This window comes from Capra hircus, chromosome 3 (assembly GCF_001704415.2).
Source record: "Capra hircus breed San Clemente chromosome 3, ASM170441v1, whole genome shotgun sequence".
NCBI lineage: Eukaryota > Metazoa > Chordata > Mammalia > Artiodactyla > Bovidae > Capra > Capra hircus.
The window spans coordinates 111,150,496-111,294,674 of record NC_030810.1 but is presented as its reverse complement, the minus strand read 5'-3'; the positions used below and the strand labels follow the sequence as shown (position 1 = coordinate 111,294,674).

At 42.1% G+C, this 144,179-nt stretch overlaps 3 protein-coding genes across 3 annotated transcripts; 1 reads left to right on the top strand and 2 right to left on the bottom strand.

The window, feature by feature from the left end:
* Nucleotides 20,168-29,605, bottom strand: LOC102178869 (SLAM family member 9). The gene is made up of 6 exons (XM_005677205.3): nucleotides 29,504-29,605; nucleotides 25,273-25,614; nucleotides 22,868-23,140; nucleotides 22,244-22,588; nucleotides 21,876-22,142; nucleotides 20,168-20,593 (listed from the first exon to the last, which is right to left on the bottom strand). Exons 1-6 carry the CDS (start codon nucleotides 29,550-29,552, stop codon nucleotides 20,520-20,522), a joined length of 1,350 nt encoding a protein of 449 aa, XP_005677262.2. The 5' UTR covers nucleotides 29,553-29,605; the 3' UTR covers nucleotides 20,168-20,519.
* LY9 (lymphocyte antigen 9) lies at nucleotides 51,004-79,057 on the top strand. Its single transcript, XM_018046541.1, is given in 10 exon segments — nucleotides 51,004-51,157; nucleotides 60,844-61,167; nucleotides 67,041-67,316; nucleotides 67,811-68,149; nucleotides 69,306-69,575; nucleotides 70,645-70,752; nucleotides 71,731-71,784; nucleotides 75,361-75,641; nucleotides 76,015-76,089; nucleotides 78,581-79,057. Coding segments are annotated over 10 exon segments (1,950 nt in total). The 3' UTR covers nucleotides 78,650-79,057.
* CD244 (CD244 molecule) lies at nucleotides 92,420-129,967 on the bottom strand. The gene is given in 10 exon segments (XM_005677204.3): nucleotides 92,420-94,595; nucleotides 96,143-96,199; nucleotides 98,024-98,089; nucleotides 99,755-99,808; nucleotides 102,103-102,167; nucleotides 102,614-102,721; nucleotides 104,187-104,211; nucleotides 104,213-104,463; nucleotides 104,553-104,891; nucleotides 129,648-129,967. Coding segments are annotated over 10 exon segments (1,107 nt in total). The 5' UTR covers nucleotides 129,709-129,967; the 3' UTR covers nucleotides 92,420-94,514.

Below are 144,179 nucleotides of genomic sequence, written 5' to 3'. Positions count from 1 at the left end.
GGGCTTACAAATAATTCTGCTCTGGACATTCTTTTAAAATGAAACATGCTATTGTTCATCTTTTCCAGTTATTAAATCTTTTATTCTTGCAACTAATATCTATTATGCATCATCAATGTGCTCACCACACTTTCAGTTGCTGACAATAAACATGAGAGACAAAGGTATAAACACTAAGAAAAGAGATGGCAGGTAAGAACTGAAAGGTGTGTACCAAGGGCTAAGAATTGTTTCCTCTTTGCCAAAGTAGTTCTTCATATGAGGTTGGCACAGCCTCAATGGATCAGCTTCCAAAAGGAATGATCCTGGAGCTGAGTCAGTCTGGGAAGGATGCAATTGACCAAAGTCCAGGTTAAGAAATGAAGATGAGTTCAAAGGAGAGCAGAAGTTAACAGCTGAGGTTTACCCTTCAGAGATTGTGGACAGCAAGGTGAGTGATGGGACAGTGGAAGGAGACCAAAGACCAGGAAATTAAAAGACAGCGTGTTGTACTGCAGAAACCAACACAACACTGTAAGCAATTATCCTACAATTAAAAATAATAACAGTATAAAAAAGAAGACAGTTGTGGGGACCAGAATTTCCCAGAGCTAGGAAAACACAGTTTTTGCTCTTGCTTTTCCACACCATCTCCACCCCAAACTAGTGAAAATGGAGTTGGTATTGCTAAGAGAGCTCTTTAAAATGGAGCCAAGAAACCATTAACAAAATGTGACTTACACATGTCTCAGGCAGGAGGGAATCTGTCCATTTGAGCACTTATTGTCCTAATGAAGTCATCCAGAACATCCACCAGGAACTCAGGATACTTACTGGGAGAACTCAAGATTATACTTACTAGACTCTTACCCTGCAATAATTCATGAGAGTCTATTTATTTCTCCCCTACCCTAAATAGCTTCAGAGTCAATCACAATTTTTCAATAGGCAATGTTTAACATCATCGTGCTTTTTGTCTTTATAAGCCTCTGACTCTTTCTCTTCCTCAGAACATTCTTTATACCCTTTGAGGGTTACCCAAATCAAAGTCTCCTAAATTAAAATTCTTTTTTTTTTATTGGAGTATAGTTGTCTTGCTTTTGTCACCAAACTTATTTAACTTACATGCAGAGTAGATCATGCAAAATGCTGGCCGGATGAATCAAAAAATGGAATCAAGATTTCTGGGAGAAATATCAATAACCTCAGATATATAGATGATACCACCCTAACCAGGTGGCATTAGTGGTAAAGAACCCACCTGCTTCATTCAAAAGACTTAAAAGATGCAGATTTGATCCCTAGGTGGGGAAGAGCCCCTGGAGAAGGAAATGGAAACACACTTCAGTAGTCTTGCCTGGAGAATCCCACAGAGAGAAGAGCCTGGCAGGGTTGCAAAGAGTCAGATATGATGGAAGCAATGTAGTGGAACTAGTGTGAAATGCCAGAAAGCAAAGAGGAACTAAAGAGCCTCTTTATGAAAGTGAAAGAAGAGAGTGAAAAAGCTGGCTTAAAACTCAACATTCAAAAAATGAAGATTATGGCATCTGGTCCCATCACTTCATGGCTAATAGATGGGGAAAAAATGGAAACTGTGACAGACTTTATTTTCTTGGACCCCTAAAGCACTGCAGAGGGTGACTGCAGCCTTGAAATTAAAAGACACTTGCTCCTTGGAGGAAAAGTTATGACCAACCTAGACAGCATATTAAAAAGCAGAAATATCGCTTTGCCTACAAAGGTGCACATAGTTAAAGCTATGGCTTTTCCAGAAGTCATGTATGGATGTGAGAGTTGGACCATAAAGAAAGCTGAGCACCGAAGAATTAACTGTGGTGATGGAGAGGACTCTTGAGAGGCCTTTGGACAGCAAGGGAATCAAATACATCAATCCTAAAGGAAATCAAGCCTCAATACTCATTGGAAGAACTGCTGCTGAAGTTGAAGCTCCAACACTTTGGCTACCTGATGCAAAGAGCCAACTCACTGGAAAAGACCCTGATGCTGGGAAAGATTGAAGGCAAGAGGAGAAGGGGATAATGGTAAGATGGCATCACAAACTCAGTGGACTTGAGTTTGAGCAAACTCTGGGAAATGAAGAAGGACAGGGCAGCCTGGTGTGCTGCAGTCCATGGGATTACAAAGACTCAAACATGACTTAGCAACTGAACTACAACAACGAATAGTTGCTTTACAATGTTATATTAATTTCTGCTGTACTACAAAGTGAATCAGCTATAAGGACATATATACTCCTCCCTCTAAACCTCCCTCCCACCCCACTCCATCCCACCACTCTAAGTCATCACAGACCACTGAGCTCCATTGCTATAGAGTCACTTCCCACTCGCTATCTGTTTTACACATGGCAGTGTATATATGCCAATGCTACTCTCCCAGTTCATCCCACCCTCCCACTCCCTTCCTGTGTTCACATGTGCATTCTCTGTATGTGTGTCTCTCTTCCTGCCCTGAAAATAGGGCAATCTGTACCATTTTTCTAGATTTCATACATATATAGTAATATACAATATGTTTTTCTCTTCCTGACTTACTTCACTTAGTATGACAGATTCTAGGTCCATCTACTTCATTACAAATGTCCTGATTTCATTCCTTTTTATGGTTGAGTAATATACCGTTGTATTATGTACTACATCTTCTTTATCCATTCATCTGTAAACTGACATTTAGGCTGTTTCCATGTCCTGGCTGTTGTAAATAGTGCTGCAATGACCAGACAACTATGGGTAAAAGAATGAAATTAGAACACTTCCTAACATCATACACAAATTCAAATAGATTAAAAACCTAACTGTGTCAGGCCAGACACTATAAAACTCTTAGAGGAAAACATAGGCAGAACACTCATTGACATAAATTGCAGCAAGATCCTTTTTGACCCGCCTCTTACAGTAATGAAGATAAAAACAAAAATAAACAAATGGGACCTAATTAAACTTAAAAACTTTTGCACAGTGAAGAAAACCATAAATAAGACAAAAAGACAGCCCTCAGAATGGGACAAAATATTTGCAAATGAATCAACTGACAAAGGATTAATCTCCAAAATATACAAGCAGCTCATGCAACTTAACATCAAAAAAAAAAAAACAACCAAACAACCCAATCAAAAAATAGGCAGAACACCTAAACAGACATTTCTCCAAAGAAGACATATAGATGGTGAACGAGCACATGAAAAGATGCTCAATTTTGCTCGTTATTAGAGAAATGCAAATCAAAACTACAATAAGATATCATTTCACACCAGTCAAAATGGCCACATCAAAAAATCTACAAACAATAAATCCTGGAGAGGATGTGAAGAAAAGGGAACCCTCTTGCTCTGTTGGTGAGAATGTAAATTAATACAGCCACTATGGAGAAGAGTATGGAGGTAAAAAACTAAAAACAGGACTGCTATATGATCCAATAATCCCGCTACTGTGTGTATACCTTGAGAAAACCACAATGATAATTAAGACCCTACACAAACTTTTTTTCTGTCCACACTGCCCACCATGCATGATCTTAGTTCTCTGACCGGGGATTAAACCTGTACCTCCTGCAGTGGAAGTGCAGAGTCTCAACCTCTGGACCACCAGAGAAATCTCCTAAGCTCTTTTCTTATTTGCAGGTCCCTGCATTATTTTTTGGTTGACATTAGGCAAAACAAAAACCAAGGGGTACACTGACTTGGAGCACCAGGGAACAAAAGTATATAAAAGAATTCTTAATTAAAAATGGGAAAGATAAAGAAATGTCCATGTTTCCAATGGTAGTTAATCACTAACCTGAATTACTCTTGCCACCCTGAAAACAGATGAGAGAAAAGAGGGAACAACTCTGGGTATTATATATCTCCTCCTGATCCTCTAACCATGATCCTATAACCGGTAGGCTTCTCTGAATCTCAGTTTCCTTATCTAGAAAATATAGATAATAATTTCTACTTCATAGGTGCATAGTGGGATTAAAGATTAAAGCTACTCATACATGAAAAGGGTTTAGCAGAGAATTTATTACATGATAATCATTCAACAAAAGTTACCTAGGAGGCCATGCCTAATCATACCCATTTCATTCGGAACTGAGCCTTTAGGCCTTTAAGTGTGGTGGTGGTGGTGTAGTCCCTAAGTCGTGTCTGACTCTCGCGACCCCATGGACTGGAGCCTGCCAGGCTTCTCTGACCATGGGATTCTCCAAGCAAGAATACTGGAGTGGGTGGCCGTTTCCTTCTCCAGACCTTTAAGTATAAAGAGTAGTTGAAAACCTGGGAATAGCTGTTAATCGGACAATTAAAATAGTGAAGCATGTGACAAGAAGTGGTAGACCAGTGCTCACAGATAAAGTGAAGTACTTAACACTCCCCTCTGTTTCATTTATTTGTTCATTCACACAGCCCAGATCAGAGCCATCCTTCTCCTGTTTAAACCTGATACACATGATTTTGGAGCTGAAAGAGACTCTAAGGGTAACTCAATGTAACCTCACGTTTCACAGATGGGAAACCAAAACAGACAGAAAGCAAGGAACCCTGGTCTGAAGTTCTAGGTGCAAGTCTTTTGCACACAAGCACAATCTGAGCAAGACTAAGCACAAAGGAAAAGAAAAAACTCCTCTTGAGGTGACAATTTCACTTAGCAAAGTAGAGCTTAGTGTGGTCAAACCTCTATTTTTCACATGTACAGCAAATACTAGTGAAAGTATAGACTAGTATAATCCTCAAGGAAAGAAGGTAATTTCAAACAGAAGGTAGTCATACAAAAGGAAGATATTAGGTCACAATGAACCATCTACATTGCAAATACAGAAGATGCACAGATGTATCTTGTCAAGTAACAAATGCCAAAGGACAGACACAAGAAGCTATTGTTCTTTTGGAAATTCACCAAAAACTCTCTTTCAGAGAAGTAGTTCAAACAGGAGAAAATGCCAAAGTGGTTTGCCGAGATGGCAATACATTTGCACCTGTTGTCAGCTGGTTGTATCATGATGAGGAAGTCACTACTATTCCCCCACTAATTCCAGGGTGAAATGAAGCTGGAACTCCATTATAGTATTCCTTTCCTTGGTCCTGAAGCTTTGAACAACCTTTCTAACTGCTCTGTGCCTAATTGAGATTCTTCATCTGCAAACAATAAATTATTATATACATTTACCAAAAAATCACTTCACTTGTGACTGACTCTTTGCAATTCCATGGACTGTAGCCCACCAGGCTCCTCAGTCCATGAGATTTCCAAGGCAAGGATACTAAAGTGGGTTGCAACGTCCTTCTCTAGGGTATCTTCCCCATCCAAGGATCGAACCCAGGTCTCCTGCTTTGCAGGTAGATTCTTTACCACTGAGACAGCAGGGAAGCACATATTTTTAAAAAAATGAGAAAATTATGAAAACAAAATCACAATGCAAACTAGTGACTTCGGGGTTTTCCAACAAAACATAAAGCAAGTGGATGTGAGAGTTGGACCATAAAGAAGGCTGGGCACCAAAGAATTGATGCTTTTGAACTATGGTGTTGGAGAGGACTCTTGAGAGGCCCCTGGACTGCAAGGAGATCAAATCAATCATTTTTAAAGGAAATCAACCCTAAATATTCACTGGAAGTACTGGTACTGAATTGGAGCTGAAGTTCCAATACTTTGGCCACCTGATGTGAAAAACTGACTTATTGGAAAAATTATCCCAATGCTGGGAAAGATTGAGGGCAGAAGAAGTTGGGGCAGACAATGAGATGGTTGGATGGCATTGCCGACTCAAAGGATTTGAGTTTGAGCAAACTGCAGAGACAGTGAAGGAAGCCTGGTGTGCTGCAGCCCTTGTGGTGAGGACCAATGAACAAAATAAAAAAAGCTCTGGGGTACATGTGTCTCTTTCAATTCTGGTTTCCTCGGTGCGTATGCAATGTATGGCAAAACCAATACAATACTGTAAAGTAATTAGCCTCCAATTAAAATAAATAAATTTATATTTTAAAAAATGTCCTGGGTCAGCTTGCTGCTGTCCCCTCATGGTGTTAGCTGGAAAACCATGAGCAAATTCATCCAATGTACTAGTCCAGTTTAAGCTTTTGTTTGTTTTTTTTTTTTTTTTTACAATTTATAACTTCTATTTAGGAAAAGTGTCTTACTGAATGCTGTCTCTCAGACGTGTTGAACTCTGTAACCCCATAGACTGTAGCCCACCAGGCTCATCTGTCTATGGAATTTCCCAGGCAAGGGAAATTGGAGTGGGTTGCCAGTTCCTGCTCCAAAGAATCTTCCCCACCCAGGGATCAAACCCAGCTCTCTTGTGTCTCCTATACTGGCAGGCAAATTCCTTACCATTGCACCACCTGGGAAGCCCCATCTCTTATTTAAAAACACAATAAAAAGAAATTGAAATATTTAGATACTAGGATTGTAAGCTCAACATTCAGAGAACTAAGATCATGGCATCTGGTCCCATCACTTCATGGCAAATAGATGGGGTAACAGTGGAAACAGTGGCTGACTTTATTTTTGGGGGTCCAAAATCACTGCAGATGGTGATTGCAGCCATGAAATTAAAAGGTTACTCCTTAGAAGGAAAGTTATGACCAACCTAGTTAGTATATTAAAAAGGAAAGACATTACTTTACCAACAAAGGTCTGTCTAGTCAAGGCTATGGTTTTTCCAGCGGTCATATATGGAAGTGAGAGTTGGACCGTAAAGAAAGCTGAGCACCAAAAAATTGATGCTTTTGAACTATGGTGTTGGAGAAGACTCGAGCATCCCTTGGACTGCAAGGAGATCCAACGAGTTCATCCTAAGGGGTATCAGTCCTGGGTGTTCATTGGAAGGACTGATGTTGAAGCTGAAACTCCAATACTTTGGCCACCTGATGCAAAGAGCTGACTCATTTGAAAAGGCCCTGATGCTGGGAAAGATTGAGGGCAGGAGAAGGAGACGACAGAGGATGAGATGGCTGGATGGCATCACTAACTCAATGGACATGGGTTTGGGTGAACTCCAGGAGTTGGTGATGGACAGGGAGGCCTGGTGTGCTGCGATTCATGGGGTCATAAAGAGTCGGACACAACTGAGCAACTGAACTGAACAGAATTGAACTGAGAATCGTATTTATCTGAACTACGAACATATTAATAGATTGCTGATCATAGATTCTCATTATAGTCCATTGTTTTTATATTTGCTCTTTGAATGAAATATAAAACCATATGAAAAATATCTGTACATTAAGCTTCATGAGAACTGGAAAAACACATACAGTATTTTCATGGAGTAAAGCTGCCAAATTGTATCTACTTAATCCTTCTGAGGGAAGAATATTGAGGTACCATAATTAGGAAAGAAGTCTAAAAAGAGCATAGAGAAAAGAAGGCAGAATGCAATTGTTATAGAAGACACATAATTGCCCTAGAAGACTGATAGGAATTGTGGGACAGAGGATTTAGATACTCTGGAATTTCATGTCTATTTCTGGACTTTCTTATTGCTTTAAAATTTAAAATAGGTAGAAATAAATGAATCAGAGAGGAAACAAGAACAACAAATTAAAAGAAATGAGGACAATCTCAGAGACCTCCAGGACAATATGAAACGCTCCAACATTCGAATTATAGGAGTCCCAGAAGAAGAAGACAGAAAGAAAGATCATGAGAAAATCCTTGAGGAGATAATAGTTGAAAACTTCCCTAAAATGGGGAAGGAAATAATCACCCAAGTCCAAGAAACACAGAGAGTTCCAAATAGGATAAACCCAAGGTGAAACACCCCAAGACACATATTAATCAAATTAACAAAGATCAAACACAAAGAACAAATATTAAAAGCAGCAAGGGAAAAACAACAAATAACACACAAGGGGATTCCCATTAGGATAACAGCTGATCTTTCAATAGAAACTCTTCAGGCCAGGAGGGAATGGCAAGACATACTTAAAGTGATGAAAGACAATAACCTACAGCCCAGAATACTGTACCCAGCAAGGATCTCATTCAAATATGAAGGAGAAATCAAAAGCTTTACAGACAAGCAAAAGCTGAGAGAATTCAGCACCACCAAACCAGCTCTCCAACAAATTCTAAAGGATATTCTCTAGACAGGAAACACGAAAAGGGTGTATAAACTCGAACCCAAAACAATAAAGTAAATGGTAACGGGATCATACTTATCAATAATTACCTTAAACGTAAATGGGTTGAACGCCCCAACCAAAAGACAAGACTGGCCGAATGGATACAAAAACAAGACCCCTCTATATGCTGCTTACAAGAGACCCACCTCAAAACAAGGGACACATACAGACTGAAAGTGAAGGGCTGGAAAAAGATATACCACGCAAATAGAGACCAAAAGAAAGCAGGAATGGCAATACTCATATCCGATAAAATAGACTTTAAAACAAAGGCTGTGAAAAGAGACAAAGAAGGCCACTACATAATGATCAAAGGAACAATCCAAGAAGAAGATATAACAATTATAAACATATATGCCCCCAATATAGGAGCCCCGCAATATGTAAGAGAAATGCTAACAAGTATGAAAGGGGAAATCAACAATAACACAATAATAGTGGGAGACTTTAATACCCCACTCACACCTATGGACAGATCAACTAAACAGAAAATTAACAAAGAAACGCAAACTTTAAATGATACATTAGATCAGTTAGACCTAATTGATATCTATAGGACATTTCACCCCAAAACAATGAAGTTCACTTTTTTTTCAAGTGCTCATGGAACCTTCTCCAGGATAGATCACATCCTGGGCCATAAATCTAAACTGGATAAATTCAAAAAAATCGAAATCATTCCAAGCATCTTTTCTGACCATAATGCATTAAGATTAGATCTCAATTACAGGAGAAAAACTATTAAAAATTCCAACATATGGAGGTTGAACAACACACTTCTGAATAACCAACAAATCACAGAAGAAATCAAAAAAGAAATCAAAATATGCATAGAAACTAATGAAAATGAAAACACAACAACCCAAAACCTGTGGGACACTATAAAAGCAGTGCTAAGAGGAAAGTTCATAGCAATACAGGCATACCTCAAGAAACAAGAAAAAAGTCAAATAAATAACCTAACTCTGCAACTAAAGCAACTAGAAAAGGAAGAGTTGGAGAACCCCAGAGTTAGTAGAAGGAAAGAAATCTTAAAAATTAGGGCAGAAATAAATGCAAAAGAGACAAAAGAGACCATAGCAAAAATCAACAAAGCCAAAAGCTGGTTCTTTGAAAGGATAAATAAAATTGACAAACCATTAGCCAGACTCATCAAGAAGCAAAGAGAGAAAAATCAAATCAATAAAATTAGAAATGAAAATGGAGAGATCACAACAGACAACACAGAAATACAAAGGATCATAAGAGACTACTATCAGCAGTTGTATGCCAATAAAATGGACAACGTGGAAGAAATGGACAAATTCTTAGAAAAGTACAATTTTCCAAAACTGAACCAGGAAGAAATAGAAAATCGTAACAGACCCATCACAAGCACGGAAATTGAAACGGTAATCAGAAATCTTCCAGCAAACAAAAGCCCAGGTCCAGACGGCTTCACAGCTGAATTCTACCAAAAATTTCGAGAAGAGCTAACACCTATCCTCCTCAAACTCTTCCAGAAAATTGCAGAGGAAGGTAAACTTCCAAACTCATTCTATGAGGCCACCATCACCCTAATACCAAAACCTGACAAAGATGTCACAAAAAAGGAAAACTACAGGCCAATATCACTGATGAACATAGATGCAAAAATCCTCAACAAAATTCTAGCAATCAGAATCCAACAACACATTAAAAAGATCATACACCATGACCAAGTGGGCTTTATCCCAGGGATGCAAGGATTCTTCAATATCCGCAAATCAATCAATGTAATTCACCACATTAACAAATTGAAAAATAAAAACCATATGATTATCTCAATAGATGCAGAGAAGGCCTTTGACAAAATTCAACATCCATTTATGATAAAAACTCTCCAGAAAGCAGGAATAGAAGGAACATACCTCAACATAATAAAAGCTATATATGACAAACCCACAGCAAACATTATCCTCAATGGTGAAAAATTGAAAGCATTTCCCCTAAAGTCAGGAACAAGACAAGGGTGTCCACTTTCACCGCTACTATTCAACATAGTTCTGGAAGTTTTGGCCATAGCAATCAGAGCAGAAAAAGAAATAAAAGGAATCCAAATTGGAAAAGAAGAAGTAAAACTCTCACTGTTTGCAGATGACATGATCCTCTACATGGAAAACCCTAAAGACTCCACCAGAAAATTACTAGAGCTCATCAATGAATATAGTAAAGTTGCAGGATATAAAATCAACACACAGAAATCCCTTGCATTCCTATACACGAATAATGAGAAAGTAGAAAAAGAAATTAAGGAAACAATTCCATTCACCATTGCAACGAAAAGAATAAAATACTTAGGAATATATCTACCTAAAGAAACTAAAGACCTATATATAGAAAACTATAAAACACTGATGAAAGAAATCAAAGAGGACACTAATAGATGGAGAAATATACCATGTTCATGGATTGGAAGAATCAATATAGTGAAAATGAGTATACTACCCAAAGCAATTTACAAATTCAATGCAATCCCTGTCAAGCTACCAGCCACATTTTTCACAGAACTAGAACAAATAATTTCAAGATTTGTATGGAAATACAAAAAACCTCGAATAGCCAAAGCAATCTTGAGAAAGAAGAATGGAACTGGAGGAATCAACTTGCCTGACTTCAGGCTCTACTACAAAGCCATAGTCATCAAGACAGTATGGTACTGGCACAAAGACAGACATATAGATCAATGGAACAAAATAGAAAGCCCAGAGATAAATCCACACACATATGGACACCTTATCTTTGACAAAGGAGGCAAGAATATACAATGGAGTAAAGACAATCTCTTTAACAAGTGGTGCTGGGAAAACTGGTCAACCACTTGTAAAAGAATGAAACTAGATCACTTTCTATCACCGTACACAAAAATAAACTCAAAATGGATTAAAGATCTAAATGTAAGATCAGAAACTATAAAACTCCTAGAGGAGAACATAGGCAAAACACTCTCAGACATAAATCACAGCAGGATCCTCTATGATCCACCTCCCAGAATTCTGGAAATAAAAGCAAAAATAAACAAATGGGATCTAATTAAAATTAAAAGCTTCTGTACAACAAAGGAAAATATAAGCAAGGTGAAAAGACAGCCTTCTGAATGGGAGAAAATAATAGCAAATGAAACAACTGACAAACAACTAATCTCAAAAATATACAAGCAACTTCTGCAGCTCAATTCCAGAAAAATAAACGACCCAATCAAAAAATGGGCCAAAGAACTAAATAGACATTTCTCCAAAGAAGACATACGGATGGCTAACAAACACATGAAAAGATGCTCAACATCACTCATTATTAGAGAAATGCAAATCAAAACCACAATGAGGTACCCCTGTGGGACACTATAAAAGCAGTGCTAAGAGGAAAGTTCATAGCAATACAGGCATACCTCAAGAAACAAGAAAAAAGTCAAATAAATAACCTAACTCTGCAACTAAAGCAACTAGAAAAGGAAGAGTTGGAGAACCCCAGAGTTAGTAGAAGGAAAGAAATCTTAAAAATTAGGGCAGAAATAAATGCAAAAGAGACAAAAGAGACCATAGCAAAAATCAACAAAGCCAAAAGCTGGTTCTTTGAAAGGATAAATAAAATTGACAAACCATTAGCCAGACTCATCAAGAAGCAAAGAGAGAAAAATCAAATCAATAAAATTAGAAATGAAAATGGAGAGATCACAACAGACAACACAGAAATACAAAGGATCATAAGAGACTACTATCAGCAGTTGTATGCCAATAAAATGGACAACGTGGAAGAAATGGACAAATTCTTAGAAAAGTACAATTTTCCAAAACTGAACCAGGAAGAAATAGAAAATCGTAACAGACCCATCACAAGCACGGAAATTGAAACGGTAATCAGAAATCTTCCAGCAAACAAAAGCCCAGGTCCAGACGGCTTCACAGCTGAATTCTACCAAAAATTTCGAGAAGAGCTAACACCTATCCTCCTCAAACTCTTCCAGAAAATTGCAGAGGAAGGTAAACTTCCAAACTCATTCTATGAGGCCACCATCACCCTAATACCAAAACCTGACAAAGATGTCACAAAAAAGGAAAACTACAGGCCAATATCACTGATGAACATAGATGCAAAAATCCTCAACAAAATTCTAGCAATCAGAATCCAACAACACATTAAAAAGATCATACACCATGACCAAGTGGGCTTTATCCCAGGGATGCAAGGATTCTTCAATATCCGCAAATCAATCAATGTAATTCACCACATTAACAAATTGAAAAATAAAAACCATATGATTATCTCAATAGATGCAGAGAAGGCCTTTGACAAAATTCAACATCCATTTATGATAAAAACTCTCCAGAAAGCAGGAATAGAAGGAACATACCTCAACATAATAAAAGCTATATATGACAAACCCACAGCAAACATTATCCTCAATGGTGAAAAATTGAAAGCATTTCCCCTAAAGTCAGGAACAAGACAAGGGTGTCCACTTTCACCGCTACTATTCAACATAGTTCTGGAAGTTTTGGCCATAGCAATCAGAGCAGAAAAAGAAATAAAAGGAATCCAAATTGGAAAAGAAGAAGTAAAACTCTCACTGTTTGCAGATGACATGATCCTCTACATGGAAAACCCTAAAGACTCCACCAGAAAATTACTAGAGCTCATCAATGAATATAGTAAAGTTGCAGGATATAAAATCAACACACAGAAATCCCTTGCATTCCTATACACGAATAATGAGAAAGTAGAAAAAGAAATTAAGGAAACAATTCCATTCACCATTGCAACGAAAAGAATAAAATACTTAGGAATATATCTACCTAAAGAAACTAAAGACCTATATATAGAAAACTATAAAACACTGATGAAAGAAATCAAAGAGGACACTAATAGATGGAGAAATATACCATGTTCATGGATTGGAAGAATCAATATAGTGAAAATGAGTATACTACCCAAAGCAATTTACAAATTCAATGCAATCCCTGTCAAGCTACCAGCCACATTTTTCACAGAACTAGAACAAATAATTTCAAGATTTGTATGGAAATACAAAAAACCTCGAATAGCCAAAGCAATCTTGAGAAAGAAGAATGGAACTGGAGGAATCAACTTGCCTGACTTCAGGCTCTACTACAAAGCCATAGTCATCAAGACAGTATGGTACTGGCACAAAGACAGACATATAGATCAATGGAACAAAATAGAAAGCCCAGAGATAAATCCACACACATATGGACACCTTATCTTTGACAAAGGAGGCAAGAATATACAATGGAGTAAAGACAATCTCTTTAACAAGTGGTGCTGGGAAAACTGGTCAACCACTTGTAAAAGAATGAAACTAGATCACTTTCTATCACCGTACACAAAAATAAACTCAAAATGGATTAAAGATCTAAATGTAAGATCAGAAACTATAAAACTCCTAGAGGAGAACATAGGCAAAACACTCTCAGACATAAATCACAGCAGGATCCTCTATGATCCACCTCCCAGAATTCTGGAAATAAAAGCAAAAATAAACAAATGGGATCTAATTAAAATTAAAAGCTTCTGTACAACAAAGGAAAATATAAGCAAGGTGAAAAGACAGCCTTCTGAATGGGAGAAAATAATAGCAAATGAAACAACTGACAAACAACTAATCTCAAAAATATACAAGCAACTTCTGCAGCTCAATTCCAGAAAAATAAACGACCCAATCAAAAAATGGGCCAAAGAACTAAATAGACATTTCTCCAAAGAAGACATACGGATGGCTAACAAACACATGAAAAGATGCTCAACATCACTCATTATTAGAGAAATGCAAATCAAAACCACAATGAGGTACCACTTCACACCAGTCAGAATGGCTGCGATCCAAAAATCTGCAAGCAATAAATGCTGGAGAGGGTGTGGAGAAAAGGGAACCCTCCTACACTGTTGGTGGGAATGCAAACTAGTACAGCCACTATGGAGAACAGTGTGGAGATTCCTTAAAAAATTGCAAATAGAACTACCTTATGACCCAGCAATCCCACTGCTGGGCATACACACCGAGGAAACCAGAATTGAAAGAGACACATGTACCCCAATGTTCATCGCAGCACTGTTTATAATAGCCAGGACATGGAAACAACCTAGATGTCCATCAGCAGATGAATGGATAAGAAAGCTGTGGTACATATACACAATGGAGTATTACTCAGCCGTTAAAAAGAATTCATTTGAATCAGTTCTGATGAGATGGATGAAACTGGAGCCAATTATACAGAGTGAAGTAAGCCAGAAAGAAAAACACCAATACAGTATACTAACACATATATATGGAATTTAGGAAGATGGCAATTACGACCCTGTATGCAAGACAGGAAAAAAGACACAGATGTGTATACCGGACTTTTGGACTCAGAGGGAGAGGGAGAGGGTGGGATGATTTGGGAGAATGGGAATTCTAACATGTATACTGTCATGTAAGAATTGAATCTCCAGTCCATGTCTGACGTAGGGTGCAGCTTGCTTGGGGCTGGTGCATGGGGATGACACAGAGAGATGTTGTGGGGAGGGAGGTGGGAGGGGGGTTCATGTTTGGGAACGCATGTAAGAATTAAAGATGTTAAAATTTTAAAAAAATAAAAAATTTAAAAAAAACTTTAAAAAAAATAAAATAAAATAAAATTTAAAATAAACAATTGTAAAGTTGCGGATACTGCCCAACTAGGCTCTACCCACTGTAGTGTAGACAAACAGAAATGATTGTGCTCCATCTTCCACAGAGATTTTATTAATAATTCACTCATTCATTTTTTTTAATTCACTCACTCAAGAAGCATTTAATGGCCACCTATTGTGTTCTATGGGCTTCCCTGGTGGCTCAGTGGTAAAGAATCTGCCTGTCAATGTAAGGGACGTGGGTTCAATCCCTGGGTTGGGAAAATCCCCTGGAGATGGAAATAGCAACCCACTCCAATGTTCTTGAGTAGGAAATCACATGCACAGCGAAGCCTGCTGGGCTACAGCCTATGGGATCACAAAAGGGTCAGACATGACTTAACAACTAAAGAACAACAGCACTGAGTGCTATGGTCAAGAAACAGAGATAAATAAGGCGTGACTCCTAACCTCAAAAAGCTCTGATCTGATGAGAAAAATAAATGAATCAAGAAGCAGCTGGACAGATTTGAGTTTGGATAAAGAATTATGGGAACAGAGAAGAGAGAGCCAGCCAGATGGAGCAAGGGCAATCAGCCCTCTGGCCAAGGGGAGAAGCAGGTATGATAGCACAGAGGCTCCATAGCAGCCACGGGGCATTAATGGCTGTACTTTGGAGTGCAGAGAGAGAACAGGCGGGGAAATAAGCCACATTGTAGAAATCTGTTTACTTTTCAATGGAGAAAAGCTAAGGGGGCTTTCCCAACAATTTGTTGCTCCATAGTCTAGACTGCCAATTTACTTTTTCATACCAATCATGGAACAATGGACCAGTTCAAAAATGGGAAAGGATTATGTCAAAGCTGTATATCATCAACTTGCTTATTTAACTTATATGCAGAGTGTATCATGAGAAATGCCAGGCTGGATGAAACACAAGCTGGAATCAAGATTGCTGGAAGAAATATCAATAACCTCAGGTATGCAGATGACACCACCATTATAGCAGAAAATGAAGAGGAACTAAAGAGTCTCTTGAGGAAGATGAATGAAGAGAGTGAAAAAGCTGGCCTAAAACTCAACATTCAGAAAAACTAACATCATGGCATATGGTCCCCATCACTTCATAGCAAATAGATGGGGGGTGGGGAATGGAAATAGTGACAGGCTTTATTTTCTTGGGTTCCAAAATCAATGCAGATGGTGACTGCAGCCATGAAATTAAGACACTCGCTCCTTGGAAGAAAAGCTATGGCCAAACTAGACAGTGTATTAAAAAGCAGAGAGATCACTTCGCCTACAAAGGTCCATATAGTCAAAGCTATGATTTTTCCAGTAGTCACATATGGGTGTGAGAGTTGGACCATAAAGATAACTGAGCACCGAAGAATTGATGCTTTTAAACTGTGGTGTTGGAGAAGATTCTTGAGAGTCACTTGGACAGCAAGGAGATCAAATCAGCCAATCCTAAAGGAGATCAATCCTGAATATTCATTGGAAGGACCGATACTGAATTGGAGCTGAAGCTCCAACACTTTGGCCACCTGATGCAAAGAGCCAACTCATTGGAAAAGACCCTGATACTGGAAAAGGTTGAAGGCAGGAGGAGAAGGGGACAAAAAGGACAAGATGGTTGGATGGCATCACCAACTCAATAGACATGAGTTTGAGCAAGCTCCAGAAGTTGGTGATGGACAGGGAAGCCTGGTGTGCTGCAGTCCATGGAGTCACAAGGAGTCAGACCCGACTGGGCAATTGAACAACAACAATAATACAACTGTAACTAATTTACTTCTGAGAGTCAGTCATTCCTTCGTGTTCTCACCTCTTTTTGCAACACCCAAGTGCTTCCGGCCGTGCCTAACACTTAGACAACACTCAGGTCACACTTCACACACAAAATAGCGTGTAATAAACACCCACTTTCCTCAGCTTTTTATGGGTAAAGACCAGGGTTTGAGCCTCTTCTCACCTAGATTTCTGAGGGCTACAATAACTCAGGATCTTTATATATATATATATATATATATATATATATATATATATATATATATATATATATATATATATATATATATGTATACACGATCTGTGCTGAGTCTTTTGCCACCTGCAGGCTTTGTCTAGTTGCAGAGAGTGGGGGTTACTCTTTGTTGCGGTGTGCAGGCTTCTCTGCTGTGGCTTCTCGTTGCAGAGCACAGGCTCTAGGTGCAAAAGCTTCAGTAGCTGCAGCACAGGCTCAGTAATTGTGGCTGGGGGGGTCCTACAGCACCTGGGCTCCAGTAGGTGTGACGCATGCTCTGTGACATGTGTGCACTCATAGGCAGGCTGTTTCCCATCTACTGCACAAGGGAAGTCCCTCAGGATCGTTTCTATCAGGAATAAGCCTCCCATGTTGCTACCCAGCTGAGGTTAGTGATAAAGTACTCCGCTCCCACAAACACTGGTGACTTCTGCACGGTCTCTAAAACAAACCCTGAACAAATTCTTCCTTCTCCCCCATATCCCAGTGCCAGCCTACAGCCCATGAGTGAAGGGTGCTGATTCTCTTCAGATGCAGAGAGTGGCACAGGTTCACATTCTAAGTCTGTGCCGTCAATCACTATGTATGTCCTGCCGCAGAGCATGCTGTGTGTGAGCAGTACACAAGATCACTGACAGCCCCAGAATGACTTCCTCAGTTAGGGCATTTCGTTATCTTTTCAGTAAGCATAAATATTAACTCATTAATAATGTTGAATTATGCTGAATGCATAATTGAAGCTGGATTTACTGAAAAGATATCCAACAGTGATTAAGTTTATTTGTTTCAACTAAAGCTTCACTGGCTATCCCTGCACCTTTGTTTAAACTGTTCTGAGGAACTCCCATCTCCTATCTAAGTCTTCCCAACCCCAGTCAGTTTCCTAGAACTTTCAATTATCTTGTTGTCACTGTTGTTCCTTAACTCTTTATGTTTTTTAGTATTTTAATTTTTTAAATATTACATATATACACACATATGGCCTTTAAAGTTCAACTTAGTAACATAAAATATAACAAAAATTAGTCAACCTCTGCCGCAGGACGGAACTTCTCTCCCACATAGGTAACTATCATCAATTCTTTGTTTCTCATATTCCCTTGATATATAGAAATAATATATCTGGTTCTGCTATTTCTTGAGTTCAGGCACTATTTATTGACTTCATGCTATGGGAATGGGTATTTGGCTGTTTTATACCCTACGCTTCTTCGCCTTGCTCACTGCCACCCCACATTCCCCCTTAACAACACAAAAACTTTCCACAAAGTCTACCAGGAGAGTGGTGACATACTTTTTGGTAAACTAATATTCAATATTAAAGATAATATATACTCACATTTGAGTCACATAGAGCATTACGGCTGCATTTCCTTTTTAACAGCTCTTGGTTTTTCCTCAAGCCAATCATTTCTTTCTTCCACTTGTAAAACTTAGCTTAATGTGGTCAAATACAGGCATCAAGTAATCTAGCAATTCCACCTTTTCTGTGCCTTCAGAACTCTGAATCCTACCAGTAGGGCTTCATAATATGTGACCTCAAAAAATGTCACTTTAGGATTTATCCTCTTAACTACTTTTACATGTAACATACATCAATTTTGATTATGTTTATCATGCTGTATATTACATCCCTGTATTTATTTATCTTATAACTGAAAGTTTGCACTTTTTAAACACCAGTTCATCCAATTCTCCCTTCTCCTACCTTACTGCTTCTGATAACCACAAATCTTATTTACAAAACAGAAGCAGATTCACAGACATAGAAAACAAACTTTTGGTTACCAAAGGAGAAGGTGGAGGGGGTGATAAATCAGTTTGCTGTATGTCTGAAATTAACACAGTGTTATAACTGACTATATTTCAATAAAAATTAATAAATAAAATTTAAAAAAATTTTAAAGAGTGGAGTCTCTATTCCCCACAGCTCTCTGGCTCTCCCACAAGTAAGCCCCAGTGATTTTCAAAGTCAAACATTCTGGGGGCTCATCTTCCCCCAGTGCAGGGCCTCTGCTCTGGGGATCTCAACATGGGGCTCAGACCACTCACTCCCTGGGGAGAACGTTTGTAATTGCAGTTGTCCTCTTATTTGTGGATGGTCTACCTGAGGATACTGGTCTTGACTATACCATGTCTCACTCTGGCTACTTCCTTGTCTCTTTAGTTGTAGAAAATCTTTTCTGCTAGTCTTCCAGCTTTTCTCATTGATTGATAGTTCTCTGTAAATAGTTATAATTTGTGTGCCCATGGGCTTCCCCGGTGGCTCAGAGGTTAAAGTGTCTGCCTGCAATGCGGGAGACCTGGGGTCGAGACCTGGGGTCGATCCCTGGGTCAGGAAGATCCCCTGGAGAAGGAAACGGCAACCCACTCCAGTATGCTTGCCTGGAGACTCCCATGGATGGAGGAGCCTGGTGGGCCACAGTCCACAGGGTAGCAAAGAGTCGGACACGACTGAGCAACTTCACTTTCTTTCTTTCTTTGTGGGAGGAAGACAGTTCAGGGTCTTCCTACTCCATCATGGGCCATTCTATTCCTTTTTAAAAATGTAATATCTTCTCATGTTTCTAAGAATATTAAATACAGATTTGGGGGGGTATTTTTTTTTCTCTTGCTCCCTGCATGCTCTCTCTTTCAAGTTTTTTTCTTTTTTCTTTTTTTAACTGATTCTGTTTGTTTGGAGACTCTCATTCACAGTTTTCCTCAAATATCTTGTGATCTTGGCTGCCTATTTATATTTCAGGATATACTTTACTAGAATCTTTGTAATGGATGGAGTGTCAATTTTCATTGTAAGCGAAGTAGAAACTAAAGTAATCGAGAGTGAAAAAGAGATGTTCAAGGTCATTCTCTCACCTAAATTATACTTTTGGCTCCATTGTTTGCACATGGTTCTAACTCTAGAGCAATCTATTTAGCACGTCAAAGCAGCTTGCTGTCAAAACCTCCAGTTTCTTTCTTTTGCTAGCTATTGAACACTCAAGGAAATTTTAGGCTAAAGATTCCATTTTCTTCTTCCTTTTACAAAAGCAGAAAGGAAAAAAAAATGCGCAATCATATAGGACTCCAATTTTTATGAAACTTCCTAATAGTCCTCAAATCTTAAACAGAATGTTCTCAACTCTGATCCATCTAGTCATTCATGTGTTAAAATATATATATTGAGATATCTACCATAAGCCAAGAACCCTCAGTGGCTGAATGTCTTGTGGGGGAGATAGACAAAAAACAAGTAAACTAACAAATTAATGTATACTTACAAATTATGATAATTTGACAAAACCATCTGGGTACAATGACCCAGGAAGATTTGCTTAAATAAGGTGGTGAAAGAATGCTCCAAGGAGACAAAATTTAAGTTGAATCTAGGCCCTCTCAGCCCACTTACATAAATTTTAACAAAAAATAATATCTATGCACAATATTTAACAATTTTATTATCATTATATATTATATTTCAAACCATTCAATTTTTCTTAAATTGAATAAGCCTCTTTTCTTTCTGAACACGTTAAAACACAATTAAAACATAAGCAGATGGTTTTAAACAGAAAAATACATAGCTGTTTCTTCATTGTTTTGAACTCAGTTTGCAAACAGTCAGTTTCATGCTTTAATCAGTACAAGTGTTTCTCACACCTGGAGATTTGGGTATCAGGCCACATTCCTCTTTCTTTCTCTGTGTAGACTTCCTTATCTGTGTTTCACAGAGTGAGCTTCTTTTCACATTCCTACTCTTGGCTTTTCCGCATGTCAAGTTCCAATCTATTTAATCTGCAAAGCTCCCAGGATCAAAAAGAGAATGAACTCTTTCCTCAGGCAGCAGGGTAGGAAGGAACCTGAATTAACAATGATCACAGGTTAGGATTACAGTTTAAACATCTATTCCAAGCTGGGTATTGGAGGTGCAGAGAAAGGTAAGCATGGGCTTTGTCATGATTCAATTGAGGAGACAGACACGTGCACAAAGGCCATCTTACAGCATGCTTGGGGTTCTTCTAAAGTCATTTACTAGAGTTAGCTGGAGGTGGTGACGATTGTGAGTTCCCCAAGGGGTGGGAATTTATCCAGACCTCTTCTTTGCCATATCTTCAATGACTAGAACAACATAGGCCTTAAAAAGGCTCTGTAAATGTGTGTTGCTTATGAATAAAGAGGTGCTAAAATATTTATACTTTAGATACTGGGCAGACACAGAAGTGTTTTAAGCAGAAAAGAAACACAAGCACTTCTTTCACTTAGAAGTCCTAGCAGCACCATCAGGAGGGTGACTGGGAGGGGAGAGAAGTTAGGAGACCAGGTGAAGAATATGTGAAGCAAGGAAGGTGTGAGCATAGGCAGGTAGCATGGGGAAGATAAGTGTTCTAAATAACACCTGACTCTCTGCCTTTGGCAACAGGAAGAAAGGAAGAGGTGTGGGGAGAGGCTGGGCAAAGGACAGCAGCATTCCTGAAGAGGACGGTGGCTGGAGAGAAAAAGTCCAGGAGAGAGCTGCCCAGGTGGCTGAGGAAAGCAGGTCAGGGATAACAATTGAGGAGTAACCCATGAGCTTAGCCATCAGGACGCCACTGGGACAAACCAGCCATGAGGGGTTGAAGAGTGGATGGTTGGTGCGGAACCAGAGGCAGGAAGCAGAGACAACCGCTTCAGAAGTCAGTGGAGAAGACGAGAGGGACAGGTGTGTTGGGACTGAGGTGGTTCCCTGCCGTGGCCTGTGAAAGCCAGGAGAAGCTACCCTTGCCTACCAGAGGAACACAGTCCCATTGCCCTCTCAGAGCAGCTACAGGCAAGGAAAAGGGCAGAAGCTTCACAGGCAAGGAGGTCTGGGGCCCCTCCTCCAGGGGCTCTGCAGGGCTGAATGGGGTGAGTGAACCAGCTTTCCTCAGGGAGCCCCAGGAACGAGCCATTACCCAGCTGAGCCTGCCACACGTCTAGGCACGGGGCCGACGGAAGGTGAGCAGAGCTCCCAAGTTCTCATCTCCAGCCAGCCCAGAGACACTCCCTGTTGCAAACTAATCCAGCCCTCCTTTTCTTCAGTCATTCCCAGAACCCCAAGGAAGGCAGGCAGGCATGCTGAGAATCTGGACTGGGAGAGAAGGGTTCTCAGAAGGAAGCAGTTACCTGAGCAGAGGGGCTTGACGGAGATGGAGCTGGAGCTCTGGCTGACAGGGTTCTTGACTGTACAGTGATAGCTGTCGCTGACCCCAGATCTCCAGGAGATGCTGAGAGTGGTGCCCCCATGTGACACAACCGCCCCCTGGCCTCGGGGGTCCCAGCTGTACTGAACATCCTCTCCAGCCTGGTCCAGCAAACAGGCCAGGGTGATGAAGCAAGTCCCATCCTTCATGATCTGAGAGCTGGCTGTGATTTTGGGCTCCTGCGGTTTCTCTGTGCCAAGAAAGGAAGGTTCAAGCTATGAGAAGGCTCCAGCCTGGCCAAGCAGAGGAGAGGGAAGGTCAAGTCCAAACGTAAGCCCTCTAACCCCTCACCATAGACATGCAGGATGAAATCCTTGGTGATGTTGATTGGGGGACTATGCAGAGTTATCCAGGCTCTGTAGGGGCCAGAGTCCTGCAGCCTCAGGGAGCTGATCTGAAGAGAGTAGCTGTGGCAGGGGATGCTCAGCCGCTGGCTGTAGGGTCCCTGATTCCCAGCAACCAGGATTGGCTCACCTGCTGGTCCTGGTTGCAAAATAGCAACAAGGCCTCGAGAGCTCCAGGTAACCTTTTCTACCTCCTGCCCCACTGGGATCTCCAGGGGCAGAGTGGCTGACTTCCCAAGGGTGCCGATCACTGTCTCCCCTACTGATTCCTCGCTGCCCAGGATTCCTGGCCCTGCAGATGGAGAGAGAAAAACCACAGCTTCTGCGTCAGGGCCTCCCTGCCCACTCAGCGCAGCCACAGGTCTCAGCCATCCCCTCCTGCCCAGACCCCTCCAGGCTCCCCCTTGACTCCAGTGGGTCTCCCTCTCCCCGACCACTCGGACACACCCTGGCCCACCCACGCTCTCTCGAGTGTTTGCCTTTCTCCTCGGGGCCTGAAGGAGACAGGACTCCTTCCTCCACCTTCCATTTCAGAGCTGTCAAGCAGGGTACATGCTCGGATTCCAGGTACCTGAGCATGAAGGCAGCACCAAGATGGGAAGGGAGCTACTGTTACTGACTGGGTTCTTGACTGTGCAGGTAAAGTTCAGCGCGCTGTCCCCAGGCTGCAAGGTGACACTCAGGATAGACCCTCCATGGGACAGAGTGGTCTGGGGTCCCAGGGGTGTCCAGCTGTAGGTCACAGTGCCTCCTCTGCTTTCTGCCACGCATGTCAGGATGATGAGGCAGTGTCCATTCCCACTAATTCTGGTGCTCATTGTGACATGGGGCTGGGTCAGCTTCTCTGTGTGTCAAGAAAAGAACCAGTTGAGGACTGGGAAACTGCTCTGGGCCTTCCCTTCATGGGGCAGAAGTAGGAAGTGCTGCCACCAAGCCCCTGCATCACACTGAATACACATAAGAAACAACAGAGATAGAATTCTGCCCACATCTATTCTAGAGCTTTGGACTTTATAAGACATGTCACTTAATATCTCCTCTGATTCTTGGAACAATAGTATGAAATAGTAGCTTCATTGATGGGATTAATCTCCTTACAGCCCAAAGGACCCTCAAGGGTCTTCAACACCACAATTCTTTGGTGCTCAGCTTTCTTTTATGGTCCAACTCTCACATCCATACATGACTACTATAAAAACCATAGCTTTGACTAGAGGCACTTTTATCGGCAAAGTAACGTCTCTGATTTTTAATATGCTGTCTATCTCCTGAGCCTAGAAATAAAAACCCTTTTTCCTACCTGGGTTTCCCTTGTGGCTCAGCTGGTAAAGAATCTGCCTGTAATGCAAGACCTGGGTTCAATCCCTGGGTTGGGAGGATCCCCTGAAGAAGGGAAAGGCTACCCACTCCAGTATTCTGGCCTGGAGAATTCCATGTACTGTATAGTCCATGGAGTCATAAAGAGTTGGACACCACTGAGTGACCTGCACTTTCCTACCTGCCTGCAAAGCTGTCATGGGACAACTGTGACTTGGGAAATGCCCTGCGAAGCATGAAAATCTGGCCTTTTATCATAACTGTTGCCCCAGAAACCGTCTCTGGAAGACCCCAACTCTGATCAGTTAGCACAGCCTTATATCCTGTTCAGAATCCACACTGAGCTTGTCCTACCAGAACAGCCATCAGCACAGTGAGAGGGCCTCTCCCACCACCTCTGGGTGAACAGCCCTGCCCCAGGTCCCAACAGCCCTCCAGCCAGTGTTCCCTTGCTCTGTCTGAGGAATGGGCCACAATCATTCCAAGCCAATTTATGACAGAAATGCTTTCACCCCAACCATGTGAACCTGACCAGGGCAATTCTGTCAACCCAAGTTTAAAAAAAAAAAAAAAAAAAACCCTTCATCTATTAATAATAGGAATATTCCCTGTTCCATAATCCAGGAAATTGTATGAGAAGGTTCTCCACTTTCCTGCACTCACTCATCTTCCTGTGTTCATCCTCATGATTCATTGATACCTTCCAGCCACAGCATCCTGGTGACCTTGCCTGGTGAACTTGCCATCCACGGCAACATTGTCCCTCAGGCAAAGACTGGAATCACAGCTAATCCAAGTCTTGCAAAGGCCTTGTGATCCTCCCAGAACATGAGAAGTGGGTGGCATGTGAGGCATTTCCTTGAAGCCATCTCCTACGGGCCTCCCACTGGTCCCTCCTGTCATGAGCTGTTTTTGTCTTGAGGTCCCAGACTTCCTGCTCCATCCCCACAGAACAGAGCTGCTGACTATGAAATTTCTCTGCAGTCTAGAATTGGCTTCTCAGCAACTCCCATTATGGTCATCTGGCCCCTTTAGCCTCAGTGTCACCCTTTCTGGGCTGTGGGATGGGGACCCCGGGATCTAAGCCCTTCGGCCCCTCTCCCTCTCTACGTAAGTAATAAATAGGCTAAATCTAAAAGTGCCTGACTGTGTCTCCACTGGTCAACATTGCTGCTGTGTGTGCCTGGCACCCCCGCCCCACTGTATTCTTTATAGTTTCCCCTGCTAAAACAATCACTGACATTTCCTTGAGGAATGTGATAGTAGTGTTCTCCTACATCTGTACAGAGCTTTACAAAGCTCTTTCTCGTGAACTTTATTCTCACAAAAGGTAATGTTCTATTTTAGCAAGGAGGATGCTTCAGACTTCACAAGTCGGTTGTGGCAGAAGCTGGTTCTCAGGGCCCAAAATCCCATTCTCTGCCCAAACGTAGGGATTCTACTGCAATTGGTCTGGGACACATCCCAGCCATCAACATTTTTTAGGATATTCTCCCAGGCAACTCTACTTTCCATGTTTTTCTCAGTTAAACACATGTTAGTCTCATAATTAGAAAGAAAACTATAATTGTTTCTAAAAGGTAAGTGGAAAAGTCTATAAAAGTAACTGAAAGTCAGGCTCCGCACACACCCACCTGTTGCCATACCCCAGACACTCACCGTAGACGTGCAGGCTGTACTCCCTGGTGTGGGTGAGGCGGGAGCTCCGAAGATTAACATGGGCTCGGTAGGACCCCGCATCTGCCCAACTCAGGTGGCTGATCTTCAGGGAGCGGTCTGGGCCCACCACACTCAGACGACCCCAGTACCGTGAGTCTGCCTGGTGAAAGGTGTCTGGTCCTCCAGCTTCTACCAAGGTTACCGTGGCTATTGCCCCAGGGACCGAGCGACATACCCAGGAGATGCTCTCCACCTGCTGTCCATCCTGCAGCTGCAGGGGCAGAGTGACAGAGCCCCCCAGGGTCCCAGTTACCACCGTGGGGGCTCTGGAAGCCCCTGGTCCTGCAGACAGAGAACAGCCTGTTACATTGAAGGCTCACAGCAGGCCTGAGGGAGAGTCAGGGCCATGATTCAGTTCAGTTCAGTTCAGTTCAGTCGCTCAGTGTGTCCACTCTTTGTGACCCCATGAATCGCAGCACGCCAGGCCTCCCTGTCCATCACCGTCTCCCAGAGTTCACTCAGACTCACATCCATCGAGTCCGTGATGCCATCCAGCCATCTCATCCTCTGTCGTCCCCTTCTCCTCCTGCCCCCAGTCCCTCCCGGCATCAGAGTCTTTTCCAATGAGTCAACTCTTCGCATGAGGTGGGAAAATAGAGACACACAGAATTTAGGTGCCTTGCTCAAGACAACATTGCTAGTAATAGACAGAACTAGAACTCAAGAGGGATTGATGCAGAAGCTGATGCTCCAATACTTTGGCCACCTGATGCAAAGAGCCAGCTCACTGGAAAATACCCTGATGGTGGGAAAGATTGGGGGCAAATGGTGAAGGGGATGTAAGAGGATGAGAGAGTCCATCACTGACTCAGTGGACATGAGTTCAGCAAAATCTGGGAGGTAGTAGAAGACAGGGAAGCCTGGTGTGCTGCAGTCCTTGGGGTCACAAAGAGTCAGACATGACAGTGACTGAAAACGACAACCTCCATGCCACAATGGTTTCTTCCACATTTATATTAATTAATTAACATATAAGGAAATAATCAATGAAGGCTGTCCTAAAGCTTGCAGGTGCTAAGTACCCTGGAGAGTAAGCAAAATCCTTGGGAGGGGCCCTGGTGTGGGGGAAAAGAGGTGGATAATCTCTAATGTTTCTGTGAGTCCATCTCTTGCCAATTCAGGGAAAAGGAACAGAAATCATCCAGCCCAGTCGCATCCACACAAGAATTGCCTTGCAGCATCCCCCATGATTGCTTATTTGGCCACTTCTGAGACAAAAGCCAGCTCCTCTCAGGCACAGCCAGAATCTGGGAACATATCTTTCTAGAGCAGGGGGGCTAGTGTTGTGCTGGCCAGGTCACATTAAACATGGTGAGAGGGACAAGCATTTGGATACCAGCCTATAATGCACTTGAAAGAAGAGTGTAACTCCAGGGCGCTAGTCAGTTCAAGCCCTTGCTCTACCAAGTGCTAGCTGTGTGATCTTGGGCAAGTTACTTAACCTTTGTGAGTCCAAGTGTTCTAACCTGTGAAACAGGGTTGCCATCTTCCAGGATTTTGTGTTAAATTAGACAATCACGTAAATACTTCACTATGGTATTATTCAAGATACTTAATGTCACTGAGGGTTTCCTTGGTGCCTCAGATGGTAAAGAATCTGCCTGCAGTGCAGGAGTCCTGAGTTCGATCTCTGGGTCAGGAAGATCCCCTGGAGAAGGGAATGGCAACCCACTCCAGTACTCTCGCCTGGAAAACCCCAAGGACAGAGGAGCCTGGTAGGCTGCAGTCCATGGGGTCGCTAAGAGTTGGACACGACTGAGCAACTTTACTCTCACCTTTCACTTTCATGCATTGGAGAAAGAAATGGCAACCCACTCCAGTGTTCTTGCTTGGAGAATCCCAGGGATGGCAGAGCCTGGTGGGCTGCTGTCTATGGGGTCGCACAAAGTCGGACACGACTGAAACGACTTAGCAGCAGCAGCAGAGTACATCATGTGAAATGCCAGGCTGCATGAAGCACATGCTGGAATCAAGATTGCCGGGAGAAATATCAATAACCCCAGATACGCAGATGACACCAGCCTTATGGCAGAAAGCAAAGAAGAACTAAAGAGCCTCTTGTTGAAAGTGAAGAGGAGAGTGGAAAAACTGGCTAAAAACTCAACATTCAAAAAATTAAGATCATAGCATCCAGTACCATCACTTCATGGCAAATAGATGGGGGGAAAATGGAAACAGTGACAGACTTTATTTTCTTGGGCTCCAAAAGCACTGCAGATGGTGACTGAAGCCATGGAATTAAAAGACACTTGCTCCTTGGAAGAAAAGCTATGACAAACCTAGACAGCATAGACATTACTTTGCTGACAGAAGTCCATCTAGTCAAAGCTATGGTTTTTTCAGTAGACATGTATGGAAGTGAGAGTTGGACTATAAAGAAAGCTGAGCGCAGAAGAGTTGATGCTTTTGAAGTGTGGTGTTGGAGAAGACTCTTGAGAGTCCTTTGGACTGCAAGGAGATCAAACCAGTCCATCCTAAAGGAGATCAGTCCTGAATATTCATTGGAAGCACTGATGCTGAAGCTGAAGCACCAATACTTAGGCCACCTGATGTGAAGAACAGACTCATTGGAAAAGACCCTGACGCTGAGAAAGATTGAAGGTGGGAGGAGAAGGGGACAACAAAGGATGAGATGGTTGGATGGCATCACGACTCAATGGACATGAGTTTGAGTAGGCTCCAGGAGTTGGTGATGGACAGGGAAGCCTAGCGTGCTGCCGTCCATGGGATCGCAAAGAGTCAGACACAACTGAGAGACTGAACTGAACTAAACTGTGCTTTTTGTTGGCTTGTTTGTTGGCTTACTTCATTCTGCTTCATACAAATAGCTGTGTTGTTTGTCCTTCCCCATAGCTCAGGAGTTCCCCAAGGAGAGAAGATAGAAGGGAATTAGTTAAGCAATAAAGTAGAGTAAGACTGACGGTTTAGCCGAGTGGCTAGGTGCAGTGGGATGTGTGCAGAGCTTCCTTTTCTGAATCCTGTTTCTGGATTTAAGTGGGGGAAAGAGACAGAAAAGGATCAGCTCAGGACATGAATCCTTGGTGCCAGACACTGGGCCAAGTGCATTACACACATTATTTTATTTAACCTTCACAGCAATCTAGTAATGTCCATGTTCTTATTCCCACTTCACAGATGAAGACCATGACACTCAAAGAGCTTAAAAAGCCTACTTGCCCAGAGTCACTGGCTATTGGAAGCAGCAGAGTCCACATGAAACCCAAGTTCGCCTGCCCCCAAAGCTGACGTTCTGTTGACTACCCTGCGCTGCCAACAGCAGGACTGTACCCCACCTCATTCCTCCCTGTGTACCACTCACCTCTACCCCCTCACACACAGCACAGCACCAGCACACCAGAGGCCTCAATAGATATTTCTGGAACTGAACCCAAGAAATATGAACATTTTTTTAAGGCAAGATCTGTCTCACCCATTTCTTCATGTGCCCAAAGGATGCCCCCATGGACAATGATCTCCAAGGGCATGACCTGAACACCACGGAAGAAGGGAAGCTGACTGATTCATTTACTCTGTGGGAGGACAGGAACGTGGCGGCAAGGGGAACCTGAGAGGAATCCGTTCTCTGAGTTTCAGTTCTGTGAATTTGGTTGGAGACAGTCTGGTTCTGAGTTTCCTTGTTGCTTCTGCATTCCCACAGCTGTGCTGACTTCCATTCTCACAGATCACCAGCTGTGCGCCAGAAGGTGTCACCTTCTGTCTTAGTTCATCTTCGGTAAAGTGGGCTTAATACTCTCTGCCTTATCTATACCACAAGATTGTTGGAGGAATCAGACTATTTTAAATTTGAGTAAAAGTTCTTTATAACCTGCCAAGTTTTAAACACCTCTAGGGGATTCTATGGCAGGCTTAGGGCACACCCTAAAGGCTAGAGTGGGGGCCACCAGGAAGTCAGGTAACATCCTGGTAAGGACGTCCAGGCTCCTTGTGACTCACTAGCAGTGTGAGAGTGACAAGACACAATCAGGGTTTGCATGATCTGAGATGACAGTACACACACCTCACACACACTACTTCCGTCCCTGCCTCAAACACATATACAAGCACTTACACACAGTCTGGCTCCCAGTGAAGCAACACCTCCAGTGAAAATGACCACCCAACGTGTAAGGAGGTAGAGATGCCTGGGAGGTAGTGGCAGGGACAGACTCACCAGGGAGAAGACCAAGGAGGAGCAAGGACCACGGGAGAGAAAACGCCATTCTATACAGCAGACTGGCCCGCCTCAGGATGGCCAACGGACCATATGTGTATAAATGTCAGCCCACAGACATTCATTTCCCTCTTTCAGAGCTCAGTTTAACCACATGTAGCTTTGAGTCACAGGGTGTAAAAATAAAGGAACATGAAAGAAAGAAGCATGAGAAGCAGCAGAGTGAGCTATAAGCCAAAGCTAACAATGTCTCAGCCTCACTTTAAACACTCCCAAGGTCCCCCATCACTTATAAGCTAGTCTAACTAAGGTCACAGTCTTGGAGGACAAAATCCTTCAGGCTCTGCTGGCTTCCCGTCTTGAGCTTGGTCTCATGTTCTGTCACTAAGTCTCCCATCCAGGACTCCCCACACACGATTTCTTACTGCTGGAAATGGTTGCTGCAACCTGGTTTACCCTAGTCCCTGCCACCTAGTTCACCTTTCTCCACCACCCTCCCATTCTCCCATTAAAGTTGTGACCACCTGGGGAAAGACTTCCTTGAAACCCCAGGCCAGAACAGGTGCCCTCTTCTGGGCCTCTCAGTTTCCTCCTATTCACCTCTATGGTTATATCCACCTTGCTTACTATAAAAGTCTGCTTACTCTCATATTCTTTCCCCAGTATACTCTCAGCTCCTTGACGGTAGGGTCTACCTTTTTCAGCTTTTAGTTCCTAGTGACTAACTCAGTATCAGCATATGATATGAATTTAGTTCTTACATACTGTACTTTCTTTAGCATAGAAACAAGGCTGGAAAGACCCAGGAGAAAAGACTTTTGGGCCCACATCTACCTCCAACCACAAAGGACTACCAGATATTATTTTGCTCTCTTGGCCTGTTGGTGGTATGGTTGAGGGAGTTGTCTTAAAAGTCCTGATCCATGGGTGGATGGAGGGAAAAGGTAGAGCTGGGGCAGGTATAGAGATCCCTCCCTTCTTCTCCACACCTAAGAGTCCTGATGGCTTTGCAGGGCTATGCAAACTCCGCTGACATCTCTGTAGGATGTGATTTGACTAGTGTCCCCCGTTGGCTCCCTTACTTCTCAAATTTTGACAAGCATCTCCCTAGTCATTAGTGTATGGTGGCTATACATCCTGACAAAACTTGAAGAGAATCCATGCTGCTTTTAAGAAGGTCACAAGTGGCCTCCCATTGGTCACATGCTATAGACTCTTTGGCCCTTATCTTATGTGACTGCTTGGTGGAATTTGATATTGCAACCCTCCCTGCTTGAAACCTTCTCTTGGGGGTGCTCCAGGATGCTATTCTCACTGGGTTCTCCTCACTCATTTATTCAAGGCATTGCGCTGAGACTGCTGATTCAAAGATGAAAAGAAGTCTCTGCAAGCATGTTGCTCTTAGGCCAGTGGGAAAGAAAACCATATAAATAGAAAAATACAGTGATGTGGATGACTTAGCCTGGGGATTGGATGCAGTGGGATAGGTGGGAAACTTTTCGATCTGAATCCTTCCTCTGCTGCTTCCTAGCCTTGTGATCTTAGCAAACTACTTTCCAATCAATAAAACTCCCCCATTACCATTTATTTACCTAAAGATGGTTTTAGTGCATAGAAAATCATTCATAGGCTATATTTTTAAGAATTCATATTCAGTTTATTAAAAAATAAATTAAAAACCTTGGTCAGCCTTAAGGCCAGTTCAGCTTACAAATCATGATGGTCTATTTACTAATCAAGAAACTTTTAACAAACCTTTTTAGGGACTTTTGATAATATTTGACTGATTTTACAAATGTATAAATTGATTCTCTTAAGGACTTCAACCTATTCACAGATCACTGCCTTGTCATGGCAAAGGGGCTTGCATAACTCAATGAAGCTATGAGCCATGCCATGCAGGGCCACCCTAGATGGATGGGTCATAGTGGAGAATTCTGACAAAACATGATCCACTGGAGGAGGGAATGGCCAACCACTCCAGTATACTTGCCATGAGAACTTCATGAACTATATAAAAAGACAAAAGGATATTGAAAGGTTGTTGTTGAATTACGACGCCAGGATTCTTGGCCCCCAGAGGAGAAGAATTCAATCGGGCCAGAGATGAGGCTTGATTGCTCAGAGCTCTTGTGTAACAAAGTTTTATTAAAGTATAAAGGAGATAGAGAAAGCTTCTGACATAGGCATCAGAAGGGGGCAGAAAGAGTACCCCCCTGCTAGTCTTTAGCTGGATGTTATATAGTCACCAGCAGTCTGTTAATGAAAGAAAGAAATGTCTCAAAACTTAGAATGGCACCAGGCCCCTCACCCATAGGATGTATTTTGGGATAATCTTGGCTCCAAATGGTTCATCTTGGGCCATAAAAGGATTAACTTGAATCTTGAAGAAGGGCAGAGCACCATACAAATAGTGTTATTTACATAGATTAGAGGAACGATATCGGAGTATAACATACTGGTTTATCAAGTAGGTTCTGAGCCCAAAAGGCAGAACCGACTTGAAGACAGAGTTTGGGGTAAATGCATAGTACATTAGCATAGCTTAAGATAAACATTTCCATAAGAAAAAGGCAATGGTTAACTTCAAGTGAAACCAGGTGTCATTATGGCAACACAGAATTTTAAGAGAAACCTCCTTTTAAATTTGTATAGAGAAGAAAAAAAAATATCGCTAGTTTGTTTCTTCCTGCCGCTTAAGGGAGATAATAATGTCTGACACTTGCAGGCTATTTTCTCCATTTGGAGACCCCTGGCCTTCCTGCCTGTTACCCTCTCAATATGACACCAAAAGATGAGTCTCCCAGGTCTGAAGGTGTCCGATATGCTAAAGGGGAAGAGCATAGGACAGCTACTAAGCCCCAGAAAGAGTGAAGCAGCTGGGGCAAAGCAGAAATAATGCTCAATTGCAGATGTATCTGATGATGAAATAAAATCCAGTGTTGCAAGGAACAGTATTGCATAGGAACCTGGAATGCTAGGTTCATGAGTCAAGTAAATTGGATGTGGTCAAACAGGAGATGATAAGAATAAACATCAACATCTTAGGAATCAGTGATCTAAAATGGACAGGAATGGGCAATTTTAATTCAGATGATCATTATATCTACTACTGGGGCAAGAAGCACAGAGAAAAAATGGAGTAGCCCTCATAATCAACAAATGAATCTGAAATGCAGTACTAGGGTGCAGCCTCAAAAAAAAAAAAAAAAAGAATGATCTTGGTTTCTTTCCAACACAAGCCATTCAACATCACAGTAATTCAAGTCTATGCCCCTAACACCAATGCTGAAGAAGCTAAAGTTGATCAGATCTATGAAGACCTAGAAGACCACCTAAAACTAACATCAAATAAAGATGTTCTATCCATAATTGGGGATTGGAATGCAAAAGTAGGAAGTCAAGAGATACCTGGAGTAACAAGCAAGTTTGACGTTGGAGTACAAAAGGAAGCAGAGCAAAAGCTAACAAAATTGTGCCAAGAGAATTCACTGGTCATAGCAAACACCTTTTTTCAACAACACAAGAGACGACTTTATGTATGGACATCACCAAATGATCAATACTGAAATCAAATTGATTACACTTTTTGTAGCCAAAGATGGAGGAGCTGTATATAGTCAACAAATACGAGACCTGGAACTGACTGTGGCTCAGACCATCAGCTTCTCATAGGAAAATTTCAGGTTTAAACAAAGTGGGGGAAACCGCTAGGCTAGCCAGGTAAAACCTAAATCAAATCCCCTATGAATATGCAGTGGAGGTATAGGATAGATTCAAGGAATTAGACCTAGTAACCAGTGTGCCTGAAGAACTATGGGTGGAGATCTATAATATTGTACAGAAGACAGTGACCAATCCATCCCAAAGAAAAAGAAATACAAGAAGGCAAAGTGGTTATCTGAGGAGGCTTTACAAATAGCTGAGGAAAGAAGAGAAACAAAAAGCAAGGGAGAAACGGAAAGGTACATCCAACTAAACACAGGCTTCCAGAGAATGGCAAAGAGAGACAAGAAGGGCTTCTTCAATGAACAATGCAAAGAAACGGAGGAAAACAACAGAAGGGGAAAGACTAGAGTTCTCCTCAATAAAACTATATATATCAAGGGAACATTTCACCCAAAGATGGGCACAATTAAGGACAGTAATGGTAGAGACCTAGAAGAAGCAGAGAGATCAAGAAGAGACAGAAAGAATACACAAAAGAACTGTACAAAAAAATATCTCAATGACTCCAGTAACCATCACAGTGTGGTCAGTCACCCAGAGACAGTCATTCTAGTGCATGAAGTAAATTAGGCTTTAGGAAGCACTGCTGTCAATAAAGCTAGTGGAATTGCTTTAAAGTTATTTAAAACCCTAAAAGACAATACTATCAAAATGCTTCACTTAATATGTCAGCAGATCTGGAAGACCCAGTAGTGGCCACAGGACTGGAAAAAGTCAGTCTTCATTCCAGTTCCCAAGAAGGGCAGCACTAAATAAGGTTCAAATCGTGGGACAATTGCACTCATTTCCCATGCTAGTAAGCTCATGCTCAAAATCTTACAAGCTAGGCTTCAGGATTACATGAACCAAGAACTTCCAGATGTCTAAGCTGGGTTTAAAAAAGAAAGAATTAGAGAAAAAATTGCCAACATTTGCTAGATTATAGAGAAAGCAAGGGAATTCCAGAAAAACATCTACCTCTGTTTCATTGACTACGCTAAGGCCTTTGATTGTGTGGCTCATAACAAACTGTGGAACCCTCTTGAAGAGATGGGAATACCAGACCATCTTACCTATATCCTGAGAAACCTGTATGCAGGTCAAGAAGTAAGTTAGAACCCTGTGGAACGACTGACTGGTTCAGGATTGAGAAAGGAGTACAAGGCTTTTTTTGGTCGCCCTGTTTATTAAACTTACAAGCTGAGCACATCATGAGAAATGCTGGGCTGGAATCAAGATAGACGGGAGAAACATCAGCAACCTTGTATATGCAAATGATACCCCTCTAATGATTGGGGGCTGGAGGAGAAGGGGTCAACAGAGGAAGACATGATTGGGGTCCAATAAAATTCCAAGACAAGGAATTTGCACCATCTACGTTGGGCCACCGGCGCCACTTGAATATCGAAAGGTGCCCCTTCTTGGGCTCCTTCTCGTGTGGAACTTAAAAGCCGGGGCAAGTAAGTAGACGTGGCGGGTACCCACGCTCCAGATGGGAATTCAGCCAGAAAACCAGAGAGCAAGAAAGAAACGACATGGAAGAATCAGTCTTTTCAGAAACTGATCCCATTTCTTTATTTTTTAGGTTTGCTTATATACCTTTTGTTACACATAGAGACAAATGGAAATTTTAAAGTCACGTGGGGGTCAGCAGTCCTGACCTTTATCAAAATCAGGTGCTTCACATAAATGTATTTTAGAAAGGTCTTTAGGGGTTTTACATCATCTTTTGGCCATGAGGCCTGCTGACATTTTATGATCCTTTCTTTCTGATAACCAAGAAACTTATTTCTTCCAAGGGTGTTTTTTCTTAAACCAGGCACCACCCTCTGAAGGTACCACATAAAGTTGCATTCCTATAGGGTGAGGGTGTAGTGGGTTACAACTAAGAGAGGAATTTATTTAACCTAAGGTTAACATGATTATTCTTAAAGGTTAACACTTATTTCTCCTATATGCTAGTTATATTCATTATAAGGGCAGGGAATATGGAGATTTAGTAGCAAACATCAGCCCAACAAATGAAAACCCTTCACCAATGTTCCCCTTAAGATCTGTTTAGTCTTAAGATAGTGATAAAGTTACATTTTTACATAGCAAGAACACAGTGATTTATAACAAAGTACAGTGATCTATAACAAAAGAGAAAATTCATTAACTCAAAAAGTCTAGTATTGCTAACATCAAAAACTACTATATTTCCTTTTCTATATTCCAAATACATTAATATATTCCCAGGTGCCTAAGGATATGGAGGCCTGGTGGCAATCATTGACTCAACAATGAGAAAAGCCCTATGCTAATTAAGATTTTCAAAATACTCCAAACTCTCTATGCTGTTTATGGTTGAGAGGCAGTAAGCAATCATGTGCATAGTGGCAGGAGTATGGATAATCCTGTCACACAAACTAGTCTGCCAGCAGAGAGGTTTGACCTGAGACACCCTTGTCACACCCAGGACAGGAAATATGGAGACTTAGCAATTATTGGCACCACAAATGAAAAACCCTTTACCAATATAATTCCTAACCAATCCGCTATACTAATAATTTCTAATTTCCCAAAAGAATCTGCCTTTAGTAAGTCTAAAACATCTCATGCCTCTCACAGTTGGGAGGCTGTAAACAATCACATGTGGCCGGACAAACCTGTACAGGCAGGCTAGAGGACCTTCAGAGGAGTTCGTAAGTTGAAACACTCTTGTTACACCCAGGAATTTTTATTGACTTGGAGCTGTAACTTAACTCCTTCTCTGAGAGAGGTAATGGGGGTCAGCCCCCCATAAAGTCAGAGGTGTAGGTGAGAGCATGAAACAGTAAAGTAGGTAGACTCTGGTTTGGGGGGTAGATGCTCGGGAACAGGGGGTTTCCTGAGGCTCGATCCCACCTTTGCATAATGCCAAGCCTCCTTCCTCATGACCTTTGCCATGGGTGGAGTTCCTCACGCTGGCTCCCGGCAGATGGCATTGCTGACTCAATGGTTATGAGTTTGAGTAAGCTCTGGGAGTTGGTAATGGACAGGGAGGCCTGGTGTGCTGCAGTCCTTGGGGTTGCAAAAAGTCGGACACTATTGAGCAACTGAACTGAACTGAATGGAAGAAAGCAAAGAGGAACTAAACCTCTTGATGAGGGTGAAGGAGAGTGAAAAACCCAGCTTAAAATTAAATATTAAAAAAACTAAGATCATGGCATCCAGCTCCATCATATCATGGCAAATAGAAGGGGAAAATGTGGAAGCAGTGACAGATTTCCTCTTCTTGGGCTCTAAAATCACTGTGGATAGTGACTGCAGCCATGAAATCAGAAGATGGTTGTTTCTTGGCAGGAAAGCTATGACAAACCTAGACAGTATATTGAAAAGCAAAGACATCACTTTGCCAACAAAGTCTGTATAGTCAAGGCTATCGTCTCTTCAGTGGTCACATATAGTTATGAGAGCTGGACTATAAAGAAGGAAAAGCACCAAAGAATTGATGCCTTTGAAGTGTGGTGCTAGAGAAGATTCTTGAGAGTTCCTTGGAGAACAAAGAGATCAAATCAGTCAATCTTAAAGGAAATCAACCCTGAATTCTCATTGGAAGGACTAATGCTGAGACTGAAGTTCTAATATTTTTGTCACATGATGTGGACAGCTGACTCAATGGAAACACTTGAGGGCAGAAGGAGAAGAGGGAGTCAGAGGATGAGATGGCTGGATGACATTGCTGATGCAATAGACATGAAGTTGGGCAAACTCCAGGAGAAGATGAAGGACAGGGAGGCCTGGTGTGCTACAATCCACAGGGTAGCAAAGAGTAGGACAAGACCAGGCAATTGAACAACAAGAACTTCAAATCTCACTATCAAGTGTTATATATTTAATTTCCTTTTAAAGGTTTGATCAACAAATAAGCCCTCACAAATACTTATAGAAGGCTTGTAAATCTAACCCATTAAAGTTTTAATTATGGTAATTCTTAATTTGTTTTAAAATATTCAATACCTCATATATACTTGATAAGATTTCCAACTAAAATCCTAAATATAAATCAATTACTCAACTACATAGTTCAGATCAGAACCACAAAGTTAACTATAACTTTAATAAGCTAAATTTCTCTAACAATACATATACTTAAACAAATGTATTAATTAATATCTTGAACATGTCTATTCTGAATTCTTTGTCTTTCCAGGACTGAAAGATTCATAACTACAAAGGAAATAATAGTCTCAAGACCAGTTATTCCTTGGGGAACCTTCTCAGCCAAGTAGTTTAGTCACTCAATCACATCCCACTCTTTGGAGTGGGACTGTGGCCTACTAAACTTGTCTGTCCTTGGGATTCTCCAGGCAAGAATACTGGAGTAGGTTGCCATTTTATTCTCCAGGGAATCTTCTTGACCCAGGGATCACAGCTGCATCTCCTGCACTGCAGGCAAATTCTTTTACCACTGAGCTATCAAGGAAGTCCTCTCAGCCAAAAGCAGTTGCTTAATGACCAAGCATCACTGAGACGTTAGCTGAGGTTCTATTTACTTGCTTTGCTGATGCCCTCTAAAACGCTGGTCTCATAGCTTGTGTCCTCTAGACTCAATTTGCTCACTGTGGTGTTATCTAATTCATCCCGTCCCTGCAATTACAGAACTTGATTTTTCTTTTGCATTTCTTTTGTTCTAAGATATTTAACTCTCTTTCCATTTAGGTGTAAAGGGTTTTGAACTTGTCAAAATTCTATACTCTTTTCATATTCTTCCAATCTTTAGGAGTTTATACATATTAAAACCCCACACAACATTAAAAGTAAAGTCCAAAAAAGTGCAGTTTTGTAAAATGCAGGGTCAGCTTAATTGCAGAATTCATGAAGAACTTACTAAGGGCTTATGGTGAGTCTATGCAACTAAATTTAGGACTGTGGCTTCAGGATCCAAATCATAGCCCAGGCTGGGGTTTGATGCTCTCTGAGGGCAATGCGCAGTAGATAAAAGCCTATGACTGGCTGGATTCCAGGACAGCAGCAGGGATTCAAGACATTTTCCAGGCATTTTTACCCTTTGCTGGTTTGGTTCAAGGACACTGAGAAACTGGAGATGCTGGGACCAACCTCCCTCCTCTCTGCCTCCCAGCACTAGGTGCCTTTGCATTAACAGCCAAATGAGAACATTAGCCTTCCTGTATGTGCACAGGGGCTAGGAAAATACAAGACACCATTTGCTGACTACATTATATCAAAATTCACATTACTTTAGATTTTTACTGTACTTAATTACTATACTTAAATGATACTTCATTTGGAGTCTGTGTATCACAAGACTCATCTATGTTCATACTTCAAAGAAGGTCCTCCCAATAACATTTCCCTCAATAAGCCTCAGGTGGCTTCCCTGGTGGCTCAGATGGTAAAGCGTCTTCCTGCAATGCAGGAGACCTAGGTTTGATCCCTGGGTCAGGAAGATCCCCTGGAGAAGGAAATGGCGACCCACTCCAGTATTCTTGCCTGGGAAATTCCATGGATGGAGAAGCCCTGTAGGCCATAACCCATGGGATCGCAGAGTCGGACACGACTGAGCGACCTCACTTTCACTTTTCCTCATCTCTAAAATGGGGATAACAGGAGCATCAATGAAGTAGGGTTGATTTGAGAATTGAAAGAGAAAACATATTAAATTTTTGAGAGAAATTAAAGATAAAAAGAGAATTGAAAGAGAAAAGTGGAAAAAGCTCCAAGCACAAAGCCTTACCTATAGTAATTACTCAACAGATATTAGTGATTATTTTTATTATTATCAATACCTTTGTTCTCTCCTCCCACACAGGCTGTCATGCTCTTACCTGGGCTCCCTAAAAGCCCCTTACCTGTCTTCTCATACTGCAGTCTCATTCCTCCATACACCTTTCACTACTGCTGTTGGAGTAAGCTTTCTACAAGTCCTTGAATCATGCCATTCCTCTGCTTAAAAACACATGCTAGGGCATTCTCTGCTGACTCAGTGGTAAGGAATCCATCTGCCAATGCAGGAGACATGGGTTTGATTTCTGATCCAGGAAGATGCCAGGTGCTGCGGAGCAACGAAGCCCACGCACCACACCTACTGAACCCACATGCTGCGACTACTAAAGATCAAGCACTGTAGAACCTGTGCTCCACAACAAGAGAAGCCAATGCAATAAGAAGTTTATGCACCACAACTAGAGTAGCCTCCACTTGCCACACTGAGACAAAAAGTCCAAGGAACAATGAAGACCCAGCAGAGCCATAAATAAATTAAGTTGTCTTTTTTTTAAAAAAAGAAAAACACCTGCTGGATCACCACTGCCTTTAACCTGTTGTCTTAGTCCATTTGGGCCTCTAAAACAAAAATACCATAGACTGGGTTCCTTATAAACAAGAAATTTACTTCTCACAGTTCTGGAAGCTAGGAAGTCAAGGTTTAAGTCACCAGCAGATGTGGTGTCTGGTGAGAGTCTACTTCCTGATTCATAGACAATCATCTTCTCATTGTGTCCTCACATGGCACAAACTCTGGGATCTCCTGTATAAGGATGCTAATCCCATTCTTGAGGGCTCCACTCTCTTGACCTCATCATCTCCCACTTCCTAATACCATCATATTTGGAGTTATATTTCAACACGTAAATGTTAAGGAGACCCAAACATTCAGTCCCTAGCTCCTAGGTTGTAAGACCCTTTATATGGGCTTGGCAACCATTCTTGGCCCCACATCCTGCAGCTCCTCTCTAGACAGCTATGTTCTAGCCACAGGGCCAGTAGTAGAGTGAAGTGATGGAGGCACCTAGAGCAGGGGTTCCCCACCCCTGGGCCATGGACCAGTACCAGTCCATGGCCTGCTAGGAACTGGGCCATACAGCAGGAGGTGAGCAGTGGGCAAGTAAGCAAAGCTTCATCCGAATTTGCAGCAGCTCCCCATCGCTCTCATTAACACCTGAGCTCCACCCCCTGTCAGTCAGCAGTGGCATTAGATTCTCAAAGGAGTGCAAACCCTACTGCACTTGAATCACCCCAAAACCATCCCCCAACCCCCGCTTTGCAGAAAAATTGTCTTTCACAAAAAAGATTGGGGACAACTGATCCCCAAATTTAAGGAGACACAAATTTAAGGAGACATTCTCTCTCTCTGGATTGCACATCATCAGCATGACCAGCCTCTGGAGAAGCTCTCCATGGGCAGAGGCTGCTCTTCTAATTGTCCTCCCCTTCCTCTCCGTCCTCTTAGACTTCCTAGGTTCAAATTCTCATTGACTACAAAACTCAGAGCGAGCTACTTAATCTCTTTGTACTTCAGTTTCCTGTTCTATTCAAGCTAAGTCACTTCAGTTGTGTGACTCTTTGCTACCCTATGGACTGTAGCCCACCAGGCTTCTCTGGCCATGGGACTTAGAGTGTTGACTCTGTCTATAGAGTAGAAATTATTTTTTAAAATAGCCATCTCATAAAGCTGTTGTGAGGACTAATGAATTAATACATGTCAAATATTGGAAGAGAACTTAGCACCCAAAAAGCACTCACTGAATGTTAACTAAAACTACACACTCCACCATCCTGAAGTTTTCAAGTCCTCTAATGTTCCAGCCTAAGTAAATATATGAATCTCAAGGTACACGAAGTTACAGTTATTACACTGTCAGTTCAAAAGAAGCCAGCATCCCAAGGTAAGATAAAAGGAATTATGTCACCCCCAACCACCAGGACCCAGTGACTCCACAGAGACTGAGCCAGACCTGACTTTGAGTGTTTGAGTGTTTCCTGTGGAGGCACAGGTCAGCAGTGGCCTGCCACAGGGACAGGGGCTCTGGCTGCAGCAGACCTGGGACATGAAGCATGTGGCATAAGCCCTCTTGGAGGAGGTCACCATTAGTCCCACCATAAAGCTGCCAAGCAGACGATGCACAAACTGCAGAACAATTTTATCAAAGAAATTCTCGCACTGTTAAGAAAGTTCTTAAGGACTCACAACAGATTTCCCATCCTGGGAATCTGGCAAAGGGACTGAGAAATCTCAGGGAATTTGACCTTGGAGGCCAGTGAGATTTGATTACAGAACTCCCACAGGAATGGAGATACAGACTGTTGGAGAGCACAAGCAAAAGCTTGTGTGTACCAGGAGCCAGGAGAAAGAAGCAGTGTCCCTATAAGAGACTGAGCCAGACTTGCCTGTGAGTGTCCAGGAGTCTCTAGCGAAGGCACGGGTTGACAGTGGCCTGCTGTGGGGTCAGGGGCACTGAATACAGCAGTACAGGAGTAAGTCCTTTTGAAAGAGGTCGCCATTACCTCCACCATAGTTTGGCCTCAGGCTAAACAACAGGGAGGGAACACAGACCAACCCATCAACAGAAAATTGATTAAAGGTTTACTGAACCCAGCCCATTAAAATAAGACACAGATTCTCCCACAGTCAGTCTCTCCAATCAGGAAGCTTCCATAAGCCTCTTATCCTTATCCATCAGAGGGCAGACAGAATGAAAACCACAATCACAGAAAACTAACCAAACTGATCACATGGATCACAGCCTTGTCTAACTCAATGAAACTGTGAGCCATGCTGTGTAGGATCACTCAAGATGAACAGGTCATGGCAGAGACTTCTGACAAAACGTGATCTAGTGGAGAAGGGAATAGCAAGCCATTTCAATATTCTTGCCTTGAGAACCCCATGAACAGTATGAAAAGGCAAAAAGATATGACACTGAAAGATGAACTCCCCAGGTTGGTAGGTGCCCAATATGCTACTGGAGAGCAGTGGAAAAATAACTCCAGAAAGAATGAAGAGATGGAGCCAAAGTGAAAACAACACCCAGTTGTGGATGTGACTGGTAATGAAAATAAAGTCTGATGCTGTAAAGGAAAATGATGCAGAGGCATCTGGAATGTCAGGTCCATGAATCAAGGCAAATTGGAAGTGGTCAAATAGGAGATGGCAAGAGTGAACATCGACATTTTAGGAATCAGTGAACTAAAATGGACTGGAACGGGCAAATTTAATTCAGATGACCATTGTGTATACTACTGTGGGAAAGAATCCCTCAGAAGAAATGGAGTAGCCCTCATAGTCAGCAAGAGTCTGAAATGCAGTACTTGGGTGCAGTCTCAAAAATGGCAAAATGACCTCTGTTCGTTTCCATTGTAAACCATTCAATATCACAGTAATCCAACTCTATGCCCCAACCACTAATGCTGAAGAGGCTGAAGCTGAACGGTCCTATGAAGACCTACAAGACCTTCTAGAACTAACACCAAAAAAATATGTCCTTTTCATCATAGGGGCCTGGAATGCAAAAGTAGTAAGTCAAGAGATACCTGGAGTTACAGGCACGTTTGGCCTTGGAGTACAAAATGAAGCAGCACAAAGGCTAACAGAGTTTTGCCAAGAGAATGCACTGGTCATAGCAAATGCCCTCTTCCAAATACACAAGAAATGACTCTACACATGGACATCACAAGATGGTCAACACTGAAATCAGATTGATTATATTCTTTGCAACCGAAAATGGAGAAGCTTTATATAATCAGCAAAAAGAAGACCAGGAGCTGACTGTGGCTCAGATCATGAACTCCTTACTGCAAAATTCAGACTTAAATTGAAGAAAGTAAGGATAACCTCTAGATCATTCGGGTATGACCTAAATCAAATCCCTTTACGATTATACAATGGAAGAGACAAATGAATTCAAGGATTAGATCTGACAAACAGAGTACCTGAAGAACTATGGATGTAGGTTTGTGACATTGTACAGGAGGCAACTGTACATAGTCAACAAAGTGATCAAAACCATCCATCCCCAAGAAAAAGAAATGAAAAAGGCAAAATGATTGCCTGAGGAGGCCTTACAAATAGTTGAGAAAAGAAGAGAAGCTAAAAGCAAAGGCAAAAGGAAAAGATATACCCATCTGAATATAAAGTTCCAAAGAATAGCAAAGAGAGATAAAAAAGCCTCCTAATGTGATCAATGCAAGGAAATAGAGGAAAATAATGGAATGGAAGACTAGAGATCTCTTCAAGAAAGTAGAGATTCCAGGGGAATATTTCATGCAAAGATGGGCACAATAAAGGACAAAAATGGTATGGACCTAATAGAAGCAGAAAATATTAAGAGATGGCAAGAATACACAGAAGAACTATACAAAAAAAAAAAAAAATCCTAATGACTCAGATAACCATGATGGTGTGATCACTCACCTATAGCCAGACATCCTGGAACTCAAAGTCAACTGGGCCTTAGGAAGCATCACTATGAACAAAGATAGTGGAGGTGATGGAATTCCAGGTGAGCTCTTTCAAATCCTGAAAGATTATGCTATAAAGTGCTGTTGTAGCCACACCTTCCGGGAAACAAACTCACTCAGAAGGACGATGCAGATAGTGAAGAGCAGTTTATTACACCAGCGGGCCCAAGACAGAGTCTCCTCTTAGCCAAGGACCCTGACCAGCTTCTGTGAAAATCTTTTATACCCTTTGTGTAGGTGTTCAAACCCATCTCCCCAAATTACTTGAAACCTGCACAATCAAAGAGAGGTAGATCCAATCACAATAGCCCCATCACTCATGTGTCATGTGCTTAAACAGTTAAACAACTGGTCATTAATCGATAAGCCCAAGGTTGCTGCTAAGTCACTTCAGTCGTGTCCGACTCTGTGCGACCTAATGGATGGCAGCCCACCAGGCTCCCCCGTCCCTGGAATTCTCCAGGCAAGAACACTGGAGTGGGTTGCCATTTTCCTTCTCCAATGCATGAAAGTGAAATGTGAAAGTGAAGTCGCTCAGTTGTGTCTGATTCCTTGTGACCCCATGGACTGCAGCCTACCAGGCTCCTCCATCCATGGGTTTTTCCAGGGAAGAGTACTGGAGTGGGGTGCCATTGCCTTCTCCAGGGAGAACATTATACGGAGCCATCAAGTCCCTCAGATACTCTTAAAATCCCCTGTTAGTAGTTTAGCCAAGTCTACTTAAATCACACAGCAATGAGCCCTTTACTTTTTCCTAATAGTAGGATCACAAAGCACTGAAGAAAAAATTACTGTGATCAACACAAAGCAATGCAAAATGACTGAAGACAAATGTGTTCAGTTACTCTTTTAAAATCTAACAGTTGTTAATATTGTTTTAAAAACATCAGGTTTTAGATTTAAATCTCTTACACAAAATTGATGATTCTATTATGTCAGAGATGGATTAGAAAAATGCAAGAATTTAGTGCCTACATCCACTCTCATAGTCCTGTCTGGGAAACGATTCCCCTCCACCTTTTTTTTTTTTTTTTTTTTTTGGCCCTGCAGTAAGTTGTCCTGAGATTAATGATGAAACATTAGGTAAAATTAGCAAGCCTTTTTCTTCAATTATATAAAATCACCATTTAAAATATTCTTTAAAAATATTAACAGCTGTTTTCTATCTTGTGCTTGATTCAGAAACAGGTATAAATTTGCTCCTTATAGATCAGAAAAATCCAATGTTACACTCTGATAAGTACAGAAAAAAAAATTATGACCTGTCTGGAGACAGGGATGATTCGTAGATGTTTTCTCTTAGGTAACGAGTAATCTAGGTATGACTCTCAGGGTTCCTTTGTCCGGAGTGGGTCTTATCCTTCTGCTGGTGTGTCATTTCCATAGGCACTAAGCACAGAGTTCAGAGTCCACGGAAAAGGCAGCCGCACATGGCCAGCACTGAACAGGCCTAGGACAGAATCCAGGCCCTATGGTCTCCTCCTTCAGTGCTGCACTCAATATGCCAGCAAATCTGAAAAACTCAGCAGTGGCCACAGGACTGGAAAAGGTCAGTTTTCATTCCAATCCCAAAGAAGGTCGATGCCAAAGAATGTTCAAACTACCACACAACTGCACTCATCTCACACGCTAGCAAAGTAATGCTCAAAATTCTCCAAGCCATGCTTCAACAGTACATGAACTGAGAACTTCCAGATGTTCAAGTTGGATTTAGAAAAGGCAGAGGAACCAGAGATCGTATTGTCAACATCCATTGAATCTTAAAAAAAAAAAAAAAAAAGGCTGAGAGCTCCAGAAAAAATCTACTTCTGCTTTATTGACTATGTCAAAGCCTTTGACTGTGTGTATCACAACAAACTATCGAAAATTCTTCAAGAGATGGGAATACCAGACCACCTGACCTGCCTCCTGAGAAATCTGTATGCAGGTCAAGAAGCACCAGTTAGCACTGGACATGGAACAACAGACTGGTTCCAAATTGGGAAAGGAGTATGTCAAGGCTGTATATTGTCACCCTGCTTATTTAACTTATATAAGTCCATCTTGCAGAGTCCATCATGAGACATGCTGGACTGGATGAAGCACAAGCTGAAATCAAGATTGCCAGAAGAAATATCAATAATCTCAGATATGCAAATGACACCACTCTTATGGCAGAAACCAAAGAGGAACTAAAAAGCCTCCTGATAAAAGTGAAAGAGGAGAATGAAAAAGTTGGCTTAAAACTCAATAGTCAAAAAACTAAGATCATGGCATCTGATCCCTTGACTTCATAGCAAATAGATGGGTAAATAATGGAAACAGTGACAGACTTTATTTTCTTGGGCTCCAAAAGCACTGCAGATGGTGACTGCAGCCATGAAATTAAAAGAAGCTAGCACCTTGGACGTAAAGCTATGACCAACCTAGACAGCATATTAAAAAGCAGAGAGACATCACTTTTCTGACAGAGGTCTGTCTAGTCAAAGCTATGGCTTTTCCAGTAGTCATGTTTGGATGGATGTGAGAGTTGGACCATAAAGAAAGCTGAGCACTGAAGACTTGATGCTTTTGAACTGTGCTGTTGGAGAAGACTCTTGAGAGTCTTTTGGACTGCAAGGAGATTAAACCAGTCAATCCTAAAGGAAATCAGTCCTGAATGTTCAGGGGAGGGACTGATGCTGAAGCTGAAACTCCAATCCTCTGGCCACCTGATGTGAAGAACTGACATCACTGACAGTATTGGAAAAGACCCTGATGCTGGGAAAGATTGAAGGCAGGAGAAGGGAAAAGCAGAGGATGAGATAGTTGGATGGCATCACAGACTCGATGGACATTAGTTTGAGCAAGCTCTGGGAGTTGGTGATGGATGTGGCCATGGGGGTCACGAAACGCTGGACACGACTGAGTGATTGAACTTACAACCTACCTTCTCAACTCAATTATACAACTGTCACTTACAATATCCATCCTCAGTGCAGTTTCCCTGGTGCTTTTTCCAGATTAGTTAAGTCTTTCAGTTGCATTGCCAGAAATTCAACACAAACTGGCTTAAGTAAAGTAGGGAATTTGTTGGGTCATAGTATTATTTATCCATTGCTAGGTAACCAGTTATTACCGGGGACCAGCCCCAGTTGGATCCAGGGTATCCGAAGCGTGGACGACGTTGGTGATGAGAGAATTATTTATTTAGAGATATAGAAGGAGATAAGGAAAGAATGTTGCAGTTAAGAAAATAGAGGAGAGAAAGAGGCTGATATTCCTTGGTTTACACAGAAAGCAAATAAAGTCCCAAGACAAGGGACTTACACCGTTCACGTAGGCTACAGGGGCCCGCTTGAATAGCGGAGGGTGCCCCGCCTTGGGCTCCCTCTCGCATGGGTCTTAGAAGCCTGGGCAGAGAAGTGAACACAGCGAGCCGCTGCACTCCAAGGGATCAGCCTGAAAAAGAGAGTAAAAGAGAGAAAGAAAGAAAAAGAGAATTGACACGGGGAGCCAAGCAATGATGAGGCGAGGCCCAAAATTTTATTTTTTCCAGGGAGCTTATATACCTTAAGCTGTACATAGAGAATAATGGAAAATACAAAGTCATGCAGGGTCAGCAGTCCTGACCCTTATCGAGACCAGGCTTTCTCTCTGCATACCTATCTGTATACACAGGTCTTGGGTGATTTACATCATCTTCTGGCCAGGAGGCCTATTAGCATTTTATGACCCTTTTCTGATAAGGGTCCGTCAACCAGAAAACTTATTTGCCCTAAAAGTGTTGTTCTTTCCAAAGTCTGGTGCCACTCTCAGAGCACTAAATAAAATTACATTCTTACATAGCAAGGATACAATGATTTATAACAAAGAAAGAGGAGTACAGTGATTTATAACAAAGAGAAAATCCATTAACTCAAAAGTCTAGTATTGCCAACATCAAAACTACTATATTCCTATTTCTGCATCCCAATTACATTGATTAATATCCTCCCAGGTGCCTAAAAGATAAAGGATATGGAGGCCTGGCAGCAATCATTAACTCAACAATGAAACCCTTCACCAATATAATTCTTAGCTCTTTAAAAGACTCTATATCTTTAAGACGTTTTAAGCTTCTGTGCCTCTCATGGTTGGGAGGCTGTAAACAATCACATGCATAGTTGTAAAAGTCCGGGGAAACCTGTCAGGCAAGTTAGAGAGCTATCAAAGGGGTTTGAGCTGAGACATCCTTTTATTTGTAAGGCTCCCCCAGACAGCCATTTTGCTTTTTTGCATTTCATTTCTATGGGTATGGTCTTGATCCCTGTCTCCTGTACAATGTCACGAACCTCATTCCATAGTTCATCAGGCACTCTACCTATCAGATATAGGCCCTTAAGTCTATTTCTCACTGCCACTGTATAATCATAAGGGATTTGATTTAGGTCATACCTGAATGGTCTAGTGGTTTTCCCTACTTTCTTCAATTTAAGTCTGAATTTGGTAATAAGGAGTTCATGATCTGAGCCACAGTCAGCTCCTGGTCTTGTTTTTGTTGACTGTATAGAGCTTCTCCATCTTTGGCTACAAAGAATATAATCTGTCTGATTTCGGTGTTCACCATCTGGTGATGTCCATGTGTAGAGTCTTCTCTTGTGTTGTTGAAAGAGGGTGTTTGCTATGACCAGTGCATTTTCTTGGCAAAACTCTACTAGTCTTTGCCCTGCTTCATTCCGCATTCCAAGGCCAAATTTGCCTGTTACTCCAGGTGTTTCTTGACTTCCTACTTTTGCATAAGAAGAGAAGCAAAAAAGCCAAGGAGAAAAGGAAAGATATAAGCATCTGAATTCAGAATTTCAAAGAATAGCAAGAAGAGATAAGAAAGCCTGCCTCAGCGATCTATGCAAAGAAATAGAGGAAAACAACAGAATGGGAAAGACTAGAGATCTCTTCAAGAAAATTAGAGATAACAAGGCAACATTTCATGCAAAGATGGGCTCGATAAAGGACAGAAATGGTATGGACCTAACAGAAGAAGAAGATATTAAGAAGAGATGGCAAGAATACACAGAAGAACTGTACAAAAAAGATCTTCACAAAGCAGATAATCATGGTGGTGTGATCACTCACCTAGAGCCAGAAATCCTGGAATGTGAAGTCAAGTGGGCCTTAGAAAGCATCACTACGAACAAAGCTAGTGGAGGTGATGGAATTCCAGCTGAGCTGTTTCAAATCCTGAGAGATGATGCTGTGAAAGTGCTGCACTCAATATGCCAGCAAATTTGGAAAACTCAGCAGTGGCCACAGGACTGGAAAAGGTCAGTTTTCATTCCAATCCCAAAGAAAGGCAATGCCAAAGAATGCTCAAACTACAACACAATTGCACTCATCTCACATGCTAGTAAAGTAATGCTCAAAATTCTCCAAGCCAGGCTTCAGCAATACGTGAACCGTGAACTTCCTGATGTTCAAGATGACTTTAGAAAAGGCAGAGGAACCAGAGATCAAATTTCCAACATCCACTGGATCATGGAAAAAGCAAGAGTGCTCCAAAAAAATATTTATTTCTGCTTTATTGACTACGTCAGAGCTTTTGACTGTGTGGATCACAATAAACTGTGGAAAATTCTGAATGAGATGGGAATACCAGACCACCTGACCTGCCTCTTGAGAAATCTGTATGCAGTCCAGGAAACAACAGTTAGGACAGGACATGGAACAACAGACTGGTTCCAAATAGGAAAAGGAGAATGTCAAGGCTGTATATTGTCACCCTGCTTATTTAACTTCTATGCAGATTACATCATGAGAAACGCTGGGCTGGAAGAAACACAAGCTGGAATCAAGATTGCTGGGAGAAATATCAATAACCTCAGATATGCAAATGACACCACCCTTATGGCAGAAAGTGAAGAGAAACTAAAAAGCCTCTTGATGAAAGTGAAAGTGGAGAGTGAAAAAGTTGGTTTAAAGCTCAACATTCAGAAAACGAAGATCATGGCATCTGGTCCCATCACTTCATGGGAAATAGATGGGGAAACAGTGGAAACAGTGTCAGACTTTATTTTTTGGGGCTCCAAAATCACTGCAGATGGTGATTGCAGCCATGAAATTAAAATACACTTACTCCTTGGAAGAAAAGTTATGACCAATCTAGATAGTATATTCAAAAGCAGAGACATTACTTTGCCGACTAAGGTCCATCTAGTCAAGGCTATGGTTTTTCCAGTAGTCATGTATGGATGTGAGAGCTGGACTGTAAAGAAGGCTGAGCGCCAAAGAATTGATGCTTTTGAACTGTGGTGTTGGAGAAAACTCTTGAGAGTCCCTTGGACTGCGAGGAGATCCAACCAGTCCATTCTGAAGATCAACCCTGGGATTTCTTTGGAAAGAATGATGCTAAAGCTGAAACTCCAGTACTTTGGCCACCTCATGCGAAGAGTTGACTCATTGGAAAAGTCTTTGATGCTGGGAGGGATTGGGGGTAGGAGAAGAAGGGGACGACAGAGGATGAGATGGCTGGATAACATCACTGACTCGATGGACGTGAGTCTGAGTGAACTCCAGGAGTTGGTGATGGACAGGGAGGCCTGGCGTGCTGTGATTCATGGGGTCACAAAGAGTCAGACACGACTCAGCGACTGAACTGAACTGAACTCCTTTTATACGCAGGAGACTATTAACTGGAGTGCTAAGTTAACTTTTTCCGGAGAAAGGTGGTCGGGGATAGCCCCTGTTAATGTCAGAAGACTGTAGTATAGCAGACAGTAAACAGACAGATTTTGGTTTCGGGGTAGATGCTCGAGCAGAGGACCCCTTGAGATCTGACTCGTCTTTGCCTTTCAGGCCTCTTCCTCATGACCTTTGTCATTGGTGGGATCTCCCGTGCTGGCTCCCGGCAAATTATGAAACTTGGTAGCTTAAAACTGTAAACATTTATTATCTCACAGTTTCTATGGATCAAGAATTTAGGCACAGCTTAGCTGGGCACCTCTGGCTCACAGTCCCTCACTAAGCTACAGTCAAGGTGTCAGCCAGGACTACAGTCATTTCAAGGCCCTCCCAGGGGAGGATTCACTTCCAGTTTCACCTCCATGACTCTTGGAAGGCCTCAAGTTCTCATCAACTATTGACATTAGTTTCTTGCTGGCTGGAGGCCATCCTTACAATGTAATAACCTATCTCCTTGCATGAGGTCAGGGAAGGATGGAGGTGTGAAGGGAGGGTAGAGAGGGTCAGCCCAAAATAGAAGCCACATCCCATCCCTTCTGACACATTCTACTTACTAGAACCAAGTCACGAAATCCATCTCATACTCAAGAATAGTTCATTACACCAGGGCATGTATTAGTTATCTCTATCAGGAGGTAGAGATTTTTAAGGGGCATCTTCAGAGCCAAGTTTAGAACCTAATCCTCCTGAGACTGAAGCAAGTTATGCCAGTTATAGGTTTGCAAGTACCGTGAAGGTTAGTAATAGATTTGGGAGCTCTGCCCCAGCCTGAGCATATGGGAGGAGTCTGTGGTGCTTGGTATAAATAGCCCTCGCTGGGACACACACACACACACAGTTGCAGAAGCTGTGGTAAATGCTTCTTCCTTCAGCCCATGATCTGAAAGTAGATCATCATGGCGAGCCCAAGGAGACACACAGATGACTGGGCTCTGCAACCTTTCTCCAAAAAGCCACCGAAGAGTCAACCACACACATTCTCTCCCTACCGAAGTCAACCACACATATTCTCTCCCTATCTATGGACCCCTCTCCTCTTCTTGCTCATGGGTAAGTCCACACTGGGGCCACTGGTATTCCCGTGAGGCTGGTCACATTTTTGCTGGGGATTCTAGTTATTTAAGGACTTCCCAGGTGGCACAGTGGTAAAGAATCTGCCTGCAAATGCAGGAGCTGCAGGAGCTGCGGGTTCCATTCCAGGGCTGGGAAGAGCTCCTAGAGGAGGATATGGCATCCCACTCCAACATTCTTGCCTGAAAACCTCTGTGGACAGAGGAACCTGGTGGGCTACTGTCCTTGGGGTCTCAAAGATTCAGACATGACTGAGCAACTGAGCATGGCACACAGCACTAGTTGTTAAAAGCAGGAAACTGTCTTCTTTTGGTAATTTTTCTGTGGGTTCCACCTTACTGTGAGCTCTGTGTGTGTGTGTGTGTGTGTGTGTGTGTGTGTGAGAGAGAGAGAGAGAGAGAGAGAGTATACATAGTTACACACCATGAGTAGGTAAATTTCTAGCCCCAGACTCAAATAACCCCAGGTTCAGAGTCTATTCCTCTTGCTCTCACATTTTCAAGATAGGAAATGCTGCACGATGAGTTTGTTCCCTATGCAATGTGGGTAAGACCTGCAGAGGGATACAGGAAAGTTGTCCTGATAACAAATCACCTACCAGTTTCCAAGGGAGGGATAGGACTGCTGCTGCTGCTGCTGCTGCTGCTGCTGCTGCTGTTGCTCAGTCACTTCAGTCGTGTCCAATTCTGTGCGACCCCATAGATGGCAACCCACTAGGCTCCTCTGTCCCTGGGATTCTTCGGGCAAGAACACTGGAGTGGGTTGCCATTTCCTTCTCCAATGCATGAAAGTGAAAAGTGAAAGTGAAGTCTCTCAGTCGTGCCCAACTCAGCAACTCCATGGACTGCAGCCTACAGGCTCCGCAGTCCATGGGATTTTCCAGGCAAAAGTACTGGTGTGAGGTGCCATTGCCTTCTCCGGATAGGACTGCTGGAGCTTCTTTTTATATCCTGCCTTGTTTATCACATGTTTGGAGGCTTCACTGGGGATCTGGAGATGGTCTGGTGGCCCTCAGCTAATTGGCTTCTATCTGAATATCCTTTCTTCCCAACATTCTAGCTCCCCCTGAAGGCCCAATTTCTGCTAGTTTCTGGGAACTTTTCTCAGGAACATGGCCTGAGCCACCTCTCTCCAGTGGGCAGAACTGACCCAGTACCTAGAAAGGGTCTCAACCACTGACACAGTGGCAGCTACTGTCCCTCTGGAATTCTGCTTCCTCATCAGGGATTTAGGGAGGATAATGCAGGACAGGGACCTGACAGCAGTAAGGATGAAGTTAGTGGCCGACCAGTGAGGAGAACTCTAGAAAACTCTCAGATGCATATATAGGGTAGAGGGACCCTAGACCTCAAGCTGCATTTCAGTCTAACCTCTCTTCACTTTCTATTTCATCTTTGTTCACCATAAGAACACAGGTAGCAGCAAGGCTATTTATATTCACACAACTCTTGGGGTGCTTCCTGGTTGTGTTGGATAAACCTGGAATTAGCCACATTCAACGGCATCCAGATGGTCAACACAGTGAATTTCAAACAGTTTGGGGCAGAGAGACATCTCCCTCTGTCTGACATCACCAGTTAGGGTGACCTCAAACCTCACTGTTTTGGTCTAGAAGGCAGTTTTCTTGATGCTTCTGTGTTTCCAAGGAGTGATTTCAGGAACTTAGGAGGCAGTAGGGTGAACAAGTCCAAACCCCTGCCCCCAGCTTTAATATAAGGAATATTCAAAATTAAGTCCTTGTTTCATCATTTATCAGGTGTGTGAGATTCTATTTCTTAAGTGTAGAATACAAACAATAAAATGTACTATGCAGGACTGTTTTATAGATTAAGGATGCATGTGTAAATGCTTGGCATACAGTTGGTGGAAGCTATGTTTGTTATCATAATAATCACTGTTATAAGTACATTATTCAGAAAATATTAAAGGATGGGCAAGTCAAATTCAGTTATCACAATCTTTAAACCCTCCCTTTAATAATTTGTCAAACGATGTAGTTTAAGATAAGATGGATGATACCTGCAACTCCTGTATGGGACCTATGTAGCACTGCTTGCTGCTATAGGATCTGACCTGTGGGAACCACATCCTGCTCCTCCCACTGACATGTGTGTTTTTGTTTACCATTGTTGTGAGGAGAGACAAGGTCAAGACACATTCATATGCTCCCAGCCAAGACCTACCACCTTCTGGGCTCCCAGGATGGGGTGTCAGTGCTCCCAGCCTCTATACCCCAGGGTATCATCTACCCAGAATCTGGGTTCTGCCACTAATCAACCCTGTAATCTCAGGCAAGTGGCTTAAACTCTCTAAATTTCAGCTCCTTGTCAGAAAAAAGGGCTGCTTACGAGATTAATTTTGAGAATTCAAATAAATGATTTCTACAAAGTGCCTAACACACATAGCAATCATAAGCAGGGTCTTCCAGATGACAAGAGCTCTTTTCAGTTCAGTTCAGTTCAGTCGCTCAGTCGTGTCAGACTCATTGCGACCCCATGAATCGCAGCACACCAGGCCTCCCTGTTCATCACCAAATCCCAGAGTTCACTCAGACTCAAGTCCATCGAGTCCGTGATGCCATCCAGCCATCTCATCCTTGGTCATCCCCTTCTCCTCCTGCCCCCAATCTTTCCCAGCATCAGAGTCTTTTCTAATGAGTCAACTCTTCACATGAGGTGGCCAAAGTACTGGAGTTTCAGCTTTAGCATCATTCCTTCCAAAGAAATCCCAGGGTTGATCTCCTTCAGAATGGACTGGTTGGATCTCCTCCCAGTCCAAGGGACCCTCAAGAGTCTTCTCCAACACCACAGTTCAAACGCATCAATTCTTCAGTGCTCAGCCTTCTTCACAGTCCAACTCTCACATCCATACATGACCACAGGAAAAACCATAGCCTTGACTAGACGGACCTTAGTTGGCAAAGTAATGTCTCTGCTTTTGAATATGCTATCTAGGTTGGTCATAACTTTGCTTCCAAGGAGTAAGCATCTTTTAGTTTCATGGCTGCAATCCCCATGTGCAGTGATTTTGGAGCCCCCAAAAATAAAGCCTGACACTGTTTCCACTGTTTCCCCATCTATTTCCCATGAAGTGATGGGACCAGATGCCATGATCTTCATTTTCTGAATGTTGAGCTTTAAGCCAACTTTTTCGCTCTCCTCTTTCACTTTCATCAAGAGGCTTTTTAGCTCCTCTTCACTTTCGGCCATAATGGTGGTGTCATCTGCATATCTGAGGTGATTGATATTTCTCCCGGCAATCTTGATTGCAGCTTGTGTTTCTTCCAGTCCAGCATTTCTCATGATGTAATCTGCATAGAAGTTAAATAAGCAGGGTGACAATATACAGCCTTGACGTTCTCCTTTTCCTGTTTGGAACCAGTCTGTTGTTCCATGTCCAGTTCTAACTGTTGCTTCCTCACCTGCATACAGATTTCTCAAGAGGCAGGTTAGGTGGTCTGGTATTCCCATCTCATTCAGAATTTTCCAGTTTATTGTGATCCACACAGTCAAAGGCTTTGATATAGTCAAGAAAGCAGAAATAGATGTTTTTCTGGAACTCTCTTGCTTTTTCCATGATCCAGCGGATGTTGGCAATTTGATCTCTGGTTCCTCTGCCTTTTCTAAAACCAGCTTGAACATCAGGGAGTTCACGGTTCATGTATTGCTGAAACCTGGCTTGGAGAATTTTGAGCATTACTTTACTAGCATGTGAGATGAGTGCAATTGTGTTGTAGTTTGAGCATTCTTTGGCATTGCCTTTCTTTGGGATTGGAATGAAAACTGACCTTTTCCAGTCCTGTGGCCACTGCTGAGTTTTCCAAATTTGCTGGCATATTGAGTGCAGCACTTTCACAGCATCATCTTTCAGGATTTGAAATAGCTCAACTGGAATTCCATCACCTCCACTAGCTTTATTTGTAGTGATGCTTTCTAAGGCCCACTTGACTTCACATTCCAAGATGTCTGGCTCTAGATTAGTGATCACATCATCATGATTATCTCTTTTAGGCAACTTCAAATCACCATCACATCAGCTGAGCTTCTGTCTTCTGAATCTTCCCCAGAGTCTACCTGAACAGACCCTCTCACATCTAGGGTGTCTAGTCCTGTGTCCTCCCTGGCAGCCTCTCCAGAAGGTCCAAGTGCTCAGCTGATGGGGGTCTAGGCAGAGACCACTCCCCTGGCCTGCACCAGGCTCTACTCTGCATCTGTGTTTTCTGTGACCTTTAGGCTTTAAGAACACACTTCAAATTTTTCCCATCCTTCCCAGCTATTTTTTGGCCTCTCCACTCTCTCCAACATTCTCTACATATTTTTCTTTTTTTCTTTCTTTCTTTCGAATATAAATTTTATTTATTTTAATTGGAGGCCAAATACTTTACAATATTGTATTTGTTTGCCGTACATCAACATGAATCCGCCACGGTGTACAGGTGTTCCCCATCCTGAACCCACCTCCCACCTCCCTCCCCATACCATCCCTAAGGGTCATCCCAGTGTACCAGCCCTGAGCATCCTGTATCATGCATCAAACCTGGACTGGCGATATGTTTCACATATGATATACATTTTTCAATGCCAGTCTCCCAAATTATCCCACCCTTGCCCTCTCCCACAGAATTCAAAAGACTGTTCTATACATCTGTGTCTTTTTTGCCGTCTCACACACAGGGCTATTGTTACCATCTTTCAAAATTTCATATATATGCATTAGTATACTGTATTGGTGTTTTTCTTTCTGGCTTACTTCACTCCTTATAATAGCCTCCAGTTTCATTCACCTCATTAGAACTGATTCAAATGCATTCTTTTTAATGGCTGAGTAACATTCCATTCTGTATATGTACCACAGCTTTCTTATCCATTCGTCTGCCAATGGACATCTAGGCTGCTTCCATGTCTTGGCTATTATAAACGTGCTGCAATGAACACTGGGGTATATGAGTCTCTTTCAATTCTGGTTTCCCCAGTGTGTCTGCCCAGAAGTGGGATTGCTGGGTCATATGGCAGTTATATTTCCAGTTTTCTAAGGAATATCCACACTGTTCTCCATAGTGGCTGTACTAGTTTGCCTTCCCACCAACAGTGTAAGAGGGTTCCCTTTTCTCCACACCCTATCCAGCATTTATTGCATGTAGACTTTTGGATAGCAGCCATTCTGACTGGTGTGAAATGGTGCCTCATTGTGGTTTAGATTTGCATTTCTCTGATAATGAGTGATGTTGAGCATCTTTTCATGTGTTTATTAGCCATCTGTATGTCTTCTTTGGAGAAATGTCTGTTTAAGTCTTTGGGCCATTTTTTGATTGGGTCATTTATTTTTCTGGAGTTGAACTGCAGGAGTTGTTTGTATATTTTTGAGATTAATTCTTTGTCAGTTGCTTCATTTGCTATTATTTTCTCCCATTCCGAAGGCTGTCTTTTCACCTTGCTTAGAGTTTCCTTTGTTGTGCAGAAGCTTTTAATTTTAATTAGGTCCCATTTGTTTATTTTTGCTTTGAGTTCCAATATTCTGGGAGGTGGGTCATGCTGTGATTTATGTCAGAGAATGTTTTGCCTATGTTCTCCTCTGTGAGTTTTATGGTTTTTGGTCAGATCCTTAATCCATTTGGAGTTTCTTTTTGTGTATGGTGTTAGAAAGTGTTCTAGTTTCATTCTTTTACCTGTGATTCCGTTTTATGTTCAAGATTTTGGATCATTTTCACTATCATTATTCGGAATTCTTTATAATTTAGATTCCGTATCTCTTCCTCTTTTGTTTGGTTTGGTGGGCATTTCTCCTGTTCCTTTACCTGCTGGGTAGTCCTCTGTCTCTTCATCTTGTTTATATTGCTGTGTTTGGGGTGTCCTCTCTGTACTCTGGCAGTTTGTGGAGTTCTCTTTATTGTGGAGTTTCCTCACTGTGGGTGGGGTTGTACAGGTGGCTTGTGAAGGTTTCCTGGTTAGGGAAGCTTGTTTTGGTGTTCTGGTGGGTGGAGCTGGATTTCTTCTCTCTGGAGTGCAATGAAGTGTCCAGTAATGAGTTATGAGATGTCAGTGGGTTTGGAGAGATTTTGGGTAGCCTGTATATTGAAGCTCAGGGCTATGTTCCTGAGTTGCTGGAGAATTTGCGTGATATGTCTTGCTCTGGAACTTGTTGGCCCTTGGGTGGTGCTTGGTTTCAGTGTAGGTATGGAGGCGTTTGATGAGCTCCTGTTGATTAGTGTTCTCTGGAGTCAGGAGTTTTTTGGTGTTCTCAGGATTTGGACTTAAGCCTCCTGCTTCTGGTTTTCAGTCTTATTTTTACTGTAACCTCAAGACTTCTCCATCTATACAGCACTGCTGATAAAACATCTAGGTTGAAGATGAAAAGTTTCTCCACAGTGAGGGACATTCAGAGAGGTTCACAGAGTTATATGGAGAAGAGAAGAGGGAGGAGGGAGATAGAGGTGACCAGGATGAGATGAGGTAGAATCAAAAGAGGAGAGAGCAAGCTAGCCAGTAATCACTTCCTAATGTGCACTCTACAGTCTGGACTGCTCAGAGATGTTCACAAAGTTACACAGAGAAAAGAAGAGGGAGGAAGGAGACAGAGGTGACCAGGAGGATAAAGATGGGAATCAAAAGGAAAGAGACAGATCTAGCTAGTAACCAGTTACCTAAGTGTTCTCCACACCCCAGAACACACAAAGAGATTCACAGATTGGGGTAGAGAAGAGAAGGAGGAGGGAGGAGATAGAGACAACCTGGTGGAGAAAAAGGAGAGTCCAAAGGAGGAGAGAGCAGTCAAGCCAATAATCTTGCTCCCAAGTAAGAATGGGTACTGAAGATTGGGTTCTTAAAGGTACAAAATTGATAACAAAATTTATAACAAATACCAAGCAAGATTAAAAATCTAGAGAAGAGGTTGGATTTTCAAAAATACAATATTAGAGAAAAAAAGTCACAAAAATTATTTTAAAATATATATGTGAAGTTTACTTTTAAAAATAGGGCCTCTCTCTTTTTTTTTTTTTTGCAAAGTAATAGTAGGTTATAAAAATGAAAATTAAAGCAATAATAAAGTGAAAGAAAGTGAAGTTTCTCAGTCGTGTCTGACTCTTTGCGACCCCATGGACTGCAGCCTACCGGGTTCCTCCATGGGATTCTCCAGGCAAGAGTATTGGAGTGGGTTGCCATTATAGAGGACTTAAAATTTAAAAATATAAAAAATTAAAGAATGATAGTAAAAATATATCTAGACCTTTGTCTGGTGTTGTTGTGGGCAGTGTGGGGTCAGTTTATTTTTGGATAGTACCTTGAACTGGCTTATATTTCTCAAGATCTATAGGGCCCTTCCTATGTAGTTGGTACTAACTACAGGGTGTTTTTTAGTTTGTTTGTTTGTTTGTTTTAACTACAGAGTTTTAATCTATTGCACCTGTCACTTCCAAGGTGGTTCCCTCTGTTTTAGCTGCTTCTGTTTGCTGGTCTCTTCAGTGTCTAATTTCCACCCTGATACAAGGGGGCGGTGGTGGACACTTTTTTTAGGCTCATTTGTTCAGTCTTGCTGTGGGGAGGGAGGGACACTTCAAACAAATAACACTGGCATGTGCTTGCAGTGTCTTGGCCACACTGGGTTTGCCCCCGCTCACCGCTTAGGCTTAGGCTCTAGGTTGCTCTGCCGGGAGCTGTCTAAAGCCAGCCCTGGGCTGCATGCACCTCCCAGGTCTAAGCCGCTCAGTTTCAGGTACTGGGGTAGTCCTCAGAGGCGCAGACTCGGCTGGGCCTGCGTTTTGTGCCCTTTCCAAGTCCGAGCAGCTCAGGTGACCAGGTGTTTGGCGAGCGCAGTTGCTGCAACTTATCGCCTCCTCCATCCCTGCCACTCAGTTTTCTGGGTGTTCATCCGGCGCACCTTCTCAGGCGGATGTTGACCATCCAAAATCCCAAGAAATCTTGGTTAGCAAAGAAGCCTGCTTGCAGTTTGGTAGATAATGCCTCTCCGGGGCCGCGATTGCCCGCTTCTGGCTCTGGCTGCCTGTCACCGGAGGGGGATGGTCTGCAGCCGGCTATCTCTGTTCAGTCTTTTGTTCTGTGAGCGGGCCTGGCGGTGTCTTAGGTTAGGGCTTTTCCCATCGTAGCTATCCCACAGTCTGGTTTGCTAGCCCAAGTTTGTTCGCTCTGATTACCCTCAGGGCATTCGGGCACGATCCTTACTCTAAGCAATGCAGCCCCCTCTTGCTAATGGCGGGTGCAGGAGTCTGTGCTGCTTCTCTGCTGGGGGAGTTACCATTGGGCACATAATCTGTGGGTTTTAATTTTTTATTTATTTTTCCTCCCGGTTGTGTTGCCCTCTGTGGTTCCAAGGCTCGTCACAGGCTTGGCAGTGAGAGTGTTTCCTGGTGTTTGGAAATGTCTCTCTTTTTTAAGACTCCCTTCCCGGGATGGAGCTCCATCCCTACCTCTTTTGTTTCTCTTTTTATCTTTTATATTTTTTACTGCCTCCTTACAAAGACAACGAGCTTCTTTTCTGGGTCCCTGATGTCTTCTTCCAGCATTCAGGAGTTGTTTTGTAGAATTTACTCAGCATTCAAATGTTCTTTTGATGAATTTGTGGGGGAGAAAGTGGTCTCCCCGTCCTCTTCCTCCGCCATCTAAGGACCGCCCCCTATCTACATATTTTTCTACCCAAAATTCCTGGTGGGAACAGCCTGAGTCCTGAACCCATCTGGTTTAGTCTAGGGTTTGCAGAGCACTCTTGAGAGCCGTAGAAGCCTGGAATCTGAGAATCCAAGCTGGAGTCACCCAGCAGAATGCGCAAGGCCTCTCCAAGGAAATAAGCTGCTGTAGCCAAGCGTCAGGCCTCTGGAAGCCTTGGAAACAATGGTTATCCGTGACCTGAGTCTTTCCTGAGAAGAGGAAATCAGGTGCTTAATCAATGCTACCTACTATTCCCAACCCCAAGTCTTTTTCCTAAGGATAGACCAGATTTTCCTGGCCTTGCCAAAGTTAAGTAGAGATTCCCTGGACACTGAGGAAAAGGTAAGATGAAAGGTGAGAAGATGCTTTTTTGTTCCCAATATTTTATTATGAAAACTCTCAAACATATAGAAAACTGGAAAGAATTTCGCAGTGAACACTCAGATACCTCCCATCTCAGTTCTCCCATTGGGGTTTTACTCTTCTTGCTATATCACACGCCTATTCATCTATCCACTGGTTTAGTCATCCATCAATATATCTTGTTTTTTTAAAGGTGCTGCTTTTTTACTTCTTTAGTCCTTTATGATTTACAGCAACCTGGTTTTATTTCATCTCTAACACATTTCTGGAAGAAGATGGTACAGGTGGGACATTTCTAGCTTATAGATGAGTAAACTCATTCTCAGGGAAATTCAGAAATTCATCCAAAGTCACTATTCTCATTTCCTTGTGGAATGGAAGACTATAAAGTCTTTTGTACTGATTATTATAGATACATTCATGATAGAAAATGTCAGGTGAGTGAATGAATAACTTTGCTAAGCAATGGACCTAGAGGGAGGATGGCCAAAATATCATTTCATTTCTCAACATCTAGCATTTATTATCAATATGTGTTTTTACAATGAATGAATGACTGCATGCATGAATAAACAAACAAATGAATGAATGCTGGATAGAGGATCCCAGCTGCTTCTCCAAGTCCCTCTTTTGTCTCTGCAGGGCAAGGAGCCTCTGAAAAGGACTCAGCCTCAACAGTGGTCAAAGGCTTTGTAGGGGGTTCAGTGATTCTCTCCCTGAACATTTCAGTGGATGCAGAAATTGAGCACATCACCTGGAGTGGTCCCAAAGAAGCTTTTGCTTTAGCACTCCCAAGTGGAAAGATTTTTTGGTTAGACAAAAGCTACCAAGGGCGAATAAACATCCCAGAAAGCAACTATTTGTCTATTAACAATCTGACTCTGAAAGATGCTGGTTCATACAAAGCCCGGATAAACCAAAAGGGATCTAAAGACATCGATGAGAGATTCATCTTATATATCTATGGTGAGTTCTAAAGAGCATGTGTGAGCTTTGACCTTTTATTTTTAAAAGCAGTCTTTTTTCCTCTCCAGGAATTTATCTAAGATGAAGAGAGCAATGATGTTGGCCATTTTCACCCAATTCCATAAATACAGATGTCAAGAGCGAAAAACAACCAAAATATGGTTAAGAGCCATTTAGAGTCCCTCTCTGTTAATATACTTTATCCATCTTGTTAGAGTTGCCATAACAAAATATCACAGACTGGGTCACTTAAACAACTGGAATTCATTTTTCTCACAGTTCTGGAGGGTTGAAGCCCGAGATCAAGGTGTCAGCAAGCTTGATTTCTTCTGAGCCTCACTGCTTGGCTTGCAGATGGCCAGCACTTCAGCATGTCCTCACATGGTGGTCCCTCTGTCCGCACTGTCTTAGTCTCCTCTCTTTACAAGGACACTAGTCACACTGGATTAAGGCCCACATTACAACCCCACTTTAACTTAATTATCTCTTTAAAGGCTCTGTCTCCAAATACAGCCACATTCTGAGGCACTAGGGATTATGACTTCAACATAGGAATTTTTATTCAGCCCACTGAATAAAAATAAAGATAGCACTGTGGTCTCTGGTCCCCCAAAACTCTTGTCTTTGTCACAAAATACATTCACCTAATCTCAACAGCCCCCAAAGTCTTAACTCATTCCATCATCAAATTCAAAATCTTATCTAGGTATTATCTAAATCATATGTATGTGAGATGTGAGGCAAAATTCCTCTCCAGTTATGGACCTGTGAAACCAGACAAGTTACCTGCTTTCATGTTGGCACAGGGACATGATAGACATTTACATTCCAAAAGGGAGAAATTGGAAAGAAGAAAGGGGTCACAGGTCCCAAAGAAGTCTAACCCTATTAAGGCAAATTCCATTAGGTTTTTAAAATTTTTTTATTGAGGTATAGTTGATTTACAATGTAGTGTTAGTTTCAGATGTACCGCATAGTAAATCTGTTACACATGTGTGTATACCCACTCTTTCTTAGATTCTTTTCCCATATAGGCCATTACAGAATATTGAGTAGAGTCCCTGTGCTATGCACAGGGACCTATACAGTAGTTCCCTGTGCTATACAGTAGGTCCCTATTAGTTAATCTGTTTTATATGTAGTACTGTGTATATGTCAATACCAATCTCCTAATTTCTCCTTCTCCTTCTCTGGTAACCAGTTTATTTTTTACATATGTAACTCTATTTCTGTTTTACAGATGTTTATTTTTAAGATTCCATGTATAAGCAATATCATATGATGTCTTTCTCTGTTTGACTTACTTCACTCAGTTCGACAATCTCTAGGCCCATTCATGTTGCTATAAACAGAATTCTTTCTTTTTTTATGACTGAGTACTGCATCTTTTTAAGGTTCAAGAACCACCCCCACCAACACACCCTGGGCCTACATCCTTTAGGCCCATGATGCCAGTGGCAGACCCATTAACCTCTGAACTTCCCATGGGGTCATTCTTCCCTTTTCCTGAAGGATAAGGGATGATCTCAGCTGGAAGTCTCTACTGGCTCATTCTTGAAAATCCCCCAAATCAGATAGCCTTCCTTCATTTAGTGCCATCTGTGTCTGTTTAGTCCAAGCTGGCAGAATTTCTATGTAGATAGTTGATTGGATCCATGCATCACACCATTGTCTATCCATACTCTCAGTGTTTTCTCCAGACACAAATTCTCATTTTTTGCAATATAGACAGAGACTTTTCCAAATCTTCAAATTCTGGTTTCTTCTTGCTTAACAATTCCTTCCTCAATTTATCTTTCCTTTCTGACATTTTACTAGTAGTAAAAGGAGAAAACAGGCTTCCGGGGTAGTTCAGTTGGTAAAGAATCCACCTGCAATGCAGGAGACCTGGGTTCAGTCCCTGGGTTGGGAACATCCCCTGGAGGAGGGCATGGCAACCCACTCCAGTATTCTTGCCTGAAGAATTCCACAAACAGAGGAGCCTGGCAGCCTATGATCCATGGGGTCACAAAGAATTGGGCTCAACTGAGCGACTAAGCACAGCACAAAAGGAGAAAACAAGTAGTGCCCTCAGCGCTTTGCTTGGAGATCTCCTTAACTGAACAATAAGTTCATCACTTAAATGTTCAAAAGTAGAACTCAATTTGTCTAAGTTTTTTGCTGCTTTATAGTAAGTATCACTTTTCCTCCAATAACATGTTCTTCATTTTCAACAAATACCTTACCAGGAACACCGTTAATGTTTATATTTCTACCAATGTTATTTGATGATAATTGTCTATCTCTGAGATAATAGAGGCTTTCTCTACAGCTGTCTTCTTTCCTTTTAAACTCTTACCAGAATCACCTTTAACATCCCTATTTTTATGAACAGTCTCTTGAAGACAATCTAGGCTTTTTCTCATATGCATCTTAAAACTCTTCCAGCTTCTATCCATTAACCAGTTCCAAAGTCACTTCAACATTTTTGGGAATTTGTCACAGTAGCACCCCAGGTCTGGTACAAAAGTGTATTGGTTGGCTAGGGCTGTCATAACAAAACAGAACAGACTGAGTGACTTAAACAAGAAAGATTTATTTTTTTCACAAGTCAGAAGGCTAGTTAAGATGTCAGCAGGTTTGGTTTCTTCTGAGACCTCTTTCCTTGGCTTGCATACAGTCACCTTCTTTCCCTGTATCCTCAGATGGTTGTCTCTGTCTGTGTTGTCTTTATCTCAGTCTCCTTTTCTGTTTTTTTTTTTTAATTTTGATTTATTTATTTATTTTAATTGGAGGCTAATAACTTTACAGTATTGTAGTGGTTTTTGCCAAACATCGACATGAATCAGCCACAGGCCCACATGTGTTCCCCATCCAGAACCCTCCTCCCACCTCCCTCCCCATCCCATCCCTCTGGGTCATCCCAGTGCACTGGCCCTGAGCACCCTGTCTCATGCATCGAACCTGGACCAGTGGTCCACTTCACACATGATAATATACACATTTCAATGCTACCCTCTCAAATCATCCCACCCTCGCCTTCTCCCACAGTCCAAAAGACTGTTCTTTACATCTGTGTCTCTTTTGCTGTCTTGCTTATAGGGTCATCATTACCATCTTTCTAAATTCCATATATATGTGTTAGTATACTGTATTGATGTTTTTCTTTCTGACTTACTTCACTCTGTATAATAGGCTCTAGTTTCATCCACCTCATTAGAACTGATTCAAATGTATTCTTTTTAATACCTGAGTAATGTTCCATTGTGTATATGTACCACAGCTTTCTTATCCATTCATCTGCCAATGGACATCTAGGTTGATTCCATGTCCTGGCTATTGTAAACAGTGCTGCGATGAACACTGGGGTAACATGGGTCTCTTTCAATTCTGGTTTCCTCGGTGTGTATGCCCAGTAGTGGGATTGATGGGTCGTATGGCAATTCTATTTCCAGATTTTTAAGGAATCTCCACACTGTTCTCCATAGTGGCTGTACTAGTTTGCATTCCCACCAACAATGTAAAAGGGTTCCCTTTTCTCCACACCCTATCCAGCATTTATTGTTTTATAGACTTTTTGATAGCAGCCATTCTGACAGGCGTGAGATGGTACCTCATTGTGGTTTAGATTTGCATTTCTCTGATAATGAGTGATGTTGAGCATCTTTTCATGTGTTTGTTAGCCATCTGTATGTCTTCTTTGGAGAAATGTCTGTTTAAGTCTTTGGGCCATTTTTTGATTGGGTCATTTATTTTTCTGGAGTTGAACTGCAGCAGTTGTTTGTATATTTTTAAGATTAATTCTTTGTCAGTTACTTTATTTGCTATTATTTTCTCCCATTCTGAAGGCTGTCTTTAAACGTTGCTTATAGTTTCCTTCATTGTACAAAAGCTTTTAATTTTAATTAGGTCTAATTTGTTTATTTTTGCTTTTACTTCCATTATTCTAGGAGGTGGGTCATAGAGGATCCTGCTGTGATTTATGTCAGAGAATGTTTTGCCTATGTTTCCTCTAAGAATTTTATAGTTTCTGGTCTTAAATTTAGATCTTTAATCCATTTTGAGTTTATTTTTGTGTATGGTGTTAGAAAGTGTTCTAGTTTCATTCTTTTACAAGTGGTTGACCAGTTTTCCCAGCACCACTTGTTAAAGAGTTTGTCTTTTCCCCATTGTATATTCTTGCCTCTTTTGTCAAAGATAAGGCGTCCATATGTGTGTGGATTTATCTCTGGGCTTACTATTTTGTTCCATTGATCTATATTTCTGTCTTTGTGCCAGTACCATACTGTCTTAATGACTGTGGCTTTGTAGTAGAGCCTGAAGTCATGCAGGTTGATTCCTCCAGTTCCATTCTTCTTTCTCAGGATTGCTTTAGCTATTTGAGTATTTTTTGTATTTCCATACAAATTGTGAAATTATTTGTTCTAGTTCTCTGAAAAATACCATTGGTAGCTTGATAGGGATTGCATTAAATCTATAGATTGCTTTGGGTAGTATACTCATTTTCACTATATTGATTTTTTCTGATCCATGAACATGGTATATTTCTCCATCTCTTTGTGTCCTCTTTGATTTCTTTCATCAGTGTTTTATAGTTTTCTATATATAGGTCTTTTGTTTCTTTAGGTAGATATATTCCTAAGTATTCTATTCTTTTTGTTGCAATGGTGAATGGAATTGTTTCCTTAATTTCTCTTTTTCTTTTCTCATTGTTAGTGCATAGGAATGCAAGGGATTTCTGTGTGTTAATTTTATATCCTGCAACTTTTTTTTAGGACATCAGTCATGTTGGACTAGGGACCATCCTAATGACCTGATTTTAAATTAATTACCTTTGTTTCCAAATACAGTCCTATATTCAATCACACTCCGAGGTACTAGGGGTTTAAGACTTCAACATATGCATTTGGGGGGGGGGACAAAATTAAGCCTATCGCTTAATTTTTCTATCATATTGTTTGACCTGCTTTACTGATTTGTAGGGAGCTCTGTGTATATCAAGGAAGTGGAATTCTATGCAGTTAAGAGAAACAGAAATAACCAACTTAATATTTACTAATATACAACAATTTCTAAAATATATTATTAAAAATTTTATAAGCTTCAGGACTATGTATAATATGCTATCATACATGTGTCTATAACTAGAATATCTCTGAAAAGATCAATAAGAAATTCATAACCCTAATTCCCTCCAGGAACAATAATTCCTAAGGAGAAAAATTAGGTGGCTAGGGGCAAAAGAGCTTGTTTCTTTGTGTGTGTATGTATACCTTTTGTATCTTTGCAATTTCAATTTTATATATTGCCTATTCCAAAAAAAAGAAAGTGAACTTACACACACACACATGCACACACACACACTGTGAACAGAGGAGATGGAACAAAAGGGAAGGAGAGGACCAGGAAGAAAGTCTGAAAGCAAAATGGATTCCAAATTTAGACCAAAAGGCAAGGGCAACTCAAATTATATAGGTAGAGCTTCCAACTCCCTAGAGTCTGAGGCTAGCTCAATTCATTCATTTATTAATAATTACCAATAATTCATGAGTGCCTTTTATAGGTCAAGCAGATGCTGGATGTTCAGGTATGGATACTGGCTCTGTCTTTAAAGAATTCACAGACTGGTTGGGGTGGGGGGGAGAGAGTATTCAGACTATTGTCATGTAGAGTCACAGTGATAACACCTGTAGAGGGTACTAGGAAAGCACAGAGGAAAGGCACTCAACCTTTGTGGGAAACTAAGTAAAAAAGAAAGAAAAACTTCCCACAGGAACAGACAATGCTGGCCTCTCCCTTCTGCCCTCTGCTCTTCTACCATCCCCTTCTTTTTTCCTTAGCCCTTTCCTACTGGGGAAGCAGTCAGAGTATTTTCATTGTCATTGTCCTTGCAGAACAGCTGCAGGAGCCCCAAGTCACCATACAGTCTGTGAACGTGTCTGAGAACGCCTCCTGTACCATCACCCTGGTATGCTCTGTGGAGGGGGCAGGGGGAGATATTCAGTACAAATGGACTTCAAGGGATCCTCATGCTTCTGAATCCTGGGGGCACCCTACTCTCACCATCTCCTGATTGCCCTGTGATGCAGACCTACCATACACCTGCACAGCCAAGAACCCGGTTAGCCAGAGCAGCTCCCACCCTGTCCATGTTTCACAGTTCTGTACAGGTAACTGGCTCCACTAAGACCCAGAAATAGTCTAAGCAGCTATAGAGTCTAAACCCCAGGATTCTGGCAGGACACATATGAAGTAGTGAGGTAAGAGAATAGACTTGCAGATTCCTTTTTCTCTACCCTCAAGAGGCTAAAAGAGACTGACAGGGGACTTAGGCACTCCCAGGGCACTGTGAAACCCTAAGAGTCTGCAGAGAGAGGGAAAGAAAGCATGGATGCAGAAATCTAGATTGCTCTTTGCTGGGGTAGGGGTGTCTCCTAGGATGTCCTCAAAAGGGCAGAGAGGCAGGAGAGGCCTAGGTATGCACTAGGCAGAGCCAGGTGCTTACTTGGCATGACATGTGAAAGCAGCAGGTATGCTTCATCAGAAAAGTGGGGAAGGGATCCTGAGCAGGAGGGTTTCTGGGACTTCAGTCCCTTCAGGCAGGCTGAGGGTCAAAGGGTCAGGACCAGTGGCTGAAATTGCAATATCTCATCTCTGACTACAGACCTAGGAGCCTCCCAAGGAGGACCAATGGGGGAGATGGTGCTGGAGGTCCTGGGGGAGCCAATCACCCTGTCCCTGGGACTCCTGGACAGTCAGCACATAGACAATGTTGTCTGGATGTTTAACATGTCTATTATCAGCAAAGAGTAGAGAGAAGAAGCAACAGCCAATCAGCTCATTGAGTTCAAGGATCCGGATCAGAACACAGTGTGGGTCTCGAGCCAAGACGACTCTCTAAAGATTGTCCAGCTGAAGATGGAGCACGCTGGCATCTACCACGCCTATGTGTGCTCAAATGTCACAGTTGCCAGTGTGAAGCACATCAATCTGCGCATTTACCGTGAGTTTCTGAGTTGAGCACCCATCATTAGATTCCTTTCCTGAAAGATTTCTCTCTTTCCTTCCTATCCCACCTCCCTCCTCCTACAAAATGCCTCAGACCACTAGGACGACTACTCAGTTCACACCAGTCAGTTCACAGGAGGACAATACAACCAGCAGATGGGCAAAATCTCCCTGCTCAGAACCCCCTTCTTCTAGGTTTCCAGTTAAGCCTCAACCAAGCAACTTTCGGTACTTGCCCTGTCCTCCTGCATTGATTATTGGGTAGGACCAGGAACTCTCCAACATGTATTTTTACAGAACATTGCAATTTTGTATAAAGGCAAAGCTGGCTGGGATAAAATCATAGAAGACTGTGGACAAAGTCTTTAATATCCTGTGAGCTTCAAGAGCTTGGAAGGGTACTCACCTTCCCTAAGTGTGAGGTATAGAACTCACACTATCCCTCCTCCACCTTGGGCTTCATTGGAGCTTTGCTGGACACTCTGTATAATTTATATTTGCCAGCTCCTTCACCTGTGCCATTCAGACATGGTCGACCTATTTCCTGCCTGGGCGTGTTGGTGTCTCAGTACTTGGGAAAGGAGTCATAATCCATGATCCTGTTAAAATATGTAAGTCAGCTAGTTCACATCTATTGTTGCCTACTGTGACTCAAATATCAAAGAACCAGGAAGAAAACCAAGCAAAAGGAACAAGAAACTGGGAACCAAGGGTGCCAGCCATATGTTGCTTTTAAAATTGCTAGTACTTATTAAGTACTTACTCTGCGACAGTGCTCTGCTCTCCTTTCTGTGTTCCTTATCTTGTGTAAGTAAACAAATTAGATGATGGGACCTCAGAGTGTAAGCCTTGGAGGGTCTCAGGGCAGGTGGAAGCATTGTGCTTATCTGCACTGAATGGTTTGCTTGTTCTTCACGATACACAATATAGAATGATGCAGCATGTTTTTTCACCTCTCATTAACTCCTCTATTTCACATATCTGAGCATCAAGTGGTAAGCTGAGATTTCATAGCAACCAAAGGAAAGGCCAGATGAACCTTCCCAGCCCTAAGGCAGTGTCAACACACAACTTCATGAATATGTTTTGAATGGCCCCTGCCCAGTGGGCAGGCCTGACTCCACATCTGGTCTGCCTTTCTCCTCACACAGAGAGGCTGAAGAAGCCAAAAGTCACGAGGAGCCTCAGGCTCACAAAGGATGGCATCTGCAAAGTCAGCCTGACATGCTCGGTGGAGGACAGTGGACACAATGTAACATATGGATAGACCCCTCTGCCTAAAGGAGCTGTCATTTCCCAAGGGGGAGCTCACCTCAGCATCTCCTGGAGAAGTGGAGAAAAACACCCCAACTTCACCTGCACAGCCAGCAACCCTGTCAGCAACAGCTCCCAGCAGTTTCTTTCTAGGGACCTCTGTCCAGGTTGCTCCCCATCTCTGTTCAGCCAGACCTCAGAGCCTTGGGTCCTTGGACCCAAGAGTGTTCCTTCCGAGTGGTTCTGTATGAAGTGCAGCAAGCAGAGTGAGAGTCTTCAGAGTAGCACATGCCAATAGAAATATAACAGAAGTCACATAGGTAATTTAAACTTTTAAGTCATATGGAAAAGGTAAAATTAATTTTAATCATATATTTTATTTTACCCAACATATCCAAAATATCATCCTTCAACATGTAATCAATACAAAGAATTAATTCATGACATAATTTGCATTTCAGTTTGTATGAAGCTTTTGAAATCCAGGATGTACTTTACCCTTATGGCACATCTCAATGAAGATGCTAAATTCTCATGGGAAGTACTTGATCTGTATTCAAATTTAATAAAACTTGACATTGAAAAAATATATTTATATCCAACTTGTTCCAAATATACTTAACAGTTTTTCAATTAGGAATTGAGTAACTATTTTTAAATTTAAATTTTAATTAATTGAAATTAAATAGTTTAATTCCTCAGTCATACTAACCAAGATCACACAGCAAAAGCAGAATTGAGATTCAACATTCTGTGCTCTGCTCTTCCCTAGGGAGAAGTAGAGGGGAAAAAAAAAAGGAAGGTCACCCAGGGTGTGAAAATGCTGAGTCAGGCTGTGACTGGCAAATGGGTTTAGAGCCCTGATCAATAGTAATCTGGACCTAGAACTACCTACCTAGAACTATCCTTATGCCATTTTTAGAGAAGGGCAGTGGTGTGATGGAGAAGGGTGTTTTAGAGTCTGGCAGCCTGCATTCAAGTCCCAGCTCCAGTTCTCTGTGACGCTGGCCAAATAAACCTCACCATCAGGGATGGCGCCTGCCTTACTGCTATAATTTCTTGCTTAGAGGATGACTGCTCAATACACAGCTGTAGAATGAATGAATGAAAAGGAATATTTTCTGCAATAGTGTGGGATTGTAAGAGGCAGGTAGGATGCCCATTTTGTTCTGTCCACAGTTTTCCCTAACTCTCTTGTTATTACTTATACTAATATCCCCCATTTCCTCTTCACAGGACCTGAGAGAAGCACAGAGTTTTGGATTGGGCTCTCCCTGGTGGTTCTTTTCATCCTTCTGGGCTTTGGGATCTCTGGCTGGTGCTTTTGGAAGCAACAAAGACGATGGAGTTTCTGAGATCAGGGACATCTGCCAGCACTAGGCCATTTCCTTGGAACCTTTAGAGATGTCCTTGTCCTCTTATAATCCCCTCCTACCCCTTCTCTCTCAAGACCTCATTTCTTCTCAGAGTGATCAGGGAGGGGTGTCAGTGAGGACTCTTTAGTTGCAAATAATTGAAACTCAACTCAAACTAGCTTAGACAAAAAAGGGTGAGGAGAAGCGTAAGGGGAGTGAGTTGTTATCTGAGGGCTCATATGGTCAATCTTTGGGGAAGGAAAGGAAGAGCTGGCCTAGAGACAAATATCACCAGAGACTCAAAAGTCACTAGAGCGGTCCATCTTTCATCCCTATCTTTCCCTTTGAGCCAGCTTAGCTCTCTTTCCTCAGCCAACTGAAGGGCAGGGTGGGTAAAATGTACCAAACAGAGCAGCTAGCAGCTCCAGAAGCACATGTACTAGTAGTTCAGACACCAGGAGGGGGAGAAAGATGTTTCCCCACCAACTCCAGTTTGCAGAACCTTAGAAACCTGATTGGCTCCACTTAGGTCATGTGACTTTTGCTTGGACTAATCACTGTGGGCAATAGAATGAACTTTTGTGATTGGCAGCTCTTTCTGGAATATTGAAGAGAGATGGAGTGGTTTCCAGGAAGAACAGATTGGTTAGAACACAGGGTTCCTGGAAGAATTACTGTGAGTCAGCAAACCAAACTGATAAGTGGCTACCACAGAAGGACTATAGCTCTCCCTTCCAGAGAGATGGCAGGAGGCTGCAGAGCATTCTCCTCAGCTGAAAATGACCCTAGACTCTGGCCATCCCTTCCTGTGGGCTTGTACTCACATCAGGGTTCACCCTCCTCCCAAAAGCCTTTTCCCTGTCTACAACTTCAGAAGTCTCTCTCCCTCTCCTCTGACTCTCACAAAATCAGAGACTCTCTCCTCTCACAGCCCTATTGACGCTTCTTCTCTAACTTGGTTTCCCAGGTTCAGCCCCAGCTTTCAGTTTCAATCAAGCTGAGACATCAGTTGACACACCAGGTAATGTGTCACCAATGACACAGGCTGTGGGGTCCCAGGCCACACAGAAGCTCCAGAGCATGGCTACTCAGAGTGTGATCTGCATGTGTGACCAGCAACATGAGTATCCCCAGGAGCTTGTTAGAAATGCAAATCTTGGGCACCACCCCGTAATACTGAACATGAATCTGTATTTTAACAAGATCTGTAGGTGAGTCACAAGACTGTTAAAGTTTGAGAAGCAACGTGTTAAAGGAAGGTGATTTGGGGAACAAAAGAGACAAGGAGTCTGGACTCCTGAAAGATGGTAACCAGAGCTAGGAGAAGTAGTCTGTCCTCTGGGATCTCTAGGATTCCTCAGGCATTGACTGTCATTACTGCAGTGTGCCCCACGATGAGGATGAAGTTATTGGCTCCACTCCAAGAATGGAGATACAAAGACCAGATGCAATAGTAAATCTGTGACAGAAGCAAAATTCACACTTCATTGAAATTAAAATTCATAAGACTTTCTAGTTACCTATTACCCAAGAGTATTACTGAAGCAGTGGTTTTCGGATTTTTGAAAAAGCTAAGGAATGCTTTCTTCAAACAAAATATTATGCAACACCCCAAAAGTACAATGCATGTAAAAGTATAGCTGTTCTGCTGAGCTTTGGGATGGAGAGCTGAGATGCCTGCACCCTACTCTCCCACTCTGGAATCTCAGTGCTCTAAATTGCCACCTTGAACTCTGGAGCTCTGGAGTTCTAAGGAATCCCCAAACCCTGACCACTCAGTCAAACCCTTCTTTTAAAAAAATCCTGCGTCACCTCTCATGGAGGGGATGCCCCAAGGAGGTAGAATAGGAAGAGGGCCTGCTGCGGGGAGCTAGGGACTCAGTGTCTATTTGTAGCCTTTTCTGATAGGAAAGTGTAACCAAGAAAAAAGTGGCAAGAAATGGAAATAAACCTGGACTTTGGAGATTCCCCCCAGCTTCCTCCTTAGAGATGGCAGGACAGACCCTGGTCTCAGCTAGCCTGAAGTCCCCTTCCTTGGCATCCTGGGCACAAGAGGAAGACTGAAAAAGTACTGGGGATGCCACTGTCATCTGTGGCCCTCCTGCCTCCCTCAGCACCTCTCCCCAGTGCCTAAGTCCTGCTTCTTTCATTTCTCCACTATCTCTTCAGCTTCCTTTTCTCTAAAGACTGCCACTGCCTGAGTTCATGTTGTCACCAATTTTTTGTTTTATTGAATAGGTTCTTTTTTTTTTTTCATTGAAAGGTCAAATATTCACATGGTATAAATTAAAAATAATCCCCTCCTTCCAAATCCCAATGCCCAGGTATTTCCCTGAAGAGACCTCCATTGTTAAGATATGTGTATGTTTACATCCTTTGAGAGCATTTTCATGCATTTACAAGCTATACATTTTTCCTTTGATCACATATGTGAGAGTAATCTATTACATTTTTCTGAGTCTGCTTTTTTAAATTAATTGTAGATTAAGACTGACTCTCATTTATTCCATTCTACAGATATACCTTAACAAGTCTTTATTAACAGACATTCTCGTTCCTTGTAACTTCCTCTATAAAATACTATAATAGTTTCCTAACTAGCCATTCCCTCTCCAGATTTTCTCCTTTTTAGACCTTCTGATCCCACTTTGCAAAGCCCAATTATGACTATTCTATAAACATCAACGGCTCCTTGTGGTCTTTGTCTGTTACTCAAAAGGCAAGATAACGTAGTGGTCATGTGTGTAAATTCTTTAATATTTACTTATGTATTTACTTTTGGCTGCGTTCAGTCTTAGTTGCAGATGCTGGATCTTCATTGTGGCACACAGGCTGCTCTCTAGCTGGGGCGCAGGCTCCAGAGCATGTGGGCTCTATGGTTTGTGGTATGCAGGCTCTCTAGTTGAGGAGCATGGGCTCAGGAGTTGCAGTGCACAGGCTTAGTTGCCCTGCGGCCTGTGGGATCTTAGTTTCCCAACCAGGGATCCAACCTGCATCCCCTGGTTGGAAGACAGATTCTTAACCACTGGAACACTAGGGAACTCCCAGGTGTATAAGATCTGAGGTCAGATAATGTTGTGTTTCAATCTTAGCTCTCCTCCTTTGTAGTGATCTTGGGCATTTCAGTCTCTAAACCTTAGTTTCCTTACTTTGCAAAATGAGGGCACCAACCTCTCAGCATTGCTGTGAGGACTGCAAGAGACAACAGGGAGTCCACAGTATACACTCAATAGGAGATAACTCCGTGTGTCAGAGCAGGGAGGCTCAGACATGTCCGACTCTTTGTGACCCCATGGATACAGAAGCCCACCAGGCTTCCTCTGTCCATGGGATTCTCCAGGTAAGAATACTGGACTGGCTTGACATTTCCTTCTCCAGGGGATCTTCCTGACCCAGGGATCGAACCTGCATGTCTTATGTCTCCTGCATTGGCAGGCACGTTCTTTACCACTAGCACTACCTGGCTTCCCAGGTAGATAAGTACTATTATCACTCAATATTGGGCCGGGTCACCTTTAGTCTACTTTTTTCCTACGTAAAAGTCATAGGGGGCAGTACTGAGTATCAGGTAAGAACATCAGGGAGCAGACTACTTGCATTCAAATCCTGGCTCTCCCACTTAAACTTGGGCAAATATTCAACCTTAATGTGCTCCATTTCTTAACCTGTGAAACATAAATAAGGATAGTTATTATCTATGCTTAATGGGGTTTTATGCAAGTTGAATGAATTTATTCATGACAAGCATTGTTTTTAGAACAGTGCCTGACACCACAGTTGGCACCTAAAAAAGTGTAAGCCATTATTATTCTACATGTAGATCAAATGGGCTGATTGATATGCCCCAAAGGCAGTAGAGGTCCACCCAGTTGTTTAAAGCAGCCACCCATTCTGATTGTCCTATGCCCAAACCAGATGGTTGCTTAATATTTTAAATATCAACCTTTCCCAAAAGAGAGGGTGCCTCAAGTTTCATATCTGCCTTTAATCATGCTGTTCTCTCCGCCAAGAATCCACTTTCACTCATCGAAGTCCCAGTGTGAAGGCCCACCTTAATTCCGTCCTTTCATAAGCTCTTCTCTGTTTCTGAACTGGAGGCTATGTCCTCTCACTGATGCACTTTCCTCCTAGATTTCCTGTGACATTGTCAGAGCTGGCCTGACATAATTTGATTTATGTATGTATCTGACTCCCAGCTAGACCGTGTACTCCTTCAACACCAGGTCTAATTCACCTTTATGTTTCCCCAGAATACCTAGTTTACTTTATTCAGCAAGGCCAGTTTTGCTCACTGAGAGATGCTAAGCCCATCACATGTCACACTCGATGAATGTTTATCAAATGAATGAATAAGTGAGTGCTTGGAAAAAAAGGAGGAAGGGGAAGGGGGAGGGGAATGGAGCCCCATGAGGGAAGACAGGAAAACACCTTCCTTCTCCTCCAGCTTTCTAGGCCTCATCTGGGGTAGGAGTCAAAGCAGCCTGAATCCTTACACAAAGCAAGAGAGAGGGGGCTGCTGGTACATCCTTTACCAACCCTGAACAATGTGTTCCAGAGCCCACTGCTGGTCACACACCATACTCCATTTTTTCCCAAGGGTATGAGAAGCTGGACACTCTCCCTAAGACTGCCAGGCATGCCTCCAACAGCAGCTCTGACAGCAATGGGACGACTGAGGAGGATGAGGAGAGGACAGGGATGCACCAGCCCGTCAATGGAAGAGACCGGATGTGTGACTCGGTCACTAAGGAAGAAGCCGGACTTGACTTGGACTCTGAGGGCCAAGCAGAGTATGATCTCATCACTCCAGATGACATGGCACCAGCACTTGTCATTGAAGGGGAAATGGTGTACACACACGTATTCCTTAATTTGCAGGTGAGCTCTTTTGATCAGTACACCTTCCCTCACCCTTCCCTTCGAGGACCATCCAATATTCTAGAAGGCTAATCCCTCCAAACTGGGAGACAGGCACAGTGATGCAAGGGTAGAGAATTGTGATTCTATCCATGTTTACCAACTTCAGGGACCCTCAAAGCAAAGGAACCCATCCCTTAGCTCCCAATCTTCTGCCATAAATAAGGGAGGTGCTGGGAAAAGAGAGGTGCTGTCCCCACTGCACTAAGGCAATGCCACTCTCTGTGTGAAATCAGAATCTGGTGAGATGTTCCTTCACCTCAAGGACTGAGGGCGAACCTCTGGAAAACTCTTTTTGGGTGATTATGGACAGTCTGGCATTGATCTGTTACAGGGAAAGACTCCAGTTCCTCAGAAGAAAGAGGATTCAGCCACACTCTACTGCTCTATACAGAGAACAATTTCCTCTGTATCCTGAGGTCCATAAAGTGAGACCCAGACCATTTTAACTGAAAGAGAGGAACTTAAGCTCCACCCACTGTGCACCCCCTGACACACTCCTTGGTCCTTAGAAACAATTATTCCTGATTTACATCTGTGCAGCCAAAAGCTGAACATTTCTAATTAATTTAATAATATCTTATATTGCTTGGTCTTAACACTGATGAAAATGAGTCTTTAAACACAAACACTATATGGTCCATATATGTTTCTAAATCTATCTCTCATCCATCAAAATGGAAACTTTCCAAAACAATTGGAATATAACCAACAGTATAATGTCAAGATTTTTTTGAAAATGTGCTATTAATTAGATCACATTGGTCTCATTATAGTGTTAAAAGATCCCTTAAGCATAGAAATGGAGAAGGAAATGGCAACCCACTCCAGCATTCTTGTCTGGAGAATCCCATGGACAGAGGAGCTTGGGGTTGGGGGGGTGGGGGTACTGTCCTTGGGGTCGCACAGAGTCAGACACAATTGAGTGACTGAGCACTAAACATAGAAATTCCCATTAATCATAAGTTTATATGAACTTTTATAGTTTATAAAACATTGACAAACATAGTCTCATCTGATCCTTTTAATACCTCTGTAAGTGTGCTATTGTGCAAATTTTATAGCCAGGGAAGCTGAGATTGAGGAAACTAAGTTTGCCTAAGTACACAAAGCTAGTGGTTAGGAAACCAGAGTTTTTAATTAATCCAGAAAACTCTTAAACGATTAACTTTGATCTGAATCTGGCTGTCTGTTCCACTTTCATTTTCCTGAAAATATTGGGCCCATTCATACTTTCGCTTTAAAGTCTCCCCCAGAATTCCCTCCCTCTCAAAGTTTTTCAGTTATGCTCCTTTTCCATAGTTGAGGAATCAAACAGTAGATATTTATTGAATACCTTTTGTTTGCCCAGAACTGGGCTGAGTGCTCTGGGGATTCAGATATGTTTAAGGCACTAGCCTTGACTTTTAAGACTTGTTATATTATCTATCTTTAATGTAGGAGAGTTGGAGTGATTTAGTAACTTGGATGGGGAGAAAAAATACTCCACATGACTACATATTATGTATGCAGTTTCCAAGGGTTTTTCATACATTGGAAATGGTAGATAGCACTACACAGAGGTAGACAGGAATGACTTCATGGAAAAAATAATTTGGACTAGACCTTAAAGGACTGATAGAATTTGCTTGGTAAACACTTGTGCAACTATATAGTTTGATTCAACCATCTTCTGCCTCACGTCCTGATTTTTAGAGCATGGTCTAATGCTTAACCAGCTAAGAACTTTATCTTTGGCCTTGAACCCAAATCTGTATTATTCACCATTCCCAAAGCTGCTTGGGCCTGGCCCTTTGTGTTTACATCAATGCTAGTCAATCTTAAAGTCATGAACATCAGTCCCTGCTCCGAGTTTCAGACAGGTCATGAGACCCCCTTTGTCTGGTCAGTCCTGAATGACTCCTACACCACTCTAGGAACTTAAAGTCCCTAAAAGCACCCTCACCCACAATATAAGTGAAAAATCAATGCATTTCCTGAGCCAACCTCCAGATCAAATTTATTCTTTACCTTCAGAATTTTAAGGAATCCTAGTTCTGGGTTTCCTAAAGCCACTATTTCCCACTTGATCAGGAAATCCTCAAGCCTTCTTTAGTTATTATTTTCTAACACTTGTACCTACATGATATCTCAAAGAAGGCTGTGCTATTCCCAAGCTGTTGCTGGTACCTGACCTCCTCTCTGGGCTTCCCAGGTGGCTCAGTGATAAAGAATTCACCTACAACGCAGGAGACTCAGGTATGGTCCCTTGATCGGGAAGATTCCCTGGAGGAGGAAATAGCAACCCACCCCAATATTCTTGCCTGGAAAATCCCATGAACAGAGGAGCCAGGCGGGCTACAATCCATGGGGTGGCAAAAGAATGGACACGACTTAGTGACTAAAGAACAACAGACCTTCCCTCTGCCTCAGCTTATGTCTCATCCACTCTTTTGAGCCTTTCCTGAACACTCATAAACAAGGGATTCCTAGAACCCTTGGAACATGAAGGTCTAATGGTTTGGACTATTACTATGGAACTCAACCTCTAAAACTTGAATTATCTTTATAAACGTTTCTCTCGCTAAGGTAAAGATTGGGATCCTAAACGGAAGCTTCTTGAGAGCAAGGCCTTTTATTGTCATTTATGAACCCCCTCAACTTGTTGCACAAAACTGTCCTAAATCTCCCTTCCAGAGAGCCTGGCACATAGCGCTTACCATTAGGAGATTTTCCATAAATGCTTATCATCAGCTTGAATGATTGCTCCATCCCTAGGCCAATCCATATGACCTTACTTCTATAGGATGGACCAATCATAGCCTTGCCTCACCTTCCTCTTTCATCCCAGCACAAGGCTGAGAAAATTGGTACCTTCCAGGCTTTATTAACCATATCCTTGTGTGTCTTTTGGCTCGCAGGTTGTGCCACCACTGCAACAGAATGACCTTAAGTCTCCTGAAATACCTACCTATGAAAATGTCCCCTGAAAAGAAAAGTGGCTCATTCCCTCAGTGAGGTTGGAGAGGCTGCTAGACCTAATAAGACCTGGGCCCCTGCAGACAGAAGAACTTCAGAATTTCCTTCATTGTCTCAGAATTGCCTGGATTTGTGCCTCCTCTTTTTCTCACACCTCATGAATTCCCACATCCATTAACAAATCAGACAGCCTCTGGGCTCCGTTTGTCTCCTTCTGTGCTCATACTGTACAACCTCTCAGCTCAGATGCATGCCTCAAAATTCTGCCAAGGCTTGACACGTCGTCGAAGGGGACCAGGATCTTCACATGGTCCTATAAACAGCTGCTAAAATAAATCCAACAGGTAGTCTCACTTATGAACACAAAGATCTAAGTGAAATCATAACCACTGTAGTATTTTTCAAATAAAAGATTAGAAATAACCTAAGGGTCCATTTAGTAGGAATCTGATTAGACACATGAAAGTGTACCCATGCAATGGCAAAGCCTGCCACCTTTTCAAAGAAGGAAAGTAGAGACTAATATGTCCTGCTATAGGAGGAGCTCTAAGATACATCATTTGATGGACAGAACAAAGTCCTGGACAGTGTGTATCATATGTTACCAGCTGAACAGAAAAGAAATAGATAGCTGTATGTTCACATAAAGAAAAATTCTGAAAGGAAATGCAAAAAAATTATCAGTGGCTGCCTCTGGGAGGAAGCTGGGTTGGTTTGGGGATTTTTTTTCACTGCATATATTTTGTACAGTTGGATTTTTTAAACCATTTGTGTGTATTACTCTTTTTAACCAGTATGCTTGGGCTTCCTTTGTGGCTCAGCTGGTAAAGAATCTACCTGCAAAGCAGGAGACCTGGGTTTGATACCTGGATTGGGGAGATTCCCTGGAGAAGAGAAAGGCTACCCACTCTGGTATTCTGGTCTGGAGAAGTCCACGGGGTCGCAAAGAGTCAGAAACGACTGAGTGACTTTCACTTTCAAATTACTCTATTTATATATTTTTAAGCACTTAAAAGTGATGGAATTCCAGTTGAGCTATTTCAAATCCTAAAAGATGAGCTGTGAAACTGCTGCACTCAATATGTCAGCAAATTTGGAAAACTCAGCTGTGGCCACAGGGCTGGAAATGGTCAATTTTCATTCCAATCTCAAAGAAAGGCAATGCCAAAGAATGCTCAAACTACTGCACAATTGCACTCATCTCATACGCTAGTTAAGTAATGCTCAAAATTCTCCAAGCCAGGCTTCAGCAATATGTGAACTGTGAACTTCCAGATGTTCAAGCTGGTTTTAGAAAAGGCAGAGGAACCAGAGATCAAATTACCAACATCTGCTGGATCATGAAAAAAGCAAGAGAGTTCCAGAAAAACATCTATGTCTGCTTTATTGACTACGCCAAAGACTTTGACTGTGTGGATCACAATAAACTATAGAAAATTCTGTGGGAATACCAGACCACCTGACCTGCCTCTTGAGAAACCTGTATACATGTCAGGAAGCAACAGTTAGAACTGAACATGGAACAACAGACTGGTTCCAAATAGGAAAAGGAGTACTTCAAGGCTGTACATTGTTACCCTACATATTTAACTTCTATGCAGAGTACATCATGAGAAATGCTGGGCTGGAGGAAGCACAGGCTGGAATCAAGATTGCTGGGAGAAATATCAATAACCTTAGATATGCAGATGACACCACCCTTATGGCCGAAAGTGAAGAAGAACTAAACAGCCTCTTGGTGAAAGTGAAAGAAGAGAGTAAAAAGTTGGCTTATAGCTCAACATTCAGAAAACTAAGATCATGGCATCTGGTCCCATCACTTCATGAGAAATAGATGGGGAAACAGTGGAAACAGTGGCTGACTTTATTTTTCTGGGCTCCAAAATCACTGCAGATGGTCACCGCAGCCATGAAATTAAAAGACGCTTGCTCCTTGGAAGGAAAGTTATGACCAACCTAGACAGCATATTAAAAAGCAGAGACACTACTTTGCCAACAAAGGTCCGTCTAGTCAAGGCTATGGTTTTTCCAGTGGTCGTACATGGATGTGAGAGTTGGACTATGAAGAAAGCTGAGCGCCGAAGAATTGATGCTTTTGAACTGTGGTGTTGGAGAAGACTCTTAAGAGTCCCTTGGACTGCAAGGAGATCCAGCCAGTCCATCCTAAAGGAGATCAGTCCTGGGTGTTCATTGGAAGGACTGATGTTGAAGCTGAAACTCCAATACTTTGGCCACCTGATGTGGAGAGCTGACTCATGGGAAAGATCCTGATGCTGGGAAAGATTGAGGGCAGGAGGAGAAGGGGACAACTGAGGATGAGATGGCTGGATGGCATCACTGACACAATGGGCATGGGTTTGGGTGGTCTCTGGGAGTTGGTGATGGACAGGGAGGCCTGGCATGCTGCGATTCATGGGGTTGCAAAGAGTCAGACATGACTGAGTGACTGAACTGAACTGAAGCGCTTAAAATGCCCCTTCTGTATAAGATTCCCATATTTACCCCAAAGGGATTTTCCTCCTTTTTGTCATGTCCAGATGCATAAGAGCCATATCTCTCTTCTGCCCCAAACAGTCACCTCCATCTTGTCTCCCTGCCTAAGGCTGTATATTGTCAACCTGCTTATTTAACTGATATGCAGAGTACATCATGAGAAACGCTGGACTGGAAGAAAAACAAGCTGGAATCAAGATTGCCGGGAGAAATATCAATAACCTCAGGTATGCAGATTACACCACCCTTATGGCCGAAAGTGAAGAGGAGCTAAAAAGCCTCTTGATGAAAGTGAAAGAGGAGGGGGAGGGAAAGATGGCGGAGGAATAGGACGGGAAGACCACTTTCTCCCTCACAAATTCCTCAAAAGAACATTTCAACGCCGAGCAAACTTCACAAAACAACTTCTGTAGGCTGGCAGAGGACATCAGGCAACCCGAAAAGCAGATCATTGTCTTCAAAAACAGGTAGGAAAAAATATAAAAGACGAAAAAGGAGACAAAGGAGGTGGGGAGGGAGCTCCGTCCCGGGAAGGGAATTTTAAGAAGAGAGGTTTCCAAACACCAGGAAACACTCTCCCTGCCGAGTTTGTGGCGAGCCTTGGAAACACAGAGGGCAACATAACAGGAAGGAAAAATAGATAAATAATTAAAACCAACAGATTACAAGCCCAACAGTAACTCCCCCAGCGGAAAAGCAGCACAGACGCCTGCATCCGCCACAAGCTAGTGGGGGCAGGGCAGGGACGCGCGGGAGGCGCGGGCTGCAGAGCTTTGTAAGAATCGGGCAGGAACGCCCCACGCGCAACCAGAACGATCTAACTTGGGCTAGCAAACCAGACTGTGGGATAGCTACCACGCGAAAAGCTCGAACATAAGACACCGCCAGGACCGAGCACAGAACAAAGGACGGAACGGGAAAAGCCGGCTGCAGACCATCCCCCGCCGGGGACAGGCAGCCAGAGCCGTAAGGACTGGAAAGGGGCAATTGCAAACTCGGAGAGACTTTACTTACCTAACTGCAAGCAAGCTCCTTTGCTAAGACTTCTGGGGGTGCTGGACAGTCACAATCTACCGCACGGGGTGCGCAAGCGGCCCGCCCAGAAAGCTGAGCAGCAGCGGCAGAAAAGGTGACAAGCCTCGGCGATCGCGCTCGCCAAACTCCTGAGCTACTTGGACCTGGGAAGGGCACAAAGCGCAGTCCCAGCCGAATCTGTGCCTCTGAGGGCTGCCTGAGCGCCGAACCTGAGCGGCTTGGACCGGGGAAGTGCACGCAGCCTAGGGCCGGCCCCAGACGGTTCCCGGCTGAGCATCCTAGAGCCGGAGCGGTTTGTGCGCCGCGAAAAAGGACAGGTCAAGCCGGGCAGAGATACTGCGTGCACACGACAGTGCTATTTGTTAGCAGCAGCCCCCCTCCCCACAGCGCAACTGTGAGCCTAAAAAGCCAGCAAACAGAAGAAGTTAAACAGAGGGAACCACCTTGGAAGTGATCCCACACGGGCCATTACACCAGAAAGGGCCAGATATTTTTAATATTTATAAAATCATTCCCTTTTTTTTTTTTTTGCTTTTTTTTCTAACTTTTTTTTAATTGTTAAGTCTTCTATTTCTCCTCTAATTTTTATTTCTATAACCTATTATTACTATATTTTTTTTGTTTGTTTTTTAAAAAGACTTTTTTTTTTTTTAAGGCAAACACCATATACAGTCTTTGGATGGTTGTTGATGGCTTTTTTTTTTTTTGATTGTTTGTTTGTTTGTTTGTTTTTTAATAATTCTTTTTCTTTTTTCTTTTTTTTTTTCTTTCTTTCTTCCTTTTTCCTTCTGCTTCTCTCTAATATTGTATCTTTGAAAATCCAACCTCTACTCTAGATTTTTAATCTTTGCTCTTAGGTTTTTGTGGTCAATTTTGTACATTTAAAAACCCAAACTTCACTATCCCAGTTTACCTGAGAGCGAGATTACTGGCTTGACCACTCTCTCCTCCTCTGGACTCTCCTTTTTCTCCACCAGGTGGCCTCTGTCTCTTTTCTCCCCCATCTCTCCTCTATCCAACTCTGTGAATCTCTGTGTGTTCCAGACGGTAGAGAACACCTAAGGAACAGGTTACCGGCAGGATTTGTCTCGCTCCTACTCATTCGTCTCTCTGATCCTCCTGGTCACCTCTGTCTACTTCCTCCCTCTCCTCTTCCCCGTATAACTCTGTAAATACCTCTGAGCGGTCCAGGCTATAGAGCGCACATAAGGAAGTGACTACTGGCTAGCTTGCTCTCTTCTCTTTTGATCTCACCGCATCTCATTCCAGTTACCTCTAACTACCCCCTCCATCTTCTCTTCTCCTTATAACTCAGTGAACCTCTCTGAGTGTCCCTCAATGTGGAGAAACTTTTCATCTTTAACCTAGATGTTTTATCATCGGTGCTGTATAGATGGAGAAGTCTGGAGGCTACTGTAAAAATAAAACTGAAAACCAGAAGCAGGAAGCTTAAATCCAAAGCCTGAAAACATTAGAGAACTCTTGAATTCAGGGAACATTAAGCAATAGGAGCCCATCTAATGCCTTCATACATACACCGAAACCAAGTTCCACCCAAGGGCCAACAAATTCCAAAACAAGACATACCACGCAAATTCTCCAGCAACACAGGAACACTCCCCTGAGCTTCAATATACAGGCAGCTCAAAATTATCCCAAAACCTTTGATGTCTCGTAACCCATTACGGGTCACTCCATTGCACTCCAGAGAGAAGAAACCCAGCTCCACCCACCAAAACTCCAACACAAGCCTCCCTAACCAGGAAACCTTGACCAGCCACTGATACAACCCCACCCAAAGTGAGGAAGCTCCATAATAAAGAGAACTCCACAAATTCCCAGAATATAAAAAGGCCACCCCAAACGCAGCAATATAACCAAGATGAAGAGACAGAGGAATACACAGCAGGTAAAGGAACAGGAGAGTTGCCCACCAAACCAAACAAAAGTGGAAGAAGTAGGGAATCTACCGGAGAAGGAATTCCGAATATTGATAGTGAAAATGATCCAAAATCTTGAAATCAAAATGGAATCACAGATAAATAGGCTAGAGACAAGGATTGAGAAGATGCAAGGAAGGTTTAACAAGGACCTAGAAGAAATAAAAAAGAGTCAAAATATAATGAATAATGCAATAAATGAGATCAGAAACACTCTGGAGGCAACAATTAGTAGAATAACGGAGGCAGAAGATAGGATTAGTGAAATAGAAGATAGAATGGTAGAAATAAATGAATCAGAGAGGAAATAAGAACAACGAATTAAAAGAAATGAGGACAATCTCAGAGACCTCCAGGACAATATGAAACGCTCCAACATTTGAATAATAGGAGTCCCAGAAGAAGAAGACAGAAAGAAAGATCATGAGAAAATCCTTGAGGAGATAATAGTTGAAAACTTCCCTAAAATGGGGAAGGAAATAATCACCCAAGTCCAAGAAACACAGAGAGTTCCAAATAGGATAAACCCAAGGTGAAACACCCCAAGACACATATTAATCAAATTAACAAAGATCAAACACAAAGAACAAATATTAAAAGCAGCAAGGGAAAAACAACAAATAACACACAAGGGGATTCCCATTAGGATAACAGCTGATCTTTCAATAGAAACTCTTCAGGCCAGGAGGGAATGGCAAGACATACTTAAAGTGATGAAAGACAATAACCTACAGCCCAGAATACTGTACCCAGCAAGGATCTCATTCAAATATGAAGGAGAAATCAAAAGCTTTACAGACAAGCAAAAGCTGACAGAATTCAGCACCACCAAACCAGCTCTCCAACAAATTCTAAAGGATATTCTCTAGACAGGAAACACAAAAAGGGTGTATAAACTCGAACCCAAAACAATAAAGTAAATGGTAACGGGATCACACTTATCAATAATTACCTTAAACGTAAATGGGTTGAACGCCCCAACCAAAAGACAAAGACTGGCCGAATGGATACAAAAACAAGACCCCTCTATATGCTGCTTACAAGAGACCCACCTCAAAACAAGGGACACATACAGACTGAAAGTGAAGGGCTGGAAAAAGATATACCACGCAAATAGAGACCAAAAAAAGCAGGAGTGGCAATACTCATATCCGATAAAATAGACTTTAAAACAAAGGCTGTGAAAAGAGACAAAGAAGGCCACTACATAATGATCAAAGGAACAATCCAAGAAGAAGATATAACAATTATAAATTATATATGCCCCCAATATAGGAGCCCCGCAATATGTAAGACAAATGCTAACAAGTATGAAAGGGGAAATCAACAATAACACAATAATAGTGGGAGACTTTAATACCCCACTCACACCTATGGACAGATCAACTAAACAGAAAATTAACAAAGAAACGCAAACTTTAAATGATACATTAGATCAGTTAGACCTAATTGATATCTATAGGACATTTCACCCCAAAACAATGAATTTCACTTTTTTTTCAAGTGCTCATGGAACCTTCTCCAGGATAAATCACATCCTGGGCCATAAATCTAAACTTGATAAATTCAAAAAAATCGAAATCATTCCAAGCATCTTTTCTGACCATAATGCATTAAGATTAGATCTCAATTACAGGAGAAAAACTATTAAAAATTCCAACATATGGAGGTTGAACAACACACTTCTGAATAACCAACAAATCACAGAAGAAATCAAAAAAGAAATCAAAATATGCATAGAAACTAATGAAAATGAAAACACAACAACCCAAAACCTGTGGGACACTATAAAAGCAGTGCTAAGAGGAAAGTTCATAGCCAATACAGGCATACCTCAAGAAACAAGAAAAAAGTCAAATAAATAACCTAACTCTGCAACTAAAGCAACTAGAAAAGGAAGAGTTGGAGAACCCCAGAGTTAGTAGAAGGAAAGAAATCTTAACAATTAGGGCAGAAATAAATGCAAAAGAAACAAAAGAGACCATAGCAAAAATCAACAAAGCCAAAAGCTGGTTCTTTGAAAGGATAAATAAAATTGACAAACCATTAGCCAGACTCATCAAGAAGCAAAGAGAGAAAAATCAAATCAATAAAATTAGAAATGAAAATGGAGAGATCACAACAGACAACACAGAAATACAAAGGATCATAAGAGACTACTATCAGCAGTTGTATGCCAATAAAATGGACAACGTGGAAGAAATGGACAAATTCTTAGAAAAGTACAATTTTCCAAAACTGAACCAGGAAGAAAATAGAAAATCTTAACGGACCCATCACAAGCACAGAAATTGAAATGGTAATCAGAAATCTTCCAGCAAACAAAAGCCCAGGTCCAGACGGCTTCACAGCTGAATTCTACCAAAAATTTCGAGAAGAGCTAACACCTATCCTCCTCAAACTCTTCCAGAAAATTGCAGAGGAAGGTAAACTTCCAAACTCATTCTATGAGGCCACCATCACCCTAATACCAAAACCTGACAAAGATGTCACAAAAAAGGAAAACTACAGGCCAATATCACTGATGAACATAGATGCAAAAGTCCTCAACAAAATTCTAGCAAACAGAATCCAACAACACATTAAAAAGATCATACACCATGACCAAGTGGGCTTTATCCCAGGGATGCAAGGATTCTTCAATATCCGCAAATCAATCAATGTAATTCACCACATTAACAAATTGAAAAATAAAAACCATATGATTATCTCAATAGATGCAGAGAAGGCCTTTGACAAAATTCAACATCCATTTATGATAAAAACTCTCCAGAAAGCAGGAATAGAAGGAACATACCTCAACATAATAAAAGCTATATATGACAAACCCACAGCAAACATTATCCTCAATGGTGAAAAATTGAAAGCATTTCCCCTAAAGTCAGGAACAAGACAAGGGTGTCCACTTTCACCGCTACTATTCAACATAGTTCTGGAAGTTTTGGCCACAGCAATCAGAGCAGAAAAAGAAATAAAAGGAATCCAAATTGGAAAAGAAGAAGTAAAACTCTCACTGTTTGCAGATGACATGATCCTCTACATGGAAAACCCTAAAGACTCCACCAGAAAATTACTAGAGCTAATCAATGAATATAGTAAAGTTGCAGGATATAAAATCAACACACAGAAATCCCTTGCATTCCTATACACGAATAATGAGAAAGTAGAAAAAGAAATTAAGGAAACAATTCCATTCACCATTGCAACGAAAAGAATAAAATACTTAGGAATATATCTACCTAAAGAAACTAAAGACCTATATATAGAAAACTATAAAACACTGATGAAAGAAATCAAAGAGGACACTAATAGATGGAGAAATATACCATGTTCATGGATCGGAAGAATCAATATAGTGAAAATGAGTATACTACCCAAAGCAATTTACAAATTCAATGCAATCCCTATCAAGCTACCAGCCACATTTTTCACAGAACTAGAACAAATAATTTCAAGATTTGTATGGAAATACAAAAAACCTCGAATAGCCAAAGCAATCTTGAGAAAGAAGAATGGAACTGGAGGAATCAACTTGCCTGACTTCAGGCTCTACTACAAAGCTACAGTCATCAAGACAGTATGGTACTGGCATAAAGACAGACATATAGATCAATGGAACAAAATAGAAAGCCCAGAGATAAATCCACACACATATGGACACCTTATCTTTGACAAAGGAGGCAAGAATATACAATGGAGTAAAGACAATCTCTTTAACAAGTGATGCTGGGAAAACTGGTCAACCACTTGTAAAAGAATGAAACTAGATCACTTTCTATCACTGTACACAAAAATAAACTCAAAATGGATTAAAGATCTAAATGTAAGATCAGAAACTATAAAACTCCTAGAGGAGAACATAGGCAAAACACTCTCAGACATAAATCACAGCAGGATCCTCTATGATCCACCTCCCAGAATTCTGGAAATAAAAGCAAAAATAAACAAATGGGATCTAATTAAAATTAAAAGCTTCTGTACAACAAAGGAAAATATAAGCAAGGTGAAAAGACAGCCTTCTGAATGGGAGAAAATAATAGCAACTGAAACAACTGACAAACAACTAATCTCAAAAATATACAAGCAACTTCTGCAGCTCAATTCCAGAAAAATAAACGACCCAATCAAAAAATGGGCCAAAGAACTAAGTAGACATTTCTCCAAAGAAGACATACGGATGGCTAACAAACACATGAAAAGATGCTCAACATCACTCATTATTAGAGAAATGCAAATCAAAACCACAATGAGGTACCACTTCACACCAGTCAGAATGGCTGCGATCCAAAAATCTGCAAGCAATAAATGCTGGAGAGGGTGTGGAGAAAAGGGAACCCTCCTACACTGTTGGTGGGAATGCAAACTAGTACAGCCACTATGGAGAACAGTCTGGAGATTCCTGAAAAAATTGCAAATAGAACTACCTTATGACCCAGCAATCCCACTTTTGGGCATACACACCGAGGAAACCAGAATTGAAAGAGACACATGTACCCCAATGTTCATCGAAGCACTGTTTACAATAGCCAGGACATGGAAACAACCTAGATGTCCATCAGCAGATGAATGGATAAGAAAGCTGTGGTACATATACACAATGGAGTATTACTCAGCCGTTAAAAAGAATTCATTTGAATCAGTTCTGATGAGATGGGTGAAACTGGAGCCAAGTATACAGAGTGAAGTAAGCCAGAAAGAAAAACACCAATACAGTATACTAACACATATATATGGAATTTAGGAAGATGGCAATGACGACCCTGTATGCAAGACAGGAAAAAAGACACAGATGTGTATACCAGACTTTTGGACTCAGAGGGAGAGGGAGAGGGTGGGATGATTTGGGAGAATGGGAATTATAACATGTATACTGTCATGTAAGAATTGAATCGCCAGTCCATGTCTGAAATAGGGTGCAGCTTGCTTGGGGTTGGTGCATGGGTATGACCCAGAGAGATGTTGTGGGGAGGGAGGTGGGAGGGGGGTTCATGTTTGGGAACACATGTAAGAATTAAAGATTTTAAAATTTAAAAAAAAATAAAAAATTTAATAAAAAATAAAAAGAAAAAAAAGAAAAAAAAATAAAACAATACACTGGCAAAAAAAAAAAAAAAAAGAAAGTGAAAGAGGAGAGTGAAAAAGTTGGCTTAAAGCTCAACATTCAGAAAACGAAGATCATGGCATCTGGTCCCATCACTTCATGGGAAATAGATGGGGAAACAGTAAAAACAGTGTCAGACTTTATTGTTTTGGGCTCCAAAATTACTGCAGATGGTGACTGCAGGCCTGAAATTAAAAGATGCTTACTCCTTGGAAGAAAAGTTATGAGCAACCTAGATAGGATATTAAAAAGCAGAGATATTACTTTGCCAATTAAGGTCCGTCTAGTCAAGGCTATGGTTTTTCCAGTGGTCATGTATGGATGTGAGAGTTGGACTGTGAAGAAGGCTGAGTGCCGAAGAATTGATGCGTTTGAACTGTGGTGTTGGAGAAGACTCTTGAGAGTCCCTTGGACTGCGAGGAGATCCAACCAGTCCATTCTGAAGGAGATCAGCCTTGGGATTTCTTTGGAAGGAATGATGCTAAAGCTGCAGCTCCAGTACTTTGGCCACCTCATGCAAAGAGTTGACTCATTGGAAAAGACTCTGATGCTGGGAGGGATTGGGGGCAGGAGGGAGAAGGGATGAAATGGCTGGATGGCATCACTGACTCGATGGATGTGAGTCTGAGTGAACTCCGGGAGATGGTGATGGACAGGGAGGCCTGGCATGCGGCGATTCATGAGGTCACAAAGAGTCAGACACAACTGAGCAACTGAACTGAACTGAACTGACCTGACTTACATTCATGATACTCTTGTGTGCACTTGTGTTACTTACACTTTGCGGCCCATTTGTGTTTTTTAATACTGTGCTTCCGCTGTCATTTGCCCCAGCACATGGTCTGTGGAATCAGAATGTCCTCTGTGGCCTGCAGTGGGTACTCCCGGGGAGCCAGGCAGTGCTTCATACACAGCAGGAGCTTAACTACTTCTTTGTTCATTGGCTGGCCATTGCATGGATAATTTTTTTTTAATTTTATTTATTTGGTTGCTGCCAGGAGCCAGCACAGGAGATCCCACCCATGACAAGGTCATGCGGAAGAGCCTGACAAGGCAAGGTGGATCAGGTCTCAAGGGGTCCCCTGGATCTGCTTGAGCATCTACCCCGAAACCAAAATTAGTCTGTTTACTGTCTGCTATACTATACTCTTCTGACATTAACAGGGGGCTAAACCCGACCACCTTTCTTTGGAAAATTAACTTAGAGCTCCAGTTAATAGTCTCCTGTATATAAAAGGAGTGTCTCAGCTCAAACCCCTCTGATGGCTCTCTAACTCGCCTGACAGGTTTACCCGGACTTTTACAACTACACATGTGATTGTTCACAACCTCCCAACCATGAGAGGCACGGGAAGCTTAAAACATCTTAAAGATATAGAGCCTTTTAAAGAGCTAAGAATTATATTGGTGAAGGGTTTCATTGTTGAGTTAATGATTGCTGCCAGGTCTCCATATCCTTTATCTTTTAGGCACCTGGGAGGATATTAATCAATGTAATTGGGATGCAAAAATAGGAATATAGGAATTTTTATGTTAGCAATACTAGATTTTTGAGTTAATGAATTTTCTCTTTGTTATAAATTACTGTACTCCTCTTTCTTTGTTATAAATAGTTGTATCCTTGCTATGTAAGAATGTAACTTTATTTAGTGCTTTCTGAGAGTGGCACCAGACTTTGGAAAGAACAACACTTTTAGGGCAAATAAGTTTTCTGGTTGACGGACCCTTATCAGAAAAGGGTCATAAAATGCTAATAGGCCTCCTGGCCAGAAGATGATGTAAATCACCTAAGACCTGTGTATACAGATAGGTATGCAGAGAGAAAGCCTGGTCTCGATAAGAGTCAGAGCTGCTAACCCTGCATGACTCTGTTTCTTATGTTTATCTCTATGTACAACCCAAAGTATAAAAGCTTCCCTGAAAAATAAAGTGACGGACCAGTTCCACGAAAGCCTGGTTCCCCCCATGTCAATTCTTTCTTTCTTTCTTTCTTTCTTTCTCTCTTACTTTCTTTTTCAGGCTGATCCCTTGGAGCACAGGGGCCCTCCATCTTCACTTATCTGGCTAGACCTCTAAAACCTGAACGGGAAGGCGCTCTGCATCTTCACTCCCTCGGGAGACTGGGAGGGTGCCTGTGGCCTACGTGAATGGTGCAAGTCCCTTGTCTTGGGGCTTTATTGGCTTTCTGTGTAAACCAAAGAATATCAGCCTCTTTCTCTCCTCTATTTTCTTAACTGTAACATTCTTTTCTTATCTTTCTATATCTCTAAATAAATCTCAGTTGCCAACGCCGTCATGCTTCGGATACCTTGGATCCAACCGGGTCTGGACCCCAGTAGGCTGCGTTGAGTCTTAGTTGTGGCATGTGGGATCTTTTGTTGTGGTGCATGGGCTTCATTTCCAGCGGCATGTGGGATCTTAGTTCCTGAACCAGGGATTGAATTCAGGTATTCTGCATTGCAAGATGGATTCTTAACCACTGGACAGTCAGGGAAGTCCTGAATTCCAGTATTTTAAATGGAAATTTTGACTATACTTCACTTTTGCTTTCTGCATGCATTTTGCAACTGCATTCCCTGACTATGAGTTGACTCCATTATAGAAGGCCACGGCCATGTGACCCCTTTCATAAAATAAAGAACAAAAACCTGGCAACTCAAAGGTCTGTAAAGCCTCTGATGACCATTGGTAAGTAGATGCTGGTGTCAAGTGCCTCAGACATCAAACATACTGAAAAGTGTCCCAGGTTCATTTTCAATTTGAATAATTCAATACGTTTGCATTTGTTTCAATAAGTTGAAATAAGTTTCCATTTAAACAACTCAACATGAAGCTTTCTTGCTTCCAACTCAAAACCCGTGTCAGCCCAGCACCATACACAGAAAAGAACATAAATCCAACTCCATAAAGCACTGAGGAGTAATAACTAATGTTTTCATTCTTTTTTTTTTTTTTAATGAGGCTACAGAAGAGGTGGAGGGTGCACAGTCACAAACACATTCAGATTTCCTACCACTCTCTGTAGCTATCGTTCATCTTGAAGGTTCTGTAGTCACTCCAAACTCTTTCCCTTTCTGCTCAGACTTTTCCCTCTTCCTCCTCAGTCACCCATCCTGCCCCTAGTCTTCTTTCTTCCATGCATCTCATGACATTTGTAGATCAGTGATGACTAAGGTAGATCAATGAAGCTTTTCTAGTTGGGTTTTTTTTTTTTTTTTTTGACAACAATCCTGCTTCCACACTGGGCATGATAAAGGGGAAGAAGAGGGAAGGAGAATTTTCCTCTCCCTCAGGCACAGGCCAGGCTCCTCCATTGCTGGTTGTTGTTTAGTCACTCAGCCGTGTCTTTTTGCAACCCCATGGACTATAGCCTACCAGGCTCCTCTATCCATCGGTTTCCCAGGCAAGAATATTGGAGTGGGTTGCCATTTCCTTCTCCAATAATTATCTTTTTAAGACATTATCACAGAGTTCAACAAAGACATACAAGACGATAATGATAATCATTATTATACTCCAGAATAGAGCATCCTAGAAGTCCCTGGACCCATAGGATCTCTTCTGATCCTTAAATAAATCCGCCCAATTCGAGATCTATGCAATTCAGGACATGTAAAAGGCCAGCAGTAGGCAATGGTTAGTATCTCTGCTGTTCATCTCAATTGCTGTGACCCCTATAATTTGCTACTGCTTCTTCTCACGAAACTCCTGACTCAGCTGCTCAGCTGCCCACAATTGCCTTGGATCTTCTCCCCATCCTTTTGCATATATCCTCCGATTTGTACCCCAACACCTTCTCCCAGATGTGGTCTATGGACTATTCTCCAGGAAGGAGCTAGCTTGACCAATCACACACCCACAGGAGAGAAGGATCTGAGGGGCATGAGCAAGTGGCTATCCCCCAACCTTAAGTGACCCCTGGGATCTGGGGACCCTAGAATCTGCTGTTCCAGTGTGAACAGGGCTAGGAGACAACTGACAGCTCACCAGGAGTCCAGACTCCTCTCCAGCAGGAGTTAAACAGCGTGTGTTTATTGATGGCCTACAAGTGCCCTTTGGCTGGGAGAGGAAAAGTACAGAGTAGGGAAGAGACCCTTTTACATTTTCTTTCCTAAATTTCAGAAAAGAAATTTAGACTGCCTTTAAGTAATAGCACAGTAATAGTTCTATATTAAATTCATACCTTAAGCACAGAGTGGGGCAATTGAAAAATCAGACTCCATGCAATGTTACCTTTTGGGGTCTCTGACCAGGCCCTCTTCCAGTTCCCCCTTTCCTGGGCTCAGCTAGACTTTCAGCTTGCTCCCCACAGTCTTGTGGAAGAGTCTGGCTTGAAGGGTCAGGGGAGCCCAGCAAGGTGCCTGGTTCCTAAGTGTTCAGCTGCCTGAGCCCTCCCTCCAGTGTTTGCCATGGGGAGCATCAGAACTCAGAACTTAAATGATACTGTTTCTAAAACTGAGGAATGTGTAAATAAGCCAAAATAGATGTCTAATAATGTGTTTTTGTAAATCAAACATCATTCTGCAGGCAAAGCTGCTTCCGCTGCCCAATTCTTAGGATGGCATGGACTCTGGGTGGTTTTCCCACTCAGCGATGGGCTTGATTTGCATCATCTACTCTTGCTCCTGCCCACACCCCTTTGTGACCAGATGGCTAGAGGTAAAGTTTAATATGTAGTGGGGAAGTTTTTCCTCTGTATTTGAATATAGCCCAGGCCTGGCTTCTTTGGAGAATTTGCCAGTGGCTTAGGGCTATTCAGTATACCTTCACAGAGAGACCTCTTTCTTCTCCTCTGAGCCCCTGCTATCTTTCCTTCCTTTTTGGAAGATGGGTCTGGGCCAAGGAAAGGTCTAGAAATGTGGTCATCACTGATTAGGGAAGAGTGAAGATGAGTCACCAGGGGAAAACCAGGGAAACAGAATCTTAATGTGATAGTAACACCACCACACATTTGCATAGCACTTGAAGATGACCAGCACTGGGACATGCTGTGTCGTCTTTCGGAAACTACCCAACATCTCTATCTGTTCTTGTCTGGTCTGTGAGTTGAGATATTATTTAACAGCCTTGCTCTTAAAGCAGCTGTTAGAAATCATTTTCAAATAAATAAAGTTATATTTTTTAAAAATACAAGTAATGTTAAAAAAAAAAAAGAAATCATTTTCAAAACAAATATAGACCATGCACAAACTCTTATATCATCTCCAGACTAGGAACCACTCTGCAGAGAATCATGTGGCATCACCCATTGTGCTAATTCCCAAAGCAGAAGTTGGGCTGTAAGAGGGGTGAGAACAGCCATGGCAACTAGGAATATATCCAGAAGTTCTCCAGCTCCCTACGACTCAGTCGAGCAGGGTTCTCAGCTTTGGAAGTTCTTTTTCCAACCTGCAGAAGAAAAGAAGAATTTCAGACTCTCCCACTAAGAGATCCTTGTAACAGCCCTGTGGGCTATGGATTATTATCCCCATTCATCATTCATAGCAAAAGGAAGCTCAGCCAGGTAAGGGAAATAACTCAAGGTCAACAACCAGTAAGAAGTAAGAGGCTTGAATCCAATTCTGGCTCCATTCCTAGCGCTTTTTAACGACACCATGCTTCTTCATGACCCACTTTGCCTTGGCCCACACAGTGTCCTCTACAAACCTTGACTGTCCAGCTGGCTTTAATGTGGGGCCGCAGCTCAAGTGCCAGAAATTCCAGCAGGCACCCATCCACACTCTCCCTTGTGACCCGTGGCAACATCTTTATCAGGCCACAGGTGGAAGCTCAGGTGTTACATGAGGCTGATGAGTGGGGTGCTTTTCATGCCTTAAATTCTCTGGGTATAAATAGGAAGTGTAATTATACTACCTCGTAGCTTTCTGTGAAGATTAGATGAGATAGTGTACATGAAGCCGCTGGCAGGCTACCACTGATATAGTGCCTACTTTCCATTCCCTAAAAGGCTTGATGAGAATCAATCCAGCCACCAGGCTCAATGGTCACCATTGTGCAGTGTCCATCCCAGCAGCAGCTGACGATTATATGTGTCCTGGAGTGATGCCCTATTACTTGCTAACTTGGGGAAATCATTAAGATTCATTTATCCTCCCTTCTCTGCTCCCCAATTCCCAACACACACATATCCATGGAAGAGAGAGAGGTCCAATGTGTGGCCCACAGCCGGGAAACCAGTCTGGGGACACCCCTAGTTTAAAACTCAGTCTTGGGGACTTCCCTGGTGGCCCAGTGACTAAGACTCCACATTCCCAATGCAGCAGGCTGGAGTTCAAATCTTGGTCAGGGAACTAGATCCCACATGCCACAACTAAGAGTTCATATGCTGCAAATAAAGATATCACATGCAGCAGCGAAGACTGAAGATCCCACATGCCATAAATAAGACCTGGAGCAGCCAAATAAATAAACAAATAGTGGGGAAACATCTCCCCAAAAGGAGTCAAATCCACAAAATATGATAAGATCTTGGGTTAGACCATAGCTCTTCTTGAACCTCCACCTCCTCATTTCTAACATGAAGATTCACATTAGAAGATCCCTAATGCTGCTGCTGCTGCTAAGTCACTTCAGTCATGTCCGACTCTGTGACATCATAGACGGCAGCCCACCAGGCTCCCCCGTCCCTGGGATTCTCCAGGCAAGAACACTGGAGTGGGTTGCCATTTCCTTCTCCAGTGCATGAAAGTGAAAAGTGAAAGTGAAGTCGCTCAGTCATGTCCAACCCACAGCGACCCCATGGACTGCAGCCTTCCAGGCTCCTCCATCCATGGGATTTTCCAGCAAGAGTACTGGAGTGGGATGCCATTGCCTTCTCTGAGAAGATCCCTGAAATCCCTCCAACTCTGAGATACTATGGATGACTTTTCTCTCATGTGATTTCAGGGCTCTGCTGTGAGCACTAAACCCATTCAGAAAGAATTCCAGAATCTTACCTCTTCATAGATAGTTTTACTGAAGGACGGGCTTCGTTTCGTCTTCTTGGATCCAGTCTGAAATTTCAGAGGGGAAAGAGTGCTTAACTTCAAGTTAAGAAATGTCTTACTTTTAACTGATGTGAGAAGTCCCAAAGGAGACTCAGAACCCAGAAAGTCCCTGAAGTTTTCTCACCCAGAATTGTCTAGAATTTTCTACCCTGGGAGTAAACAATGGTGCTCATGGTTTCCAAAGAAGGCACAAGACACACTTGCCTATGATATGATATTTCTGAACCAAAGTCAACCACCCTCACATACCCCTGAAATCCACACATACACATATTCCCAGCACCCACACAGACACATACCCTTCAGACAAATCTAATTCAAATACTGACTCAAACTGTGTATCTTTTCAACACATAACATACATACGCACGGTTCATGTAAACAATTCTGCCACACACTTAAGTACCAGTCTTAGAGCATACTCTGAACACAGAGAAACACTGGAGACATGGGAACTCAGCAGCTTTCTTGGCAGTATACGGAGCTTTCAAAACCTAATACCAAAGTATATGATCATGATGTCTGTGACTGTATGTTCATAAACTACAGTGTATAATTTAAATATGGGCTTCCCTCATGGCCCAGCAGTGAAGAACCCACTTGCCAATGCAGGAGATGACGATTTGATCCCTGGATTGGGAAGATCCCCTGGAGAAGGAAACGGCAACCCACTCCAGTATTCTTGCCTGATAAGTCCCACGGACAGATGAGCCTGGTGGGCTACAGTTCTTGGGGTCACAAAAGAGTCAGGCATGATTTAACAAGAAAACAACAACAACATAATTTAAATATTAATATCTCTCATGAAATCTGGGCTTCCCAGGTGCCACTGGTGGTAGAGAACCTGCCAGTACAGGAGACGTTAGAGATGCAGGTTCAGTCCCTGGGTCGAGAAGATCCCTTGAAGGGGGGCATGGCAGCCCACTCCAGTATTCTTGCCTGGAGAATCCCATGGTCGGAGGACCCTGTAGTCCATAGGGTCACAGAGTCAGACAGGCCTGAAACAACTTAGTACACATGCATGGTAGAATCCAAGTTGACTTAAAGACTTATTAGAACGGGAGTGAATGAAAAATCTAAAGAACTTCCAAAACCCTCTCCTCCATTTGACACAAACACAGGAGCCTTGGCCCATATGGGCGCAACACTCCCACGGTTTGGCAGATTCCCAACTTCCACACTACAGTGGCAAGGTTTTGGCTTCATACTCTGACTCCAGCCTTGGACTTAACATTCTTCTCACACCCTTTCTTCCAAGGTAGAAATATGACCAGGGGCATTAAGATGCCCTACTTTATGGTCCCAGGCACAGTAACAGCCATGAGCTCAGCTTGGAGCGGGTTTCCAGGGGACTGTGATGGGTTACCTCAGTCTAGAGACCACCAGCAGCAGGTGACTGGCCAGAACCTTCGTCTGAAAGTCAACACTGTGTCTCTCTTGGCCCAGTCTACTCCTCCAGCTGTAGATTATATGCCCCTGCCTTGACCACCTCTCCAGGATCTCTCAGCATAGCCTCAGCCGGCCTAATGAGGACTCCTTGGTCCTTCTGAACAAGGCACCTCCTCTCTGTCTTTGATGATCTGCTGCCTCTCACAGAAACTCACAGAGAATCCAACTCTCCTCCTAATCTCAGAGCTGTTCTTTTTCTCCAAACAGAACCAGAAAGGCATTTCTAGTTGATCCATTAACATTTAAACAGTCATTTCACACTAGCTGCTCAGATACACACAGTGGAAGACAGCTCACTTAGAAGTACGCCCACGCAGACACGCAACACACCGTCTGCAAACACACACCTGCATATGCATGTAGCCCATGGAGAAGACTTACCTTGCAGGGAGTCTGTACCAATGAATACAGTGTATTTGCATTATCTTGTGACGTGGAAGCAGAAGCCTGAAGAGAACAGAAACAAAGCCATTTCAGAAGCAACAGCCAGCACAATCCTAGGGAGGCAGGCATCTATCTCCTCCATTCCTCGCCCTCAATCTTCCCCAGATGGAAGCTCGAGATGTTAGTGAAAAGAACCCCAGACTATCTGGGAGGTCAGACAACCTGAATGCTAGACCTGCTTTGCCATTAAAGACAGCTGCTAGTTGCTGAGTGCTTATTCTGTATGTGCATCCTCCCCTAACCCTTATAACGAGCCTACAAAATAAGAATGCTCAAAATTCACCCCATTCTACAGATGATACTCCAAAAGGGTAAATAACCCAATCAGACAGTGTGCTCGCAGTAGAAGCAGAATCTAAACCTCAGACTCTCCAAGCTTCTCTCTTCCACACCTCAGTAGCCCCCTTTGACATCACGCCTTCCCTCTCTGGACCTGACACAGGTGTTCTCAAAGGCAGGTAACCACCCTCTTTTTGCTCAGAGGAGAAAGCTCATTCTCACCAGCATCTCAGTCTGAGAGGAGCTCTTCTCTTGCATTTATTTAAATTCCTCTTGTTATAATTCAGAGTGGCTGAAGCCAGAAGTTGTCCTTACATCTCTCTTTGACACACTCTGACCCAGCAAATCACATCATCTTAAGAGGAACAAGAGAAAGCAACACCCAGCTTGGGAATTCCAGAATGGCTTTGAGTGGTCGGGTGCCTCCCTCCCTCCTTTCCTCTTTCTTTTCCATTTCTCTCTTTCTCTCCTTGGATTGCCTCTCCTTGTCCTCTTCCCCTTCCCTTTCTTCTCTTCCTTCTTTTCTTGATCTTCCTCGGAAGCTTATCACCATTCCCTAAGAGTTTTCTTTGCCCTGCAGCCTAGCCACAAAGCTGAAGAGTTTGCTGCTTGAAGTCTTAGTGTAAAAAAAAAAGTCATTTTTATCAGAAATTTTCATCACTGGCCACCAGGAGGCAGCATTTCTTCTGAAAAAGACGCCCCAATCTGGGTTATCAATAGTCACTTTAGCAGTCAATTTTAGAGGTTGCTTCTCTAGTCTATGAACGAAGTCCTACAATCCCAAAATGTTAAAGATGAAGTAGGTAGAGGTAGAGAGAAGAATCGAAAGTCATTTGGCTCAGCTTTGTCACAGCAGAGCTATGTGGCCTTCAGCACATTTAGTTAGACTTTGAGTCTGTTTCCTCATCTACGAAATGAGGTTCCTATTAGACCTATTTCATGAGGTTGTTTTGTGAGATTCAGTAAGAAAATGGCATGTTACGTGCTTAGTAACTGTTATTATTAAGTCGTAATTAGATAAAAGAACAAGACAGATGCATTCTCTCCTAAAAACAGGTATAGTTAAGGGCAAGAATGAAAAGTACCAAGTCCCCAAGTACGGAGAGCATCAGGAAGAGAAAACAGAAGTTAAGCCCCCTGAGAAGTTTCCTCCTCCCACTGGACCACCCTTGCTACCAAGCATGGAAGAGAAAAGAATGTCTGTGTCCGACTTTCCAGTCCTGTTCAGCTGTCAAGACATTCCAGAACCACACTCATCTATACAAACAATGTAACACAACTGAGGCCAAGCTGTCTTCCAGACTCCAGGAGCACCAAGGGTGTGAGTTTCTAGGGTGGCATTAGGAAACCCTAATGGCATGGAATGGATTCTAAAAACCAGAGTGGTACCTGGGACTGGATCATGGAGTAGATGGTATTCCCTTCTCCAGGGGGTTTCTGCTCCTGCACAAAAGATAGTAGAGGGACATATGGTGACGTGAGCAGACAGCTGTGTCTGTTTGGACTTGAATTGACTGGGGAGAAACAGGATAAGAAATGGGGCTCCGGGGAGCATGGGAAGGAAGTGGTCCTTGCACATCTCAGGGTGGGGACAGATACTCACCATGCAGCAGTTAGTGTCAGGAGTGAGAAACTACCCAGGTGTGAAAGAATCGCACCAAATGACCCTGCCCAAGGGAGTCTCCTGTAACTTGCTTTACTTTGGTAACTTAGAAACTTGCCTTTGCTGACATTCTGATTAAATTTGCAGTGTAATTATTGACAATGGGCTGAGCTTTGGGTGGGGCTCTAATCTGAGCCTTACCTATTAAGAAGGGGCTTCCCTGGTGGCTCAGACGATAAATAATCTGCCTTCAATGCAGGAGACCCGGGTTCGATCCCTGGGTCAGGAAGATCCCCAATAGAAGAAAATGGCAACCCATTCCAAAGGACACAAATTTGGGGACCCTAATTGTTCCAAATCCCCCTCTCTAGACCCAGCTTTGGTGGCCAGCTTGCCCTTGGCCTTAATCCAGCCCCATGCAGCTGTGGTGCTGAGTGGAGCCCTGGCCAAGACCCAGGGCAGGGAGCACACTGCCTCCCTGCTCCCCTCTTCAGCCCTGCCCCACAGGAGACTGGGGCTTGTGGCATTTCATGATCCCTGAGTACACACTGCCAGGTCTGGCCCGGGGAGAGCCCATGGAGCCCGTTACAGTCGACTAGACAAGGAACAAGCTGAGCTCCCCAGAAGCAGGACAGCACTGAGAAAAGCAGGAAACAGCCATCCTCGGAGGCTAGACTCAAGGCATCTGGCAAGAAAAAGAAGTTTATGCTTTTCTCTTCTGCCCAGACCTGACTGAAGTATCTCCAGAAAGGTCAAAGCCAGGACCACGTGAAGCTTGAGATATAAGCCTTCAAGCAGAACCCTGGGGACTCTAGGGACAGGCTGTGGAGAGATGGGGCCACAGAAGGAGGAAGACCTGAGTCAGAAGCAGAGTAAGACTTCAATCCCCAACAGGTCTCTTTCACTCTAAATAGTTACTTTCCCCTGTGTTCTCCTTTTACCTAATTTAAAGTCATCTTTATTCCGCTGGGGAGGAAAGGCTATTTTTACTGAGTATTTGGGCATCAGTGACTGTTGGAAGATGCACTTGCTCCCAGGAACTGTACCAGCATCCAGTAGTGATGGGAGAGATAAAGTCTCCTGCAGTTTTTCATGCCCCATTATTCCAAGGAAAGAGGCCAGGGGAGCTGCTCTAATTTCAAGTTCCCTCATTCCAAAGCCTAGACCTTTAGGAAGCTGCTTCTCTGTTCTGTGAGGCCTCACAGGGCCTCACACTGGTCACCAAGAGGAGCCCCACTGCAGTGATTTCCTCCTGAAGTGAAGCATCAGGAATGGGAGTGGGAAGAGGGCCCTTCCTCCCTACACCCATCACCCTTCCCTCCTGGCATTTCAGCTGGGTACTGCCTTTCCCCAGGGCCTATCCCCACAACCTGCCCTGCTCAGGGGCAGCGCAGCCCCCTGCGGTTTCCTCCTTGACAGCCCTGGACAACAGGCGGAGTTGGCCACAGCCTGCAGATACTGACTGGCCAGAGAGGTTCCCAGGGAAACTAACCTTTGCTCCAACCTGGTTGCTTTTTAGCACCTCAGCCAGACTCAGGCATCTTCTTCCAAAAATACCATGAGCATAGGTCACGGAGCCAGCTATGAAACTGCTGTGCTTTGTCTAGTCAGGCTGGCATCCTTCCCAGCCTGGGCAATGATTAAGGGACCCCAAAAAATAAACTCGGATTTGCAAGGACCTATCTTGAGTTTGAGTGAACTCTGGGAGTTGGTGATGGACAGGGAGGCCTGGCGTGCTGCGATTCATGGGGTCTCAAAGAGTCAGACACAACTGAGTGACTGAACTGAACTGAAGAATTTGTGGTCAGACACAAAAAGCAAGCAGGCTGGACTATCCCTGGAGCTTATCTTGGCTGGTGAGACCAGGCAGAAATGAGGATACCAGGGCACCATCCCTTCCCAGGAGGTAAAATTCTGCACCAAGATCCCCTTCTGCTTCTTTTGTCTTCTCTGCCCCCTGATTTTCCTCTTCTCCTCCATGGCCAGAGCTAAGAGGCTAACGGAGAGAGAAGATGCATGGAGAGAACTGAGGACAATTGTCTGGTCCTCACTCTCCCCCTGCCCAGAATGGTCGTCCTCCAAAAAATATCTTTCAGATTAGCTGAGAGAAATCCCAGCCCCTAGCATGTCGTACTTGATTCCTCCTGGTTCGCATGGTGTTGACATCTTCATAGACTGTCAGAACTTCTGGGGTTGTCCCTGTTGGAGGAGGGAAGCAAAGAAAAGACCTGCAGAGATCTCCAGATGTTCCACCCAGGTTTCCACTTCCCGCAGCCCCATCTCCATCCCATATGACTTAGACCCTGAGGAAAGTTCTAGAAAGGAGGCAAGTTACTGTTTTTCCCAGGATACCTGAAGAGCACAGTGGCAGCAACCTCACCTAACATACCCATTCTATCAGGCCAGGCAGACTGCAGGCACATTTGCACGTTGGGGAATGGGCTGTAGGCATCCAGCAGCTACCCCAGAGGGAAAGAACAGAAAGAGGGCCCAGCGGCCACTGCCACCCCTCCACCAACCATACACACACACACACACACACACACACACACACACACACACACACTGCTCAGTTTACTGGGGGCCCAGGCACATGCCGCCAGGGATGTCAAATCAGGCGACACATCTAGGGATTCTGCACTTACGTGACTGTTTCCTCTTCCTCCTCCACACACAGAAGCAGGTGAGGGTGCCCAGGAACAGTGCCACAAGGAGAATCACAATGCTCACCAAAATGAACAGAAAGATGAAACCTGAGGGAGATGGAAGACACGAGCCTTGAGTGCTAAGCCCTCTCTCTTCTCCCTTCCCATCCGTCTGCTGTGGAATCTGTTTCAGAACCACACTCCCCTCTCAGGTGGGTGGTCTCCTCCCTCCCTGTGAATTCACCATCAAAGTCACCTCCCTGCTCATTTGGGCGACCTCCCTTGAGTGATGCTAAGATCATGAGTATTAGTATCTCACAGACCTAGCTCCATTCTAATTCTATAGACTCCGTGCTCCTGGATAATGTCCTTAACCTCTCTGAGCCTGTTTTCTCACTTAGAGAGAAGAGATAGTGTTATCTACACATGGGGGTTAATTATGGCTTTAATGTATGTAAAACATCTGGCACAGCAAATGTTACATCCATTCTTTCGTTTTTAACTCAACAAACATTTGTTGGACACCTACTATGTGCCAGGCAAGTCTTCCACTTCACCTTCTGTTATTCCTGCCTTCACTGCTCTTCTTCATTCAACGTTAACATTTGTGTCACAAATGAAGCCTGATACATAACCCAACCAACATGGGGAGAAGGGAAATGAATTAATGTTCCAGGTGCCAGCTGACTAGGCTCTTTACAAACATAATCTTAATCTTAGCAGCACTCCTGTGAGATACTTATTATTATCATCCCTAGTTTAGTCAAAAGAAAAGCTGAGGTTCAGAGAGGTAATGAATCAGCTTGGGATCTGAGAGCTGCTGAATGATGAAGCCACGGCTGGCATGAACAAAACTCCAGGGTCCTTGTCACTCCATATTCCTTCAGCTTGTTTGTTTTTTGCTCATGAGTGTTTAGTTTGCTGCTGTGTTTGGTTAGAAGTTCCTTGAGAATGGGGACAGCAGGTTTTTTCCTGTGTCCCCTATGCTGATACCTATGCTGATGGCACATTAAGTTTTTGTTTATATAATGAAAAATGGTATAAACTTAACTCGGAAAAATAAAACTTAACTCAGGATAACTCTTAGAATGAGCATAAGCAAAAAGAGAAAAAAAAACAAGAACTCTTCTAAGTACCCCCAAGATGATCCTGATGACCACTTGACCCAGAGCACAGTGTACAGCATAGTTACCTCTTGGGACACTATATGACCTGGGGGAGTTATCACTCAGGAGGAGGAAGGAGGTCTCCATCAGTCTCTCAGAAAAAGAATGTAATGATCAGCACCGGCATCAGGGCAGTGACTCATCAAACAACTAAGCATTCCCTATACGAAGGAGAAACTCACATCTCCCGAAAGGAAGTTCTTTATGGGGATAAAATTCTTCCCTGACCAAGACAGCCCTGGTTTTACAGGGACTGTATGCCTAGAGGCCAAGGCTTACCTGGGGAAGGGCTGCAAAGCTCTGTGGGAGTCAGTCAGGGGATCTCTTATCAAGTCTCCTTTGCAATGAGCCTGGCTGTGGGGCTCCACACCTTCAGCCCCTCTTATATCCCAAAGTGCTCCACTTACCTTGGTGGTCTCTCTGACAGCCCTGCAGTTAGCTGGAGGCTGTGGTTTGCCCAACTGACTAGATTGCTGACATTGCAGGTATATAAGTGCGAACCATTGACATCAAAGTTCTCCACCAGTTCTGTGATGTTCCCAGGTATCTGGAGCAGATTACTCCCTTTATACCAAGCATAGCTCACATCACCACCTCTGGTGACTAAGCAGGACAGAGTCACTTGACAAACACCCCCATCCAGGACCTTCCACTTCTTCACCAGGTGGGGCTTCTCAACACGATCTAGAAGCAGAGATTCTGATCAGAAAGATGCTGGAAATACAAGCCCTGCAAGAGTTACAGGGGCAAGATGAGCTGTCCTGAGGACTCACCAAATATAGAAACGTGGAACTTGTGTTCCCAAAATTTCCCAGAGTGATTGGTGACCTCCAGGACGTAGAGGCCACTGTCCTGTGGCTGAGCTGCCTTGATGAGAAGAGTGAAGTCCTTGCTTGTAACATTGAATCTTTGGTTGAAATGATTTAAAGTCTGATTCAAAGCTCCCCTTTCTTCAGTCCAGCCAGAACCATTCTTCCAAGACAGCATAAAATTATTACTTGAATTTGAATATGAGGGCATCTTCCATTTAACAGAGTATATATTTGTTTGTAAGCTGGGGGCGCGTAACCGCACAGGCTCTCCTGAGATTCCAAACACATCATCAGCAGAACCTAGGAATTACAGGGAAGAGAACCCATGCTGGAGCTGGAAGGAAGGGTATCAAGCCTGAGCAATGTGGGCTGTTGAATGTGAGCTCCAAGAGGGTGGAAATGCATATGAAGAGCCCGGAGTCTAAGAAAACCTGAAAGTCTATCTCCCTTATCTGCCTCCCCTACCCCATGCTCTGTGCCCTCATCTGAAGAGCCCACAAACCAGTAACAACAGTGAAAATCTCTTTGGTACCTATTATGGGACAGGAAGATTTTAAACACTTGACATATTTTTTACTTTTTCACTTTACAATGACTCAAAAAATGGTCTTAGCCCCATTTTAGAGATGAGGAAACTGAGTTAGAAAGAACTTAAAAGTAATTGGACCAAGTTACACAGAGAAAGATGAATCTAAAATCCAGTCAGTCTGGCTTTAGAGGAAAAATCTTTAACCAATATGCTGTAAATATCATATATGAAGTCTCTCTTTCCCTGTAGTGCTGAGGTAAGCAACAGTGGCCAGCAGTGACTACTGGAAATTCTTTTTATTTTTTAATTTTTAGTTTTAATGGAGGATAATTGCTTTACAATACTGTGTTGGTTTCTGCCATGTATCAACATGTATCAGTCATAGGTATACTTACATGTCCACTTCCTCTTGAACCTCCCTCCCATCTCCCACCCCATCTCACCTCTCTAAGTTGTTACAGAGCACTGGGGTTGAGCTCTTTGCCTCATACAGCAAATTCCCATAATCTATTTTACATATGGTAAAGTACATGTTTTAATGTTACTCTTTTTCAATTCATCTCCTGCTCTGTCCCCCACTGTGTCCATAAGTCTGTTCTCTATGTCTGCATCTCCATTAACACTCTGCAAATAGGTTCATCGGTTTCATGTTTCTAGATTTCATATACATATGTTAATATGTGTTTTTCTCTTTCTGACCTACTTAACTCTGTATAAATAGGCTCTAGGTTCATTAACATTGACTCAGATGTGTTCTTTTTTATGGCTGAGTACAAGCTGGAATCAAGATTGCCAGGGAGAAATATTAATAACCTCAGATATGCAGATGACACCACCCTCATGTCAGAAAGTGAAGAGGAACTAAAGAGCCTCTTGATGAGAGTGAAAGAGAAGAGTGAAAATGTTGGCTTAAAGCTCGACATTCAGAAAACAAAAATCATGGCATCTGGTCCCATCACTTCATGGGAAATAGATGGGGAAACAGTGGAAACAGTGTCAGACTTTATATTCTGGGGCTCCAAAATCACTGCAGATGGTGACTGCAGTCATGAAATTAAAAGAGGCTTACTCCTTGGAAGAAAAGTCATGACCAACCTAGATAGTATATTCAAAAGCAGAGATATTACTTATGCAAACTAAGGTCCGTCTAGTCAAGGCTATGGTTTTTCCAGTGGTCATGTATGGATGTGAGAGTTGGACTGGGAAGAAGGCTGAGTGCCGAAGAATTGATGCTTTTGAACTGTGGTGTTGGAGAAGACTCTTGAGAGTCCCTTGGACTGCAAGGAGATCCAACCAGTCCATTCTGAAGGAGATCAGCCCTGGCATTTCTTTGGAAGGAATGATGCTGAAGCTGAAACTCCAGTACTTTGGCCACCTCATGCAAAGAGTTGACTCATTGGAAAAGACTCTGATGCTGGGAGGTATTGGGGGCAGGAGGAGAAGGGGACAACAGAGGATGAGATGGCTGGATAACATCACTGACTCGATGGATGCGAGTCTGAGTGAACTCTGGGAGCTGGTGATGGACAGGGAGGCCTGGCGTGCTGTGATTCATGGGGTCGCAAAGAGTCGGACACGACTGAGCGACTGAACTGAACTGAACTGAATATTCCATTGTATATATGCGCCACAACTTCTTTACCCATTTATTTGTTGATGGACATCTAGGTTGCTCCCATGTCCTAGTTACTGTAAACAGTGCTGCAGCGAATATGTGTACATGTGTCTTTTTCAATTATGGTTTCATATGACCAGACCCAGTAAGGTTAACTCCTCAAGCTGAACTCATGGCTCCCTCATCTGTCCTCCCATAGAACCAGAACTAGATTCATAATCCTTTCTTTTAGCACTTAAAGTGTTCATTTTAGGACTGTGATCATTATTCATTAACGTTTGCCAATTTTTCAGTTACCAGAAATTATCCACAGGATTGTTCCATAGAAAACAAATCAAGAGAGAAAAATAAAACTATACTTCCAAAGCGTATCCCAGTACATCCCTCCCAAAGGACAAAGAAGGGGACTAATGAACATAGAAGTGTGACCTAGAGCTGCTTGTCATTGCCTATGCTAGAGCACCCCACTGCAATCAACGTAAACAAGTGGAAATTCCTGTGGCCATTTTTGTCAGGGAAGCTATGCGGCATGGCCCAGTGAATGCAGAGACAGGTGGATGCCTGTTTGAGTGGGCTGAAAAGGGTCAGGGAGAATCTGGAGGAGAGAACAGAAGATGGAGGTAGTTATACAAACATATTTTTTCAAATGGAGAACATTGAGAATAGAGCAATGGACAGAGATTTCTAGATGTCCACATGCATTATAAACATTCATTCCTAACCATACATTCACACTGGTATTTTCTCAAGAGACTAAGTAAATAATTAAAGGACTTGTAATTGCTATTTGGTGGAGATAATATGTTTCTCTGATTTGACACTCTTAAAAGTAAAACACATGGAGTTCCTATTCATATTCCTATGACTTGAACTGGCTCTGCTCATTACCAGACCAAAAGCAGAGACTGTGCTATACGCCTCTGTGACTTTGTCTCTTGAGATCCTGCCCCTATCTAAAGATCTTGAGAACAAGGGTGAACAATAAAATAATTACTAAACCTATGAAAAGGACGTGCACTGTGCTCACCAATTATGCAGGCTTTACCCAGGGCCCTAAAAAGGCAGAGCCTCTTCATGAATAAGATATGATTCTTGATGCTAGAGAGTTTGTGATCTGGAAATAGAACATGTTTTCATTCTGCAGCACACACTTCAACATTGAGATAAATAATCACCTAAGCAATTCTAATTCCAATAATGGAAGACTAGACTAAGACATACAGCCAATACTTCCACTGAAAATAACTAGAAAAATGAGCAAAATATAAAAATATGTTGTTAACAACATCAGAGAGCTAATAAAGTCATATAAAGTTATATGTCCAAGATCTGTAAGAAGGAAATTCAGAGAAGTGAGACCAGCATTTTTGACTCCTGCTCCTTGGAGGCATCTTCTGAGTCCAGAAAAAGCAGCTGAAGAGCTGAGAAGTTGAGCAGAGTTTACAGTAAACTCAAGGACCTAAAAGAACATGGAGTTCAGGAATATCTTGATAGGAAGTGGGTGCACCTAAAATTCTTCATATTTGGGGTTGGTATCACAAAGAGGTACACAGTAAAAGTAAGGATGAATAAGGAATAGGCCAGCTCTCGTGGAGATTAAAGCCCAATTTTGAATAATCTCAACCCTGGATTGGATTATAAAAAATCTCCAGTATTTCTAATCTAGCTGCCTATTAGAGACAAATATAAATTATTCTTGTAGGAAAATAACAAAAGCCAGCACATTAAATATTTCTAAAATTTTTCATACAACAATGTCCAAAATGAAATAAAAAATAAACAGACGTAGGAAGAAGAAACATGTCCATAAACCAAGAGAACTAGGCCCAAGGGACATTTAAATAATAATGTTATCAATCATAAGCTTTAAAGTAATTTTGGTCAACATGTTTAACGAAATAAAATATGCTTGAGAATTATAGCAAAGAACAAGTGCGATAGAAAGCAAAAGCAGCCATGCTCTCCGCAATGTGACTTTGTAGCTCCTTCCATCATCAAGAGATAGAGTTCCCTTTCCCATCTCTGTAACCAGGCTGGCCTTCTGAAGAGAATGCAGCAAAAATTAGGTTCTGTTAGTTCTAAGCCTAAATCTACACAGGCATTGCACATGCCTCTTGGAATGTGCCTTTACACGTTCTCTTGAAACCTGTCACGATGGCATACAAACAAGACTCAGATAGCCTTCTGGAGGATGAGCGCTCACATGGGGCAAGCTAAGGCCATCTTAGATTCGCCATCCCCAGCCAATCTGGCAGCTGACCATATTTGCATAAATGGTGCAAGCTGAAATGAAAAGAATAACTCAGTTGACCTCTGCCCAAATTGCCAACTAGTGGAATCATTGACTAAATAAGTGGTGATTGTTTTAAACTACTAAGATTGGAGGTGCTTCATTGTACAGCAATAATTAATCTGAAAAAATGAAAATTTTTAGGTTCTGTTAGTTCTAAGCCTAAGATCTGAGAGCCAAATGAAAATGAGCCAACTCATTAGAAAAGACCCTGATGCTGGGAAATATTGAAGGCAGGAGGAGAAGGGGACGACAGAGGACAAGATGGTTGGATGGCATCACTGACTCAATGGACATGAGTCTGAGCTCTGGGAGATGGTGAAGGACAGGGAAGGCTGGCATGCTGCAGTCCATGGGATTACAAAGAGTTGGACATGACTGAGTGATTGAACAACAGCAAAAATGAAAATTGTAGAAATAAAACATAAAATAACTGAAAAATTAACTCAATTGAGAACTTTTCTGATTACAACAGTATGAAACTGTTTGAAATTGTAACAGTATGAAACCTGTTTCTTTTTTCACAGAAAGAAAAATAAGAAAAGAACAAACGTATGGAGAATAAACATCACGCTACTAAAAAGCCAATGGGTCAACAATGAAATCAAAAAAGAAATCAGAAAAAGCCTGTAGATAAATAAAAATGAAAACATAGTCTTAGACTATGTTTTATAACATAGATTATAACAAAGATTATAACCTCATGAGATAACCTTATGAGTTATCAAAGATAATGATATCATAACCTTATGAGTTAACAAACTTATGAGATGCAGCAAAAGCAGTTCTAAGAGGGAAGTTCATAGCAATATAGGCCCACCTCAAAAAAATAAGAAACATCTCAAACAAGCTACCTATAGCCTAAAAGAATTAGAAAAAGAACAAACAAAACCCAAGTCAGCATAAGGAAGAAAATAATGAAGATCAGAGAGAAAATAGAGATCAAAAAACAATAGAAAAGACCAATAAGTCCAAGAGTTAATTTTTTGAAAAGGTGAACAACATCAACAAATCTCTAGCCAGGCTCACCAAGAAGAAAAGAGAGAGGACCCAAATAAACAAAATAAGAAATGTAACAGAAGACATTTTAACCACTGAAACCACAAAAAAAAAAAAAACACCATTTTTTAAAGACTGAGAACACAGTGAATAGTTATATGCAAGCAAGTTGGACAACCTGGAAGAAATTAACAAGTTTTTAGAAACATATAGCCAGCTAAAACTGCGTCAAGAAGAAACAGATCATTTAAACAGACTGAACACTATAAGTGAAATAGAATCTGTAATTTAACAAAACTCCCTGCAAACAAAAATCCAAGACTGGACAGCTTTACTAAGGAATTCTACCAAACATACCAAAAAGAACTTCTACCTCTCCTTCTCAAACTATTCCAAAAAATTCAAGAGGAGGAAACACTCCCAAATTTATTCTACAAAGCCACCATAATGCTGATACCAAAACCAGCTAACTACAAAACCAACACACAACAAAAGAAAATTACAAGCCAATATCTTTAATGAATGTAGATGCAAAAATCCTTAATAAAATATTAGCAAACTGAGTCCAACATTACATAAAAAGGGATCATACACTATGACCAAGTTGCTTTCATTCCAGGGTCACGAGGATGGTTCAACATACATAAATCAATCAATGTGATACACCACATTCACACAAGGAAAGATAAAACATGATTATCTCAATAGACACAGGAAATGCATTTGACAAAATTCAACATCCACTCATGATATTTAAACAAACAAACAAACAACAACAACAAAAAAAAAACCTTACCAAACTGGTTATAGAGGGAACGTATCTCAACATAATAAAAGTCATTTATGACAATGCCATAGTCAACATAATACTCAATGGTGAAAAACTGAAAGTCTTCCCACTAAAATTTCGGATAGGAAAGAATTCTGATTTTCCGCACTTCTATTTAATATAGTATTGGAAGTTCTAGACACAGCAATCCAACAAGAAAAAGAAATAAAAGGTATCCAAACTGGGAAGAAAGATGTAAAATTGTTAGCACATGACAAAATACAGAAATATAGGAAATCCTAAAGACTCCACACAAAAACAGTTAGAACTAACAGATGAATTCAGCAAGGTAACAGAATATAAGATTAATACACAGAAATAAGTTACATCTCTTTACACTAACAATGAAATACCAGAAAGGGAATGTAAAAAAGAAAAAACAATACCTGTTAAAATCACCACACACACACACACACACAAAAAAATACTTAGGAATAAACCTGACCAACGAGGTAAAAGACTTATATGCTGAGAACTATAAAACATTAACAAAGGAAATTAAAGATAATTCAAAGAAATGGAAAGATATCTCATAATCTTAGATTAATTAATTAAAAATATTAATTGTTGTTAAACTGGCCATATTACCCAAAGCGATCTACAGATTTAATACAATCTCTACCAAATTACTCATGACACTTTTCACCAAACTAGAACAAATAATCTTAAAATTTATATGGGATCATAAAAGACCCAGAAAGGAAAAAGTAATACTCAGGAAAAAGAACAAAGCAAGAGGCATAACCCTCCCATGCTTCAGATAAACACTACAAAGCTACAGTAATCAGAACAGTGTGGTATTGTCACAAAAACAGACATACGGATCAACAGAACAGACTAGAAAGCCCAGAAATAAATCTACATGTCTTCAGTCAATTAATCTTCAACAAAGAAGGCAAGAATATAGAATGGGAAAAAGACAGCTTCTTCAGTAAGTGGTACAGAGAAATTTTGACAGTTGAATGCAAATCAATGAAGTTAGAGCACACCTTCACATTGCCATGCACATCAGAGTAGTCTCCACTCAGCTGGGGGTTATTGGGTTAGAGAATGGGAGTCAGGTTCTGCCACATGGATTGACTCTTCCTTTAACAAATGATTTTTCTGTAGCAGGCAAGGCTGTTCGATAGCATTTTAACCACAGTAGAACTTCTTCCAAAATTGAAGTCAGTCCATTCAAACTCTGCTGCTTCTTTATCAACTAAATTTATGTAATATTCTGAATCCTTTGCTGTCATTTTAACAATTGATTGCATTCACCATCTCTTATGAGTGCAGTTTGTGGCAATCCAAAAGAATTGCAATAATGACATCAAAGATCACTGATCACAGATCATCATTACAAATATAATAATAATGAAAACATCTGAAATATTGAGGGAATTACCCAAATGTGACAAGGAGACACAGACTGGCAGGCAGGCACTTGACAAAAACCTGATACTGAATTGGCAAACAAGCAGCAAAAAGATTCCCAACATTGTTGGGAATCAGAAAATGATGAGACTACTATATCTGCACCAAAATGGCTAAAAGACTGAAAATTCCAAGTGTTGGTAGGGATGAGATGCAATTGAGGCTCTCATTCATTGCTAGGGAGAGTCCAAATTGGCACAATCACTTTGGAAAACTAACAATATCTTTTAAAACTAAAGTTACATATGCCCTATGGCCCACAAGAGTATTTCTTGTGAATACTCAAGAAAATGTATACAAGAAAGCTCATAATGGCTTTATTCATAATAATTCAAGAAGGGGGAAAATCCCAAATGCCAGTCATCGTTAGCTTAGTAAATAAATCATGTTATATTCATATGATGAAAAATTACACAGCAATGAAAAAGAATAAACTACTCTACAAGCAAAAATGTGGATGCATCTTATCAACATTGTTATTAATAAAGAAATGTTTTACTTCTTGAGATGGGTGGTGGTTACATGTACATATATATGTAAAAGTTCATCTACATGTAAAAGAATGAAATTAGAATACTCCCTAACACCATACATAAGAAGAAACTCAAAATGGATCAAAGACCTAAATGTAAGGCCAGACACTATAAAACTCAGAGTTTAACACAGGCAGAACACTGTCTGACAGAAATGACAGCAAGATCTTTTTTCACCCACCACCTAAAGTAATGAATATGTTAAATAAAAATAAACAAATGAGAGCCAACCAAACTTAAAAGTTTTTGCACAACAAAGGAAACCATAAACAAGACAAATGAAAATCATCAGGATGGGAGAAAATATTTTCATATGAAGCAACTGACAAGGGATTAATTTCCAATACATAAAATCATTGTTTAACATTAAAAAATCCAATCAATAATCAATAATGGGTGGAAGACCTAAATAGACATTTCTCCAAAGAAAACATACAGATGGACAATAAACACATGAAAAGATGCTCAACATCATTAATTATTCAGTTCAGTTCAGTTCAGTCGCTCAGTCGTGTCCGACTCTTTGTGACCCTATGAATCGCAGCATACCAGGCCTCCCTGTCCATCACCAACTCCCAGAGTTCACTCAAACTCGCATCCATCAAGTCGGTGATGTCATCCAGCCATCTCATCCTCTGTCGTCCCCTTCTCCTCCTGCCCCCAATCCCTCCCAGCATCAAAGTCTTTTCCAATGAGTCAACTCTTCGCATGAGGTGGCCAAAGTACTGGAGTTTCAGCTTCAGCATCATTCCTTCCAAAGAAATCCCAGGGCTGATCTCCTTCAGAATGGACTGGTTGGATCTCCTTGCAGTCCAAGGGACTCTCAAGAGTCTTCTCCAACACCACAGTTCAAAAGCAGCAATTCTTCGGCACTCAGCTTTCTTCATAGTCCAACTCTCACATCCATACATGACCACAGGAAAAACCATAGCCTTGACTAGACAGACCTTTGTTGGCAATGTCTCTGCTTTTCAATATGCTATCTAGGTTGGTCATAACTTTTCTTCCATTAATTATCAGAGAAACACAAATCGAAACTACAGTGAGTTACCACCTCACACTGATCAGAATGGCCATCATCAAAATATGTACAAACAATAAATGCTGGAGAGGATGTGGAGAAGAGGGAATCCTCTTACACTGTTGGTGGGAAGGTGGTGTAGCCACTATGAAGAATGGTATGGAAGTTCTTTTTTTTTTTTTTTTTTTTCAGAAGAGGTCATAATTTATTTTTCTTTATTTTTATTTTTTTTAATTTTTTTTATTTTTTAAATTTTAAAATCTTTAATTCTTACATGCATTCCCAAACATGAACCCCCCTCCCAGCTCCCTCCCCACAACATCTCTCTGGGTCATCCCCATGCACCAGCCCCAAGCAAGCTGCACCCTACGTCAGACATGGACTGGCGATTCAATTCTTACATGACAGTATACATGTTAGAATTCCCATTCTCCCAAATCATCCCACCCTCTCCCTCTCCCTCTGAGTCCAAAAGTCCGTTATACACATCTGTGTCTTTTTTCCTGTCTTGCATACAGGGTCGTCATTGCCATCTTCCTAAATTCCATATATATGTGTTAGTATACTGTATTGGTGTTTTTCTTTCTGGCTTACTTCACTCTGTATAATCGGCTCCAGTTTCATCCATCTCATCAGAACTGATTCAAATGAATTCTTTTTAACGGCTGAGTAATAGTCCATTGTGTATATGTACCACAGCTTTCTTATCCATTCATCTGCTGATGGACATCGAGGTTGTTTCCATGTCCTGGCTATTATAAACAGTGCTGCGATGAACATTGGGGTACATGCGTCTCTTTCAATTCTGGTTTCCTCGGTGTGTATGCCCAGAAGTGGGATTGCTGGGTCATAAGGTAGTTCTATTTGCAATTTTTTCAGGAATCTCCACACTGTTCTCCATAGTAGCTGTACTAGTTTGCATTCCCACCAACAGTGTAGGAGGGTTCCCTTTTCTCCACACCCTCTCCAGCATTTATTGCTTGCAGATTTTTGGATCGCAGCCATTCTGACTGGTGTGAAGTGGTACCTCATTGTGGTTTTGATTTGCATTTCTCTAATAATGAGTGATGTTGAGCATCTTTTCATGTGTTTGTTAGCCATCTGTATGTCTTCTTTGGAGAAATGTCTATTTAGTTCTTTGGCCCATTTTTTGATTGGGTGGTTTATTTTTCTGGAATTGAGCTGCAGAAGTTGCTTGTATATTTTTGAGATTAGTTGTTTGTCAGTTACTTCATTTGCTATTATTTTCTCCCATTCAGAAGGCTGTCTTTTCACCTTGCTTATAGTTTCCTTTGTTGTGCAGAAGCTTTGAATTTTAATTAGATCCCATTTGTTTATTTTTGCTTTTATTTCCAGAATTCTGGGAGGTGGATCATAGAGGATCCTGCTGTGATTTATGTCTGAGAGTGTTTTGCCTATGTTCTCCTCTAGGAGTTTTATAGTTCCTGATCTTACATTTAGATCTTTAATCCATTTTGAGTTTATTTTTGTGTACGGTGTTAGAAAGTGATCTAGTTTCATTCTTTTACAAGTGGTTGACCAGTTTTCCCAGCACCACTTGTTAAAGAGATTGTCTTTACTCCATTGTATATTCTTGCCTCCTTTGTCAAAGATAAGGTGTCCATATGTGTGTGGATTTATCTCTGGGCTTTCTATTTTGTATGGAAGTTCTTAATAGAGCTGCCACGTGACCCAGCAATCCCACTTCTGTGCATATACCTGAGTAAACCATAATTCCAAAAGACACATGCACCCAATGTTTATTGAAGCACTGTTTACAACAGTCAGGATATGGAAGCAAACTAAATGTCCATCAACAGAGGAATGGATAAAGAGGATGAGGCATGTATATACAATGCCGTATTACTCAGCCATAAAAAGGAATGAAACTGTGCCATTTGGACAGACGGCACAGATGTGGATGGACCTAGAGACTGTCATACAGAGTGAGGTGAGTCAGAATGAAAAAAACAAATATCATATACTAACACACATACTAACATGTTTCACATATATTTGAAATCTAGAAAAATTACACAGATGAACCTATTTTCAAAGCAGAAAGAGACACAGATGTAGAGAACAAATGTATGGACACTAAGCAGGGAAAGGGAGAGAGGAATGAACTGGGAGATTAGGACTGACATACAGACACTACTGATGTTATGTATGAAACAGATAACTAATGAGAGCCTACTGTATAGCACAGGGAACCCTTCTCACTGTCGGTGGTGACCAAATGGGAAGGAAATTAAATAAAGGAGGGGGGTAAATGTATCCTTATGGCTGATTCACTTTGCTGCACAGCAGATAATATAACGTTGTAATATAAAATTTTTTAACTTCATCAAGCTGTTTGATTAAGCTTTTTGTATATTACTATACCTTATATTTTGATAAAATATTAAACAGGAGTAATTACTACCCTTCAGAGAGCTCTTTTGATCATTTAACTTGTACATTTAATATGTGCAAGTTATGTACAAGTTCTTATCAAAGTACATTTGTAATATGTACAAGCTCTTGTAATATGTACAAGCTCTTATCAAAGTACATTTAATATGTACCCAAATAAACAAAGTACATTTAATATGTACTTTGATAAGAGCAAAGTGTGACATTGCCGCTTGTGGAAACATTACCAGAGCAAGAGTGGAAAAATAGGAGATTTCTAAATCTCCTTTTAACTAATTATTAGAAAAGTCTTCCTGATACTTAGCTCAAATGACAACCAGAAATCAGTGGATCAGAAACTTTCACAAGTAAAACAGACTAGAAAGTAGGCTAGGTAAATTTACAGATTGATGAAGATTTCCTAAACCCATGGTACATCTATAAAAATCAGTGAGCTCCTTTGAGGCAATGAGAAGACTATTCACTCCTGTACTCAACAAGTATTTACTGAATATTCTCTATGAGTCAGACATTGTTCTAGGGAAGATATGTTAATCTCAACAGTTGATTTTTGAGGCCTGTTAATTCCCTGTTGCAGGGGACAGGGGAGACGGCCTGTGAATCATAAGGATATGTAATATCATCCCTGGCGTCTGCCCACTAGATGCCAGCACCCCTACCCCAGTCATGACAACAACAACAAAAAAAATTTTTTTAGACATTTCCAATTGTTCTTTGGGGGGCAAAATTGAGACCCACTGTACAGGGGCATTGAACTAGAAAAGTGAGCAAGAGAGACAAGATCCCTGCACTTGTGAAGCTTACACTTCAGTTACACACCATAAATAAGAGAAAAATGAAACAAGATCTTTTCAGAGAAGCATAAGTGCCATGAAAGCAGTTTTAAAAGATAATGTAACGGAGTGATTGGTAGATTCATGGCCAGAGAAAGTGGCATTTGAGCTAAGAAATGAAAGATGTGAAGAATTCAGTCAGGAGGAGAACTATAGAAAAAGCATTCCAAGTAGAGGGAACCACAGCTTCAAGGGCCCGCTGGAGACAGGGAATCAAGCAGAAGGTCCAGCCCTTAGGCAGAATATTAGAGATAGAATTAGAGATAGAATTAAGAGAGATGGAAATACATATATATCATAAGTCTTAATTTTCTAGAAACAGGACATCACCTTCACAGACTATGGAAACAGGAGACAATTTTTTTATAAAATTACATGCAAGAGATTAGCCCAGGCAAGTAGAGTTGGGGGGAATTGTGAATAGAATGGTACAGGGAAAGATGGAAATGCCCCAGTACATCACAAGCAAGTGCTAAAGGAAGGGCTGCCCGGGTGGCTCAGTGGCAAAGAATCCTCCTGCCAATGCAGGAGATGTGAGTTCAGTCCCTGGATAAGGAAGATCTTCTGGAGGAGGAAATGACAACCCACTCCAGTATTGCTGCCTAAAAAAATCCCATGGACAGAGGAGCCTGGCAGGCCATAGTCCACGAGGTTGCAAAGAAGCAGACATGACTGAGTACACACACAGACATGCGTAAAGGAAGATATGGAACTCCCCAGACTGGTTAACTGACAGCAGTAGTATCCGTCAAATGAAGGGTAAAGGGTGAGACCTAGTGGAGAGGGAACCACATCAATAGATACACATTTTACTGGCCAGGCACTGGGCTAAGTAATGGGTATCCAAATTTCCACCCCACCTAAGGTGGTAAAGGGCTTCTCAGCTGGCACTAGCAGTAAAGAATCCATCTGCCAGTGCAGGAGACAGAAAAGTCCCGGGTTTGACCCCTGAGTGGGGAAGATCCCCCGGAGGAGGGCATGGCAACCCACTCCAGTATTCTTGTCTGGAGAGTCCCACGGACAGAGGAAACAGTCAGGCTCCAGTCCAGAGAGGCGCAGAGAGTCAGGCGTGACTGAAGCAACTGGGCACACACTCAAGGCAGTAAAGAGCTCAGGCTGCAGATGGCTCCTGACTATTCCATGGGTGGTAACTCCAAGAGCAATAATAAAAGCCGAGTTTGGGACTTTCCTGGTGGTCCAGTGGTTAAGAGTTAGCTGTCCAGTGCAGGGAATGTGGGTTTGATCCCTGGTGAGGGAACTAAGATCACACACACCATGGGGCAACTAAGCCCATGGGCCACTAGAGAAGCCCGGGAGCCACAAGGAAGGGTCTCACATACCTCAACTGAGACCCAATACAGCCAAAAAAGAAAAAAAAAACAAGTTCAAGGGCTCTCAAGGAGGGGTGCCAGAAGTCCTTGATACAAAACCAAAATTTATAGGGCAGGGCATGATTTTAAATAAGGAATGAAAGCCAAATAGTAAGAAGAGAACAGGACCAAAACAGAAGCATGTACAGATAATATGGAAGCTGTGAAGACCCACAGTTGCTAGTGCATGCATGGAGGCATCTTACTGGCCCAAAGGCAGGGAAGAAGTTCAGCCAATACACCAAAGAAAGCTCTCTAGGTTTTGCTCAGAGCTGGCATCTGTTATGATTACTGTTGCTCATATCATATCTGCGAGTAGATATTTTCAATATTGCTCCTATTTTAGAGAATAGGATTGTTAAGGGCATTGGGCAAAGACATAAAAGAAAAGTTACAATCTCTGTTTTCCTATGCATACAGTCTAGAGGAATATAGACCTAAAGGAGCCAAAGACTTGATGTGAGCTGTGCTATGAGGGTATGCCCAAGGCGTGACACAAGCGTAAGGAAAGCATGCGTTAGTTTTCCCTGGGGCATTAAGAATGGCTTCCCAGAGGAGGTGACCTAGCTGTTGCCTAGGGCATCCACACCTGCCAGGGATATAGCGAAACGTGTATGGAATAGGGCATCAGAGACAGAGCAGCCGCATATGTGTGGACACCCATGTCTCTGACTTACAGGTCTGCTAAGGATGGGCCAAAGGCTCTCTCCAACAGGTTTGGATAGTGGAGTGACAGAACATAAGTTTAATTTTAGAGGGCTGTGATGGTTTTATCTTACTTTTTCCCCTTTTAAAATTGAGAGGTAGCACAAACATCAAAGTGTGCCTAAGATATAAACATAACATAATGAATAATTATAAATTCCTGTATAACCACCACCAGATCAAAACATAGAGTCTTCAGGACTTGCTGGTTGCACAGTGGGATAAGAGTTCACCTGCCAATGCAGGGGTCACAGGTCTGATCCCAGATCCTGGAAGATCCCGCATGATGAGGAGCAACGGAGCCGGTGCACCACAGCTACTGAAGCTTGCAAGCTCTAGGGCCCGTGAGCCACAGCTGAGACCCTGTGCCACAACTCCTGAAGCCCACGTGCCCTAGAACCAGCAAGTCGCAGCTGCTGAGCCGGCGTTCTGCAACTGCTGAAGCCTGTGCTCCTACAGCCCATGCTCTGCAACAAGAGAAGCCACCACAATGGGAAGCCTGCATATCGAAACTAGAGAATAGCCCCCACCCTGCACAGTTAGAGAAAGCCCACAAGCTCAAAGAAAAGCCAGCGCAGCCAAAAATGAAAAAATAAAATAAATGTAAAATAAATAAATAAATGTGTTTGACAGTGTGTGCAAGTCAAAAATAAAATAAATTAAGGAAATAGAGCCTTCATTCTAGTTCTTCTTCATTGTGACAAAATTGAATAGAAAGTACACAAGGAGTGATTAAGCTATAGACTAGACTGTTAAATACTTAAGGAATCGAATGTGTGATCTACACTTCTGATGCTATGCTGCCTTTGTGGTCATTTTTAAATTACACTATTTTCTTTTACTTTCATGTGAATTGCACCAGTTTGTACACTTACAAAGAGTCTGTCTCCAAATAAAAAGGGGCTAGGAAAGAAACTACCAGAGGAATAACATCAAGTGTTATTTTGCTTTGTTGGTTTGGTTTTTCTGAGGTAATGGAACTATACACATATGGACAGTATGTATATTTATATACACATATATGTGTCATTTTTATATACATAAAAGTCTCTCTCCACTCCCCATTCCTGGCACAGAGTTTCTGATCCTTATAATTTCCCAGTGATAAAGGCATCTTTTGCTTTAGCATTTAGTCTTTGACCCCACCCCTGACACAGGGCTCCTAAAACCTTTGTAAATTCCTTAGTAAGAAGAGCACCAGGAACATCCTTTGTTTTATTAAAATGACTCTGGGGACTTGCCTGGTGGTCCAGCGGTTAAGAATCCACCTGCCAATGCAGTGGGCACAGATCAACCCCTACTCAGGTAAGATCTCACATGCTGCAGGACAACTAAGGCCATGCGCAATAACTACCGAGGCCCACACACTCTAGACCCCATGCTCTGCAACAAGAGAAGGCACTGCAGCGAGAAGCCTCACACTGCAACTAGAGAGCATCCTCCACTCTCCACAACTAGAGAAAAGCCTGCAGGTAGCAACAAAGACCCAGTGCAGCCAGAAAGTAAGTTAAATAAATAATTTTTTTTTAATGTATTTTAAAGGTGACTCAGGGTGGACTCAGGTGGGAGGGACTGGGCAAAAAAAAAAGGCCAAGCCATGATTAAAAGCTTGAAATTTTCAGCCACATTCCCCATTCTTCAGAGGAGGGACAGAGAATGGAAATGGGAGTTAATAGGAGCTAATAGTTAAAAACTGACCACATCTAAGTGAAGAAGCCCTCACAAAATCCCAGTAGAATGAGTTTAGTGGAGCTTCCCACTTGGTGAACGTCAACTCCAAGGGAACAGAAGCTCCCTTTCAGACCTTGCCCTGTGTATCTCTTCATCTGGCTGTTCATCTGTACCTTTTTTCATATTATTTAATAAACTGGGAAATATGTTTCCTTGAGTTCTATGAACTGCTCTAGCAAATTAATTGAACCAGAGGACGAGGTCACTGGAACCTCTGATCTACAACCTGGGCCTGAGACTGGTGTCTGTAATACCAGGGGGAGGCAATCTTGTGGAAACACAGCCTTTAACCTCTGAGCTCTAACTCTGTCTCTGGGCAGATGGTGTCAGAACTGAGTCAAATTGTAGGACACACAGCTGGTGTCACAGAAGATTCCTTGGTGTGGGGAAAAAATCACAAACACATTCAGTGACCAGAGGTACCAGAAGGAAAGTGTCCTGTATGAGTAGTAAAAGAGACACTTAGGAAAGAAAAACACAGGAGAGGAAAGCTGGGTGGTATTCCAACACAGATTTTCAAATGGCAGGATAATGAACTAAGAGCGGAGAACCAATAGAAAAGGAACAGTTGAAGAAAGATCAGAGCTATCATGGACTGGGCAGGTCCCGGATGGCCTCCCAGAAGAAGGCATGATGACCTTGGATAGGGACTGACCAAGGACGGGAGGAGAGCTCCCTAACACGGAGCAGAGGCGAGTGTGGTCACCTAAAGGAGATAAGGTGAGGTCAGCTAACATTAAGGGATTGTTGATGGAGTTGGCAGAATCCCTAACTGGGATCTCCATTTCCTTGGAGAAGGAGAGTGTAGGCCAATAGAGGCTGTGATGATGGAATAGGATCTTGAAGAGACAGTGAAGGTTCGGAATCACCCCTCTGGAGAATGGGGAAAGCTGTAGATCCAAAAACAAGGATTCCCAGGACACCTTGTGGACCCAGCTGAAATTGAAGACCTTCAGTCTGTAGCTGCTCTTTGTTGAATATTCTTCTGCAGCCCTCAACAGCCCAGTGTGGGGGAAAGGAAGATATTTCAGGGTGAGGCAGGGCTGGACAGGGAGGCAGATAGGGTGAGGTTGCCGTGGGAGCGATACAGCAATAAGGTGACTCGGAGTGTAATTGATGCAGAAAGACCTGGTCCCTGTCCCTGAGGGCCGTGCGTGCCAAAGAGAGAGACAATAAATGCCAGTGCGGAAAGGTAACTCAACAGAAGTTCTCACTTGCTTAGTGAGAGGTAGAGGTGGCCGTGACAAGTGGCGGGGTGTTCAGAGGGGAGAGGCCGCAGCAAGTTCCGGTGGCCAGAGGAGGCCCCGGGGCTGCAGCCGCCCCCGCTGTTAGCGCTCAGCAACTTTGAGGCCCCTTTTCCGGTGGTTAAGAAAGAATGGGGTAAAACAACTTTGCAAAGGGAGGGCAGAGCTGCTGCCTCCAGAGCCACGCAGTGTCCACAATCAGCCCAGCTTCCTCTGATGTGGACGTGCTGATCTGAAGAAGGGGAGGTGGGAGGAAGGGGAGGTGGGAGGATGGGTGTGGCCTGAGCCCCGGGAGAGGGGGCAGGAGAGAGAAAATACAACTTTCAGAAAAGTATAACTTCCCCTACCCAGCAAAGGATGTTGAGGTTTTCTCAGTTCTGAGTTATGACACCAGGCTTGGGGTGAGGCAACAGAAGGGGTTCCTGATGTGGACTGAGTGGATAAAGCTCAGTGAGTTCCCCAAAGTGCTGGGGCAGGTCTGGCTCTAGTTAAGGCAAAAGTACATAAAATATCCTCCAGGTCCACAACCCACTTTATCACCTCTCTTCTTCTCAGCCTAGCCCCTCCCTTGGGAGCTTCCTACTGACTGCTCCTCTCAGATAAAGCAACTTCTCCTCCCTACCCCACCCCCACCCCCCCCCCCCCCCCCCCCCCCCGCACCCCCCCCCCCCCACCCCCACCCCCACCCCACGTCAAATTTATCTAGCCTAGGTCCCACTCTTTGTATCAGTTAACTGAATCATGTCATTTGTAATACTGTCTTTCTCCAAGATAAATGTGTGTTTGTTTCTCATGTTTCCTTGTTCAAATCTGTGTTTTCCCTCCTTCTGTTTTGGCTCTTTCCTCTGCCTATCTTGTCCTTCTACCTTACTCCTCTCTCCTGAACTCTTATTATTATTATTATTATTTATTTATTTATTTTTTTATTTTCGGCTGTGCTGGGTCTTTGTTCCTATGCTCAGGCTTTCTCTAGCTGTGTTGAGGGTGGGCCACTCTCCATTGTAGAATGCAGGCTTCTCACTGCAGCGGCTTCTCGTATTACAGATCATGAGCTCTAGGTGCTCGGGCTTCAGTAGTTGTGGCACAGGACCTTGGTTGCTCTCTGTCATGTGGGATCTTCCCAGACCAGGAATCGAACTTGTGTCTTTTGCATTGCAAGGCAAACTCTTAACCACAGGACCACCAGAGAAGTCTCATCCTGAACTCTTGCTTATCCTTCAAGGCCACTTCCCCAGTGTCCCAACCTAGAAGGAATTTCCATCTTCTTTGCACCCTTTGTGCTTGGGATTAATCTGCCTGTCAGTGACACGTAGTATTTTCTGTCTTCCCTTAGAGTTGATATTATACAGGCCTATTTTCCCCTGTCTGAAAGATTCATAAGGATGGAACCAAATTGTGTTTCATCTTTTGTTTCCTCTACAAAATCTTACATAGTTCTTGGAACATAGGAAAGGTTTAATGAAATGTTCAGTTGATTAAATAATTAATTAAATTCAGTTCCCAGAAATGACTCTTTGTAGGAATCTCGTGCAGAATACCAGGGACGCCACAGATATGTGGTTCCCCTGGCTTTGACTTTCACCTTTCAGGCGTCACAGCCCTGCACTTTCATTTCCCATTTGCAGGTCTAGAGAACACAAAGGCAGTGACCCTGAAGCTACTTGGAACTCTCACACACTGCTTGGTTCAGCCACTTTGGAAAAGAGTTTGGCAGCATCTGCTAGATGTATATATACATACCCAGGGATTCTACCCCCAGAGATACACCCAACAGACATGCGTGCACAAAAAGGCCCATAGGGGCCTTCCCTCGCTGTCCAGCGGTTTAGATTTTGTACTTCCACTGCAGAAGGTGCAAATTTGATCCCTGGTCAAGAACTAAGATCCTGAGTTCTACACAGCACAGCCACAGAAAGAAGAAGTAAAAATGGCTCATAGCAGTGTGATTATAATAGGGAAAATACTTTGGGAACAACCCAAAGGTTCATCAATAGTAGAATACATGAATAAACTACTGTACAGCCATGAAAACAACCAGCTACAAGTGAAAACAGAGATAAATCTCATCAGATGTTGAGCAAAAGAAGCCAAATGCAAGAGTACATAATTATGATTCCATTTATATACAGGCAAAACTAACCTATGATGTTAGAAGTCAAAAGAGTAGTTATATTTGTGGAAGACAGAGGAGGTAAGAAAGGGAGAGAGCGTGTGGTAGATACATGGGTGTATTCACTTAACAATAACTCATTACCGTGTATGTTTATAGTTTTGTGCACTTCTCTGTACACATATCATGAAGACAATGGTCCAGCTACCTCTGGAGATATTTCTACAGAATTGGTTCCCTCTGGTAGTGCTGCAGCCCTGAGTTTCCTGAGTCCTCATCTCTCTCCTATACACAGGAACTTCATTGTTCATGCTTTGTTTGAGGGGAAGTACAAAGAGGAAAAGATGGACAAAAATGAATCCAGTCTTCTTAGAACTTACCTGGATCCCAGCCAAAGCATTTGCAATCAGTGACTCCCACCTGAGAAGTGAAAGTTTCAACAGAACCTACAGGAATAGTCTGCAGCCTTCAGAGCTGTCTGTAAGATGCTGTCCCTGCCCTTATTTATTTATTTTTTTGTCCAGCACATCTCACCCCAAACCTTGCAGCTCCTGGGCATTGAGTCTCTGGTGTGTCCTTTAGAGTTTCCTCAGAATGCATAGCCAAAATCTGAATTTAGGGTTCAAAGTGAACTTTAGGGCTCAAGTCCACTCTTATCAGCGGTGATTTGAAGTTCCTTGCTCCCCAACACATCTGACCCAAAAATCATCCCAGTTGTCCTCTAAGATGTCTGAAAATAATTCATTTATTTTCTCAACTAACATGTTTTGACCACTTGCTGTGTTAGGCACTTTGTTGTGCGCTAACCACAGCTGTAATTGTATGTTCACTGATGTAAATGGTGTAGGCTCTGTGAATGAAGGAGTTGTGTGCTGATTCACATCTGAATCCTCAGTTTCTAGCCCAGCACCTGGTGCAGAGCTGTTCAAAGCATACCCAGGGAAGGAATGCGAATAGAGAGGGAAGATGCTATTGTGAAAACAAGACTGTTTTACAATACAGTATAATCACGTGCTTCAATGTCTTGAAAACATGTTGCCTTAAGATAAAACTATTGACATCTATATATGCATACTCATAACTGATTCAAGTTGTACAGCAGAAACTAACACATTGTAAAGAAATTACCCTTCAATTTAAAAAAAGTCAAAGAGAGAAGCAAGTGATACAAACTGCTAAAACATTTTCCAAAAAAATTCAACATGGTAGCTATCTAGAAGGCATATAAAATTGATAAATTGTCAGAAACTTTAAGAGAATAAAAACACAAATTTACAGAGCATACCTGCATATGAAGTTATATATACAGGACTCTATGAGAAATAAAAGCATTAGTCATTTTTTGAATAACAAATGCCTGTGGACTGCTTATCTGTGTGTTATTTTGATGAAAACTCAAGCTTTAATAAATACTTGTTTTAATAAAATAAAACATAAAACTTCTCTTAAGACTGTGCAATATCAATCTATCCATCTAATTCAAAGATCTTTATGTCAAAAATATTTTCATATACCAATAGTAAAAGAAAAAATGTTGAAGTCTCCCTAAGATCTTGGTTATGACAACAAGAAACCCTCAGAAAAGGGTCACACTTAAAACTTGATCATCTTATCTCAACATGCTCTAACTCACTTTCTATTCAATTAATTAGAGTTCAACAAAGGATTACCAAATAATCTCTCTCTTCTTAACTCTGACTACAAAACTAAGTGAAATATATGCCTTGCTTCCAAAGAGCTGAATAACATGAACTTTCAGTTTGGAGTTCTTGTAATAACTCACCATTTCTCTAAGCATTTTATATACTATATCTCATCTAATCCTCACACATCCCCTCAGAAGCAGACACCACTGTTAATTTCATGATTTGAATGAAAAATTGAGGAAGCAAGAGGTTGGTTAACTTCCTCAAGGCCGCAGAGATAGTACATGCTTTAAAATTTAAACAATTTTCCCAATGAAACTTTCTGGTAGGCCAATAAACTCACTTTATTCTATGGATTATTTAAAGTATTCATTCACTCAATAAATATTTATTGAGGATATACTTGTGCCAGATACTGCTCAAGATGCTGGAGACAGAGGAGTGAACAAAACAAAAGCCCTGCCTTCATGGATCTTACATTCTAATAAGGTGAAGTGGAAACTGGGAGGCAGAAAATAAAACGAAAATAAACATGTAGTATGTAAAATGGAGACGAGCATACAGAGAGAAATAAGCCAAGAGGGAGACAAGGAGGTGCAAGATGGAGGGGCTATTTTTAGTGGAAAAGACATCATTGCGGAGGTAGTACCTGAGCAGAATAAGGAAACAAACCTCACAGAAAATGAGGAGGAAGCAGCATTCCATGTAGAAAACAGTGCAAAGGCCCAGTGAAATAAGTGTGAGGGCCACAGGTCAGTGAGACTGAAACACAGTGAGAGGAGCAGAGGAGAAGCAATGGCCGGTGGGGGGGTGGGGTGCTGGATCACACGCACCACGGTGAAATGTGAGAGAGCTTTGGAAGACTTGTGCAAAGCATAATATGAACTTCTTACACATATGTGATGCATACTGAATTCTTCAGTAAACGAAGTTTTAGAAAAAAATGTTTCACTCTCATTGTGTCTCCAGATTGGATGCACTGAAAAAGACGTGATGTCACTTTTGTGGTATTCCTGCCAAAAATGCTTGACCTGAATCTTATGACCAAATGTCAGACAAACTCAGATTGTAGAACTCTCTGGAAAACGACTGACTTGTACTCCAAAAATGTTGATGTTATAAAATATGCAGAAAGTTTAGGGAATGACTGTAGATTAAAGATGACCAAAAAGACACAGCAACTGGAACTTCCCTGGTCCAGTGGTTAAGAATCTGCCTTGCAATGCAGGTGATGCAGGTGTGATCCTTGGTTGAGGAACTAAGATACCACGTACCTTGAAGCAACTAAGCCTGCATGTCTCAGATACTGAAGCCCGAGAGACCCAACTGCTAGTAGAGAGTTTAGTTCATGCACTGCAATGAAAGATCCACGTGAAGCGAAGAAGATCCTTTGCACCACAAGTGAGACCCAATACAGCCAAATAAACAAATAATTTTAAAAATAGACGTAATAACAATGCAATACATGATCCTGGTTGGATTCTGGATGGGAAAAAAAGATGTTATATCACACATCTGGGGCTTCCCAGGTGGTTCCAATAGTAAAGAACCTGCCTGCCAATACAGGAGACTAGGAGACGTGGGTTCAACCCCTAGGTTGGGAAGATCCCCTGAAGGAGGGCATGGCAACCCACTCCAGTATTCTTGCCTTGAGAATCTCATGGACAGACAAACCCAATGGGCTATGTCTATAGGGTCACACAGAGTAGGACATGACTTAAGCGACTTAGCAAGCGTGCACACAGCACTGGGGGGACATTTGGTAATATTTAAACATGTATTATATATTTGATTGCATTGATGTTAAATTTACTAAATTTTATAACTGTGCTGATATCATGATATGGGGACATTCTTGTTTTTTGAAGATGTGTGCTAAAATAGTTAAGAGTAAAAGGGTGTGATGTCTGCAATTTACCCTTGAATATTCCACAAAAAATAATTATTATTATACAGCTATTCACACATGCATATATTTGGAGAGAAAGAGAAATACAGCAAATGTGATAAAATGTTAACAACTGGTGAATCTAGATGAAGGAAATACAAGAATTCTTTGTACTATTCTTGCAACTTCCCTGAAATGTCAAAATTATTTTAAACTAAGACATTTAAAAATTGAAACAAATAACTATAGCAGTTTCAGTCAACTTACACAAGGCCAGCCCCACAGACACAGTGTATAGTAAGAAGAGAGAAAAGTTCCATAAGGCCCAAGTCCATCCTTTCCAATGCTCGAAGAATCGCCACCTGGCTCCCCCCTGCAATGGATTTGGCATGGCCGTGCCCAGAGACAGTGCCACAAGGATGGAGGGAGCATCATGTAGGCTCATGATCTCAGAGTCAGCCCGGACCTTCTGTTCCTGCACTCCCAAAGCCAGGCATCAAACCCTGTGGGTCCTACCTTGGCTTTCAAGGTTCTAATCTAGCTTTCTTGCCCGGGATCCTGTATCTTTGGATCCCCGCCTAGCCCACATACATGATCCCCAGGCTCCAGGCTTCTCTCTCTGCTCCCTGTTCCTCATCACACCATGCCCTACTCCACCTGTACTCATACAAATGCCGGAGCCTAGAATCTTCTTCTTGAAGGATATCTGAGTGCCAGGGGCTCAGTGATTGAACTGGGTACCCAGGGACAGCTTGTAACAGGCCTTAAACAAACACTTCCCTGTGTCTCAGTTTCCTCCCTTTGCAACCAAGTGGGCCTTCCTCTCATTCCACCTCCATTCACCATGCCCTGCAAACAGTTACTGATTTAAAATGCAGGCTCCAAGTTTCAGAGCATCCTAGACAAGGTTGGAGAGAAAGGGGGAGCACCCCTCATTAAGATTCCCTGCCCCCTCATTTGTTGGCTCAGGGCCCACCTGAGAGTTTTCAGTTTGCGACGGAACTTCCTAATAGTGTCTCCTTCTCTTCCCTTCCCCGCCCCCTGCCCCCAGCCAAAGTGAAAGTGTTAGTCACTCAGTCATGTTCAACTCTTGGTGATCCCATGGACTTCTGCCTGCCAGGCTCCTCTGTGCACAAAACGCTGCAGGCAAGAATACTGGAGTAGGTAGCCATTCCCTTCTCTTGAGGATCTTCCCAACCCAGGAATCGAACCCCAGTCTCCCTCATTGCGGGCAGATTCTTTACCATCTGAGCCACTAGGAAAGCCCCCAGTCAACATTTCCCTAATAATTCTCAGGCTCACTTGGCCTCTGGGCTGCTGACAGAGTTGATGGAGAGGGACCAGCCCTTGCAAGTAAAGCCTCTGTTCAGGCCTTCATCTCACGCCTCCTATCCCCCTCCCCCACTCCACACTGCCTATCACTTGCCAGGGCTCAATTTTCCTGCCTCAGAGAATAATCTGTCAGTCTCTGAGCTTCAGAACCACTCGACTTCCTTTGAGAAACCCAAGTTCATAGCCGCTTCTTCTCTCTTTTGGCAACTGCACCAAATGAGAGGATATTTCATTGTTACAGCCAGCAGAGAGGACACTTTCTCCCCCCTAGACAGAAAGGAAAACTGAAGCTGGTGCGAAGGACTCACCTTGCCAAGGTGGCCTGGATTGTTGATGGCATGGCCAGATGCACACTTCTCAAAGACCTCCCAACCCACTGCCAGCCTTTGCTGTCTGACCCAGCCTGCCCAGAGCTGCAGGGAGCTGCTCCGAGTCACAGGTTCAGGTGACCAGGTAAGCAGCACAATCCGGAGGCTCACATCCTGATTTCCCTGAAGGCCACAGCTCCTGGTCCATGCCAGCCCACCCCTATCAGGCTGGGCCTCCTTACCTTGACCCTGATGTCCCTTGATGAGCAGGAGGAGTGTGAGGGCAAGCACTTGCCCCAGCATGCCCACAGAACAGATGTAAGAAGCTGACAGAGGGGTCAAGCCAGCTCCCCTCCCACCAGATACTCTGCCCTGCACAAGCTCAGCAGCCACCCATCAGCAGAAGGGTGACAGGGAGCAGAACTCTGTCGGGCTTCAGCCACAATTTCCTCAGCTTGAGGATGTTCTCATCAGCTGAACGCTAGCAGGGTTGTTGAGGAAGCCCCAGTCCCTGGACCTGGTCTGATAGTTCCCAGAAGCTAAACTTGCGAAGTTTGCCTCAAGTGGGCGGATGCTCAGAATACACAGTGACTCACAAAACCAACTTAGAAATCTTGTCCTGAGCTCTGCCCCAGCCCAGGTGCTTTGTTTAAAGGACAGATGCCCAAGAAAGTTCCCAATTCTCTGCATCCTACTGGCAATATAGAGAAAACTATATGGGGACCAAACAGCCATTGTGTAAGCCTGTCCAATCCCAACAGACATTGTGAAGATGAAGGACAGAGGGTTTGGGAAGGATGTAGATTGAAAAGTGGATCACTAGATAAATAGGTGAAATGCCAAAGGAGACAAGTAAAGGCACTGGAAAAATCTAGCAGCCTGGGGATTTTCTGAAGGTTGATACCAAAGTTTCAACCTTAAGCACATCCAAATTAAAATGTTTCCATAATAATATCCTTTTGCCTAGCTTCCAATGTACTTTTAAATTCCTTCCCATCCTCTGTTTCTACTTTCCTGTAATAGTTCTTTCTTCTCAGCTTCTCCCACCCAGACTGCATGTAGACCCATTTTTGCTGCCCCCCAACACACACTTTGATCCCACCCTCCAGAAAGGCCAGGCAGCCTTTGACTCTTCACACCGCCATGGAGGGGTGGAGGCATCCCACTTTCCCCAGAACTCAATAGCTTTGAGGCCGCACCCAGAGTTCTTTGCCCTTCTTTTTCTTCTGCTTCCCCTCAGCAGAAAATATTTTCAGTTCCCTTCAGTTCAGCCTTTCTTCTCCTTTTCCATCTGTTGATCCATTTCCAGTCACTGTGTCTGAAGTCGGGCTGAGGGGAGGCAGAATGCAAGACTTGCCTGCCAAAAAAAAAAAAAAAGGCAGCAATGATTTTCTGGGTCGAACACTGGATTTGCAGTCAAGAATGTAGGATTCCCAGGTGGCACTAGTGGTAAAGATTCCACCTGCCAATGCAGGAGACCTAAGAGACACAAATTTGATCCATGGGTAGGGAAGATCCCCTGGAGGAGGTCAATATTCGTGCCTGGAGAATCCCATGCACAGAGGAGCCTGGCAGGCTACAGTCCATACGGTCGCACAGAGTTGGACACGACTGAAGCGACTGGCACACAGACACATGTAGACTTGAGTTCCAGTTCAGCACCTCACAGCCTGTGCGATCCTGACCAAATTATTTTCTGAGCCTGTGGGGCCAACAGTTGGCTCCCAACAGCACTTGGCTCTCATCCCTCACAAGGTATTTTTCAGAATCAAATTAGATGTATAATCTCCATTAATTGAAGTAAAGAAGAACAAGCAGGTGAACAAGTTATTTTGATATGTATATGCATATTACACAAACAAATGTATTTTTTTAAAAGAATCAAATTAAAAACTGTACCTGAGAGTATGCATATTAAAAACTCTGAACAATAAAGTTTTATTTTTTTTTAATGCAGACCTACATAGATTTTTCCTGTTGATCTAATGGTTATCATCTCTTCTTTTTTTTTTCCCCTCCCAAGAGGCAGCCCTTTAGCCCTGGGAAGTTTCCTCAGAGTTGATCTGGCAGTGCCCCTGACCTTGAGATGGTGCTCAAGGCATGATACAGTAGGAAGGACAAATTTCCTCCCATGAAAGATGGAATAGTCCCAGTTCTGAGACTAATTGGAGATTTGGGATCCCTAAGACTACCTTCAATTTTGGTAATTTACTAGAAGGCAATTTAACAGAAATCATTACTGTCTTAAATATACATGCTCTGGGACTTCCCTGGTGGTTCAGTAGTTGGGAGTCTGCCTGCCAATGCGGGGGACACAGATTCAGTCTCTAAGATCTCACATGCCATGGGGCAATTAAGCCAGTGCACCACAAGTATTGAGCCCGCGTGCTGCAACTGCTGAAGCCCTAGAGCCTGTGTTCCATGAGAAGAGAACCAAACTCAATGAGAGGCCCATGCACTGCAACTAGAGAGTAGCCCCTGCTCACCAAGATGAGAGAAAATCTGTGCGCAGCAGTGAAGAGCCTGTGCACTGCAACAAACACAGCCAAAAAAGAAAAAGCGGCCCTTTCAACTAGCAATACCCACTCTTTGAGTTTATCTACAGATATACTGTCATTAATGCATGAAAATATTTTAATAAATGCTCAAAGGTTCTTCCTTATAGCATTGATAAGTAAAAAATCAGAAATAATCTATATGTTAATCATAGGGAACAATTTTATAAATATGGTATATTCATTCTATATTATAGTATATTAAAAAGCCTTCTAAAAGAGTAAACTCTGTAACAGCCTCAAGAGGTAGGGTGTGGAAGGAGGTGGCAGGGAGGTTCAAGGGGGAGGGAACATATATATGCTTATGGCTGATTCATGTTGATGTTTGGCAGAAATGAACACAACACTGTAAAGTAATTATCCTTCAATTAAAAACAAAAAAAATGAAAGAGTAAAATAAATGTCTACATATTCATATGAAAAGAACTCTAAGACATTCACAAAACCATCTGCATAATATAATTCTGTTTAGGCAGACAAAACGAATGTATGTATATTTATGTTCTCTGAATGGTTGTAAATGTAGGGAAACATGCCTGGGGAAAAGAAATATTCATGATGATAACCTTTAGATAAAGATACAGAATTTTGAGTAGAGGTAAGTGAGAGAGTGAGTTTTACTTTTTATTCCACATATGCTTCCTGTTCAGAACTTTTTTTTTTTCATTTTTTCACTTGTATTTATTTTCTAAGAGAAGAATATTAACTTATGAGGGTGCTCTGATAACTGAAAATTACACCATGGGACACTACCTGTTTAGCAAAAAGAGACTAATTGACATTTGAACAATAATAGTATATAGCTTACAGTCTGATTTTTTGAAAGTTAATAAGCAAAAATATATTGATTTGTATCAAGCTTTCTTGGGTAAATCCCACACAAACTAACAGATAAAGTACACTAATTTTACAAGCAAAAAGTAGGAAGAGCAGCAGATGAAAATTATGACCAACTCACAGCACTGCTGACGTATTGTTTCAGACAGCAGTTCATTCGAAAATTGTAGGAATTCTAACTATCTGCCTCTGCTCATTAATTGTGGGAGCTCAACAACCTGCCAAGCCCTATGCAGCTGCCAGTCTTCCTGTGGAATTCTAATTTGGAATCTTCATATATCAAGGTCAATTCATGTATTAGGCACAGTAGACACAGTGCCTAGGGTACAGGATGCTTTCAGGAGCCCACAAATGCCTTGATTTCTTTTAAAATAAGAAAATAAATAAAACAAGAATGGATATACAATAATGAATCTTCCTGGATTATATTTGTCTTTATATCAGTGCAGTCATAGAATAGAATTACAAATTTTTTTTCTTATTTTTTTAATGGAGGAAGAGGTCTACAAAGGCAGAAGTGCCTAGGGCTCTCTGAAATCATGGTAAAACTTTTATTGTAAGCTCTAATACTCTGCTAATGTTGCTTATGGATACCACATTTTCATGGATCTTAATAATTCACAATAGCAATTAATGCTATATGAAATTCTATGGAGCTGTTTGTCATGTGGTAAGAACTAAAGAAAGAATGTGTGTTTCAGCATCTGAGTTGGAGGATCCTCATAGTCCACCCATGAACACAGGGCCGTAATTCAGTGACCGCAGCTCTCCCTGACGTAGGCTAGCAACAGAAAGGAATGTGTTAGAGATTCTGAACCCGAGGCCCTAGTCAGCCTTGCTAATCAGAATGTGCATTTTTTTTTACTGCAAATATTTATCTATTTTTCTTTTTTTATTTTTTTTACATTTTTTTTATTTTATTTTTACTTTATTTTACTTTACAATACTGTATTGGTTTTGCCATATATTGACATGAATCCACCACGGGTGTATACGAGCTCCCAATCCTGAATCCCCCTCCCACCTCCCACCCCATATCATCTCTCTGGATCATCCCCGTGCACCAGCCCCAAGCATCCTGTATCCTGCATCAAACATAGACTGGCACTTCGTTTCTTACATGATAGTATACATGCTTCAATGCCATTCTCCCAAATCATCCCACCCTCTCCCTCTCCCTCAGAGTCCAAAAGTCCATTCTATACATCTGTGTCTCTTTTGCTATCTTGCATACAGGGTCGTCATTGCCATCTTTCTAAATTCCGTATATATGTGTCAGTATACTGTATTGGTGTTTTTCTTTCTGGCTTACTTCACTCTGTATAATCGGCTCCAGTTTCATCCATCTCATTAGAACTGATTAAAATGTATTCTTTTTAATGGCTGAGTAATACTCCATTGTGTGTATGTACCACAGCTTTCTTATCCATTCGTCTGCTGATGGACATCTAGGTTGCTTCCATGTGCTGGCTATTATAAACAGTGCTGCAATGAACATTGGGGTACATGGGTCTCTTCCAATTCTGGTTTCCTCGGTGTGTATGCCAAGCAGTGGGATTGCTGGGTCATAAGGCAGTGTTCAGAACTTTTTACAATGACTATATTACATGTGCAATGATTTAAAATATCAGCTCTCAGGCTGCCCTGGGTGTTCCAATGGTTAAGACTCCACAAGGGCTCCATGGCTGGTGGGGGAACTAAGATACCACATGCCTTGAGGTGTGGTCAAAACAAAAAAGAATGTAAAAAATATGTGTATAATATATCAGTTCCCCAGGTTTCTAGATTTTCACGTACATAACATAAGATCAATGTATTCATGGAACTTTCTAAACAAGCAGAACCAATACAAGATATATAGACATAGGGAGATAGAGATGGAAATAGAGATAAAGAGAACAGATTCAACAAGGTACAGAGACTGACAAATCCAAAATCTGCCAAGCTAATGACTCAGTTTGAAGAGTCATCAGGCAGGAGAATTTGAAGGAGAGTAAACCTTCCCCCAACCCCTGCCCCATTACAAAGGTGCTACAGTACATGATCTGTGACTGGTTGAATCTATTAATGTAGAACCGCCTGAATGGAGGGGCAGCTATAAAGTTACACTCAGATTTTAGACTGGTGGGGACAGAATTAGCACCATTCACCCCGACATTGTTCATTTTTCAAGGGTCATCTGTATAGAAAGCAAAATCTGATTTAGCATAAATTATATACTTAAATTGTTACATTTGACAAAAATGGAGAGAAAATATGACTCTAGGTGCCCTGCCACCAGTTTGTGAGCTACATCTATTTTGTGAATTATAAATTTAAGAGATCAAAATTGAATGATAAGGCAATTTGTGCAAGACAATGTTCCCTTTTCTTATTAAAACTGTGCTCACTTGTTGCTGTTCAGTCGCTCAGGCATGTCTGACTCTTTGTGACCCCATGGATTGCAGCACACCAGGCCTCCCATCCTTCACTACTTCCATTAGGTGGCCAAATTATTGGTGCTTCAACTTCAGCATTAGTCCTTCCAATGAATATCCAGGGTTGATTTCCTTTAGGATTGACTGATTTGAACTTCTTACTGTCTAGAGACTCAAGAGTCATTCCCAGCACCACAGTTTGAAAGCATGAATTCCTCAGTTCTCAGCCTTTTTTATGGTCCCACTCTCAGATTCATACAACAACTATTCATTCATAGCTTTCACTACACAGACCTTTGTCAGCAAAGTGATGGCTCTGCTTTTTAACACTCTGTCTAGGTTTGTCATAGCTTTTCTTTCAAGGAGCAAGCATCTTCTAATTTCATGGCTGCAGTTACAATCTGCAGTGATTCTGGAGCCCAAGAAAATAAAGTCTGTCACTGTTTCCATTGTTTCCCCATCTATTTGCCATGAAGTGATGGGACTGCATGCTGTGATCTTAGTTTTTTATGTTGAGTTTTAAGTCAGCTTTTTCACTCTCTCCTTTCACCTTCATCAAGAGACTCTTTAGTTGCTCTTCGCTTTCTGTGAAGCAGTGTCATCTTTCTGTGAAACAGTGTCGTCTGCATATCTGAAGTTGTTGATATTTCACCTGGAAATCTTGATTCCAGCCTGTGATTTCTACAGCCCAACAATTTGCATGATGTACTCTGCATAGAAGCTAAATAAGTACTGTGACATTATACAGCATTGATCTACTCCTTTCTCAATTTGAACCAGTCCATTCTTCCACATCCAGTTCTAACTGTTGCTTCTTAACCTGCATACAAGTTTCTCAGGAGGCAGGTAAGGTAGTCTGTATTCCCATCTCTTGAAGAATTTTTCACAGTTTGTTGTGATCCACACAGTCAAAGGCTTTCATGTAGTCAGTGAAGCAGAAGTAGATGTTTTCCTGGAACTCTCTTGCATTTTTGATGATCCAGCAAACATTGGCAACTTGAACTCTGGTTCCTCTGCCTTTTCTAAATCCAGCTTGTACGTCTTGAAGTTCTCTGTTTATGTACTGTTGAAGTCTAGCTTGAAGGATTTTGAGCATTCAGTTCAGTTCAGTCACTCAGTCATGTCCGACTCTTTGTGACCCCATGAATCACAGCACGCCAGGCCTCCCTGTCCATCACCAACTCCCGGAGTTCACTTAGATTCATGTCCATCGAGTCAGTGATGCCATCCAGCCATCTCATCCTCTGTCATCCCCTTCTCCTCCTGCCCCCAATCCCTCCCAGCATCAGAGTCTTTTCCAATGAGGCAACTCTTTGCATGAGGTGGCCAAAGTACTGGAGTTTCAGCTTTTGAGCATTGCCTTACTAGCAAGTGAATTAAGCCCAATTGTGCAATAGTTTGAACTACAAACTTTTGGCATTGCCTTTCTTTGAGATTGGAATGAAAATATCTTTTTCAGTCCTGCGGCCACTGCTGAGTTGTCCAAAATTGTTGGCATATTGAGTGCAGCACTTTCACACCATCATCTCTTAGGATTTGAAATAGTTCAAATGGAATCCCAATACCTCCACTAGCTTTGTTTGTAGTGATGCTTCCTAAGGCCCACTTGACTTCATACTCCAGGATGTCTGGCTCCAAGTGAATGATCACACCATTGTGGTTATCTGAGTTATTAAGATCTTTTCGTACAATTCTTCTTTGTATTCTTGCCACTTCTTCTTAGTATCTTCTGCTTCTGTTAGGTCCATACCATTTCTGTCCTTTATTGTGCCCATCTTTGCATGAAATATTCCCATGGTATCTCTAATTTTCTTGAAGAGATCTCTAGTCTTTCCCATCCTATTGTTTTCCTCTATTTCTTTGCATTGTTCACTTAAGAAGGCTTTCTTATGTCTCCTTGCTATTCTTTGTAACTGCATTCAGATGGCTATATCTCTCCTTTTCTCTTCACTTCTCTTCTTTTCTCAGCTATTTGAAAGCCTCTTCAGACAACCATTTTGCACTGTTGCATTTCTTTTGGGGGGGGGGGGATGGTTTTGGTCACCACATTCTATACAACGTTATAAACCTCCATCTATAGTTCTTCAGGAACTCTGTCTATCAGATCTAACCCTTGAATCTATTTGTCACTTCCACCATATAATTATAAAGGATTTGATTTAGGTCATATCTGAATGGTCTAGTGTTTTTCCCCTACTTTCTTCATTTTAAGCCTGAATTTTGAAATATGGAGCTCATGATCTGAGTCAGAGTCAGCTTCCAGTCTTGTTTTTGCTCACTGTATAGAGCTTCTCCATCTTCGGCTGCAAAGAATATAATCAATCTGATTTCAGTGTTGAGCATCTGATGTCCATGTGTAGTGTCATCTCTTGTGTTGTTGGAAGAGAGTGTTTGCTATGGCCAGTGTGTTCTCTTGGCAAAACTCTGCTAGCCTTTGACTGGCTTCATTTTGTACTCCAAGGTCAAATCTGTCTATTACTCCAGTATCTCTTGACTCCTACTTTTGCATTCCAGTCCCCTAGGATGAAAAAGACAGCTTTTTTGGTGTTAGTGCTAGAAGGTTTTGTATGTCTTTTAGAAGATCTTCATCTCCTTCAGCGCTAGTGGTTGGGGTACAGACTTGGATTGCTGTGACACTGAACGGATCGCCACACTGTCACTTTTGAAAACAAATGCATGTGATCAAAGTTTCAACTTGCAGTTCGAAGCTTACAGCCAAGTTATCTTTTCATTTTAATGACATGAGCATTCATTAACCAATTAACCATAAATGAAATTTTCTTGATTTGATAAACTCTGTTCTGGAATATTTTCTTTTCTTCACATTGTTGTTTGTCTGTCATGTATAATCCATATCGGTGTTGACAGATTCCCTGATTCTTTGTGCAGTTGTATCGACCACATGGGTTTCACATGCCCACATACCCACTCACTAGACCACAAAAAAATGAAGAGCCTAGATCGGATATCCCAATCCCCGGGAGTTCCCCTTTTCTCTACCTTCCCCCCCAATACCACCTCCCTACATAACTCTCACGAGTTCTCTCAGTCTTTCTGGCAGACTGTTCTAGCTGTCTCTGCTGGTATTTCTTAGCAGGTCTATGTGCTTTCTTCTTGTGAGGACGGAGTCTTGGGAATTATGTGCTGGGGCCTCCCCTTGCCCCAATCTCTTATCTGATACTTTGTTTCCATCTCCTATCCCAGTCAGGGCAGTCCCGCACAAGCTCAGGCAGCTAGGCGCATCATTAAGAGTCTAAAAGTACACCAGTCTCATTCCAACTGATGGTTTTAAAGTATCATTTCAGATTTATAAATCTTAAGTGGAGACTTTTGCTGTCTTGTGTCTTAATATTAACAGTTCTTACCAGCCTATATCAAAGGATAACTTTTGGATCTTGGACCCCATAGATTTTACTCCTATTCACTTCCTCAAGTCTGAAAAAATACCATTTTATTTTTCATATCTAGCCCCTTTTGATTAATTAAAACTTCCACCCCACTAGTGGGAAAAACAAGTTGGAATTCCACCAGTCTGAATCTTTAGATATTATCAATGAAATAACAGTATCTACAGGTAATGCTTAAAGAAAGACAATAAAATTTCCTCTTTTTCTACCATTTCAACCATTAGTAGCTTTCCAATTTAGTTGTATATTTACCTCATGAAGAATGAAAGCTGTGCGGTTCTGCCCGGAGGGAGTAGTTTAGAGAAGTCATGTAAGAGAATCATGGAAGTACAATCTTGATGAGTTGTTTTTTTCCCATTGTCTATGGAATTTGCTATAGGATCCTATGGTTAATCACTTCCTTGAAATTTCAAAACAATGTAAATGAGACACTCTCATCCTTTCATTTTCTTTCTCACCTTCCCTATGATCCCAAGAAGATTTCAAGCTTTCTTTAAGTGAACTTGGTATATCAATCACCAACAGATTTACCTAACCTCTTTTCCTCTGAATCATCAAAATCTTGAGAAATATGGAATGAACTATTCTGACAATCAGAATTTTTCATATGAAAAATCATAGTAAATTCTTCAAGGGACCAGCAAAAGATCTTGAGCACAGGAAATAATAGCAATTAATACAGACTATAACACCTTTCTTATTTCCTAACTCTATGCTCATCATAAAAGGATGGATTGAAAATCTTTGACACTGAAAACTTCCTTAAAATATACTATTACTAAAGTAAAAATACATGATACACATTAAAAGAACATATTTGTAACATGTATAACCAACAAAAGGTTAGTATTAACCACCCTTATGGCAGAAAGTGAAGAGGAACTAAAAAGCCTCTTGATGAAAGTGAAAGAGAAGAATGAAAAAGTTGGCTTAAAGCTCAACATTCAGAAAACTAAGATCATGGCATTTGGTCCCACCACTTTGTGGGAAATAAATGGGGAAACAGTGGAAACAGTGTCAGACTTTATTTTGAGGGGGCTCCAAAATCACTGCAGATAGTGATTGCAGCCATGAAATTAAAACATGATTACTCCTTGGAAGGAAAGTTATGACCAACCTAGATAGCATTTTCAAAAGCAGAGACATTACTTTGCCAACAAAGGTCCGTCTAGTCAAGGCTATGGTTTTTCCAGTAGTCATGTATGGATGTAAGAGTTGGACTGTGAAGAAAGCTGAGCACCGAAGAATTGGTGCTTTTGAACTGTGGTGTTGGAGAAGACTCTTGAGAGTCCCATGGACTGCAAGGAGATTCAACCAGTCCATTTTAAAGGAGATCAGTCCTGGGTGTTCTTTGGAAGGAATGATGCTAAGCTGAAACGCCAGTACTTTGGCCACTTCATGTGAAGAGTTGACTCATTGGAAAAGTCTCTGATGCTGGGAGGGATTGCAGACAGGAGGAAAACGGGACGACAGAGGATGAGATGGCTGGATGGCATCACCGACTCGATGGCGGTGAGTCTGAGTGAACTCCGAGAATTGGTGATGGACTGGGAGGACTGGCGTGCTGCGGTTAATGGGGTCGGAAAGAGTCGGACATGACTGAGTGACTGAACTGAACTGATTATATAAAGAAATTTTATTAATCAATCAATTAATAAAAGGATAAACAATCTAATAGGAAAATTTGCAAAATATATGAACAAGGATTTCACAGAAAAAGAGATACATATAGCCAATAAACACATGAAGATTTATTCAACCTCACTAGGAATGAGAAAATTCAAATTATGAATATTTAATTCATAAAAAATAAAGTCTGATAATACCAAGTATTCAAGAAGATAGGTACTGATTGAAATTGTTATATATGCTGATGGAAATATAAATTGGTACACTTGGGAGTGTGAAGACTATTATCTTGAAAAGTTGAATATTCGCAGACTCTGATGACACAGAAATTTGAATTCTAGTCATATCCTCAAGAGAACTTTAGCACATATGTACCCAGAGACACATACAACAATGTTCTTGGCAGCATAGTTCTTAATTGGAAAAATGAAACAAATGCTCAATAATGAGAGAGTAGAAATATAAATTGTGGTATATGCATACAAGGGCTTCCCTGGCAGCTCAGATGGTAAAGAATTCACCTCCAGTGCAGAAGACCCAAGTTTAATCCCTGAGTTGGGAACATCCCCTGGAGAAGGGAATGGCAACCCACACCAGTATTCTCACCTGGAGAATCCCAGGGACAGAGGATCCTGGTGGGCTACTGTCCTTGGGTTCACAAAGAGTCAGACACAACTGAGTAACTAAGCACATACACATATCCATACAATGGAACATCAATAACATTACAAATAAGTGAACTGTACAACAACATAGAAGAATCATAGAAATATAACTCAGGAAAAAAGTATGCTCCCAAAAGACAACATATGATATGATTTTATACAGTCTGAAAACAGAAATTAAACAGTGATTTGCTAAAGAATCCACCTGCAATGCAGGAGACCCCAGTTTGATTCCTGGGTCAGGAAGATCTGCTGCAGAAGGGATAGGCTACTCACTCCAGTATTCTTGGGCTTCCCTTGCAGCTCAGCTGGTAAAGAATCTGCTTGCAATGTGGAGACCAGGGCTTGATCTCTGGTTAGGAAGATCCCTGGGGAAGGGAAAGGCTACCCACCTCAGTAGCCTGGCCTGGAGAATCCCATGAGGTCTCAGAAAGATGACTGAGAGGTTTTCACTTTCATGATTGCCAGCATGTGAGTGTGAGTGTTAAGAGTAATTTCATCAACAAAATGAGACTGTCTGTTTCTCCCTTTATCTGTTAATATCTGTTTTATGTATTTTGGTGCTCCTATGTTGGATGCATATATATTTACAGCAGTTACATCTTCTTGGATTGATCCTTTGATCATTAGGTAATGGTTTGTCTCGGGTTATAGTCTTTGTTTTAAAATATACTTAGACATAAGTATTGCTACCCCAGTTTTCTTTTGATTTCAATGTGCATGGGATACATTTCCCCATCCACTCACTTTCAGTCTGGTGTGCCTTTAGATCAGAAGTGATTCTTTTGTAGGCAGCATACACATGAGCCTTGTTTTGGTATCCATTCAGCCATTCTATGTCTTTTAATTGGACCATTTAGACCATTTAAACATTTAAAGTAATTATTGATGGGTATGTAGGGCCACCCAAGATGGGCAGGTCATGGTGGAAAGTTCTGACAAAACATGGCCCACTGGAGAAGGGAATGGCAAACCACTTCAGTATTCTTGCCTTGAGAACCCCATGAACAGTATGAAAAGGCAAAAATATAGGATACTGAAAGATTAACTCCCCAGGTCGATAGGTGCCCAAAATGCTGCTGGAGATCAGTGGAGAACTAACTCCAGAAAGAGTGAAGAGATGGAGCCAAAGCAAAAACAACACCCAGTTAAGGACATGACTGGTGATGGAAGTAAAGTCTGATGCTGTAAAGAGCAATATCACATAGGAACCTGAAACGCTGAGTCCATGAATCAAGGCAAATTGGAAGTGGTCAAACAAGAGATGGCAAGAGTGAACATCAACATTTTAGGAATCAGTGAACTAAAATGGACTGGAATGGGTGAATTTAACTCAGATGACCACTATATCTACTACTGTGGGCAAGAATCCCTTATAAATGGAGTAGCCATCATAGTCAACAAGAGATTCTGAAATGCAGTACTTGGATGCAATTTCAAAAATGACAGAATGATCTCTGTTCCTTTCCAAGGCAAAGCATTCAATATTACAGAAATCCAAGTCTATGACCCAACTAGTAATGCTGAAGAAGCTGAAGTTGAATGGGTCTATGAAGACTTACAAGGCCTTCTAGAACTAACAAATGAAAGAAATGTCCTTTTCATTATAGGGGACTGGAATGCAAAAGTAGGAAGTCAAGAAATACTTGGAGTAATGGACAAATTTGGCCTTGGAATACAGAATGAAGCAGGGCAAAGGCTAACAGAGTTTTGCCAAAAGAACACACCAGTCATAGCAAACACCCTCTTCCAATAAAACAACAGAGGACTCTACACATGGACATCACCAGATGGTCAATACTGAAATCAGATTGATTACATTCTTTGAAGCCAAAAATGGAGAACCTCTATACAGTCAGCAAAAACAAGACCAGGAGCTGACTGTGGCTCACATCATGAACTCCTTATTGTCAAATTCAGACTTAAATTGAAGAAAGTAGGGAAAACCACTAGACCATTCAGGTATGACCTAAATCAAACCTCTTATGATTATACAGTGGAAGGGACAAGTAGATTCAAGGGTTAGATCTGAGTGCCTGAAGAACTATGGACAAAGGTTCATGACATTATATAGGAGGCAGAGATCAAGACCATCCCCAAGAAAAAGAAATGCAAAAAGGCAAAATGGTTGTCTGAGGAATCCTCACAAACAGCAATGAAAATAAGAGAAGCAAAAGGCAAAGGAGAGGAAGAAAGATATACCCATTTGAATGCAGAGTTCCAAAGAATAGCAAAGAGCAATAAGAAAGCTTTCTTAAGTGAATAATGCAAAGAAATAGAGGAAAACAATAGAATGGGAAAGGCAAGATATCTCTTCAAGAAAACTAGAGGTACCAAGGGAACATTTCATGGAAGATGGGCACTATAAAGGACAGAAATGGTATGGACCTAACAGAAGCAGAAGATATTAAGAAGAGGTGGCAAGAATACACAGAAGAACTATGCAAAAAAGATCTTCATGACCCAGATAATCACTATGGTGTGATCACTCACCTAGAGCCAGACATCCTGGAATGTGAAGTCCGGTGGGCCTTAGGAAGTATCACTACAAACAAAGCTAGTGGAGGTATTGGAATTGCAGTTGAGCTATTTCAAATCCTAAAAGATGATGCTGTAAAAGTGCTGCACTCAATATGCCAGCAAATTTGGAAAACTCAGCAGTGGCCACAGAACTAGAAAAGATCAGCTTTCATTCCAATCCCAAAGAAAGGAAATGCCAAATAATGCTCAAACTACTGCACAATTGTACTCATCTCACATGCTAGCAAAGTAATGCTCAAAATTCTCTTAGCCAGGCTTCAAAAGTACATGAACCATGAACTTCCAGATGTTCAAGCTGGATTTAGAAAAGGTAGAAGAACCAGAGATCAAATTGTCAACATCTGTTGGATCATTGATAAAGCAAGAGAGTTCCAGAAAAACATCTACTTCTGCTTTATTAACTGCATCAAAGTCTTTGACTGTGTGGATCACAACAAACTGAAAAATTCTGAAAGAGATGGGAATACCAGACCACCTGACCTGCCTCCTGAGAAATATGTATGCAGGTCAAGAAGGAACAGTTAGAACTGGACATGGAACAACAGATTGGTTCCAAATAGGAAAAGGAGTACGTCAAGGCTGTATATTGTCACCCTGCTGATTTAACTTCTATGCAGAGTACATCATGAGAGACGCTGGGCTGGAAGAAGCACAAGCTGGAATCAAGGTTGCTGGGAGAAATATAAATAACCTCAGATATGCAGATGACACCACCCTTATGGC

Coding starts and splice junctions, on each gene's coding strand:
- LOC102178869 (XM_005677205.3), bottom strand. CDS start 29,552: ATGGCGTTTTCTCTCCCGTGGTCCTTGCTCCTCCTTGGTCTTCTCCCT. Junction 23,141..25,272: donor GTACAGCCTGCACGTCTACG/GTGAGTGTCTGG, acceptor CTTGACACACAG/AGAAGCTGACCCAGCCCCAT. Junction 22,143..22,243: donor TTTCATCCTGCATGTCTATG/GTGAGGGGTTAG, acceptor TTCTTGGCACAG/AGAAACCGCAGGAGCCCAAA.